Here is a 144,179-nt window from a genome sequence, read left to right on the forward strand (position 1 = left end):
GCTCCAGATGTAGAATCTGGAGGGTTGTGTCACTTTTTGGGTTATGGTAAGTGTTGGGGGAACATATTTCTCTGTCTATAAGAAGGCTCTGTAGGTTGTTGGTCGCAATTTGGCCAGTTAGTGTTCATGTAGGGTGCAGACATGTGAATTTGATGATTGACTTATGGAAGACTCTGCACCGGCTTGTTGAAAGCTGGCGGAGTGTGTGTGATGTGTGTTTAAGGGGACTGTGGTTTGTTGACCATGCACATAGGTTCTGTTGGTGATTGGCCTCGTCTAGAGCTGGCTGTCCGGACCGAGGAGCTGTCGGGAAACGAGGTATTTGGAAGTGAAATAATAGTTATTCCACTGTCAAGGGTGGAGGTAGTTGTGTTGATCTTGAGATATTGAATCTAGTAAAACAGTACAGCACAAAAAGAAATGAGACAAAGATGATTTGATTGAATGTTAACATAAGAAGCTGTGAAATACATAGATAATGAATTGGAGAAAAATGTATTGTCAAAATGCAGAACAGTAAAGATGTATCTGTGAAAATAAATGTTTCCAATCTATTGTGTGTTTTGTAAATAATAATCCAAAATGCAAAAAGGACAGAGGGAAAATCGATTCCTTCTGTGGAAAATCGGAGCAGTACCAGAGACCTGCATACAACGAAGAAAGAGGCGGTGATTAGCACAAAATACAACAAGAAGAAAACAGTCAAAACGAGGTAGCAGTAAAGACCTCAGAAGGTTTAAACAGGGATAACTGACAGGGATGAAAGCGAAGAATAATTGAGGCCTCAGTGGTATTTTCAAGGAGAAGAGATGATTTATGTTTGCTTGTTTGAATCTCCCTCGATGTTTAGAGTGTTAATCTTTTGGGTAGGATGTATTAATCTTTTCTTGCAGAGTCAATTACACAAAACAGACACATTGAAGATAAGTAAACATGGATAAAATAGTCTAAACAAAAAAGCTGTTATTGAAAGAGTGTTTCCTTGTAAAAACAGGAACAGCTTTCTTAGTCTAGAGTCATAGTAATAACTGATATTGTGTGTGACTGGGGAAGAAGCCAACGGAAAGAGTGAATGATGATTTTGTAACTGTACAGACGGAAATGGGTTTGGTAGTTCGATTTGTGTAAATTTTGGATTTTTTGAATTTTTTGAAAATATTAGCAAAAATGATAATTATGGTTTAACATGTTTAATTTAGAACATATTGGTGCTATATAGTGGGTTATGAAACCCACTAAGGGTGGATTGTCGTATATTTATCTAAATAAAACCTGTAAATTAAACAATAGAAATTATGCACATATATGAAATAGCAAAGAACTAGGTTATTTTCTCTTAGAAAATAGAGACTCACAGCCATGCCAAATCACCTGTTAGGTTAACCATACATTTGAGTCAACAAGAAGGCTGTTAACTGGCCTCAGTCGAAATGGATCAAAATGACCCATATAAGCATTACGGGAAGGATTAAAATCATCTAGCGGTTGATGGAAAAAGCCACAGGAGAACTCAGTCAAAAGCTAATAGTGCAACCCTTCACCCTTCACCTAGCAGCTATAGGAAAAAGCCCAGAGTGCCATAAAAATAAGAACAGATCAAATGGCAAACAGATGACACATCTTCCTCCACAACGAACAGGGATGGTGCGCCAAATAACTAAACTTTTAAGTCAAGAAGTGACGGCCTGAAGGCCAACATCCGAGTTCTGTTTACTTTAGCTAAGCAGACCAAACAGGCCATTCTGTGATACCCACTGTTAGGTTGAATGGGTACTATATTTCCATCTGTATGAGGGTCGCATTCAGGGACACTTGGGTAAATCATTCTAAAAGGAAACTAGTTCATATCCCCTCTGTAAGGTCACCTTGTAACGCTGTTTCGCAAGACCCAAATCACTGAGAGGGGAGACCTTCTAGCCAATAGGAAAGCAGGCTCTCTGGGGTGACGGCACTGGATGGCGCAAGGGCTGGGGGGGGTTCTCTCTTCTCTATAAAACCTACAGGTTGAATGATGGAGGTGAGACAGAGACACGGAGACACCGAGACGCAGAGAGACACGCAGAGAGAACGGAGAAGCAGAGACGGAGAATCCACCCCACCAGTTCGAGAATAAGAGACGCCACTAAGAAGCCCTCCGGGAAAAGCTGATTAGAGATAGAAAATAATTGATGCTGTGAACCAGATAATTTAAGCTGTTGGATATTCCAATAAAACAACGGTCAGAACCGTTTTCACCCGCAGCGCTGTCTCCGCCTCCACGTGATTTCCAAAGGACCACATTTGAATGAACTGTTACTTTAACGGGAAACACAACGAGCAGAGTAAGCTATTCCACTATACATTAGAGAAAGATCATATAGCTATAACATAGAATCATTGAGAAGATACATTAGGAGTCTTGTTTAAGCCCCATTCGGCACAGTCTTATAGGAGTCAAGTATGTCCTGTGAATATAGTTAAGATTGATTTGTTGATGATCCGGGTTCCTTGATGTAAGTCGGACATTTGCCCAGGCTCCTTGCCAATCAAAGTCATTTTCCAGGTCTGGTATATCCCTCCTCCAGACAGAGTCTAGTTGGAGGGTTTCATACGAGGACGTTAGTAATTGATGATAAAATTCTGAAACAAAACCTCTCGATGTCTCTCTTTCGTAGAAGAATTTGTGGTATCTGTGGTGTTCAATTGGTCTGTCTAATGGAACACCGTGAGACTTCAAACATAGCTGTAACTGTTTGTAAAAAAGCCATGTGGACTTGGTGAGATAAATTTTTTTGCGTATTTCTTTATCACTACAAAAACCCTGTTTGTTAAAAACATCCCCTAATGAGTGTATGCCTTGCTCTTCCCATATAGGGAATCTTATAGGTCGTTTTCCAATTAAGAGTGCATTGTTATTGAATAAGGGAGTAGGATTGTGCCATTTTTGTGGGTTAGGATTTTTTTTTTGTGATTCACGCCATATCCGGATCGCATGAGTAATTATGGGGCAAAATTTTCGTTCACAGTGCTTGATTGGTAGTTTAGTGTATGCTATGTCCTTCAGTCTATGTGGGGATACTATGTTTTCTTCTAAACTTCTCCAGGATACTAATGCTTGGGGGTCAAACCATGTTGTCAATGGACTTAATGTGTACGCCTTAAAATATAGGAAAAAATCTGGAAATGCCATGCCACCATCTGCTTTATTTCTCTGTGCGGTGGATCTTTTTATACGTGGTGGTTTGTTATTCCAAATAAATTTGTATGTGGAGGAGTGTAATCTTTTCCAGTAACCCTCTGGAGGGGGTAACGGTAGAATTGAACTGAGGAAGTTGATTCTAGGTAGTACATCCATCTTAACTATTGATATCCGTGCTTGTACTGTGTTTTTAAGTTTTGCCCATCTATCAAGGTCGTCTTTGATTTTGTTTTGGATTTTTGTGTAGTTGTGCTTCACCGTTTGTCTTATGGTGGGGAATATTTCCACTCCCAAGCATCTGAAATGTTTTACCATCGGTATCTCTCCTGGGAGGGTTGTATCTTTTTTTGCAGGGGTGTTAAGTGGAAGGAAAGCCGACTTCGGCCAATTTATCTTAAATCCCGATAAATCACCAAAGTCCTCAATCAACTTGAGCAGATGAGGCAATGTGGTGTTGGGGTTTTGCATGAACAATATTACGTTGTCCGCATATAAACTAATTTTTTGTTGTGTGCCCTTGATTACGATTGGTTCTATGGATTGGGATTGTCTTATATATTGTGCTAAAGGCTCTAATGATAGATTGAACAGTCCGGGACTAAGAGGACAACCCTGTCTGGCAGAGCGTGATACCGGAAAGATTTTGGAGATGATTGTGCCTGGTGTTGTAATCATGGCCGATGGGTCTTTGTATAATACTTTAATCATATCGATGAATCCTTTTCCTAACCCCATCCTTTCTAGTACTGCCCATAGATACGACCATTCCAGCCTGTCAAAGGCTTTCATAGCATCCAGGGACAGCATCGCCTTAGGTATGGTGTCCTCCTTGTCGGCATCAAGTACGTGCAGTATTCGTCTTATGTTTTCAGTGATCAGGCGGCCTCCTATGAAGCCAGTTTGGTCCGGGTGAACTAAAGACGTCATATGCTTTTGTAATCTGATGGCTAATACCTTAGAGTACAGTTTGATATCGGTTCCGAGGAGGCTTAAAGGTCTATAACTACCGCACTCGTTGGGGTCTTTGTCTTTTTTAAGGAGGACTGTTATGAGTGCAATATTGTCATTCTTATGGAAGTTCCCCTCCTTGACTGAGTATAAGATCATATTTAGTAATAAGGGGCCAATTATGTCCCAACAAGAAAGGTACATTTCTGATGGGAAACCGTCTCTTCCAGGAGCCTTACCACTTTGCATTGCGGTTATGGCCTTCTTGAGTTCATCTAGTGTGATCGGTGTTTCTAACTGTTTAGCGTCATCCTCTGAAAGTTTAGGGAGAATAATTTGATTAAGAAATGTGTCCATTTTGTTTTGATCGAAGGTCGTTTCTGATTTATATAAGTCGGAGTAGAATTCTTTGAATGTATCGTTTATTTTTACAGGATCTGTTACAAGTACTTGTTGTGCTCTAATGGTAGTTATATCTGCAAATTTTGCATTAATTCTTAATCGCATGGCTAATAGGTGGCTGGGTTTGGAACCATGGGAGTACTGCTGTTGTCTTGTGCTGCGTATTTGTATTTCCGATTGTTGTCTGTATATGGCATTGATCTCTATTTTTAGTACGTTAACTTGATTCTCTAGTCGAGTTGAGTTGTTGTATTTTAGAGAATTAAATAACGTTGAGTAAAGCGTTTCCAGCTCAGCCAGTTTTGTGCATTGATTCTTGCGCATTTTGGAGGAAAAGTTATCCGTGAAATCTTTGATCATTCCCTTTACCGACATCCATATTATTCTGGGGTCTTGCACCGAGTTTGCATTCTCCCGTTGGAATACTATAAGAGCTTCTTTGAGTTGTGTAATGAATTCCTTGTTATTAAGCAGCAACGAGTTAAATCGCCATCTTGGGGCTCGGGAGGATAGTATACCAAATGTACCTTTAAGGAGTAAATAACAGTGATCTGATAGTGCGTTGGGTATCATTTCCACTTCATAATTATCAAATAGTCTCTGTGATGCAAAGACATAATCTATTCTGGATAGTGTATTATGTCTCGCAGATCGACAAGAGTACTTTCGGGTCGTGGGATTAAGTAACCGCCATAAGTCATTTACACCTGTAATCTTCGACCAATCCTTTAATGCCTTCGATGAATTCTTTTGTTCGCTGGAAAAGGCGAGGTAAGATTTGTCCATCCTTGGGTTCCAGATGGCATTAAAATCCGCACCTATTATAAATGAGTAATCGGGAATGTCTAACATTGCATTGGTTAGTGTGGTGAAGAAATCTTCTTCGTACAAATTTGGGGCGTATACCGCTACCAACGCTATTTTCCTGTTCTTATGTTCAATCTTAGCTATAGTTATCCGACCTTCTACATCAGACCATACTCCCTTTAGTACAATATTCAACTTACGTTTAACGACTATGGCTACACCCCGAGTTCTCGTACCAATAGAAGAGTGACTAATATTATGGTATGTGTTGTCCGCTAATTTATCTATGTCTTTCTCTAGAATGTGCGTTTCGCTTAGCAGAGCAATGTCCACATGTTCTTTTTTCATCAGTGTGAGCACGCTTTTGCGTTTGAGTTGGTTATTTATTCCCCCGGTGTTCCATATCATTATATTCAAACTAGCCATAATCTATGCATGTTGTATTGTAATTTTTGGTAATGCTTCTAGTGTGCGAGGCAATAATAGATATACATCCCACTAGTGAGGTCCCATTGAGAGCCGAGCTTAAAAACATACATATATACAAATAAAAATCCCCTACCCTTCCCTCCCACCGAGAGTCGTACAGGATTGTGTTCCATGAACACAACCTTTGCGTATGACTCCCTCCCTTGCACCACCGGATTTCCCAGAATGATCCAATTATCCTTAACATTCCTATGTATACCATAGGATCTAACACTCTAAATTCTATCATAAGTAGAATGTCGACTGTGGCTTCTAACTACACACTCGAGTCAAGACCCCTATGCTCTACATCTTCTAACTACACTCTCAAGACTCCTTCATCTTCTAACTACACACCCTCAAGACCTCTACGCTCTGCATCTTCTAACTACACACTCAAGACCCCTACGCTCTGCATCTTCTAACTACACACTCAAGACCTCTACATCTTCTAACTACACACTCAAGACCCCTATGCTCTACATCTTCTAACTACACTCTCAAGACCCCTACATCTTCTAACTACACACCCTCAAGACCTCTACGCTCTGCATCTTCTAACTACACACCCTCTCAAGACCCCTACGCTCTGCATCTTCTAACTACACACTCAAGACCTCTACACTCTGCATCTTCTAACTACACACCCTCAAGACCCCTACGCTCTGAATCTTCTAACTACACATCCTCAAGACCCCTACGCTCTAAATCGGCTCATTTTAGATAGATAAAGCATTAACGTTGGCATGGTGTACCTTTCTGTGCGTATTTATTCACAATCTATAGCTCAACATGAAAATATTCGCAATTAATCGTAAAGGTAGCAAAATAACAACGTTTATGTTTTCGTTCGCTGGGAAACTACACTGCTATTTGGCGCCGCTGACTGACGTCACCACAGCATAGCCTCCTGCCTACTAGTCACAGACCTAGGATCAGATTTCCCTTACATTCCATAAGCTTAACAATTCGTACAATGGGAAAATAACTGACCCTGAATCTGTGGCTAGTATCTGTTTCACCCAACACTAGTGCTCCGTGATCATAGCCATTTATCTCTAAAGCTAACCACTATTTGTAAAAGCCACAACCACGTTACCATATTTGTATTTATAATTTCAATCGTACAACGTTATTTCGCTGCATATTAAATCACTGTAAATACTAATGTAATCGGCTATTGTAACAATTCTGCCGCATGAACATTGGCAAGCTTGCCATTTTTGCACAAAATGAGTTCCTGTCTACTCTAAGCCATCCTAGGTTGTCAAAGTGGGCAGGGACACACCTCCAGAATACCCTGAAGTCTCTGGCAGGAGCACTCATTCAAGGGTACTACGACTATGCTTGCACCTCATGGTACCAAAGCACCTCAAAGGCACTAAAAACTAAATTACAAACATCTCAAAACAAACTGGTCAGACTACTGCTTGACCTTACTCCTAGAACCCACCTCACCCCTGCCCACTTTGACAACCTAGGATGGCTTAGAGTAGACGACAGAGTACAGCAACTTGCAATGGGCCTGGTCTACAAGATACACTACACGACCAAGGTACCCATGTACATGTCAAAATACTTACCAAAGGTCAGTGAATACCACGATCACAACACCAGAGGGAGATCCACAAATCATGTTAAACCCAGATTCGGCTCAAACAAGGGACTAAACACGTTTCGCAATTATGCCACGTCAATGTGGAACGCCCTACCCAAAGCTGTAAAGGAATGTGAATCACTACCCACTTTCAAAACCACTCTCAAAGAACACCTACGGGGGACTGCAATTAGAAACTGGCCCCTGTAAATGTCCTAACCCAACCCCCTCCAATGTACAGTAAATGACCAAGTATGGTTTTGTCAATATTCCAATGTACAGTTTTGCTTGTACAGTTGTACAGTGTTCCCCACCCACCCCTCCTACCCCCCCCCCCCCCCACCCCTCCTACCCAACCCCACCCACCTCCAATGTACAGCCCCCCACCCACCCAACCCCACCCCACCTACCCAACCTCCCCCAATGTACAGTTTTTACGTCAAATGTATATACTCTCTTTTCTGGACTCTTTTTGTATCACAAACAGTACTGTATTTGCAAATCTGGTATATCATAAATGTATAGATGTAGCAGTACTGTCTATCTCAGGGGTGGGCAATTATTTTTCCCAGGGGGCCGAATGAGCAACTGAAAATATGTTGGGGGGCCGGGCCAAAATTCCAAACTCAATTATGCATAATATACATTTTATTTCTATATAAAAAGCAGTAAATGGCATTGTTTTGACCCCTGGTAAGAGTGTATGTTATTATTTGGCAATTAAAAGGTGAGGTTAGCTTTCAAAATTATCATTTATTCAAATAGAATTTATTTCCAAAATGATGAACAAAATGTGAAACATTAATAACAAAGGGCATTTTGAGGATTTTCTTAGCTTTCTAAAGACATCACATCATCTTATAGCAAAAATAAACAAGACATGTCACTGAACTGTGAACATGTGTCCCACAACTGTGAAAGTGTCCCAGTTTTGTAGCCTTTTTTACTTTACATGCCTATATTAAACATTTAATGTTTTCAGAACTGTGCAAAAAAAAGAAAAAAAAAATATATTTCCACATTTTAGTGTTCTTCAGTTCTTTTTTTTTCATTCAGTGTGAGAAATCCAGTCTCTATTGAGCTTTAACAAGTCCACCAAAGTCAGGTTGCATGTCTGAGGTGGAGATGCGAAGCACAGCTGCCAGATGTTCATCAGTGAGAGAGGATCTGTACCTGGACTTGGTAAACGTCATGACTGAGAATGTCTGTTCACATATGTAGGTGGATCCAAAGAGAACCAACATCTTCTGAGCATGTCTCCTAAGCGTATATTGTGCGTGTGAACGTTGACATGAAAATAAAAAAGTAAAAAAAATTTAATAAAAAATATTAAAAAATATTTTTTTTTAATTTTTTTTTAATTTTTTTTTATTATCATGTAATCTTTCGCGGGCCGGTCAGAATCATCCCGCGGGCCGTACAATGCCCAGGTCTGGTCTATCTGTATGTCGTGTATGTCATATGTACTGATGAATTGAAAATGGGGGACCCTGATGTAAACAAGACGAAAGTCTTTCTCTGGTCTGCATCCCCTTAACAATTGTGTGTATTGAGCTGTACTGTATACAGTATTGTACCCATTCTGCAATCTGTTAATAAAGTTTTCAATCAATCAACAATCGCGCCAGCAGGCTGTTACCCTAACCCTACCCTTAACCAACTAACCCTAACCCTAACCTTAACCCTAACCAACTTCGAAAGAGAGCGACTTCGAAAGAGTCGCCAAGCTTAACCAGTTTGTTAGGAGTAACGCGATTGGCGCTGAGAGAAACGTCAGTGGCCAATCAGATCGCGCAAACCGAACGCGGAAGTGAAACTCTGTTGGGGAAAATATACAGGCCACCCGACCGTGTTATTTTTTTTTCGTAGCCGCATTTCTGGCAGACGCTCTCTAATTGGCCACTGACTGACGCTCTCTGATTGGCCACTGACGCGTTTGCCCAATCGCGTGACGAGCTGTGTCTTTGCCCATTTCAGCGTCAAACAGCCTGCAAACTACCTGGCATTCTATCGCCATGCTCTAAGACAAACTCTAACCTTAACCAACTTCAAAAGAGTGCCTAAGCTTAACCGTCGAAAGAACTTGCTGTCACGCTCTAAGACAAACTCTAACCTTAACCAACTTCGAAAGAGTGCCTAAGCTTAACCAGTGTAGAAACAGGCGTCGGCCAATCAGAGAGCGTCTTTCCAGAAATGCGGCTACGAAAAAAAAGAACGCCACCCGACCGCTTGAAGCCTTTTTACAACGCATCGCCGTTTCTGGGTTCCCGTTTTGCGCTTTGATTGGCCAGGTCATGTGACATGAGCGCCAATCGTGGGACGGCAAGTTTCTACACTGGTTAAGCTTAGGCACTCTTCGAAGTAGCCCCTTTCGTGACTGTGATGCACCGAGTGAATCCACAGTCACTCTCAGGTGTGCCGCGACCAGTTTAAAAAGAAACTACCAAGCGTGATCGGGGGGCTGCGGGTGGGTCAAAAATATATCAGATATGAATTTCAAAGATACCCAGCGTACAATATGGGTTTAACACAGCTTTACAGTGGGGTCTGGAAGCTTGGAGATGCTAATAAACAGTTTAAATCATTGTTACAAAACGAGTGGTACTCACAGAGCGAGCCGTGTATTTCCGCCATTGGTGTCACCACCAGTGGTGCAGTTGTAATATGGTCCAAGGCCAAACGCCACGTGCATGCACGCAGGGCCGCCTCAGGGGGTGTGCGAGCAGTGCGGTCGCACAGGGCCTCGCGGGAAGGGGGGCCTCGCAAAAAAAAAATTAAAAAAAATTAAAAAAAAATATTTTTGAATTGAGTACCGTTGTCGGAGTCTACTTCCACCTCACACCAGACACAACGCAGATTGGATCACACTACACATGGATCAGAAGAAATTACACCGTGGGCCAAGAAAGTCTCCTTCCAACTTTACCATTGGCGCCGCATTGATACTGCGTTATGGTGAGTCAACCTATCATTATATTCCCGCCGTGGACCTGTCTCTCTTTCTCTCTCTCTGGAGCCAAACTGGTCGACTAGCTAATAGACTTAGTACTACTAGTAGCTAACGGTGTGTGCCTGGTGTCAGCACCTGGCTGTGTGTAGCCGCATAGCTTGCTTCTGCGTTAGCTAATGGTTAGCACAAGCATCAAACGAACGTTCCCAGCTGAAGCTAAACAGCTAACTGGCTAACAGTTAGCTCAATCAGCTGTTAGCTAATTAGCTGTTAGCTTGTGCTAACCATTAGCTAACGCAGAAGCAAGCTATGCGGCTACATACAGCCAGGTGCCTGATTGAGCTAACTGTTAGCCAGTTAGCTGTTTAGCTTCAGCTGGGAACGTTCGTTTGATGCTATCAGTTAGCCTTGAGAATAGCAGGGGGTTCTGGCACTCTGACTACGACATCATCTTTGACAGAAGATGTAGTCGGGCCTGCACCATGACAAGGCTCTGGCCATAGCTTATTTGTCCCGACAGCGAGAGGCCTTTCGTCAACGTGGAGACCTGTGTTGCGGCCTTTCAAGTTCAAGTTCAAGTTCAAGTTCTTTAATAGTTGTCATACAGAAGTACAGAATACTTTCATACAAAATGCTTCTTACTGTTACGCTCCAGAGACTGTGCTAGACAAGATAGTATCAAATAACATAATAACATAATATAGCATGAATTTAGAAGAAGAAAATGAGGTCACAGTGTTCGGTATAGACATATGTACAATGTTCTGAGTTACCATATAATATACAATACACAATACTATGCAGTGTACTAATGTACAGTACTATCTAGTGCAAAGCAGAAATGGGATGAGGTACAATTTTAGGTACAATTTACAGTAAGGTGTACGAGTTGTAGTGCAATCCTTCATCCATAAATATAAAGTGTGGGGAGTGGGTGCTACAGTGTGTTTGTTTAAAGTGGGTGTGTGCTATAAAGTGTGTGGAGTGGGTGCTACAGTGTGTTTGTTTAAAGTGAGTGTGTGCGTGTGGATGTGTGTGCTATGTGCGTTTGGTGGTTGTTGTTGTGTAGTGTTCATTCATTGTTCGTTTAGCAGCCTGATGGCCTGGGGATAGAAGCTTCTTCTGAGTCTTTCTGTGCTCGCCTTGAGACTCCGGTATCGCTTGCCTGACCGCAGCAGTTCAAAGAGGCAGTTGTTCGGGTGACTGGAGTCTTTAATGATTCTCTTAGCCTTGCCCTTGCAACACTTGTAGTAAATGTTCTGGAGGGTGGGGAGCCCCCCTCCAATTGTGCGTTCGGCTGAACGTGTCACTCTTTGTAGTCTGCTTCGGTCTTGTGCAGTGCTATTCCCAAACCAGGAGGTGATGTTGCCGGTCAAGATGCTCTCTATTGTACATGAGTAGAAGTTCTTAAGGATCTTCTGGCTGACTTGGAACTTCCTTAGGCGCCTGAGGAAGTAGAGGCGTTGTCGTGCCTTCTTCACAACACTGTCAATGTGTGTGGTCCATGTCAAGTCCTCGGATATGTAGGCTCCGAGGTACTTAAAGCTGTTGACTCTCTCAACCGGTGCCCCGTCGATGCTGAGGGGGCTGTAGTCCTTGACCCCCGACCTCCTGAAGTCCACAATCATCTCCTTTGTTTTGCTGACGTTCAGGGAGAGGCTGTTTTCCTGGCACCATCCCGCCAGGACCTTGACCTCTTCCAGGTAGGCCCTCTCGTCGTTGGCAGAGATCAGGCCCACCACCACTGTGTCGTCAGCAAATTTGACGATTGTATTGCTACTCCGCTGAGCCACACAGTCGTGTGTGTACAGGGAGTAGAGGAGGGGACTCAGAACACAGCCCTGGGGGGCCCCTATGTTGAGGGTGATGGATGAGGAGGTGCAGTTGCCTGCTCTCACCACCTGGGGTCTGCCAGTCAGGAAGTCCAAGACCCACTGGCAGAGGTCATAGCCCAAGCCCAGGTCCCTGAGCTTGGCTATGAGTATGGAGGGGACTATGGTATTGAATGCCGAGCTGTAGTCGATGAATAGCATTCTCACATAGTTCCCCTGCCTCTTGTCCAGGTGTGATGCTGCTGTGTGCAGCACATGGGATATGGCGTCCTCCGTGGACCTGTTGGGGCGGTATGCAAATTGCAGGGGGTCCATGTTGATGGGGAGGGAGGAGCAGATGTAGCCCTTTACTAGCTTCTCAAAGCACTTCATGGCTATGGAGGTGAGAGCTACAGGGCGGTAGTCGTTGAGGCAAGCAGGCTTGGATTTTTTGGGTACAGGGATAATAGTGGACTTCTTCAGGCAGGTGGGGATGACAGCCTGTTCTAAGGACAGGTTAAATATGTCAGTGAATACTGGGGCCAGTTGGTCGGCACAGACTTTTAGGACGCGGCCGGGGATGCCGTCCGGACCTGCTGCCTTCCTGATATTCACTTTTTTAAAGGTCCGCCTCACCTCATGCTCTGTTACCCTGAACACTGCGCCTCCATCAGCAGCCGACCCCCCCCCCCCCCCCCATTGCCGAGGCTTGTGAGCTGGTGTTGTTATTACCAGCATCAAACCTCGCATAGAAGGTATTGAGGTCATTTGCTAAGGAGATGTCACTGTTCAGTTTGAGGGAGGCGCCTTTGTAGTCTGTCATCGTTTTGAGCCCCTGCCACATAGCTCTAGAGTCAGCTTGTTCAAACTGGAGTTCAATTTTATCCCTGTAGCGCCGTTTGGCCTCTGACACTGTCCTCCTTACGTTGTATCGCGCCACCTTGTGGTCATTCATGTTGCCTGCCACTAGGCCGTCGTTGTATGCTTTGGTGCGCTCTCTCAGAGCTTCACGGACGGATTTGTCTACCCAGGGTTTTTGATTTGGGTAAACGTTCATTTTGGTAGTGGGGATTGTTTCTTTCACCCTAGTACAAACATAGTCCAGCACTGTCTCTGTGTAGACATTAATGTTATCTGTGTCGCGGAACACATTCCAGTCTGTGTAGTGAAACACTGACCGGATCGTCTCCTCTGACGTCAAATCCCATTTCTGCACCTCTCGCGAGACTACGTGAGTACTTTTAATTCTCTGTTTGTACTTTGGTGAAAGAAAAATGGACGCGTGATCTGATTTACCAAAGCCACTATCAGAATGAGCCTTGTAGCCACCTTTAAATTGCGTGTAACAGTGATCTAGGATGTTACCGCCTCTGGTGTTGCAAGTCACATGCTGATAGAAGTCAGGCAATACCTTTCTCAGATTGGCGCTATTGAAATCTCCCAGCACTAAAATGGCGGCGTTAACGTTCGCCACTTGTATTCTATTTACCTCGTCGTGTAGTCTGGAGAGCGCAACCTTGTTGCTGGCTTGCGGTGGAATATACACTCCGATCAGGACGATCGCCGTTAACTCCCTCGGGAGGAAGAAAGGACGACACTTGATGGTTATATATTCCAGTTCTGGGGAGCAGTGGTTGGATAATTCCTTCACGTTAGTTGGATCGCTCCAATTTTTGTTAAACATGAAGGCAATACCTCCTCCACGTTGTTTACCGGACTCTGATGACCGATCCTTGCGATGGATAAAGAAGTGATCCGCTGGTGATTTCGCCCTGCGTTCCTTTTGTGCAGGTAAGATTAATGAAAATGTCATGACATTACCCCACTCTTCCTTCCTTCCCCTCCCGAATGTTTTGTTAATAACGATGTTTTTTTCCAGGCAAAACATATGCTACTTCACAACATTTGGAGATACGACATGTGCTGTGTGTGAATGTCTTGGTCGTTTGTGTAGCTTGGGTAGCGTTGGGCCGTTGGCCAAAGCTGTGTGTGGCCTGGTGTCACAGTACCTGGCTAGCCTATTTAGCTGATGTCGGCCATTGGCTCCTTGCTGCTTTGGTTTCTCTGGTATAGACCCTCTTCTTGTTGGATTTAAGTGTTGATCTTTGTCCTTTTGGATCTCTCATACATGCTCTAGTCTCTCTCTAACACACACACACATGACAAACACACATGTTCTCTCTCTCTCTCTCTCTCTTTCTAACACACACAGTCTGCCTATGGCGGCCTTTCTCGATGGCTAGGCTGTGCTCAAGGATCTTTAGTCACAGTGCTCAGGTATTCTGCCACTGTGTACTCTCTGTTTAGGGCCAAATAGCATTTCAATTTCTTTCCAATGTGTCTCTCTCTCTCTCTCTCTCTCTCTCTCTCTCTCTCTCTCTCTCTCTCTCTCTCTCTCTCTCTCTCTCTCTCTCTCTCTCTCTCTCTCTCCCTTGGATTTAAGTGTTGATCTTTGTCCTTTTGGATCTCTCATACATGCTCTAGTCTCTCTCTAACACACACACACACATGACAAACACACATGTTCTCTCTCTCTCTCTCTCTCTCTTTCTAACACACACAGTCTGCCTATGGCGGCCTTTCTCGATGGCTAGGCTGTGCTCAAGGATCTTCAGTCACAGTGCTCATGTATTCTGCCACTGTGTACTCTCTGTTTAGGGCCAAATAGCATTTCAATTTCTTTCCAATGTGTCTCTCTCTCTCTCTCTCTCTCTCTCTCTCTCTCTCTCTCTCTCTCTCTCTCTTGGATTTAAGTGTTGATCTTTGTCCTTTTGGATCTCTCATACATGCTCTAGTCTCTCTCTAACACACACACACATGACAAACACACATGTTCTCTCTCTCTCTCTCTCTCTCTCTCTCTCTCTTTCTAACACACACAGTCTGCCTATGGCGGCCTTTCTCGATGGCTAGGCTGTGCTCAAGGATCTTCAGTCACAGTGCTCAGGTATTCTGCCACTGTGTACTCTCTGTTTAGGGCCAAATAGCATTTCAATTTCTTTCCAATGTGTCTCTCTCTCTCTCACTCTCTGTACACTGTATATTGACTGTAGAACGGGAGCTCTCTCTCGCTCTCTCTTTTGCTATATGTTGACTGTATCATGCCCCGCCTCGGGCAGCGCTATTATTTAAGAATATGTTGACTGTATAAAAAAAAAATATATATATATATATATATATATATATATATATATTTTTTTTTTGAACCTTTTGGGGGGGGGGGGGGGCCTCGCGTTAAATCTCGCACAGGGCCTCGCATTTCTCCCAGGCGGCCCTGCATGCGCGCTCCCGCGCACGTGTGCACGCGCATACATGTCTCTCTCCTCTTTCATGAGGCGGAGCTGGGGACGAGACGGGCAGTCTTTTGTCACATAACACACGCCCAACACTCCACACACACGCACACACACGCCAGGCCACGTGAGCGGATCGGCGCGGGCGAGAAATCCGCTCTTCGCTCTTTAAAGCTTGGTCCGCTCCGCTAATCGCTCATGTTGACCCCACCCCCAAGTCGCTCTCCGCTCGCTCACCGCTCACCTTGAATCGAGCGCTCCCCGCGCCACATCGCTCGGCAGATTTCTTTTTGTTTTTTTGGAGCATGGTGTAAATTAGCTCAAACTACAACAGTCTACACCCCCTGGGCCCCTTAACAATTGTTTGGATTGAGCCGCATTGTAATTGTACCCATTCTGCAATGTTAAATAACGTTGTTTATCCATTCACTAGCTCTATTAAGCGATGATAGCTAGCCTAGCCACAATGCTATGGTCGCTGCCATTAACGTTAGCATGTAAGCTAACGACAACAACAATGGCGTCAAAACTTTTTCTAACAGGATGTGAGTGACAAAGCCTGAACAGGATATCACAGGTTCACCCTTCTCATTGGTTGAAAATGGCCTTCATGTTTGTACATCGCCATCTGTTGCTTTGGCATTGTACTACATGTATATTACATCAGTGTTAAACCACTGTGTGAGTGGCCCGGAGCGGATTGGAGCGGAGGAGAACTCTCGCTCCGGACGTCGCGCCGACCCATTTTAAAACCCACTCCTCGCTTACGTCAAAACCGCCCGCTCCGCTCCTCGCGCCGCTCACGCTCCGATCCGCTCACATGCACTGACACACGCACACACACACACACACACACACACACAGTCTAGGTGATAAGTGCCGGCCGGGGTATACGGCGCGACGAGTAATTTTTGTGTCGTCGCGCCGTATACCCCGGCCGGCACTTATCACCTAGACTTTGCATAATAATAGGATGCGCGCACTTCTGCCTCAGTGACGTAGCCTAAACGGCGTTTAACCGCGTTTGACCACCACTGCATGCCTGGTCACCACGCATGCGCAAATTGCGCACCAGGCATTTGGCTGCTATCTTCGAAGTTGGTTAAGGTTTGTCTTAGAGCGTGACGGCAAGTTCTTTCGCCGGTTAAGCTTAGGCACTCATTTCGAGGTTGGTTAAGGTTAGAGTTTGTCATGGCGATAGAACGCCAGGTAGTTTGCAGGCTGTTCGACGCGGAAATGGGCAAACACGCTATTGGGCACACATGTCACATGACCTGGCCAATCCAATAGTATCCAGCTGCAGACCTTCAGACCAGCGCTTACAAGCCCCGCACATACAAGCCCCGCACATAGCAACCCCTCGCTTCCATTGGCTGATTTTGGTGACGTGATTTTGGGTCACGTTGCACGTTGCACTGCGGGATTGATTGATTGATTGATTGAAAACTTTATGGTGACGTGATTTTGGGTCACGTTGCACTGCGGGATTGATTGATTGATTGATTGAAAACTTTATTAACAGATTGCCGTATGATTTGGGTCACGTTGCACTGCGGGATTGATTGATTGATTGATTCATTGATTCATTGATTGATTGATTGATTGATTGAAAACTTTATTAACAGATTGATTGATTGATTGAAAACTTTATTAACAGATTGCCGAATGGGTACACGTGACCACAGGCCCTGATTGATTGATTGAAAACTTTATTAACAGATTGTAGAATGGGTACACGTGACCTGACCGATTGATTGATTGATTGATTGATTGATTGATTGATTGAAAACTTTATTAACAGATTGCAGAATGGGTACAGTGACCGATTGATTGATTGATTGATTGATTGATTGATTTATTGATTTATTGATTGATTGATTGAAAACTTTATTAACAGATTGCAGAATGCAGTACAGCTCAATACACACAATTGTTAAGGGGATGCAGACCATGCAGTACTGTTACATGTGTGACATACAGTAAATATATACAAGGGGGAGGGAACTGTACATTTATGATGAATTGAAAATGGGGGACCCTGATGTAAACAAGACGGAAGTCTTTCTCTGGTCTGCATCCCCTTAACAATTGTGTGTATTGAGCTGTACTGCAGATATATTTCAATTGCCTTACTTATTTACATAAGTATTATAGGCCTACAGCAGTATTGTACAGACAGTCTGTGTGAAGTCTGTGTGGTTATCCAGCTGCACAAAGGCAGAGCAAGAGGCTCTACAGAGGGTGGTGATGATAAAGCCATGATAAAGACCTTCAATCAGCTGAAGGGGAATCCCTCCAAGCTGCTGTCAGCGCTACACACCTTCGGCCGCTCTGGTATCAGCCATGCATCAAAACGTGCACACGCACTCAGGCGAGTCGCTAACCGTGCTGGGCCAAGTATAGCGGCTCAACCCACCTCTGTTGCCCGTCGTAAAATGAAGCTCGGGGGTCGACGACGGCTCGCTGCGGGGAGGCCGAAGAAAAGTGTGGTGAGCACAGACCATCGCTATAGTTTCCCAACAGGAGTAAAGTCTGGAACGCACCACAGCCTGTCACAAGCAGTAGAGATGTGTCGTAGCAATCCGAAGTGACATTGACCACCAATATAGCATGTACATAAAGACCCAGTGCCTCATCCGTAGCTAATATTGCACTACCACAGGACCTAGCATGTCCTACCATGCTCTGTAAATAACTTATGTACATATACCGATATGCCCTACTCTGTTTACTTGTTTTATTGCACAATGTCGTTCTATTGGATTCTATTATATGTTATTACTATTGTATTATGCACATCTTTGCGGGCACGACCACCCGCATTTCATTTTCTTTTTTTTTTTGATATTTTTTGCACAAATCTCTCCAATATTCAAAACATCTCTTTCCACATCACCATATGCAACTTCCAAGATTTGCCTTTTTCTTTTTTGTAAGAACATACAAAACATGTAAAGGACTCATACAAATACATTAACAACTGACATGGAAAATAAAAAAGACTTACGAAAAAAAGAAAAATACTATACATTGTGCGTATACATCCCTGATATATATACTTTGCATGTAGACCGATCTACCTGCGAGCAGGTATGTGCTGCATCCTCTATCGGGATGCCACCCTTCTCCATATTGCATGTGAGAGAAAGCGTCCCAGACACATGTAGGTGTGCATGATAGCATGCATGCATGTGTGTCTCCAACATATGTATGTGGGTACGTGTATCACGTAAGCATGTGTACATGCCTCACATGTGTGTGTGTGTGCATCTTCCAGGTATGCGACTGTACTCCTATCTCTTGTGTGTGTCTCGTATCCATGTGTGCCTCCGCCCCCTATGTGAGTGTATATCTCAGGTGTGCATATATATGTGCGTCTCAGCTACGTATGTGTGTGTCTCCTATGTACATGTATATCCCCCATATGTGTCAGTGAGAGCCTATACCTCAACTATGTGTATATGTAGGTGTGTGTATGCCTATTTCCTATAAGTGAGTATGTGCATGTATGTGTGCCCCTGACATGTATAACTTAGCCTTGTGCATATGAGTGTGTGTAAACCTATTATGTACACATACGAATATGTGTATCCTAGATACTTGTATGCGGCTAAACATGCGCATATGAGAGTGTGATAGAGACAGTGACCATTCCATAGATATACCATCCGGACATAAAATCCATGTACATACATATATAACACATTATAAAGTACAAGTACCATCAGATCAGATCCCCTTTTTCATATTCATCCTTGATATCATTGTAACCCCACCTTAATCATTTGTCCCCAGACCGTTCAGTCAGGTGTAGAAAACTGTCCCATAAACGTGTATGCAAATAAACAACTTGTGACAAATAAAACTCTTGACTTGACCACCAGCCTCTCTATCTAAATGTTATATTGTTAACTGTCTAGTTAGGCATTAACTGTGTTAATCTAAATGTTATATTGTTAACTGTCTAGTTAAGGCATTAACTGGGTTAATTAATCTAAATGTTATATTGTTAACTGTCTAGTTAAGGCATTAACTGGGTTAAGTGGGGAGTGCGTCAAATGTACAGTGTAAAATGTGTGTGTCCCCTTCCCAACCCCCCCCCCCCCCCCCCCCACCTCCAATGTACAGCCCTCACCCAACCCACCCAACCCCACCCCACCCAACCAACCTCCTCCAATGTACAGTTTCTATGCCAAATGTATATACACTCCTTTTCTGGACACTTTTGTATCACAAACAGTACTGTATTTGCAAATCTGATATGTCATAAATGTATAGATGTAGCAGTACTGTCTATCTGTATGTCATGTATGTCATATATGTTATGATGAATTGAAAATGGGGGACCCTGATGTAAACAAGTCGAAAGTCTTTCTCTGGTCTGCATCCCCTTAACAATTGTATGTATTGAGCTGTACTGTACTGTACCCATTCTACAATCTGTTAATAAACTTTTCAATCAATCAATCAATCAATCGTCATGGTACAGTTTCAGTAAGTGGGGAGTGTAAACAAGTTGAACGCGTCACGTGAAATAACGTTACGTGAATAAACATATAACGTTACAATGTACAGTTTCTGACAGCTGGCTGTGTTGTGAAATGTGCATAACGTTATGAATAAACCGCGAAGTCACGCGAAATAACGTTATAAACGCGAATCTGGTAGTATATTTATTTGTATCTTCTTGAGATGATAACATTACATCCGCATTTTACCGCATGGCGAGCTAAACCAATCAGAGAGGGGCTTCGCTCAACCAATCAAAGAGGGGGCTGCAGAAATGGAGCCCAACCAATCAGAGAGGCGTCTGCAGAACCTCAGCCATTGGGTGGGACCCAAATCACGTCACCAAAATCAGCCAATGGAAGCGAGGGGTTGCTATGTGCGGTGCTTGTATGTGCGGGGCTTGTAAGCGCTGGTCTGAAGGTCTGCAGCTGGAAGCATCTCGGCCAATCAGAGCGCCGGACACGCGGATGCGTTGTAAAAAGGCTACACGCCACCTGACCACACAATCCTTCACAATTGGATTAGCCAATGTGTATGTAAAAAAAAAAATAAGCGAGTATAGCCTAATAGGCCAGTAGCCTACTTTGGCACGTCCAGTCAGGCAGCCTAGAGATAAGCCATTAAAAAAGTGTAGGTGAATTTCCCACAGCAACAATAACAACTGCCGTTGACTTCAAGCAGTGCTCATGTGCGCAATATGACTCGGAGAGGGGCTGTATCTCCAGCGAAAGTTGCGATTTCAGGTACTGTAGGTTTTAAGTTGACCAGTGAACGTGTGACACAATACAACAACAGGGGACAACAGTATCGCATTTTCTTAGATCGTATCGGTGTTTATTTGTTCCCGGTAGCCTATACATTTGGAATGGCATCGGTATCTGGAGGACCGCCGTCGCTCCTGACCCAGTCCGTGCAGAACTGCTGGGTGGTCGGCACCCAGAGGGTCACCAGCCCGCGCGGAGAGGCGCAGTTCGTTGAAGTCAGGGCCGAATTGTCGGACCACACTGTTTTTTATTTGCACAGAACAGACGGCGACCTGGGGAAGCTGATCAAGAGGCTGGTGGATTCTTTCCCCGAGGAGAAGGAAGCTCTGTCAAAGTCACTGCTTGACGGTAGGTGTATAGAATAGATTGTAAATACTTTATTCATCCCGAGGGACATTTGGCACTACAAAACAGTAAACATTTAGGTAGACAAAAACAAATCATGGCATTTCCAAAAGGGTATCATGGTGTTTCCATCAATTTTGGTCACTGATTGCTCTTACCAAAAATTATGGTAATACCATAATATTATTACCATCATTAGTATCATGGTTTATATGGTAGCCTGCAAAAAGTGCAAAAGTGGCAATAGGCCTACATAACTTTTACCATGGCAGCAGTATCATGGTCAATTATTTGGCTGACCATAAAACTCAAAATACCACCAAACTATGAAACTGCCATGATCATTTTTGTATAATTTTGAGGTGGATGAAAACAGTATCTGTCAACCTATCTACACATTTCAGCTTAACACAAGGCAAAATTATTTCTATGTTTATATATATATATATTTTTGTTATTTATTATAATTATTAGCCTATTTGGTGTCAGCTGTAAGGAACGCTCTGAGACATTACTATGATGTCTCTTTCACAAGGCCTTTTGCGGATCAAAGTAGCAGAGGAGGCCAATGACGCTGAAGGCCGTTTGATAGAGATGGAGAAACTGCTTCGGAATGTCATCAACATGCCTTGGAAGGTAACTTACGACCAGTCATTTAAAAAAGTATACATGTTGTGTAGGCTATTATCCTACTCTCTTGATTTGTTGGTAAACATTTTTTAAGTTATTATTATTATTTCCTTTTTTTATTTGACATAATATGTACAACATTTTGTGTGCGATCTCTAATAGTATACGGTTCTACTATAGACTACCCGTTCACCCTTCAGTGTGCACCGCTGAGCACATGAGATGGGTACTGTGGAATGTGTCTTTAATGAAGACATCTGTGGAGGCTCCAACACTTACCACACAAACTGAATAAATGAGGGGGTTTCACATTTCTCACAAGCATGCATCTTATTTTATATAACTTACTTGGAAAAAGAATGAGGTTATCAGAGGAACCTATATTTAAGTAATAACATAGTGCTGCGTGGTTCTTGGCAACAGCAGGCTGTGGTCATAGGAACTAGGTCATTTGAGTTATGGAGAGTAAGAAGAGGCTTCACTACACAAGTAATAGTCTATTGCATATGGACAAAATGTATACTGTCAAATTAAATACAGATTGGGCCTTTAAACAAAGATGTTTTTTTAATTGGGAACTTTTACTTTGATCCTCTGCCAACAAATAAGCTATTATTTCCCCATTATAGGCCGTTAGTTCCCCACTGCTAAGCAGTAAACATCCTTGGTTGTGCAGTGACACTGTTCAAGTTGTAAGATACTGTGCAAGTTCCTGTATTGGGATTATAAGCAACAAAGAAACACCTATAGTCAATCATAATGCGTGGTCAGAAGTAAATGTTGTGTAAGAAGACAATGTAGTTATCCGAGTATATTTCCCACCTCTGGATAGTTCCCTACCTATACAGTGCCTAGGAGCCATGCAATTAGAATACCATGTATTATTATTATTATTATTATTATTATTATTATTATTATTATTATTATTATTATTATTATTATTATTATTATTATTATTATTATTATTATTATTATTGTTGTTATTATACAGCAATTAAGCAGTACTTCTGTTGTTTCTGAAGATCAATTTGAAGATCATCTGCAGGCAGAGGGCTCAGAGACAGTAGAACCTCTATAGACAGAGGGCTCAGACAGTAGAACCTCTATAGACAGAGAGAGACAGTAGAACCTCTATAGACAGAGGGTTCAGAGACAGTAGAACCTCTATAGACAGAGAGAGGCAGTAGAACCTCTATAGCAGGGGTGCCTAACCTTTTTTGAACCAAGATCTACTTTTTAATTTACCACCTAGCCGAGAGCTACCAGCCAAAATTGTATAATTGTAAGCCGTCATTTGAGGCTTTATAAAAGCAGCATAATGAACACAAATCTGTCAGTGCCGAGTCCGACCTCATCTTAAATAACAAACAGCATTGCTTGTTGTAGTTAACAAGGAGAGGCAGAGTTGATTTAGCAAAAAAAAAAAAAAAAAAAAAAAAAAATTTAATAATCAAATTTTATTAATCAAGATCTACTTGAAATCAGCCCGCGATCTACCTGTCGATCGCGATCGACTGGTTGGGCACCACTGCTCTATAGACAGAGGACTCAGGCAGTAGAACCTCTATAGACAGAGGCAGTAGAACCTCTATAGACAGAGGGCTCAGAGACAGTAGAACCTCTATAGACAGAGAGAGGCAGTAGAACCTCTATAGAGAGAGAGAGACAGTAGAACCTCTATAGACAGAGGACTCAGAGACAGTAGAACCTCTATAGACAGAGAGAGGCAGTAGAACCTCTAGAGAGAGAGAGGCAGTAGAACCTCTATAGACAGAGGACTCAGAGACAGTAGAACCTCTATATAGAGAGAGAGGCAGTAGAACCTCTATAGACAGAGAGAGGCAGTAGAACCTATATAGAGAGAGAGAGGCAGTAGAACCTCTATAGAGAGAGAGAGACAGTAGAACCTCTATAGACAGAGGACTCAGAGACAGTAGAACCTCTATAGACAGAGGGCTCAGAGGCAGTAGAACCTCTATAGAGAGAGAGGACAGTAGAACCTCTATAGAGAGAGAGAGACAGTAGAACCTCTATAGACAGAGGACTCAGAGACAGTAGAACCTCTATAGACAGAGGGCTCAGAGGCAGTAGAACCTCTATAGAGAGAGAGAGACAGTAGAACCTCTATAGACAGAGGACTCAGAGACAGTAGAACCTCTATACAGACAGAGAGAGACAGTACAACATCTATAGAGAGAGAGAGGCAGTAGAACCTCTATAGAGAGAGAGAGGCAGTAGAACCTCTATAGAGAGAGAGAGACATAGAACCTCTATAGACAGAGAGAGGCAGTAGAACCTCTATAGAGAGAGAGAGGCAGTAGAACCTCTATAGAGAGAGAGAGACAGTAGAACCTCTATAGACAGAGGACTCAGAGACAGTAGAACCTCTATAGACAGAGGGCTCAGAGGCAGTAGAACCTCTATAGACAGAGAGAGAGACAGTAGAACCTCTATAGACAGAGGGCTCAGAGGCAGTAGAACCTCTATAGAGAGAGAGACAGTAGAACCTCTATAGACAGAGGACTCAGAGACAGTAGAACCTATATACAGACAGAGAGAGAGACAGTACAACCTCTATAGACAGAGAGAGACAGTAGAACCTCTATAGACAGAGGGCTCAGAGACCGTAGAACCTCTATAGACAGAGAGAGACAGTAGAACATCTATAGACAGAGAGAGAGGACAGTAGAACCTCTATAGAGAGAGAGGACAGTAGAACCTCTATAGACAGAGAGAGACAGTAGAACCTCTATAGACAGAGGGCTCAGAGACAGTAGAACCTCTATAGAGAGAGAGAGACAGTAGAACCTCTATAGACAGAGGACTCAGAGACAGTAGAACCTATATACAGACAGAGAGAGAGACAGTACAACCTCTATAGACAGAGAGAGACAGTAGAACCTCTATAGACAGAGGGCTCAGAGACCGTAGAACCTCTATAGACAGAGAGAGACAGTAGAACATCTATAGACAGAGAGAGAGGACAGTAGAACCTCTATAGAGAGAGAGGACAGTAGAACCTCTATAGACAGAGAGAGACAGTAGAACCTCTATAGACAGAGGGCTCAGAGACAGTAGAACCTCTATAGAGAGAGAGAGAGAGAGAGAGGACAGTAGAACCTCTATAGACAGAGAGAGACAGTAGAACCTCTATAGACAGAGGGCTCAGAGACAGTAGAACCTCTATAGACAGAGGGCTCAGAGACAGTAGAACCTCTATAGACAGAGGGCTCAGAGGTACAGAGACCTCATCATCCAGACTGGGAAATTAAGTAGAGCACCAACCGCAGGTCCCAGAGCAGGGTCATTATGGTAAACCACCACTCATGTTGGCCAGAAGGTGGCACTGTAACACAATGTACAACTTAATAACAGTTTGCTCATACATACATTCATGCAGCAGGTTTTACCCTAGAGGTCTGCACAGGCCTGAAATGTTGGCCCCAGCCCAGCCCAAGCCTGTAGCATTCAGGCCCGGCCCTACCCTAGCCCGAAAAGTTAAGCAATTATTCTGCCCTAGCCCGACTTAAGCCAGAGGCCAATATTACGATGTGATGACAGACATCACACACACACGCACACACACACACACACACACACACACACACACACACACACACACACACACACACACACACACACACACACACACACACACACACACACACGCTACCTACGTTACACACACAAATGCTACATTACGACTAAAAATGCACAATGCAATAACGACATAGCTCTGCGGCTAACAACAGCAACAATTACATGCCCACAGACTAAAACATTAATGTCATGACACTAAAGCATACCGAAAACACTCATAAACCAGCAGCCAGTTCATTTTAGTAAATCAGGATGGACTCACCACTTCACTGTTAGATGAACGTCAGCAACAAAAACTTTTTGCATTGAATAACTTTAACAAAACTCACAAATCTTCGCCAACCGGCTAAATCCAAGAACAATCATGCAAAACTTTTGACAGTTTATTCCACTCTGCTGTTCATTCGCGGGCACTGTGAAGGAAAAGAATGGCATCCACCATTGATGGCTTCAGCGCTGTTCTCCTCCAGCGTTCTCCCTGCGGTACTGAAATATCGCTCGCTCGAGCTGCTGCTTGTGGGTAGGGCTGGGCGATATGACCTAAATATGATATCACGATATTTTCTGACCTTTCGGCGATACACGATACGCATCACAATGTTTTTCTTTTTTTCCCCAAACAATTCATTATGAGGCTTACCAAGACAGTATTTGAGTTTGCAAGCTAACATTAAAGACAAAATAAAATACCCATGCATTTAGCATTTTTATATTATATATTAGATTTAGATTATTGGATTATTAGATTATATATTGCATATATTTAGCAATGAGATATTATATGATTTAGATATGAAATATGATGAATTGAAAATGGGGGACCCTGATGTAAACAAGACGAAAGTCTTTCTCTGGTCTGCATCCTCCAGTCCACTGTTGTTGTATTGAGCTGTACTGTATTGTACCCATGCTGCAATCTGTTAATAACGTTTTCATTCATTCAGACGGCAAACAGAATCATTTTGATTGACAGTCGAGTCTGCCAATTACGTCACACCGCTTGCACCCACCCTGCTGTTCTTAGCACCAATCGGCAAGCGCGTATTAATTTTTTACTTCCGCCATTGGAGAGCTCAATGACAACAACAATGGTAGCGGTAGCTCCGCGCGGCCGACGTTTAGCTTTTAGCTCCGCAGGATGACTAAACGACTGGAGGCATAATGATTTTACTGCAACGGATGTTATAATAAAAGCCTTTCCATACATCTGTCTGATTGAAAACTTTATTAACAGACCGCAAAATGGGCACAACTGAGTCAGCACGGGCTGAGATATGAACGACTAATGCTTGCTATATCTAGGTCGACCTCGGACGTTGCTATGTAAATACGCTGATGTTATTGAACGTGTAACTATATAACGTTAATGCCACAAAACGAATGCCTTTGTTAGCATAAGTAGTAACTTTGATGCAGTAGTGTGTGTGTGGGGCGGCGCTGTTCAAAAGTTTCAACGTGTGGACCAGATTGACGCGACACAATCCTCTTGGGCAAAACATCACGATATCCACGATACGTTTAAAAAGTGTATCGTTAATGAACTGTACCCGATATTTATTATATTTACAAAGGCAGCTTCTCCATCTCCGACACGCACGCTCTCAACCATAGATATATATTGTGCGGCTCCGTCACTGACTCCGAGACTAGATGACTCCACGAGACTAGATGATTCACCCACGCTGCTGGCCAACGGAGACCGACGTTGCCACATGGCGGCCATCTTGCTACAGGGTAGCACGCCCACTCATAACATGAATGTCTATAGTGCATGTACTATTGAAATAACCATAGCTTGCAAAATGTTCAAGCCTTTGGTTTGTTAAAAACATCAGAGAGAGGGTGGCGCAGCGCCGCAGCGGGCAAGTCGCTCGTCACCAACGCGGGAGACACAGGTATCGAGCCCAGCTCTCGGCGTTGCTTCCGGCTTGGCCGGCCGTCATACTAACACAATGGACCTGTCTCAAAACCCTGCCCTCTTTTCTTGATCCTCCAATCACAGCTGTCGCTTACCTCTGACTTCCTCGTACAACAGTTTTGTACGAGGAAGTCTGAGGTAAGCGACAGCTGTGATTGGAGGATCAAGAAAAGGGGCAGGGTTTGAGACAGGTCTATTGGCAGTGTTAGAGGGTGGGAAAGCCGGTGGGTGGGTCCTGGTCGTTGTAAACAGCGACTCCTACAGTTCGGTCGGGGCGCCTGCACAGCGAGGGAAGGATCTGAGAGAGGTAGTGTGATCCTTCCACATGTTACACTCTCTCAGTGAGAGTCCGCGCTGCCAGGTGAAAAGAAGCGGTTGATTGGCTACACATGTGTCGGAGGAAGCATGTGATAGCCTCCACTCTCCCAGACCGACGGTGGGGGATAGGTGCGCAACGACTGGGAAGGGGATTGTGAATTGGCATAACGACTAACATTGGGATGGGAGAAAAAGAAAACGGAAAAAAGGAGGGGGAAAACGTTTTTTTTTAAAACATCAAACATCTACTCTGATGTAGTTATCATACTACATACTTATAATGGACTTTCAGATGAAAGATTACATTTTTTTTTATAAAAATTCTTCCAATAAAGAATCATAGCCACGTTAATAACGTTTGTAATAAACCAAACCGTTTGTAAATCCGTCAAGATTTCAGCGAGTTAAGAGTATTTTTGTTTGTGCAGACCACTCACCTTAAAGCACCAGCACCGTAGCAAGATGGCCGCCGGCAGGCATGCAGTCGTGCACACACGCGGTTACACGGCATGTTATTAGTAGTCACTCAGGGCAGAAGTGCACGCAATGATAAGTACCCGGCCGTTGTAGAAAGCTACCCGGCCGGCGGCCGGCACTTCTCACCTAGACTTTGCATAATAATAGGATACCTACGAGAAGGTGGGGGGCTGCTTGATCTCCATTGTATAATAATCATCTGTTCTGTGCGCAACTGAGGGAACATGTATGCATGTATGCTCTCAACAGTCTAGCTTGTTGCTCTGATGTGACGGCGCGCTTGTGTGTGCGCGCACGACTCGCGTGTGTAAAATGAACCCGAACCTCATCTGTGGATAAAAGAATCATCCCGAGCCCAGCCCTGTCCATGGTGTCGGCTTCCGTCTGGCCGGTCGGGCTTGCAGACCTCAGAGGTCTGTTTGGAAGCTTTTCTAAAATTACATTTGACATTCATTCTCTATGTTTGCATGTCAGAGACATCAGAAAGGTAAACACAGTTATTGGAGGTGGTTGGCACCAAAAGGGGTCATGTGATTAATTCGTGTTATTTTTGTATAAAAGAAATAAAAAAGAATAATAATGTAAAAAAAATATCGAATTAATTGCCAGTGTTAACATATTGACAGCTCTAAAATGTGCCATGGAAATGTGCCAAGGAACCGTGTAGCTGAGCTTGTCCAACTAAGCCTGTTCATCTGAAACTGTCGAGCTAAGTTCTGTCTTCAATGCTGCTGCTTCTTTAATAACTTGGACCCCTTCAATTGCTGCAGGGTCCAATTGCCCTTGGCAAGTCTGGTCTTGTTAGAGGGGGTCAGCCCTATGTTCCCACAGCCCAATGGTCCCACAGCCCTATGTTCCCAAATTTTTTTTTATCCACTTTTTCTCCCATTTTTCTATTTTTCTCCCATCCCAATTTTCATATCGTCCAATTCAACCCTCCTCTGTCTTCGAACGTTGTTTCTTACCTCCCACAAGCCGGCTGCAATGTGGACTAAGTCATACATAGCACGAGTCCCCTCCGATACTCGAGGTAACAGCCGCCGCATCTTTTCACCTGCGCGGCTCGATCTTTCAGCGTCGGGGGTCTGGGCTTTGGAGGGGCCCCGCCCCCGTCGCTTCTTGATTCTACTGCGCAGGCGCACCAACCGACCTGTAGGAGTCGCTGTCCACAACGCCCGATCCCCACCCTTCAGTTTCCCTCCCCGTAATACGGCCAATGTGTATTACTGTGGATGACCAGCTAAACTGAAAGCAATGTGGAGAGCGGGGCTCGAACAGGAGGCATCCTGTTCGAGCCTAGTCTCCAGCATTTGTTGCGAGCACCTTGCCCACTGCGCCACGTACTGTAGCCGCTCTCCCACATTTCTAAGATTCTTCTCAAAATTAGGCCCTTATGTTCCTACAGCCCAATGTTCCCACAGCCCAATGGTCCCACAGGAAATGTGGGAACATAGGGCTGTGGGAACATAGGGCTGTGAGAACATAGGGCTGTGGGAACATAGGGCTGTGGGAACTTAGGGCTGTGGGAACATAGGGCTGTGAGAACATAGGGCTGTGGGAACATAGGGCTGTGAGAACATAGGGCTGTGGGAACTTAGGGCTGTGGGAACAAAGGACTGTGGGAACATTGGGCTGTGGGAACAATAAACATAGGGCTGTGAGAACATAGGGCTGTGGGAACTTAGGGCTGTGGGAACATAGGGCTGTGGGAACATTGGGCTGTGGGTACATAGGGCTGTGAGAACATAGGGCTGTGGGAACTTAGGGCTGTGGGAACATAGGGCTGTGAGAACATAGGGCTGTGGGAACTTAGGGCTGTGGGAACATAGGGCTGTGAGAACATAGGGCTGTCGGAACATTGGGCTGTGGGAACATAGGGCTGTGAGAACATAGGGCTGTGGGAACATAGGGCTGTGGGTGTTGTGAGGACTGTATCTGAGCAGGGACCGCAGCCTGTTGGCTCCCCCCTGAGGACGCGTGGCGCGGTTACTCAACCTCGAGGTGCACGTCTCTCTAGAGACGTTCCCGTCTCACGGCTGGTTCTGATGATCAATCAGAGAAAGCCGTCTCTTCCCGGACTATAAACGCCTGACCAGCCCAGTGGACTACGCAAGTTCGTTCTGTTGGGACATGAGGTTTGTTGCGTCTTAAAGTAATTCTCTAGACTGTTGTTGAGTCTCTCCTAGTTCTCGTTGTTGGTGCGCTTGTTATCTGCTTGTTGTTTAATCTTAACCTTGTCTTCTCTCCCCTCTAGCGTGGGTAGATGTTGGCTGGTTACTAATATCTAGGGATGCCCCGATCACTTTTTTTGCCACCGATACCGATCACAGATCGTTGTGAGCCATATCGGCCGATACCGATCCGATACCGATCGTTTTTGATTAAAAAAGAATTAAAACTTATTTTATTTTTGTATTTTATTTTTTTATTATTTTTTAAACAAACATATAAACAAACATGACAACACACGATAAGATATACAAGCATTAATTGTCAGGGCACATCCAATGAGATCACATTTTAGTTAGTTGTCTTATATAAGATATACCCCTAATACCTGTTATCTAAAAAACCTACACACATATGCTCCAGCTCGAACCCCCCCCTCCCGGACCCCACCTTGAGAAGTACCTCCACTATCCCTCGCACCTAACCAGACACTACCATTATAAGCTAGCTTTTATTCTCTCCACCACTTCTAACCACATTGACATTTTGGATTCATTGAGACCCAGAATTCTTGCTGTAGATATTTCATGGTAAATTACACCGAGATATGTAAGAAACCAAACTTTACGGCACATTTTTTCCGGTTGAAACCAGCGTGATGCGATCAGCTTTTTGGCTACTGTGATACCCGATAAAACCAATCTCTTTAGCTGTGGATTCACTGCAAACTCAAAAACATCATTCAATAGTAATACCGAGGGGTGTACAGGTATATTCCAAGATACGAGTTTTGATATTTGTTGGGTCACATCTTTCCAGAATGCCTTAACTGGTGAGCAGTCCCAATACATGTGCATAAATGTCCCTTCGTCCCCATTTGTACATTGGGTGCATTTGGAATCTTGTTTAAGCCCCATTCGGCACAGTCTTATAGGAGTCAAGTATGTCCTGTGAATATAGTTAAGATTGATTTGTTGATGATCCGGGTTCCTTGATGTAAGTCGGACATTTGCCCAGGCTCCTTGCCAATCAAAGTCATTTTCCAGGTCTGGTATATCCCTCCTCCAGACAGAGTCTAGTTGGAGGGTTTCATACGAGGACGTTAGTAATTGATGATAAAATTCTGAAACAAAACCTCTCGATGTCTCTCTTTCGTAGAAGAATTTGTGGTATCTGTGGTGTTCAATTGGTCTGTCTAATGGAACACTGTGAGACTTCAAACATAGCTCTAACTGTTTGTAAAAAAGCCATGTGGACTTGGTGAGATAAATTTTTTTGCGTATTTCTTTATCACTACAAAAACCCTGTTTGTTAAAAACATCCCCTAATGAGTGTATGCCTTGCTCTTCCCATATAGGGAATCTTATAGGTCGTTTTCCAATTAAGAGTGCATTGTTATTGAATAAGGGAGTATGATTGTGCCATTTTTGTGGGTTAGGATTTTTTTTTTGTGATTCACGCCATATCCGGATCGCATGAGTAATTATGGGGCCAAATTTTCGTTCACAGTGCTTGATTGGTAGTTTAGTGTATGCTATGTCCTTCAGTCTATGTGGGGCTACTATGTTTTCTTCTAATTTTCTCCAGGATACTAATGCTTGGGAGTCAAACCATGTTGTCAATGGACTTAATGTGTACACCTTAAAATATAGGAAAAAATCTGGAAATGCCATGCCACCATCTGCTTTATTTCTCTGTGCGGTGGATCTTTTTATACGTGGTGGTTTGTTATTCCAAATAAATGTGTATGTGGAGGAGTGTAATCTTTTCCAGTAACCCTCTGGAGGGGGTAACGGTAGCATTGAACTGAAGAAGTTGATTTTAGGTAGTACATCCATCTTAACTATTGATATCCGTGCTTGTACTGTGTTTTTAAGTTTTGCCCATCTATCAAGGTCGTCTTTGATTTTGTTTTGGATTTTTGTGTAGTTGTGATTAAAACTTATTTTATATAAATCTTTTTTTATAAAATATATATATTATATAATTAGACTTGTACTTGTATTATCTGCGAGACATCGCCACCACGCAACAAGTTCCACTGTCTGTGTGTACTCTAGTAGCCTTCAGCTACGGCCAGGATTCTCCGGAGCTGCAGCTGGACCTATGACTCGAGTAGCCTCGAGCTACGGCCAGGATTCTCCTGCGCTGCAGCTGGACCCTATTGGTATACCGTTACTGTGCTCAGCAAGCCCTCAGCTCGAATACGCGTCGAATCAGTGTTATAAGACATTGATATCAGGAGCTATCTGTAGCTACTGCTAGCCGGATATATAACGTTGATACAGCGCCTCAGTGAATTATTTAGTTCAATGGGACATTTCGTTTTGAACAGTGAACTAACTTGCGCTAACGTGAGCTAACAGAGTATCATACACGTCTCTACTAGACTATTGCTGGAGCATTTGTTGATATCAGGAGCTATCGGTAGCTGGCCGGCTATATACCGTTCGGTTAGACAATGCCTCATCATGTATTAAACTAAAAGTGAATAGTTGACTGGGTCATTTTGTAACGGTAGCAGCTAACGTTAGCTCAGGGAGACGCCGTCCTCCCATCCCACTAGACTAGACCCGTGTTTACATGCGTGCGGGAGGGGCTGGAAGGAGAAGCAGACGCCGCAGCGAGTGAGATCGGTTTTGACGATCGGCGAGTCATACATAGCACGAGTCCCCTCCGATACTCGAGGTAACAGCCGCCGCATCTTTTCACCTGCGCGGCTCGATCTTTCAGCGTCGGGGGTCTGGGCTTTGGAGGGGCCCCGCCCCCGTCGCTTCTTGATTCTACTGCGCAGGCGCACCAACCGACCTGTAGGAGTCGCTGTCCACAACGCCCGATCCCCACCCTTCAGTTTCCCTCCCCGTAATACGGCCAATGTGTATTACTGTGGATGACCAGCTAAACTGAAAGCAATGTGGAGAGCGGGGCTCGAACAGGAGGCATCCTGTTCGAGCCTAGTCTCCAGCATTTGTTGCGAGCACCTTGCCCACTGCGCCACGTACTGTAGCCGCTCTCCCACATTTCTAAGATTCTTCTCAAAATTAGGCCCTTATGTTCCTACAGCCCAATGTTCCCACAGCCCAATGGTCCCACAGGAAATGTGGGAACATAGGGCTGTGGGAACATAGGGCTGTGAGAACATAGGGCTGTGGGAACATAGGGCTGTGGGAACTTAGGGCTGTGGGAACATAGGGCTGTGAGAACATAGGGCTGTGGGAACATAGGGCTGTGAGAACATAGGGCTGTGGGAACTTAGGGCTGTGGGAACAAAGGACTGTGGGAACATTGGGCTGTGGGAACAATAAACATAGGGCTGTGAGAACATAGGGCTGTGGGAACTTAGGGCTGTGGGAACATAGGGCTGTGGGAACATTGGGCTGTGGGTACATAGGGCTGTGAGAACATAGGGCTGTGGGAACTTAGGGCTGTGGGAACATAGGGCTGTGAGAACATAGGGCTGTGGGAACTTAGGGCTGTGGGAACATAGGGCTGTGAGAACATAGGGCTGTCGGAACATTGGGCTGTGGGAACATAGGGCTGTGAGAACATAGGGCTGTGGGAACATAGGGCTGTGGGTGTTGTGAGGACTGTATCTGAGCAGGGACCGCAGCCTGTTGGCTCCCCCCTGAGGACGCGTGGCGCGGTTACTCAACCTCGAGGTGCACGTCTCTCTAGAGACGTTCCCGTCTCACGGCTGGTTCTGATGATCAATCAGAGAAAGCCGTCTCTTCCCGGACTATAAACGCCTGACCAGCCCAGTGGACTACGCAAGTTCGTTCTGTTGGGACATGAGGTTTGTTGCGTCTTAAAGTAATTCTCTAGACTGTTGTTGAGTCTCTCCTAGTTCTCGTTGTTGGTGCGCTTGTTATCTGCTTGTTGTTTAATCTTAACCTTGTCTTCTCTCCCCTCTAGCGTGGGTAGATGTTGGCTGGTTACTAATATCTAGGGATGCCCCGATCACTTTTTTTGCCACCGATACCGATCACAGATCGTTGTGAGCCATATCGGCCGATACCGATCCGATACCGATCGTTTTTGATTAAAAAAGAATTAAAACTTATTTTATTTTTGTATTTTATTTTTTTATTATTTTTTAAACAAACATATAAACAAACATGACAACACACGATAAGATATACAAGCATTAATTGTCAGGGCACATCCAATGAGATCACATTTTAGTTAGTTGTCTTATATAAGATATACCCCTAATACCTGTTATCTAAAAAACCTACACACATATGCTCCAGCTCGAACCCCCCCCTCCCGGACCCCACCTTGAGAAGTACCTCCACTATCCCTCGCACCTAACCAGACACTACCATTATAAGCTAGCTTTTATTCTCTCCACCACTTCTAACCACATTGACATTTTGGATTCATTGAGACCCAGAATTCTTGCTGTAGATATTTCATGGTAAATTACACCGAGATATGTAAGAAACCAAACTTTACGGCACATTTTTTCCGGTTGAAACCAGCGTGATGCGATCAGCTTTTTGGCTACTGTGATACCCGATAAAACCAATCTCTTTAGCTGTGGATTCACTGCAAACTCAAAAACATCATTCAATAGTAATACCGAGGGGTGTACAGGTATATTCCAAGATACGAGTTTTGATATTTGTTGGGTCACATCTTTCCAGAATGCCTTAACTGGTGAGCAGTCCCAATACATGTGCATAAATGTCCCTTCGTCCCCATTTGTACATTGGGTGCATTTGGAATCTTGTTTAAGCCCCATTCGGCACAGTCTTATAGGAGTCAAGTATGTCCTGTGAATATAGTTAAGATTGATTTGTTGATGATCCGGGTTCCTTGATGTAAGTCGGACATTTGCCCAGGCTCCTTGCCAATCAAAGTCATTTTCCAGGTCTGGTATATCCCTCCTCCAGACAGAGTCTAGTTGGAGGGTTTCATACGAGGACGTTAGTAATTGATGATAAAATTCTGAAACAAAACCTCTCGATGTCTCTCTTTCGTAGAAGAATTTGTGGTATCTGTGGTGTTCAATTGGTCTGTCTAATGGAACACTGTGAGACTTCAAACATAGCTCTAACTGTTTGTAAAAAAGCCATGTGGACTTGGTGAGATAAATTTTTTTGCGTATTTCTTTATCACTACAAAAACCCTGTTTGTTAAAAACATCCCCTAATGAGTGTATGCCTTGCTCTTCCCATATAGGGAATCTTATAGGTCGTTTTCCAATTAAGAGTGCATTGTTATTGAATAAGGGAGTATGATTGTGCCATTTTTGTGGGTTAGGATTTTTTTTTTGTGATTCACGCCATATCCGGATCGCATGAGTAATTATGGGGCCAAATTTTCGTTCACAGTGCTTGATTGGTAGTTTAGTGTATGCTATGTCCTTCAGTCTATGTGGGGCTACTATGTTTTCTTCTAATTTTCTCCAGGATACTAATGCTTGGGAGTCAAACCATGTTGTCAATGGACTTAATGTGTACACCTTAAAATATAGGAAAAAATCTGGAAATGCCATGCCACCATCTGCTTTATTTCTCTGTGCGGTGGATCTTTTTATACGTGGTGGTTTGTTATTCCAAATAAATTTGTATGTGGAGGAGTGTAATCTTTTCCAGTAACCCTCTGGAGGGGGTAACGGTAGCATTGAACTGAAGAAGTTGATTTTAGGTAGTACATCCATCTTAACTATTGATATCCGTGCTTGTACTGTGTTTTTAAGTTTTGCCCATCTATCAAGGTCGTCTTTGATTTTGTTTTGGATTTTTGTGTAGTTGTGATTAAAACTTATTTTATATAAATCTTTTTTTATAAAATATATATATTATATAATTAGACTTGTACTTGTATTATCTGCGAGACATCGCCACCACGCAACAAGTTCCACTGTCTGTGTGTACTCTAGTAGCCTTCAGCTACGGCCAGGATTCTCCGGAGCTGCAGCTGGACCTATGACTCGAGTAGCCTCGAGCTACGGCCAGGATTCTCCTGCGCTGCAGCTGGACCCTATTGGTATACCGTTACTGTGCTCAGCAAGCCCTCAGCTCGAATACGCGTCGAATCAGTGTTATAAGACATTGATATCAGGAGCTATCTGTAGCTACTGCTAGCCGGATATATAACGTTGATACAGCGCCTCAGTGAATTATTTAGTTCAATGGGACATTTCGTTTTGAACAGTGAACTAACTTGCGCTAACGTGAGCTAACAGAGTATCATACACGTCTCTACTAGACTATTGCTGGAGCATTTGTTGATATCAGGAGCTATCGGTAGCTGGCCGGCTATATACCGTTCGGTTAGACAATGCCTCATCATGTATTAAACTAAAAGTGAATAGTTGACTGGGTCATTTTGTAACGGTAGCAGCTAACGTTAGCTCAGGGAGACGCCGTCCTCCCATCCCACTAGACTAGACCCGTGTTTACATGCGTGCGGGAGGGGCTGGAAGGAGAAGCAGACGCCGCAGCGAGTGAGATCGGTTTTGACGATCGGCGAAAATAAAGCATTTTCACCGATCACCGATCGCATATTTATACTGATTATCGGCCGATAACGATCGGTGGCCGATCGATCGGGGCATCCCTACTAATATCGTGTTCTTTTTCTCTTGTGCCTAGTTCGTTTTGGGAAGACGTCGCTCCTCGTAGCCGCAGCGCACACGTCGCGTTCAAGTTCACTCGTTTCTCTCCCGTGGTTCTGTTCTCCCCCCCTACCTCGCCAAGTCCCTTGCGTGTTATTTTCCTCTGGGAATATTCCCGATATTATTTCCTGGCGTTGCTGAGGCAACTTTGTTCCACTACATATTCAACACGGTAAGAACTCATTATATATAGATTAAATACACACACATGGTAAATTGCTACACAACACATTTTGGGAGTAACTACACATCTCATTAATTCAGGCCTCCCGCCCTGCTCGCACGACACCCGCTTTGTTTGTTGAATGATTTTGTTGTCTATGGACTATTCTATTGTGTAAATTAAATATACGCTTGTTTTGCGTTTAATCTGTTGAACTGTTTCATTCTCTTATTCGAGTCCCGTTCCTCTGTTCCCATAACAGTGGGAACATAGGGCTGTAGGAACATAGGGCTGTGGGAACATAGGGCTGTGAGAACATAGGGCTGTGGGAACATAGGGCTGTGAGAACATAGGGCTGTGGGAACATAGGGCTGTGGGAACATAGGGCTGTGAGAACATAGGGCTGTGAGAACATAGGGCTGTGGGAACATAGGGCTGTGGGAACATAGGGCTGTGAGAACATAGGGCTGAGGGAACATAGGGCTGTAGGAACATAGGGCTGTGAGAACATAGGGCTGTGGTCGAACATAGGGCTGTAGGAACATAGGGCTGTGGGAACATAGGGCTGTGAGAACATAGGGCTGTGGGAACATAGGGCTGTAGGAACATAGGGCTGTGAGAACATAGGGCTGTGGTCGAACATAGGGCTGTGGGAACATAGGGCTGTGGGAACATAGGCACGCTCCCTGTTAGTCTGATTAGTTCCAGACTAGAAATGCAGTGCCATAACATTTAGCATATTAATTGAATCCGTTTTGCTTTGCAGTATTCCCGTTCTGAGGCGGTGCTCACGTTCTTTGAACAGTCTCCGCTGGACCAGACCCTCAGGGGAACTGAACTCAGTGACACAGAGCTACACTACCGGAGTCCAGTGACAATATCAGGTCAGAATCTATCTATTCGCTGCCTTCGCATGAAGAATCATGCCCTGTGTTAGTCTTTATGTTCACAGGTTATCACACAGAAAGTGATGTAATGAAATGTCATTGTCTAAAGACTCGTAAAAGAACACACGGACATGGCCCGTTAGCCTAGGGGACGGAGCCTCCTGTCAGGGGTGGAGCCTCCTGTCAGTGTCAGGGGTGGAGCCTCCTCTCAGGGTCAGGGGTGGAGCTTCCTGTCAGGGTCAGGGGCGGAGCCTCCTCTCAGGGTCAGGGGTGGAGCCTCCTGTCAGTGTCAGGGGCGGAGCCTCCTCTCAGGGTCAGGGGTAGAGCCTCCTGTCAGTGTCAGGGGCGGAGCCTCCTCTCAGGGTCAGGGGTGGAGCCTCCTGTCAGTGTCAGGGGCGGAGCCTCCTCTCAGAGTCAGGGGCGGAGCCTCCTCTCAGGGTCAGGGGTGGAGCCTCCTCTCAGGATCAGGGGCGGAGCCTCCTCTCAGGGTCAGGGGTGGAGCCTCCTCTCAGGGGCGGATCCTCCTCTCAGGGTCAGGGGTGGAGCCTCCTGTCAGGGTCAGGGGTGGAGCCTCCTCTCAGGGTCAGGGGCGGAGCCTCCTCTCAGGGTCAGGGGCGGAGCCTCCTCTCAGGGTCAGGGGCGGAGCCTCCTATCATCATCAGGGGCGGAGCCTCCTGTCAGTGTCAGGGGCGGAGCCTCCTGTCGTCTGTGGATCCTCTAATGTTACACCCTAGACGGTTTAGTGCAAACTTTCCCAAGATCCAATATCACAGTGACTACATCTTAACCAATATCACAGTGACTACATCTTACCCAATATCACAGTGACTACATCTTAACCAATATCACAGTGACTACATCTTAACCAATATCACAGTAACTACATCTTATTCTTAACCAATATCACAGTGACTACATCTTAACCAATATCACAGTGACTACATCTTAACCAATATCACAGTGACTACATCTTAACCAATATCACAGTGAATACATCTTAACCAATATTACAGTGACTACATCTTAACCAATATCACAGTGACTACATCTTAACCAATATCACAGTAACTACATCTTAACCAATATCACAGTGACTACATCTTAACCAATATCACAGTAACTACATCTTAACCAATATCACAGTGACTACATCTTAACCACTATCACAGTAACTACATCTTAACCAATATCACAGTAACTACATCTTAACCAATATCACAGTGAATACATCTTAACCAATATTACAGTGACTACATCTTAACCAATATCACAGTGACTACATCTTAACCAATATCACAGTAACTACATCTTAACCAATATCACAGTAACTACATCTTATTCTTAACACATTCAGCGCCAGCCACGCGGGGCGCTAAAGGGCTCCGTAATGCCAGCGTCCACTTCAATGATAGAGCTCTCATATTTCTCATATATATGTCTTAAATTATGTGAGGTTCGCCTGTTCCCTGGACCTTTAATTCCCTGTCTCCTCACCTCACCAGCCCCCACCCTCGCGATGTTTTACTCTCCTCTGCTCTTCACCAGCCCCCACCCTTGGACTACCTTTCACAGCTGTGATAAGTTATGATTAGCGCCCCAGAGGGCTTTAAATACCTGGACCTCCCCTCCAGTCCTCGTCGGGTCGTTCTGTATGCTGGTTCTTTGTTCTGGACTCTTTATCCTTTTCTGTGTTCAGTGTTCATGGAGTCCTGGACGTTACCATCACCTGCCGCGTCTCCGGCGTGAGACGAGGTGCCAGCCATCACCACCTGTCGCCGTTTGCCTGGAGTGGGACACCGTCTACGCTCTCTAATCCTCTACGGGAGGTTTTCCAGTGTCCCACTCCAGACGTCAAGCCGGCGCGCTCCTACTCCAGACGCTCAAGCCGGCGCGCATTGCTTCCTATCCCACGGGAGGATGCGTCTCTTCAAGCCGGCGCGCTCCTACTCCAGACGCTCAAGCTGGCGCGCATCGCTTCCTATCCCACGGGAGGATGCGTCTCTTCACTTCCGAGGAGGATCTCCTTGCCAGGCCTCCGCCGTCTGAACCCTGCCATCCCTGTAAGCAGCTCTGGCCCTCGCCCTGTCCTAGGTCTTAACCCTGTTTCTCTGTCCCTGTCTCCAGCCCGCCTCCCCGGGCCTCTGTCCCTGTTCCCCCTCTCCATTGCCCCTGTTCCTGCCCTGACCTTTGCCCTGGCCCTGTCCCTTAGCCTTCCCCTTAGCCTGCTCGCCGCTTAAAGGCACAGTGCCACATTTTGCCCTATTTCTTTGTTTCCAGTATTTTTGTGTTCTCCCTTAAAGGGACAGTGCCGCTTTTTGTTTGTATTGAATAAATGCCCTGTTTTGGCTTACTCTCATACCTGTCTTGTGTTGTGCGATTGGGGTCGGTTACAAACCATAACAAATTATGGCTATGTGTCTAATCTGGCCGTCGCTTATCAATGACTTGTTTGCAGTCAACATTGTCGAAACGGATTGTTTTTTAATCGGTTCATTTCCGTTTTATACCATTTTGAAAAACGCTAGTTTTTTTTAAGTTTCAGGAAAATATAAAGATTCGGTAATAAACGCCCTTTACTGGAATATTCTGGAATACACAAAAAACGTTGTAATTTTTCCGCCTATTTATGAATCGTTTTCTTTTTTTTAAAACTTTATTTTTTAGCGTTTATCGCTTTTCTGGTCAAGCATGACCGACAGTTGTAGAGTGAAACGGGAGAGAGAACAGGGGAAGACATTCGGCAAATGACGGCGGGTCCGGGAATCGAACTCGGAGTCAACCAGAACCGTGACGCAGCACGGCTCCTCCCGACGCAGCAATAGCGCCGAGATACGTGGTGAGCTACTAGAGCCCCCCTTATGAATCGTTTTCAAATAAACGCTACATTATCGATAGTATATGTACTTCAGTGGCGGCTGCTGACCGAATTTTTTGGTGAAGCACAAATTATTATATTATATATTAAATAATATTTTTAAAACATCCCCAAGGCTGCAACACCCCCATTCCTCCCAGGTGTCAGGCTCCTCATTCGCTTCCATTCATTTTGGGGACCATGTTTAAATATCATACTTCTGAAGTATAAACAAACTACTGCTGTGACGATTTCAATTGGAGGTGGTTGGGTGGGTATAGGCGGGGTGGGGGAAACTGTACAACTGTACAAGCAAAACTGTACATTGGAATATCGAGGGAAATGTCAATAAGAGCAGCACGGTGAAAACAAGCTGCTGAACTTCAGCCTCTCAGTCAAACATCAGCCACAACACCTGATTACTTCAGGAACCGATTTTATCTGAAGGAGCTTCCCATAACCTTCTGACAAACTTCCTGAGAAACATCCACCTGGCCCCAGACTTCAGGAACAGCTGGTGATGACCAGACAGACACTGATAGAACCCCTTCCTCAGTCTCCTCTAACATGTATTTACCACCTTCCTCTACACAAGGCCACACATGGGTTTTATGTAACACTTAAAAGGACAATTACGTTGGTAATTCGAAAGTAAACACACGCATTTCAGCCACACACACGTCACTGACACACTGGACGCAGCGGTCCAATATATATATATATATTTTAAATCCACTCACCATTTGATGTACTTCTTTATGAAGAAATAGTGTCCCAGTCCCTTCAGATCACTTGTAAATAAAATCCATCCTTCGATATTTCATTCAATGTTGTAAATCCAAAAATGCAAACAGTCTTTTGTGAAATGTTCTATTTTCGGGACTGTAGAAACTGTGGTCACCCAAGCGATTCAAGTCAACACAAAAGCATTGCCAACTCGACCGATCTCATCTTCCGTTGAATATTCCGACTCGAGACACTAATCCCATTCCCATGGAAAGTGTAAACAATAGCCATGACTTAGAGTCCAAGACGGCACGTTCACGTGAACTACACTAGTCTTCAACTGAGATAAAAAAAGATATATATATCTCATCAAACGATGCAGTGCACAATAAGTTGATGAAGTTCAACAATTGAATAAAGATCTTAAAATATGAATTATTATATTAGGCAAATTAATGTTCTTCTTCACTCCAGTCTCTTTCCAGGCAAATTGCACACGTGAGATGATAACAGAAACATATTGACGCCAGTCATGCCCCACAGTCCAAGTGCAGGTCCGCAGGCATTCTCTGATTGGATTTCAAGGCTGTCAACACAATGTGGTACGACGTGAACGCCAATCAATCAAGTGTGCTCCGTCTCACTACCCGGCTTTTTTAAACTCAAATAGCCTATTTTGATTGGATAATTATATTCTTAAGCCCGTGCAACTATTTTTGCAGTAAGTGATTGACAGCTGGCCATTACTGCAGTCAGGTCAGAGAGCTCAGAGCTGTCACTTGGACATTTTTGAAGAAAAAAAAAATTCACTGGCATTGTTTTTGTTCAAATTCACTGGCATTGTTCACAGAGGAAAACATTTCTAATAAAAAAATTATAATAATAAGAAAAAAAAAAAATAATAAGAAAAAAATAGATATATATGTGTATCTGTATATTAATAATAATATATATATATATTTTCTGTCTGTAAAAATACTAGTGAAGTACTGCCTCACTAGTTGTCATGCAATAACCTCCACTGGTGTACTTATGCACGCTACTGTATATAAGCGGGCTGAAAAATCGAATCTCTTATTTCCACATACACACACACACATATGGCACACGCTAATATCCTTGTGAAAAAAGTTCTGATTATCCTAAGACTGGTAAAATAGATTCCTTACCTCAGATCAGATGTTCTCCAAAGAGATTATTCCAATTCCTGATCGCCATTCCAAATATCGATCGCGTTTATTGATCCAATGCTGAAATATGTATTCCACGCTGTTTTGGGGCTCGGAAATTAATCTGATCCTCTCGGGTGGCTTGTCTGAGAAGTAAAATGAGGAAGCTGGATCCCCCCCCCCCCCCCCCCCCCATGTGTTTAGTTTCAATCCATTCCAAAGGGGTGCAGTACCACAGGGAGACGATAGGGGGCGGTATTTTCCCAATGGAGCTCAGAGAGAGTTTGCAGCACTAACGTGAGACTAGATTGATGAAATATGAATTCAAATCGCTAATAAAAAAAAAGCAAGATTTATCGTCGCTGGCACTCAACGGTCGGTCGGCATGAACTAACGATAAATCTCGTCGCTGGCACTCAATGTGTTAACCAATATCACAGTAACTACATCTTAACCAATATCACAGTGTTACGACCCCTGTGAGTCTAAAGGGGTCCCCACACGGCGAGCGATTTTAGCCAGGTGAGGCGACCGACAGAATTGTATTGCCTCCATTGTTATGAATGGGAGAACCCACACGGCAGGAGATTTTGAAGCGACGGTCTCGCAGCTATTTCTGTCGCCTGGCTAAAAATCGCCTTGATCCTATTTTTTGAGGCGACACTGAAAGGACAATGAGGAAATAACATGACTTCTACTGGTGTATCATTTGTACACCATTAATGTATCAATACATTCATTGATCAATAACCTACATATTATTACCATGCTACTTATGTTAATTATTATTAACAGGAACAATAAAAATAAATAACGTTAGTTGGAGAACTTAAGGTTTAGTGGCCGCTTGTCATTAACTAACTGACAATGCGCCACGATGCACCTACTAGATGTTTTTGTACTCGGGTAACAAAATAAGTTGTGGATGTTGACAGAGTTTAATGTCCAGGCTGCAGCTGATGTGGTTTATACGGTTTATTGTCCAAAGAAATGATGGTTGAGAACAGAACAGCGTCTTCAGTGAAAAAACATTCTCTCTCAGCTGCATAATAATACTTGTCCAATCGGTGCCTAGTGAACGTATTGTAGCGATCAGTCATGCAGTAATGTCAGGAAGAATGAGAGGTTGTATTCGTATATGGTGGTTTAATTCCAGCTCAATATGGGTTTTACAGGTTAATATTCCCTCGTAACGCGCAACACAGCTACCTGCTAGTGCTAGTGAAGAGCTGCTAATATGCTCACTTCACAACAACATGATGTCCGGTCCCGGCGGTCCGTCCTCCTATATCTCCCGGGGGGAAACAAGTAACCACACCCCCAGCTAGACAGAGCGATGGTCGCCTCTGGTGTGGGGGGACAAGCGATTGTCGTTGAGCAACAGGCGATCGCATCGCCAGGCGACGTCTGTCGCCCGCCGTGTGCAGACCACTTAAGGGTAAAGGGCTGTAACATAACAGTTGGTTGACAGAAAAGATGGACCAGGTTTGTAAACAACAATGATATTTATTGTGATGCAAAGGAAGCACATGTAGCTCAAGGGTGAGCCCAGGCCAAAACAACAAACAAACACCACTATACTCCAAATAAACCAATCTAATCTATGGTAAAAGAAATTACATTACCTAAACTACCCTTACCTAACCAAAACAGGAGAAAACAATATCCAAAGGAAATGGCAGCTCACCCCATCTGTGCTTCCTGAGAAAAGAGAGAAAAACACATTAATGATACATACAACAAAGGCAGAATATATACAAAAACAAACTGTAAAGGCAATCATACGAACCACAGTTGCCTTGAGGCTCCAGGTAATGCGTTGTTAGTCCGACACGCTCCGAATTGCAATCCAAAAAGAAAAGATGACGCTGGTCCAATGTACTTTATTTTTTGTTTCTTTTAAACTTAAATTTTAATTGAACATTTATAGACAAACAACACAACATATACAATAACATCAACAACACTATTAAACAGACATAAATAATAAAGAAAAAATGTAATACCCAAAAGACGAAAAATTAAAAATACTGACTTAAGCAAATATTCACATACATAAATAATGAAGTGGAAAAAACATAAAACAATTGTCATATCTTAAACAAAAATAAAATTAGAAAACATTAAGTGTGTGACATGGGTTCAGAGACCCTCTTTGAACCTCTTTCCTCCTTTACCCTTCGCCCTCTTGTGATGTATTTGGTTCCTCCTCTGTGGTGTCGTTTTCGTTCCCCTTGTAATCCTCCCACTTTCCCCATCTTTCTCCAAATTTCTCTTCCTGTAACCTCAGCATGTGTGTTATCCTCTCCATATCCTGTATCTCTTCCACTATTCCTACCCATTGTGCTATTGTCGGTGGGTCTTCTTTGTACCACAGTCTTGTTATTGCTTTTCTGGCCGCTATCAACATTATCTTTATTAAATATTTGTCCCCCCCTTGTATTCCCTTGTGTGTCAGGTCTCCTAAGTAAAGCACCAGTCCTGTTTGTGGTAACCCGTATCCTAATATTCTGATCATTGCCTCCCCTATCTCCTCCCAATACCCCTTCAGCTTCTGACATCCCCAGAATATGTGCGTGTGATTTGCCCCCTCCTTCCCACACATCCTCCAGCATGCTCTTTGTGTTGGTGCATATTTTCCCTTCAGCTCTGGGGTTATAAAGAATCTGATTATGTTTTTCCATCCAAACTCTTTCCATATCCTCGATCCTGTTGTTGAATGTTGCACCTCGCATATGTTCCCCCATTCCTTCCCTGTTATTCCTATCTCTAGTTCTCTCTCCCATTTCTCCCTTATATAATCGGTTGTGTGTCCCTTGCTGGTCATTATAGCCCGGTACAGTGCTGATATTACCCTTCCTTTCCCTCCTTCGTATGCCCTTACTATCATCCTAATTATTCCATTCTGTTCTTCTTCCTTGTCCCCTCTTATTTCTTTATTATAGTAATCTCTAATCTGTAGATATCTGAAGTGGTCCTTGTTTTCTAGTCCAAATTTCTCCTTTAATTTTTGTAGTGTTTGCATTTCCCCCTTCTCTATCATTTTGCATATCGCTGTTGCCCCCCCCCCCCCCCCCTCTCCCACCTTCTGAATCCATGGTCCAGCCTCCCTGGTTTGAATCTCTTGTCATGTGCTATCCATCTCAGAACCCCTGACTGCTTCTCTAATTTGTGTGTTTTTACTACTCTGTTCCATATGGTCAAGGTGCATTTGGTGATAGGATCTAACAGTCCCTCTTTTTATTTGAACAGTTCCCTATCTCCCACCAGAGCTTGTACCTTGTATCCCTCCCCTTCTTTTTCAATGTCTTTCCATCTTGCCTCATATCTGTCGTTACACCAGCACGTCACTGCTCTCAGTTGTGCTGCATAGTAATAATCTTGTAGGCTGGGTACTGCCATCCCTCCCTCTTCCTTTGGTAGTTGTAGTGTTTTATATCTGACCCGTGGTCTTCTCCCCGCCCATATGAACCTTGATATCAGTCTGTCCCACTCCCTGAATTGATTCTGTGGTATTTGTATCGGTAGTGACTGGAATAGGTACAGTAACCTTGATAGTATGTTCATTTTAATGATCTCTATTCTTGAATTGAAGTCCAAGGGCATTACTGTCCATCTCTCTAAGTCTCTCTTGATGTTCTGATTTATCTGTGTATAGTTCGCCTCAAACAGTTTCCCCACCCCTCTCGTGATGTTCACCCCTAAGTATTTAATCTTGTCCATGTCCCATCTTATCCCGTACTGTTCCCTAATTTCCGTCGTTGGGGTATAGTTCCATGCTAAGGTCTGTGTCTTTGTCACGTTTAGTTTGTATCCTGAGTAGTGGCCATATTCCTTCAGTAGATCCATCAGTGCCGGGAAGCTCTTGTCTGGTTGCCTCATGTATACTATCACGTCGTCCGCAAATAGGCCTAGTTTATATTCCGTTCCCTTTATCCTTACTCCCTTAATGTCCTCGGTCTGTCTGATCAGTTGTGCCAGTGGTTCTATGAAAACGGCGAAGAGCGTTGGTGAGAGACAACATCCCTGTCTGGTAGCCCTCTCTAATCTGATTCTATCCGTCAGGCTGCCATTCACCTTAACCCTCGCTGTCGGTTCTTGATATAGCGCCTTGATCATCTTCATCGCCCTCCCGTTCAGTCCGAACCTCATCAATGTTTTATATAAAAATTTCCAGCTCACACTGTCGAATGCTTTTTCTGCATCTAGGCTAATCAGTACCGCGCTACCACCTTGTTTTTGTATCTCCTCTACTATGTGTAATGTCTTTCTCACGTTGTCCTGTGTCTGTCTCCCTTTAATAAATCCAGTTTGATCTTCATCTATAATGTCTGGCATAAACGTCTCAAATCTCTTTGATATTATCGATGTATACATCTTGTAATCCACGTTGAGTATGGACACAGGTCTGAAACTACTACATAATTCTCTATCCTTCCCTTCCTTCGGTATCGTGGTGATTATGGCTTCCTTCCACGAGGGGGGCATTTTGCCCTCTTCCATCGTGTGTCTGAACGCCGCCCCTAACATGGGTGCTAATTCCGTTCTAAATGTCTTGTAGAATTCCGATGGGAATCCGTCGCTCCCCGGATATTTGTTGTTCTTAGCTCTACTAATTGCCTCTTCCAGTTCTCGTTCCGTAATTATTTAATTTAATTCTTCATTCTGTTCTTTCCCTATCGATGGTTACTCTAGCTTCTCCAGATATGCTTCTATTTCCTCTTCTCCCGCTGCTTTTGGCTGTGTGTATAGTTTCTCATAGTATTCTCTAAATGTCCTCTCTATTTCAGCTGGGTCTCTCAATATTTCATTAGTCTTTGTATCCCTTATTGTGTGTATCGTGTTCAACTTCTGTTGCGTCCTAATTCTCCTAGCCAACAGTCTGGTCGCTTTTGGTCCCCCTTCATAGTACGTTTGTTTCATGAACCTCGCTTTCTTTTCTATTTCCGTCAATAATTCCCTATTTATCCTGGCCTTTACTTCTTTGATTTCTCTGAGCGTTTCCTGTTCTTTTGATATCTGGTGTCTCCCCTCTAGCTTCTTCAGCTTCCCTATCAGATTGTGATATGTCTCCGTTCTGGCCTTCTTCAGCATTGCTGTCTTCTCCATCAATTTCCCCCTTATCACCACCTTCAGTGTGTCCCATAGAATGTTCGGATCTACCGCCCCGTTGTCATTTTCTTCCTTATACCTGGCTATCTCCTCCTTGATCTGACTCACCACCCCCTTGTTATTTAATATTCCTACATTTAGTCTCCAAATCGTGTTCCTCCGTCTCCCTTCTAGATCTACTGTCAGATATATGGCACTGTGATCCGATATGTCCGCTACTCCTATTCTGCTCTCCCGTACCCTGTAACTGTCCCCCGTCGTCATCAAAAAGTAGTCTATTCTCGCATATGTCACGTGCGGGTGTGAGTAATGTGTGTATTCCCTGTCCATGGCGTGCATTCCCCTCCAAACATCTGTAATTCCCATTTCCGTCATCTGAATATTCATATATCTACTGATTGGTGCCCGTCCTTTTCTAGTACTTGTGGTGTCTAGGTCGTGATTCAGTACTACATTAAAATCTCCCGCGCATATCAATATCCATTCTAGTTCCATCACTATCATATCAAAAATGGTCTCATATAAATCCCTCTCACTCTCTGGGGGTGCATAAACATTCACTAACGTAATCATTTGACCCTCCATTTTTCCCTTCACCAGAACAAACCTTCCCTCCTTGTCTCTTACTTCCTTGATCAATTCAAATTTGACTGTGTTTTTTATTAACGTGATTACTCCTCTCCTCAGGTTCCGTTTAAAGGAACTATAGTATGCATTTTCATATCCAAATCTCTTTAGTTTCTCATGATCCTGTGCTACCAAATGTGTCTCCTGCAGAAAAATCACTTCCATCTCACTTTTTTTACACTTCAACATCACTTTGCCCCTCTTTATCGTATTATTCATTCCATTAACGTTTAACGACATCATTTTTATACCTTTAACCATTGTCATCTTTCTTCTTCTTTCGTCTGTCAGTCCCCCCCATGTCACATTCATTCCCCCCTCCGGTTGTAGCCTCCGCTCTCTTCACCGAATACATATAATGATTAACATAAATAAAAAACATAAACTTTACATAAAGTGCTCCCAAGGCGTTCGGGGGGTCCCTGTGTCCCCCCCTGTCCCCTGCTGGTGGGTGAGGAGTAATTGCTCTCCTAGTGAGAGGCCTCCTCCTGACGGCTTGGGGGTTTGAAACATTTACCCCCAACCGCTCGTCATATTTGTTTCAATATGTTCTGTGTTCCGTCTATCATACCTAATTATATTTCCATTTATTTCCTCCATCAGCATGTGTATTATGTGTCCATGTATACGCTATGATCGGTTTTATCGTACTACATGATAATGATCGTTCCTATATCCTGCCTCTACCTGGGAATGTGTGTTTATGTATATGTTATTTCAGTTTCTATATTTTGTCTCTATTTGGATAGTTTTTTCAATCTCTTGTGCGTGTACTCATCCGTTCGTCTCCTCCCGCCTCCTCTCCCCTCCTTCTCCGTCTCTGGCCTCCTCGTCCGTCTCCGCCTTCGGTCTGTCACGTCTCACCTCGGCCTTCTCCTCTCTCCTCCCTCCTCTCCCGGGTTTCGATCTCCTACTCTGGTCCATCTGCGTGCTTTCTCCAATCTCTGCTGCAGGCTCAGCGTCTGGCCCTCCTGTCCCCTTCCTTCTCCGTCCTCCGCCATCTGCATCCCCCGTCGCCTCATCTCCTCCGCCACCTCCCGCGCCGTCGCGTACGTCACCGTCCCTTCCTTCCAGTGAATCCTTAGCGAGGTCATGGGTGATTGGAATTTCATTCCGTTTTCTTTCAGAATTCTCTTCAGTCCCGCGTAGGACCTGCGTGTTATTGCTACCGCTGTCGAGTAATCGTGATCAAACGACAGTCTTTTCCCCTCGATTTCTATCTTCTTGGTCCACGCGGTTCTGAGTATCAATTCCTTAATCTCAAATCTCAGAAAGTTAATAATCACCGCCCTCTGAGGTCTGTCCGGTTTCGGTCTCGGAGCCAACGCCCTGTGGGCCCTCTGTATCTCCATTTTTTCCAGTCCCGTCTCCTTCAGTTGTTCCTTGATAAGCTTTTCCACGTATTGGATCACCGATTCCCCTTCGACTCCTTCTTTCAATCCCCATATTCTGATGTTATTTCTCCGTGACCTCCCCTCCATGTCCGATATCTTTGTCTCCATCTGTTCTTGTTTTTGAATCGCACACGTTAATACCTCGTGTATCTCTGTGTTCCATTCCTCCGCTTGCGCCGTTCTAGTCTGTAACTCGGTCACGTTTCTGTCCTGTTCCGCCATCTTCTCATCCACCCTTTTGAGTTCTGTATTCATTTCACCTCTGAAGTCCTCCTGTTCCTTCCTCAATTCCTCCCGTAACTTCCCAATATCGTTCCTTATCGTGTCCGTGTTCAGTTTTATCGTCGCTGTTATGGTCTCCAATATCCCGGCCTGCATGACCACGGCCCATCCTGGCATTCCCGTGTCTGCCTCAGCGAGACCTCCCCCTTCTTCCGCCTGTCCCTTCTCGGCTTCGCTTCGGGGGCTCTGTTTCTTCAAATTCTCCTCTTCTCGTGTGTTCTCCATTTCTCTTTCCTTCACAATCGTTATCTCTTCCTTACTTCTCGTGTGCATCTTTTATTTTTAATCACTTTTCGGGTCTCTATTTATCCGTTTTTTCGCTCATTTGACCAGTCTGCTCTCATACCGGAAGTCCGTCCAATGTACTTTCAAAACAAACAGGATTTATTGGGAAGCGAGTCACAACAGCCCCAATAGCTGCCTACCACTATAAAACAAACAAAAATGGTTATGTACATGAACTTAAACTGTCAATCAAATGCAAATTGAGTGCGAATTGAGTGCGGTCAAAAACGATATGGTACCGCTCCACCTGGGCCTGCATGAACTCTAAATTACCTGCCATGTTATAGGAGTGGTTAGGGGGAACGTGGGAAAAAAGGGGAGTTGACCAGGTAAGTCTCCATCTTGGAATTCATTGACAAATATTAATAAACACAAAGCACGAATACCATAATAAAATATATTTCTAAGGGGGCAATAAAGTTACAATTTATCATCATAGGATTTGGCTCCTACACACCGGCCTCTAATTGTTCTTGTAGGCAAACGAAACAATTACAACTTTCAAAATATAAAAAAGGAGCCAAAATGTATAGTCCATTCAAAAATCAAAATCCAAGCAAAAAAGTCTTCCATCTTCCAAGTTATCAGTAAGAGTGTATTAGTGAACAGGGGGGGGGGGGGTGTGTGTGTGTGTGTGTGTATGTGTGTGTTCTATGTAGGATCCTCGAGCAGCAGACACAACTTTGTGATAGGTCTGCGAAGAGTGGTAGTCTGTGGCTCTAAGCTTTGCACTACCATCTTGTACTCGTCAAGCTTTCCATCCATGGCTTGTGTTTTTTGGGATGGTAAACTTCATGGTGTGGGATATATCCAGTCCTTTTGCTGCTGTCCAGTGAGCCTTTTCCCACCTTTATGGCATAGCCTTTATCCAAGCTGTCGGCCACAAACTTGATGTCATCCTTATGGAACTGAGGAGACTTGCTAAGCTTCCTTTTCAGGGCAAGGGCCCGCTGTTGTGCCGTGCAGCGATTATTGGGAAATTCAGTGTTCTTCCTAAGTGGTAGGCCTGACTGTTTGGCTGGCTGGGGGACACACTTTATGAAGACGTGGTCCTCCCTGGACATTTCAAGCTGCTCCTCCCGCTGTCGTTCAGGGAAGTCATGCCTGATTTGTTGCTGCAGAAGCTCATCCAGCTGCACAACCGAACTTCTATGTGCCATTACAGTCGACTCTCCACAGGGGGAGACAGAACCTTTTTTTAGAAGTCCATTAACGGTCCAACCCAAAGTTGTTTTAATGGCGTATGGACCGCCTCTCTGGCTGTTGATAACCATCCGTGGTTCCATGGCCTTTGGTACATTGGTTCCGATTAACAGGCCAATGTCAGCATCAATGTGACAGAGATGTACCTGCTGCAAATATGGCCACTGATCCACGTATTCCTGAGTGGGAATATGGTCTTTGGTCACAGGTATTTTCTTCTGTGTGTAGACAGCGGGGAGTTCCACTAGTGTGTTGTCGTCCATGCCACATACCTCCATTCCAGAGACCACGGAGGTACTGACGACTTCCTCTTTATTCATGGTTTTGAGAAGGATGTCTGTACTTCTTCCTGAAACCTTGAGGTCTCTGAGCAAAGCTTCTGTGCAGAAGGTGCCAGTGCTTCCTGAGTCCAGAAAGGCATAAGTCTGTATCATGCGATTACCTTTCTTCATTTTCACCCTCACCGGCACTATAGATAGCATGCAGTCAGGCTCCCCGGCCCCTGTGTGGGTCTCACCATCTCCAGTTATGAATGCACTGGTAACAGTCTCTTCCCTATGTTCTTTGCCACCGTCGACCTGTTTATGCATGTGGAGTATGGTAGGGTGCCTAAGTGAACACACTCGACAAGTAATTTTCTGTGTGCATCCCTTGCTCATGTGTCCATATGACAGACAGCCAAAGCTCACTCCTTTGCTTTTCAAGAAATCCAACTTTTCTTTTTGTGGCTTCTTGTCCAGTTCTTTGCAAAGGTCCAAATTGTGCTCTCCCTGACAGAACAGACATGGCTTGAGTGCGGCTGGTGAGGGCCTTCCGTTAACTCTTAACGGGTGAGACGCTGGTAGTAAAACCACTCTTCCTCTCCCTTGGTGTACTCGGTCGATATAGAAGTGGTCCTGATGTTCTTCCTGAAGAGGTGGGTATTTCCTTTAGGTTCCCAAACAAAGGATGTGACATGATTCTAGCTTGGTGATCAATGAAATGAACTAGATCATTAAATCTAGCTCTCCGTCCACTTTTCTCTTGTAGGTCACATGCCAAGCCTCTCCCCCTCTCTTTCATTTTGTATGGCAATTTAGAGAGAATGGCTCTCATTGTGGTTGGATTATCCATCTCCTCCATGTACTCAATGCTGTCCATCGTTTTACAGCATCCAGTTAGAAAAACTGAATATGCTTGTAGGGCTTCAGCATCTTCAGCTTTGACTGCTGGCCAGTTGAGGGCTTTATCAATGTGAGCTGTTGCAATCTGGTACTCATTGCCATAATACTTCTTTAGGAGCCTTTTGGCCTCCGTGTATCCTATTGAAGCGTCCATATGTTGGCAGCTCCGTACCACTTCTCGGGGTTGCCCCATGGTAAACTGCTCCAGGAAATACAGTCTGTCCTTGCAGTTTTCAGTTCTATCCTCAATACCATGTTCGAATGCACGTATAAAGAACCTGTATTCTAATGGATCCCCTTTAAACGTGGGTATGCTGAGAGGTGGTAAGGATGATAGTCTTTGCTGCTTCACCAGTACTTCGGTTATACTATTCTGATGTTGCATGATGTCGACGATCCTGCCCATGTCGGGTGTTTCCCTGTATCCTTCTAGAGTGACAGCACCATCATGTCTGACGGCTCCATTTTCATGCTGTTTCGCAGATCCTCCATGGCTGACCCTTAAAGCAGACATTCCAATTTGGGGCTGTTGTGACGTTTCCTTTCGTCTTACAACAGGCTCCCCTCCTATGTTGCTTGGTCTTGGGTAAACAGGGTGATATACAGTTTGAACACTTTCTGGTAGCAGGCTGCTGTGTCTGTTCAACTGTGCAAGCTGAGCAGATGGAGTAAGAGGCTGGAATTCAACATCATACACATCTGAATTTGTGATGGGTAATGTTGTGATGACATCAGTGGAGGTGGGCATCATTGCCTCCCGAACAACCTTTTGTGAGGCTTCCTTAGACCTTTCCATTTAATCAAAATATTCGTTCATTCCATCGCCTGGTCTATTGTCCATCTCATGAATGTTCTCATATTCTGTGAAAACATTCAGTTTAGCACTGGTGGCTTGTATTTCAGTTTGCAGTTCCAACTGCTCCCTTTTGGCCTTTAGTTCTGCCTCCTCCTTACGGCTCCTCCCCTTTAGTTCAGCATCCTCCTTGTCGCTCCTCTCCTTTAGTTCAGCCTCCTCCTTGTCCAGTGCTTGTTTCTTTATTAATGCTTCTGCTTTGATCAGTAAAACTGCCTTCTCAGCTTGTAGTTTGAGTCGGGTTGAGGATGTAGAGGAGTAATCAGAGTGCCTACTACCTTTTTGCAATGCCCTAGGCATGATTACCTGCTCCTACTGACCCTCCCTTGGGCTTTCTCGCGTTCGATACAGCACCCCCCCCCCCGTTCTACCACCCTTTCCCACTGCCGCAACAGCTCTAATGCCCTAGGGGACTCTGCCCATCTTTCCTCCCGACTTGGCCTCTCCCCTCGCCGCCAATACTTAAGGAAAGACGCCACCACTGGATCGGCCTGCTGTAACAGAGACAAAGACGCTGAACTGTAAGACGGAAAGGTAGTAGTAGAGACATTGGCCGGAGGGGCCACCCCCACCTGCTCCTCCATCCGCACAACCTGCCCACCCCCCGGCACAGAGTTGTCATCCTCTGGACATGAGCCGGGTGTTGCCGGTGCTGGTTTTGAGTCCAAGATAGAGTACTGCCTGGATAAAGCATCTGCAGCTGCATTCTGCCGACCCGGCCGATAAACAATATCATAATCAAACCGGGCTAACTCGGACACCCACCGCTGTTCTACAGCCCCCAATCTCGCGGTTTGCAAATGGCTCAACGGGTTGTTGTCCGTCAGTACGGTGAACTTGTTACCGATTAAATATTCCCGAAATGTATCGGTCACCGCCCATTTAAGGCCCAGCAACTCTAACTTCATAGAACTATAGTTCTCCATATTCCGCTCTGAGGACCTCAACCCCCTGCTGGCATACGCTACCGGCCTTCTCTGCCCCTCAACCTCTTGAGACAGCACAGCTCCCAGACCCTGGTGGCTGGCATCGATCTCCACTGTGAAGGGCTTGGTAAAGTCTGCGTATGCCAACACCGGAGCCGAAACCAACCTCTGCTTCAGGCCCTGAAACGCCTCCTCACATGCCGGACCCCAATGCTGATGAAACAGGTGCGACGAAAGAGGACGCCTCTCCTTCTTGGAGCCACCAAGTGCCGCGAGAGCATGAAGAGGTGCTGCCAGACTGGCAAAGTTCTTCACGAACCTTCGATAGAAGGAGGCGAAACCTAGAAAGGATAACAACTCCGCCCCATTCCGGGGATTTCTCCACTGAGCAAGACCGCACGTATCTTCGCTGGGTCAGTCGCCACCCCTTGCGATGAGATAACGTGCCCCAGATATGACACCTCCGATCTGAAGAATGAACACTTACTGAACTTCACTTTCAGGTTACACTGCTCAAACCGTAACAAAACCCCCTCCAGCCGACGTAGATGTTCTGCAAAGGTGGAAGAGACAACCACGACATCGTCAAGATAGAGCAACAATGCTTTGAACCGCTGATCACCCAGGATGCGCTCCATGAGCCTCTGAAATGTCCCTGGTGCGTTGCACAAACCAAACGGCATCCGGTTGAACTCATACAGCCCAAATGGCGTGCAAAAGGCCGTTTTCGGACGATCCCTCTCAAGCATCTCCACCTGATTATACCCGCGCGCTAAGTCCAGTGTCGAGAACCATGTTGCACCACTCAGAGAATCCAATGATTCCTCAATGCGAGGCAGTGGGAACGCATCTTTGCGGGTTTTGGCATTCAACCGCCTATAGTCCACACACAGCCTAATCGAACCGTCTTTCTTTCTCACGATCACCAAGGGGGAAGAGTACGGGCTACTGCTCTCCCTAATCACTCCCTGTTCCAACAACTTCTGGATGTGGCTTCTCACTTCCTCATACTGACTGGGCGGGATCCTTCGGTACCTCTGACTCACCGGGGCCTCATCAACGACGGGGATTTCATGATAAATTAGATTCGTACATCCTAACTCACTATCTGAGGAGGCAAATACATGAGAAAACTTGTACAACAGTTGCCTGGCTTGTCTCGCCTGCTCTTCCGACAAACCCCGGGAAGCCCAGTGCAGCGATCTCGGGGGACAGCTCCCCGTCTCCTTGCGACCCCTGCTGCTCCCTAATCATAACCTGCTCTTCCCGTGGACCCACCCGCTTAAAATGGACAGAAACGCCCTCCCCAGCCACTACCTCAGCCAGATGTAACGATGCGAGCCGTGTCTGTGGCTTCAAACTAACATCTGAGGAACCCACATTCATGACCGGAATAGTCAAATGTCCATGGTTAACTTCTACATAGGCACTAGAGACCACTAACCCCGCAGGCAAATTCCCCTCTTCCAACCCCAACGGCTCTATAAGTACAGATGCCCTAGACAGGCATAGACTGTCAGGTCCGGCCGCTGGAACAAAACACATCGATCCTGCAGGGATTGTGAACGGGGAGACAGCAGCAGCAAACATGTTCCTTTCCAATGTGACAGTTTGTTCATTTAAACAGGCTGCAAAAGCAGACTGCCAGCCTGGGGCTTTCAGGAGGAGCGGCGGTGGGCTAGGACCATGCGCAGGGCATAACAGCTGATAACACTCCTTAATAACATTCATCCCGAGCAAGCCCGGCACTGCTTGTTTGCGCTCTTTTGCGGCTTGCCCAACCGGGTCTTTCACCACTAATATACCCCTCTGCGGTATGGTCCTATCCAACGCCACCGCCTCCACATCAACAGTGAAGTAGCCCAAATAAGGGATATTCAATCCATGGGCCCCACTCAATGTTAGCCATCCACAGTCAGCCAAATCCCCCCCCCCCCATTTTGGCAGTAGATGTTTAAAGAAAAAACTTTCGGTAACAGTCGACACATTTGACCCGGAATCGATTAAACATTGAAACGTCACCCCCCCCATAGAAACTTCCACAGTGTCACACTCCCCCACCAAACACTCATATACATGCGGATCAATATGGGGTATTGTTACTGAGCCTGTCTGTACTCCACCTGTGGGTTGGCTCTTCCCCACAGAGGGAGACAGTTTCCCTGCTGCTCCGATATCTGGGCTGCCCCATCCCTCCCTGCGGCCAAAGCAGGAGACCAACGGTCTTGACTACGGCTAGGCCCTGGGGCCACACAGAATCGTGCGATATGGCCAGCTTTCTGACATTTAAAACAAATGGGCTGCCCTGAGGCATCGTACCGTGGCTGCCATTTACGGGCGTCTGTTCGCCTAGACCCTGATGCCTGCAAAGTGGTTGAAAGTTGTTGTGACAAATCATCAATCAAAACCTGTTGTTTGTGTAATATGTCTAACACTTTGGCAAGCGTAGGATCAGGTTTCCCCTCCATCGCAGCAGTAACTACACTCGCCTCTACTGGCGTGGCCTCCACCTCCTCACAGGAACCCACCACCCGCCTTCTACGTTCCCCCCCGCACTCTGCTTCCTCTCCCCACTGAAAAGCTTCTCTACGGAGCGCAAAAAACGACATGGTGGGCTGCTGGCGTTGCACACTACAAGACAAACATTTAATAAGTTAATAACACACCGGTACTGCAAACGAACGAGAGAGAGAGAGAGCTAGACTCACAGTTTAACCGAATGAGTGAGACACCCGGCGCCGCACACACACAGCCGGACCACAACGGTACATCTATTTCCCCAGCCTGAGGGAAATCAGGACAGGTCGTCTATATTAGTATTTATCCCACACAGCCTGTGTGTGTAATATGCATGTGTGCAACTCATAAAAGTGAGCGATACCTTTGTATCGCCAGGCGTAAGCACAACGCCTCGCCTCTTCACTGTTCACTGTCTGTCGTTCCCTAAGGGAGACCATACACAGTATAAATACCTAAACAGTGCACACCAACCTAGCGACATGATAATGCACTCCGCTCTATAATATAGTTAAGTTACTCACCAGGACTCTCTCTCGCCCCGTAACAGGTGCGGGGAAATGTTTGCTGCTGTCACCGTCCACACACAACTAGGAAGTGTTTGTTCCAGCCGCCATCTGGTCAGGCTGAAATACACGCTGACGTCAGAGCCACACCCACAATACCCCCAGCTGGCCACACTCACCCCCCTAGAAAACTAATCAGGGTCCCACTGATCTCCAGGGAAGGACCCCACCTCCGTACGACCACGCCTAGGTGGCGACGCCCCAACCCCTCGCACCGCACTCTTCCCCCCTAGATGACAGACGGCCGATCGCGGCAGATTAAAGGGGTTAGAATGGACACCCGCCTTGCTGCGGTGTGACCGACGCACCGGCACCGGGAGCATGGTTCTCTCCTCCGGTTCCCCCCGTTCTATGTGGGGCCACGGTTTCACCGGTTCAGATCGTGCTCCCTGGTCTCGACAATGTGATTGTTCCTCAGAGTCATCTGAACTATTATGCTGGCTCCATTCCGAACCCCCTTCCTTGGGATCCGCCCCCAAGCCTTCTTCTGACCCACTACCAATACCAATCCAAATCATACTACCATCTTCACTCTCTTCGTCTTGCACCCCCCTGACATCCTCCCTTTCCCCCAGTACCCCGGCACCACAACGCCGGACCTCAGAACGGTGAACATTCCTGGGTGGTCCCGCAGCACCCACCGGCACCACGGTATACACCGGCTTTTCGGGGCTCAACCGCTTGACGACCCGATGGGGAATGGAAAGCCATAGATCCTGGATTTTATTCCTACCAATTACCTTCCGATTCCGCACATAAACCAGTTCCCCTGGCTGCAAGTCTGCGTCCTTGGACGTCGGCCCCCAGTGACGACGCCGAGACTCTACTGCTTTCTGCATCTGACCACTAGCCTGCTCATATGCCACCTGTAGCCGCTCTTGATGCCTCTGCACCCACTCTCCCACACCTCCAACTTCCTCATTGCCCCCACCAAGCATGAGGTCTAGAGGTGTTCAAGGGGCTCGGCCAAACAGGAGAAAATATGGGGAATAGCCCGTGCTCTGATGTTCTGTCGTATTATAAGCGTATACCACCTCCGGCAAATACTCCGCCCACCTCCTCTTCTTCGCCGGGGGAAGAGCACGAAGCAAGTCATGGAGGGTTCGATTAAACCGTTCGCACTGCCCGTTACCTTGTGGATGGTACGGACTCGTCCTACTCTTCTTCATCCCATACAGTTTACAGAGCGACCGCACCACTTCGCCCTCAAAGCACCTGCCCTGGTCGGAATGCAACCGGGCTGGCACGCCATAAGGCTGAATCCAGTGCTTAACCAAGCACCTGGCAACCGTGGTAGCCTGTTGGTTCCGAGTCGGGACTGCAACGGTAAATTTCGTAAACACATCAGTAAAAACTAAAACATTCTCTCTCCCATCCGAGGAAGATTCCAATACGGTAAAATCCATGGCCACCACCTCCAGTGGCCTGGATGCCAACACGCTCCCCATGGCAGTCACTACCCTTGGCTGTGGGGCCTTCGACACAATGCACCGCTCACAGGATTTACAAAAATCCTCCACATCCCGATACATTCCGGACCAATAACACCGACCACTCACCAGCTTAAAGGTCCGCTCAATACCTTGGTGACCATGCCCTCCATGCATCTGATCCAACACTTCTTTTTGCAATGCCTTGAAGAGGTGTTTGAAACGCTGTCCTTTGGGTGGATCTCTTCTTCACCTTTATCATATTCAATATGATAGCCAAGCTCAGGGACCTGGGCTTGAACTATGACCTCTGCCAGTGGGTCTTGGACTTCCTGACGGGCAGACCCCAGGTGGTAAGAGCAGGCAACTGCACCTCCTCATCCATCACGCTCAACATAGGGGCCCCCCAGGGCTGTGTTCTGAGCCCCCTCCTCTACTCCCTGTACACACATGACTGCGTGGCACAGCGGAACAACAACACAATCATCAAATTTGCTGATGACACAGTAGTGGTGGGCCTGATCTCTGCCAACGACGAGAGGGCCTACCTGGAAGAGGTAGAAAATCTGTCACAGTGGTGTCAGGAGAACTGCCTCTCCCTGAACGTCAGCAAAACAAAAGAGATGATTGTGGACTTCAGGAGGTCGGGGGTCAAGGACTACAGCCCCCTCAGCATCGACGGGGCACCGGTTGAGAGAGTGAACAGTTTCAAGTACCTCGGAGCCCACATATCCGAGGACTTGACATGGACCACACACATTGACAGTGTTGTGAAGAAGGCACGACAACGCCTCTACTTCCTCAGGCGCCTAAGGAAGTTCCAAGTCAGTCAGAAGATCCTTAGGAACTTCTACTCATGTACAATAGAGAGCATCCTGACTGGCAACATCACCTCCTGGTTTGGGAATAGCACTGCACAAGACCGTAGCACTGCAGACTACAAAGAGTGACACGTTCAGCCGGACGCACAATTGGAGGGGGGCTTCCCACCCTCCAGAACATTTACAACAAGCGGTGCAGGGGGAAGGCTAAGAGAATTATTAAGGACTCGAGCCACCCGAACAACTGCCTCTTTGAACTGCTGCGGTCAGGCAAGCGATACCGGAGTCTTAAGGCGAGCACAGAAAGACTCAGAAGAAGCTTCTATCCCCAGGCCATCAGGCTGCTAAACGAACAATAAACACTATGCAACAACCATCAAATGCACACAGCACACACACCCACACGCACGCACTCACTTAAACAAACAACACACTGCAGCACCCACTCTCCACACTTTAGATCACACAAACACACTTTATATTTATTGATAAAGGATTTGCACTACAACTCGTACACCTACTGTAAATTGTACCTAAATTGCACCTCATCCCATTTCTGCCTTGCACTATATAGTATTGTATATTAGTACACTGCATAGTATTGTATATTATATGGTAACTCAGTTACATCTATTCTGCATCAAACATTGTACATATGTCTATACTGAACACTGTGACCTCATTTTTTTACTTCTAATTTACATACTATACTATGTTATTTTATTTCATACTTATCTTGTCTTGCACAGTCTCTGGAGCGTAACAGTAAGAAGCATTTTGTATAAAAGTATTCTGTACTTCTGTATGACAACTATTAAAGAAACTTGAAACTTGAACTTGGTTGTGCCGCTTCAGTCCACGTTTGAAAATCGGCAGCAAATGCATGCAGTGATGCTGCTTTAGGCTCGTACCATTCTGCTTGGTCCTCTTCTGTTTCCTCTATGGATATTTTGGTTAGCAAACCCTTTACAGCTGTATTGAGTTCATGTAACTCGCCACACAACTTGGAGAAATCTGTCATTTTTGTGTGAACCAATTCCACATTTCCATGATTTCCCATAAGTTCAGTGATTTCATTCCTTTTTTTAGTAAGTGCACCCAGTTTTGCACTTCTTGATCCTTATAATTTTTGTAAAGGATCCTCAAAAATACCACTCTCCATTTCCGCCATAATGTGGGCAGCTAACGAAAACCTCTTAATTCAGATGAGCAGCGGCGTTGTATGCATTTAAAACAGAACAGTGTTTTATGAATGAAGCCGCTAGGGCGTGGGAAACAGCGCACTTGGCAAATGCTGTGCGTGACGTCATCCACTCTCAAACGCACACACCGACCCGCTGTCAGCCACACAGAGACAGAGTCCGTATCGCTGTCAACCACAGAGACAGAGTCCGTATTATATTTTCCTCTTCACCAGCACAAGACACCTTCAAACAATAAAGACGGCCGCGCCGTTTATGTTCATCACTTCCACTCCACTCAGACGCAACGTCTTCGATCCAAAACGAACATCCACTCTTTACTTTACCTCCTTCCTTGTTGCGCTTAGAAGTTGTCCGTCGGCTTTGTCAGCGGTCGTTTTTGACAATGTAAAGGCAATCATACGAACCACAGTTGCCTTGAGGCTCCAGGTAATGCGTTGTTAGTCCGACACGCTCCGAATTGCAATCCAAAAAGAAAAGATGACGCTGGTCCAATGTACTTTCAAAACAAACAGGATTTATTGGGAAGCGAGTCACAACAGCCCCAATAGCTGCCTACCACTATAAAACAAACAAAAAGGGTTATGTACATGAACTTAAACTGTCAATCAAATGCGAATTGAGTGCGGTCAAAAACTATATGGTACCGCTCCACCTGGGCCTGCATGAACTCTAAATGACCTGCCATGTTATAGGAGTGGTTAGGTGGAACGTGGAAAAAAAGGGGAGTTGACCAGGTAAGTCTCCATCTTGGAATTCATTGACAAATATTAATAAACACAAAGCATGAATACCATAATAAAATATATTTCTAAGGGGGCAATAAAGTTACAATTTATCATCATAGGATTTGGCTCCTACACAAACTATAGCTAACAATGCTCTCTCTGTGGCCATACACACACAAGGCAATTTCCACTAAGCACAAAGGCCAATAAACGTAATGCAAATGTCAAAGTCAATGTCACAAAGTAACAATAGGCCTAGCCTCATGCCAGAGAGAGAGAGAGACTGAAGTGAGAAGCCATGTTTTAACAGGTGTGTGGTGATCCATGATTGGGTGGTGTTGATTGAGTGTTGGAGTCTGGAAAACCATCCACCAATCGGTGCTGTGCTGCTATAATGGAAGGGCAGGCCTGGCAGGGACCAATGGTGGAGGGAACAAAAATGGAGAACACACACACATGGAGACACACACTGGGGAATATATACATTGGGATGTAACCAGTGTTGTGCTAGTTACTGAAAAATAGTAACTCAGTTACTTTACTAGTTACTTCATTTCAAAGTAACTTCGTTACTGTACTAGTTACTTACACCCAAAAGTAATGAGTTACTGTGAAAAGTAACTATTTAGTTATTAAAAAAAAAAAAAAAAAAAAAATTGCTCAAGTCCCATGCCCCATATACTCAAAATCGGTTGATCAACTTGACAGTTTCCATTCACATCACCGAACTCTGCTAAGCAATGTGGTCTAGAGCGTTTCATTATATATTCCCTCCCCGCTGTATGTATATTTCTCTCCCACCCACCCACCCCCTCCTAATGTACAGTCCCCTCCCCATCATATGTATATACTCTGTCAGGATCTAGGGGTAACAGTACTGTATATTTGAATACCGCTTATGTCACAAATGTATCAGTACTAAATACCTATATGTCCCTATGCCATAAATGTCATGTATGTTGTGTATGTCATAAATGTCTATATGAATTGAAAATGGGGGACCCTGATGGAAACAAGACAAACGTCTTTCTCAGGTCTGCATCCCCTTAACAATTGTATGTATTGAGCCGTACTGTATTGTACCCATTCTGCAATCTGTTAAATAAAGTTTTCATTCATTCATTCATTCATCCATTCATTAATTCATTCATAACCATCTTGCAGCGTTGTTTAAGATATCAATCAAAGCATTGCAACGTTAGAATAGTTAGGATATCAATTGTGCATGAAAGGACTATATTTATATTGTTTGATTAGTATTATGAGATTCCCTGGCAGATCCGTTGATCTTGAGTTTCAGTGAACACATTGCACTCACCGTCACCAGTCTGCGGTGGTCGAGATGTAACGTTAGTCCAGTTGACTCCAGCAGCCCTTCAAACATGTTCTTTATCTAGTTTCCATGTTGTATATTAATTATCTCTCCAAGTAGTTGCTAAATGGTTTGTTAGTTCGTTATTATTACTGCGTTCTTATTATGTAGATTCATAGCGAGCGTCCTCTTGTTGTTTACTGTAGAGAGCGTCTATTTCTTTCAGAACGTCAGTGGCCAATCAGAAGTGCGAAAACCAGAATGAGGCTACGGAAAGAAATAATAATAATAATAATACTTCGTTTTATATAGCGCCTTTCAGTCTACAGTAAACAAAACAAACGCAGGCGAAATAAGGACGCTCGCTATGAATCTACATAAAAAGAACGCAGTAACGAACTAACAAACCATTCAGTAACGTAAGTAGCGTTACTGAATTTCAAAAGTAATGCGTTAGAGTACTAGTTGCGGCAAAAAGTAACTTCGTTTCTGTAACGCGTTACAAAGTAGTCCCAACACTGGATGTAACACACAGTAACTACATCTTAACCAATATCACAGTAACTACATCTTAACCACTATCCTGAAACCAGAAGCTGAACCCAGCAGCTGCACAGCAGACACTGTCACATCCAGGCGTCTTGCCTCTCTAGGCGAGATTTGCATGTTCTCCCCGTGCTCGCAAGGCCCCCCCCAAAAGAGATAAACCCAATGGAAAAACATTCAGAACAGATTGCTAACACTGTCGCGTCCCTGATGAAGACGGACAGGAGCACTTGGATTGGTCCCCGGACGAAGTCTATGTCTGCTCCCGGCTGACCTTGGGGGGAAGGACGACGGGAAGGGTCAAGCAGAGACAAATAAAGACTTCTTCCTCAGTTGTAACAGCTGGGTTCAAATCTCCAGGGAGATTACCCTAAACAATGATTGATTGATTGATTAATTAATTCATAATCATGTATTGATTAATTTATTGATTGGTTGATTGATTGATTAAAAACAATATGCACCTGAAGCAAGCTTCTCACACAAATTTTTTAAACATTATCAACAATAGACACAATAAGTTGTAGTAACTTGTAGTTAAAGGAACATGAAAACATTATGGGAAATGTGTTGGCACAAATGAAGGGAAGCGGATATGGACCAGCTAGCCTAGCTGTTGGCCAAAAACACCTCTTCCAAAGATACAAGATACAAGAGTTTTATTTGTCACGGCATACAGGTATACAGTGAAATGCGGGGGGTCTCGCCCGCAACGATGTGCATAATACAAGTAATAATATAAGAGTCCAACCAATAGAGCGACATAGTGCAATAAACAAGTAAACAAAGTAGGCATATCGGTATCTGTACATGAGCTATTTACAGAGCTATTTACGATCTCAAGCTATACTATTCTTTAAGTGATCTTTCCTTCTGTAAAGTGTCCATAGTGTGAGCATGTGCAGCATGAGTGTGTGTGTGCTCATGTTAAAGTGGCTGCTAGTGTGTGAGCGTGTACAGTGTGTGTGTTGTGTGTGTGCTCATGTGTGCTTGTGTGTGGAGAGTTCAGTGTTCAAGGCTCTGATGGCCTGGGGGAAGAAGCTGAGCCGAAGTCTCTCTGTCCTAGTAGCTGGTGCTCGCAGGCGTTTGCCTGACCGCAGCAGCATGAACAGGCTGTTGTTGGGGTGATGAGGGTCTTTCATTATCCTGCAGGCTCTGGATTTGCACCTCTTGTTGTATAGGACCTGCAGGGTTGGTAGTGCAATACCCGTGGTAGGCTCGGCTGAGCGCACCACTCTCTGTAGGGCCTTCTTGTCCTGTGCCGTGCTGTTGCCATACCAGGCAGTGATGTTTCCAGTCAATATGCTCTCTACAGCTCCGGAGTAGAAGGACTGGAGTATCTTCCCAGATACTCTGAACTTCCTTAACTCTCTCAGGTGGTAGAGGCGCTGCTTCGCCTTTTTTACGACTGAGTCTATGTTTGTTGTCCATGTCAGGTCCTCTGAGATGTGGACCCCCAGGTACTTGAAGCTGCTCACCCTGTCCACGGTAGCCCCGTTTATCCTCAGTGGTGTGTGTGTCTCCTGCTGTCTTCTCCTAAAATCCACGATCAGCTCCTTGGTTTTACCAATGTTCAGGAGCAGGCTGTTGTCCTGGCACCAGCGTTCCAGTACCTCAACCTCCTCCCGGTAGGCCTTCTCGTCGTTGTCCGAGATCAGCCCCACCACCACAAACTTCACTATGGAGTTGGAGCTGAACTTGGCCACACAGTCGTGTGTGTAAAGTGAGTACAGCAGGGGGCTCAGAACACAGCCCTGGGGGGACCCGATTCTCAGGGTGATGGTGTTGGAGGTCTGACCCCCCACCCTGACCGCCTGGGGTCTTTCACTCAGAAAGTCCAGTATCCAGGCGCTCAGAGGGGAGCTCAGACCCAGCTCGATCAGCTTGTCCACCAATCTGGTGGGGACTATGGTGTTGAACACTGAGCTGTAGTCAATGAACAACAGTCTCACATAGCCCCCCTTCTGGCGGTCCAGGTGAGAGAGGGTGCTGTGCAGTACTTGGGAGACCGCATCGTCAGTGGACCTGTTTGGCCTGTATGCAAATTGCATAGGGTCCATATCACTGGGGAGGGAGGCACAAATGTGATCCTTGACCAGCCTCTCGAAACATTTCATGGCCACAGAGGTGAGTGCCACCGGTCTGTAGTCATTGAGACATGTTGGGGAGGGTTTCTTCGGTACAGGGATGATGGTAGACATCTTGAAGATAGGCTAGTGGTCTGTATTTGCTTCCATTCATTTGTGCTAAGCTAGGATAGCTTGCAGATACTGTAGCTTTCTACTGAACGCACAGAGAGGAAATTGGTGTCTATCTTCTTGTCTGACGCTGGAGAAGACAGTAAACACATTTCCTATGATGTTGGCGTGTTCTTTTAATGAAATTATAAACAATATATTGTCAGGCAGTGCAGAGAGCAGGCAGTTCTCTGGAGTTATTGAATTTGGCCTCAAGTGTTCACGCGTCCTGGAACCACCCTCCCGCTAACCAGGTCCTTCTCATTGCGTTCGTCACCAACGCCGGAGATGCTGGATTCGCGTGTTCGAATCCAGCTCCCGGCGTTGTCACCAGCTTGGCTGGCCGTTCACACTAATACAATTGGCAGTATTAGAGGGTGGGAAAGCTGGCGGGTGGGTCCTGGGCGTTGTGGACAGCGACCCCTACAGTTTGGTCGGGGCGCCTGCTCAGCAAGGGTAGGATCTGGAGAGAGGTAGTGCGGCCTCCCACACGTTACACTCTCCCAGTGAGAATCTGCGCGGCCAGGCTGGCTGCCGGTAGGCTGCACATGCGTCGGAGGAAAGCATGTGACAGTCTCCGGCCTCTCGGACCAACAGTAGGGGAAAGTGCGCAACAACCAGGAAGGGTGGGATGGGAGAAAAATCGGAAAAAGGAGGGGGAAAAAGATAAATAAAATAAAAAATAAAAAAAAACAGGTCCTTCTCACTTCCTGTAAGTTATGTGAGCTACACAAGGTGCGGCAGGCTTATTGTTATTGTTGTTTAAATAATAATAATAAGTAAATATATATATATTTTTTTTTAAATACTAATACAAATATCTATATTTATCGATAATTTTGTCCCGATTTATCGATTCTGCCGAATGGAATATCATCTCAGCCTTAACACTTTTGCGGCCACTGGGGCCCGTCTAATATAATGGTTGAGGGCCAGCTTTTGTAAACAAACGTGTGGCTTTTTGTACAGCTAAATCTATACTTTATAGTATTGCTATCTGTCCATTCTCATTGTCAATTGAGTGCATAAACCGTCCCTTCAAAATGGCTTAAAGAAGAAAAAAAATTCATCAATAGGTTGTCATTTTATAGCGCCGTGAATATAAGCTTTATAGCGGATTTGGGCTAGTATATTTTCTGGAAGGCTAGTTATAGAACTAATAGCTGCTAACGTTATATCCAATGGCATTTCCGTTTTACAGATGCTACAGAAATAACTCAAACTGCATATGATCCGGACGATCCCAAAGCATGTATGCATGAAAGGGGGACGGGGACGACGACGACGACGTCGTTTATTATTATTGATTACCAATAACCGTGTTCGTCTAAGTAGCCACATACGCTGGTCGGCTGGTTGAGTATCATAGCAAGCTCTGATCGGGCTGTAATTTACGTGAAAAAGATCTTACCATGAGCCGGTGGGATCCCCCCGAGCATTTCCCCGTTATCGATCGCCATCTGGTAGATCGATATGTCCATTGGCTGATGATAAATCCCCTTATTGCATGGTGAAATCTGCTATTCGAAACGTAATCCAAGCTACAGGCTGCAGATCCAGAATTGTGCTACTCAAATCTCCATTGAAAGAAAACAAAGAGACTGATCCGTTCGCCCACAGGGCACATTGCAGTAGCGAGATAACGCCCCTAAGAGGATCTGGCCGGTATTGCACATTGTCAAATTCATAGAGTAGGGAAGATCTGCAGTGCCACTCGGTGACCTTGAACAGGTTATTAAAATGGAATAAAAGCAATAACAACTTCCCACGGATATCTCCGTGATTCTGTCCACAACGCATGGATTCGAAAGCCGGATATATCCGTGCTTCGTCCCCAATGTGTTAATGTCTACTGAAAACCTGAAAACCTATTATACCCTTCAGCTCTCCTGTCTTTTCATTTGCAGATATCATGAGGTCCAATGGGTTTTGTCTGGCAAACACTGAGACCATTGTTTATGACTTGAACCCACCAGAAGATGGAGACAGATGCCTGCTGTCTGCTGACTCTCAGAGATCGGAGTGAGTCGGTGATCATGATTCATTAACTACTTTGAAAGTGATACTTCCACATTTAGAATTTTAGATTTACATCTTTATCACCAGGTTAATCACAATCTGGGATTCTACACGTGTCTCTATACTTCCCTTAACCCTTTCACTACCACACTACCAAATGGTTAACCCTTTCACTGCGACAATAACCCTTTCACTACCTGTCACGCTACAGAAGGTTAACCTTTCACTACCACACCGTCTGTAGTGTGGTAGTGAAAGGTTAACCTTCTGTAGTGTGGTAGTGAAAGGGTTAAAATTGTTTGCTGGCATTGTTCTTAATTGAAACCTATGGGTACTGCAAGCTGTAAAATCTAACTAAATGTTGCTGTTGACAAATTCTGTATTAAGTCCCGCCTCGAGTTGATTCAGTGTAATTATTAATAAATGTCTTTCTTTTTTTTGTCCCCCCTTTTCTCTATTACCATTCAAGAGGCTCTTTTGTCCTCTCGCCAGGCCGTCATTGTAAATAGTCATTTGTTCTTAATTGACCTGCCTGGTTAAATACTTTTTTTTAAATAAAAGAACCTGCTATTTGTTAAAGGGACAGACTGGTAATTGCTTAGAAGAAGGAGAAGGTCATGAGCGTCAGCAATGGAATCTTTTTTTAGCAGTTAAAATAAAAACAAAACAAAAGTTCAAGATGATGTTAACCTTTTCACTACCACACTACCAAAGGGTTAACCCTTTTTTCACTGCGACAATACAGAAGGTTAACCCGTTCACTGCCACACGACAAAGGGTTAACCCTTTCACAGCCACACTACCAAAGTGTTAACCCTTTCACACTACCAAAGTTAACTGTCTGTAGTGTGGTAGTGAAAGGGTTAACCTTATGTTGTGTGGTAGTGAAAGGGTTCAAACAGAAAACACACGTTTGTTTTGTTTTGTTTTCATCCTGTACAGATCACCTCTCCAGCCGTCCACCTGCCTGCAGCTGTCTTAACCGTCGCAGTATTCTCATGTTTTCAATGGTTTTTCAGGGAATCTAACCAAGTTGATCTCGAAACGGAGGTGGATTTCAAGACCTCGGTGGCGGAATGCAGCGACCACCACCCAGACTTCTCCAACTTGATGTACTACCAGCTGGTCTCCTATGAGACAGACATTCTTGAATGAAGGATACAGTAGCCATCAGGGGTGTAAAAAGTACCCAGAAATTATACTTAAGTGAAAGTATGGGTATCGTTTCAAAATCGTACTCAAGTAAAAGTCAGAGTATCTGGCTAGAAACACACTTGAGTAAAAGTCAAAAAGTTTCTACTTTTAAATGTACTAAAATGTAAAAGGAAAAACTATTTTTTATTCCGGGGCAATGAAATGTTCCGTTTCGTCCTCTTCATCACTCGTACTATCGTTTGTGACCATATTCTGTAGCACTAGCTTGTCACTCTGACTGTCTATTCTTCTGATAGCAGGTGTTTAATCAAAGATCCCAGCTTTCTAGTCTTGCACAAGGACCAATCAGCATTGGTATGGGCGGGTTCATTTTCCATTGATGGGGATTTGATTGGCTGTTTTTAAATAACGTGTGGCCGCAGGATTAATAATGTTAACGTTAGTTCGGCCAGAGAAACAAATATACTAATTCAAATAGTTGGACCTGCAAGATTTGTACTTTGTACTTTGTAGGTCTGCATTTTAAATGTAAGGAGTAAAAACTAGTAGTAAGTTTTTTTTTTTCTCTGAAATGTAATTGTAAAAGTACAAGTATACAAACCTAATAATACTCGAGTAAAGTACAAATCCCCAAAAATAGTACTTAAGTATTGTAACTAAGTACAATTACTCTAGTACTTTACACCGCTGACAGTAGCCATGTGATGTTGCACTTAAAGAACTCAGATCAGCTATATGTTTTCACTTCCTTGTTAGTGCCAGATGAGCAGGGTTTATCACATCAGAAAAATCAGGGTAAATTGTCAGTCACAGAAAAGTATTACTAATTGCCAAATGGTGTGTCCTATGTGGCAAACCCCACCCATCAGATTAAATCAAACACCACTGATTATTTGCAAATACTATTTCACTCAGATCTGACAGTATATTTATTTTGCATTAAGTGATGCCTACAATATACTACACTGTGGTAGTAATTAACCAATTTAAACAGGAAAACATGGAAATACAAACAGAAAAGCAAGAGGAAAATAAATTCCAACATGTTTTGTTTGTGTTTTGGGACTTCTTTATTTGCATTTCAATAGATTTTTATATCACGTTTTAATTACATATCATTAATATAACTTTTTAACATGTTTTTAACTCCATCTTAAGTTATTATTATCATTATGGTGCCACATTGTAACAATGTAAAATAGAAAATGCCCGTTTTGTATAGAAATTAAATGATTCTTACTTTTGTTAAACTTGTTAATGAAGTAATAAAATGTATTAAATGCAGATTGTTTGCTTTGCCAGTTACTTCGTGTTTACCAAGTAAGTAATGTTGAATTCAGAGGTTCTGTGTAGGATTGTTAGTAACTGTCTAACTGCATATATATATATATATATATATATATATATATATATATATATATATATATATATATATATATATATATATATATATATATATATATATATATATATATATATATATATATATAACTGTTTCCACTAGAGGGCGCTCTAGGTGGAGCCACTCAGGAACACCACCAGGTGGCAAGTATAAATAGAGATGTCTCCTCCCATGCTTTCTCTTTCCCCCAGCCTCTCAGTGAGAGGAGAACTATAGAACTGCTGCTCTGCCATGTGAATAAATAAACCACACCAAAGATAGAAACCATGCCTCTTGACCACATTATTGTCGCCCTATAGCCGGATTCTGTCAACAAGAAATGTTGTGGAATATTTTAAATCAGCCATGACAGTGAACTGTTAGAAATTCAAATGAGTCAAATTGTATAAAAATAGAACATAGTTTATTATCTGTTTCTATGGCCACAGAAAGAGTATGATCAGTTTATAATCAGAGACACACAAGCGTCTGACCAGAAAGTGACAAAGAGCTCTGGTCAGACTTACCATTAAGTACAAAGTTGACATGACGTCAAAAGATGACAAATTAATAACAGATCTGACAAGAAAGGTAAACAAAAATGCCCTAGTGAGAAAATTAAAACAAAAGATGGGTTTTGTTGTGTCTCACACAAGACTGGAGACGAGGCCAAATGACATTATCTCCTGGCCCTTGGCTGTTTTAAGAACACTGTTAAGACTGTCACCCTAATGTCTGAGCTGTAGCTAGTTAATTAAACCAGTCAAAGCTGTACAGAGATTTAACACAGCTATGGACATGATAATATTTTCCAAGACAGTAATTTAGATCTGGGTAGCATGTTAACTAAATTAAACTACAGCTCAGGTCACCTCTCAACGACAATGACGAGAAGGCCTACCGGGAGGAGGTTGAGGTACTGGAACGCTGGTGCCAGGACAACAGCCTGCTCCTGAACATTGGTAAAACCAAGGAGCTGATCGTGGATTTTAGGAGGAGACACCAGGAGACACACACACCACTGAAGATAAACGGGGCTACCGTGGACAGGGTGAGCAGCTTCAAGTACCTGGGGGTCCACATCTCAGAGGACCTGACATGGACAACACACATAGACTCAGTCGTAAAAAAGGCGAAGCAGCGCCTCTACCACCTGAGACAGTTAACACTTTGAGTGCCACGAGGTGGCGCCAGAGGTAGCGCTTCAATGCCACCATCGGCGCCAATGTTACGCTTAATATCGCCTAATCTATGTTTTAAATTATGGCTATGTGTCTAATCTGCCCGTCGCTTATCAAAGAATCCTTTTCCAGTCAGTGCTGTCAAGGCAGATTGGTTTTTTATCGCTTAATTTCCGTTTGAGAGCATTTTGAAAAGCACCCGTTTTGAGGTAAAAAACTGTTCATTCTAGACCATTCTATGATAATCGTCTTTTACTGGAATATTCCAGAACGTTGATATTTGTCGGCCTATTTATGAATCGTTTTCAAATAAACGCTAGATGATCAATATTATACGTGCACGCAAGCACATTCGAGCCGCGCACGGATAATCGGCGTGTTCATTTCCTCTTGGACTTTTACAGTGAAACCGAAAGAGCCCATTTCACAAAACAGCCTATATCTTCATCAAAATTAGTCTGATTATCCTAACACTGATAACATAGATTCCTTACCTGACATCAGATGGTATCCAACTGGTATATTCCAATTCCTGATCACCATTCGAAAAAATCGATAAGTGTATGGATCCAACGTGTGTACAGTGCAGTACATGATTCCGCGGGTCTGAGAGGCTCCAGAATGAACTGTGATAACCCCGGCTGCATCAGTGGACTGGAAAATGTGGAGTACAGGATTTCTTTCCCCATCCATTTTCATTGAGTCCATTCCAAAATCCCTTATGTCATCTGGGAGACGATAGGGGGCGCTTTTTTCCACATCTGATCGCCAGCGGCGCTCGGGTATACTAGGGTAGGCTCGCGTGATGCAATATGATTTCAGATCGGCAAAAAAAATAAAAATCGGAGAAATCTCGTGAGTGGCTTTCAACATAACTATCGGAAACCCGAGATATCTCGTGAGTGGCAGTGAAAGTGTTAAGGAAGTTCAGAGTATCTGGGAAGATACTCCAGTCCTTCTACTCCGGAGCTGTAGAGAGCATCTTTTTTTTTTTTACCAAATCTTTTTTTTATTTTCAATTTTCAAACACGAAACAACACAACTCACAACACAATAATAACAATAATACATAAAAGACATCCAAGAACATAAACTAACACAACAATGATTAGACAATAAAGTTGTCACAAAGTAAAAGTATAATAAAATAAAATATATACTATAAAAAGTGCTTACCGAGCCACAATCCCGGAGGACCCACAGCCCGGCCCCCCCGCGAGCCAAAGCACCACGCCTCTTTAGTGCCTCGACCTGCAGAGACCCCGAACCGCGGCCCCCCCCAACCAGAGCCCACGATCACCAAACCCAGATCAGAAGGGGGTCAGAAAATATACATAGGATCAGCATTGAATGAAAAATAATAAATAAAACAAAAATACAAAAAACACTGTTACCACCAACATACATGAATATTCGCTCGTTCTCCCCCCCACCCCCACCCCCTCTCGCCCCAGGACCCCAACGTGAGACATCCACATAATACCCCATTCAGTACTCAATTTCCAGAGTCAAATGCGTTCTTTTAGTTTTTCCACCACAGCCAACCAGACCGCTATATTGGCTTCATTAACACCTATGACACGTGCAGTGGAAATCTCCAGATAAATAACATCAAGATAGGTGAGAATCCATACCTTCGGACATAGCTTATCTGGTTGTATCCAGCGTGAGGCAATCACCTTTTTGGCAGCCGTCAGACCAGCCAAAATGAGTCTCTTTACATGTACAGGTCGACAATTGAGAAACATCATTTAACAATAAAAACAGAAGTTACTGAGTGGTAACACTTTCCCAGAAGATCTCAACAGGAGGGCACTCCCAGTACATATGCATATATGTTCCAATGGCACCGTCTGGACACAAGGTACATCGAGAGTCAGGCCTGAGACCCATTAGGTTCAATCGCCTGGGGGTCAAATAAGTCCTATGAACAAAATTTTGATGAATCTGTTGGTGATCTGGGTTGCGTGATGATAGTCTAATATTTTCCCAGACTGCATCCCAATGGTTAATAGTTGGGAATATTTCAATCCCAAGGCATTTAAAGTGCTCTACCATGAGTATGTTTGCTGGAAGGATGGTTGCCTTCGCAGTCTCGTTGAGTGGAAGGAAAGCTGATTTTGGCCAGTTGATCTTAAATCCAGATAGACTGCCAAAGTCATCTATTACTTGGAGAAGATAGGGCAGAGAGACGGCTGGGTTCTGCATAAATAGGAGTACATCAACCGCGTATAAGCTGGTATTGTGATGTGTGCCCTTAATTGACACAGGGGATATAACCCGGGATTGTCTTATGTACTGAGCTAGAGGTTCGAGTGAAAGAGCAAAGAGTCCTGGGCTAAGAGGACAACCCTGTCTAGAAGAGAGCGAAACAGCTAATAGTGATGAGCAAAGCTTCCCTGTCAAGATCATGGCAGAGGGATCTGTGTAGAGGACTTTGATCATGTGAATGAAACCCTCGCCCAATCCCATCCTTCCCAGTACTGCCCATAAATACGACCACTCCAATCTGTCAAAGGCCTTCATCGCGTCTAAGGACATGACAGCCGTCCTTACTGGCATCAATCACGTGTAGTAACCGTCTGATATTATCCGTGACCAGTCGGCCTCTTATAAAGTCGGTCTGATCGGGGTTAACCAGAAATGTTATATGCTTTTGAAGTCGGATGGCCAGCACCTTAGCATATAGCTTGAGATCGGCTCCGAGGAGACTTAAGGGTCTATAGCTGCCACATTCGGTGGGGTCCTTATCTTTCTTGAGTAGAACAGATATAAGTGCCATATTGACATCCCTGGAAGAATTGCCCTCCTCAACTGAGTGTAAAATCATTGAAAGTAATAAGGGACCAAGTATATCACAAAACGCAGTTTAGAGTTCCGGTGGAATGCCGTCCCAACCAGGAGCCTTGCCCCGCTGCATATCAGCAATTGCTTCCCTGAGCTCATCTAGTGTGATAGGTTCAGCTAACCGTTTAGCGTCCTCCTCTGAGATTTGTGGTAGGTTCATTTGACTAAGATAGTCCTCCAGCTTGGCGTGATCAAAGACCACTTCCGACTCGTACAGGTTGGAATAAAACGAGCGAAATGTATCGTTGATTTTGTTGGGGTTGGTGGTTATCTCGCCCTGTTGGTTCTTAATGGCAGGGATATCTGCAAATTGATCGCTGGCCCATATTTTCATAGCCAGCAGGTGACTGGGTCTAGAGCCATGAAAGTATTAGTGTTGTCTTGTTCTGTGCATTTGAAATTCAGATTCTTGTCTTAAAATGGAGTTGATCTCCTTTTTCACAATTTTAATTTGGAGTTCCAGTCGGCTAGAGTATCTTTGCTGCATAGAGGACATCATTGTTTTATGCAGCTCTTCCAATTCTACTAACTTGGAGAGATGTCCCTTGCGGAGATTGGAAGCGAATAGAGTGGTATTACTCCTAATAAACCCCTTAACCGCATTCCACAAAGTTCTGGGGTCCTGTACCGATCCAGCATTAAACTGCAAGAATTCAATGAGCTTCTCCTTAAATTGTAAGTTAAATTCCTCGTTCTTCAGCAGCGTTGAGTTAAAGCGCCATCTAGGGGCGCGAGATGTCATTTTGCTGAGTGAACCCTTAAGGAGGATGTATTTGTGGTCTGACAGTGCAATGGGCTTCAAGTCAACATCAAAGCTATCGAATAGCCTAGGGGAGGAGAAAACATAATCAATTCTGGAGAAAGTTTTATGTCTTGCGAAGAAAAAATAGTAGTCTCGCGAGGTTGGGTTTAGTAAATGCCACATATCAATAACCCCGTGTCTTTAGACCAGCCACGTAGGGCCGCGGCAGCTTGCTTTTGATCGTGGGTTACAGCATCTCCGGATTTATAAATCAATGGATCCCACATGGCATTGAAATCAGCACCCACTATGAATGAGTACTCAGGTAGTTTCAGCATCTCCGTACGGCGTAGTGAGTGCAGTATAAAATTGCGCGTCATACACATTAGAGGCATATGCAGCTATAAGAGCAATTTTCCTGTTAGTGTATTCCATCTTCGCTATAGTGATTCGTCCTTCCGCATCAGACCACACATCTAATAGTTTAATATTCAACTTCCGCTTAGCCACTATGGCTACTCCCCGGGATTTAGTGCTAAAAGAGGAGGAGCTTATATTATGATTAGCACTGTCAGCCTTCAAAAGATGCGTTTCACTCAGCAAAGCCACATCAACCTCCTGTCTTTTCAACCATGTTAGCACACTTGTGCATTTATGTTGAATATTAAGCCCCCCTGAATTCCAGATCAAGATGTTTAAATTAGCCATAGTCCAACCAGGTTGCAGTATGACTGAACGTGATTCCCCCGAAGCAGAGCACCACAACATATACACATCCCCACGCTAAGGTCCTATTGGGCGAGAGCAGACATACAGTAGAACGAGCCAAAAGAAATAAAAAACAAAAATCCCTGTGTGTGTGTGTGTGTGTGTGTGTGTCCCCCCCCCCCCCCCCCTCAAATATCTTGTCCGATGTTGTAGTACTTTTCTGGCTTATTGTTCTGATATAAATCAGAACCTAATATCTAATCTGTTCTGCGTTGTGATTCAAAACCTTTAAAGCCCTGAAGTACTATAAAAACAAGCGGCGGCGTCAACAGAGAGGCGACGTTTGAAGAAAAAGGAGTTCCGAGCAGATTTGATCAGCAAGAATCCGGGTTTTTATTAGGATTCAATAGCAAGTTACAAATCAATGATTTGAAAATGTAGTGCCATGGATTCTGCTAGTTGAAATCACTAGGCCGAAGTTTAGCAGAATCCAGTCTAAAAAGTCCAATATCTAAACAGCTATAAGCATCTCTCGTTCTCGGCTCTTCTTCTTCGATGATAGGAATTGTCGTCTCAATGCGTCGACGCGGTCCTCCCGGCCAGTAGGGGGAGAAGAATGTGGAATGGATGTTGTTTGCTCCTTGTCGTTCGTGGGGTTCTGTCGCTCTTCCTCAGAGCAAACCATCTTAAAGACTAGGTCTCCGCCCCCAACATTACGTCATGGGGGCGGGTCGTTCTGAGCGTTACCGAGCTCCCTATTGGAAGACCAGTATCCTGTCTGTTCATAGGCTACCTTCACCCTCGAATAGCTACAGGCCGGAATTCCTTATTAGGATTGTTTCTAGCAGTTTCTAAAATTTGGGGTGTTCAACAGCTGCCAATACGGTTTCTAAAAGGGTGGCTTCTAATCAGCGCTAGTTCCGTCCTGCTTTGTTGTTAGGGGCCCGGTGTAAAACACCTCCGTGTCTCCACCCTCCCCTAAACACAAGGCTTTCCTCTGATCTATTTTTAGTTTGAGACCAAATGTCTGGCTCCTCTTTACAATCAGCATTATCTCTAAATATTGGTTCCAAGAAGTCTATTTGCTCTTGGGGGTTCTAAACAGCAGTCTATTGTAGGAATGTCAGTATGTGGTAATTCACTCAACTGCTATTCTCATTTGCCCCCTCTCCAGGAGTTCAAATAAGGACAGTTACTTTGAGTCAGCTATGAATGTAATGTTGCAGTTTACCTCCGTCAACTTGTCATTCTGAGTCTGTTTGTACAGTACATTTTTAAACAGTTATTTGGAAAACTACTACAATGTCGATCAAACATCACTTGGCACTGTCTGTGACCGGGTCACAGCAACCAGAACCACATTACGTAACTTTACCATTCTAACCAGAATTGTATATTGTAACGAATTAGGAATAGGGGGAACCCCCCATCTCTCAACAGAGAGTATCAATCTATATCTATACAGAGCTTAGTGCATAGAACATTATGCATACGATAAAGGCACATGAAATAAAGTTCGTCCGAACTGAACTTGATTAAAGTGAGGTACTCTTAACACATCGAAATAATACCATTGTCATCATTACCGTGCTGCCAACATTGAGGTAGTGCAGCGTCGGTGACGGTCTTTTATTCTGCTGTGATAAGAAAGAGAGTTAAATGCACAACATTGTCCGCAGCGGTAGGATAGCCTCGACCTGCCACCCGCATACAGTTCGTTGCAAAGTGGATCAACCCCCTCGGTCGGACGGATCATAAGCACATTCAGTCTGTTTGAGTGAAAATTGTGATCTTCATCCCGCTCGGTTAGAGCCGAATAAAGACAATAAACATACGTAACAAACCTTGCGCCGTTCAATGGATAGTTCGAGTGTTAGATGATAAAAAAGGCAAGAGATAAAGAATAAAGAAAAAACTGATAAGAGTACAGGGCGTCTGAATTACATTCAAATAGTCAGTAATCATGTTCGTGATTGAGACAGTACCGTATAGAGAAGTCAAGTATTACCGTCCTGAGGATTGAGAAAGCCACGGTCGAACGTGTTTACTATAGTGCTGGCCCGGATAGCTAGCCGGTGTGCTAATAGCTCACGTGCAGTGGAGTCGCTAGCTTGGTTAGCTTGTATGCTAGCCACCCACGTGTGGAATCAGCTCCACTCCTACAGGGCCGCTAGCTTGGATAGCCAGCATGTTAGCAGGTGTAGTAGCTTTTAATAGAACATAGATCCTAAACCTCATTGGATCTTTTATTCCCAACAGAAAGGTCATAAGATTAAGCTTTGGTCAAAGAAAACAGCTGCCTTAGTAAGTCAACGCAAGGACCCTCCCAACAGGTTGTGTCTCGGGCCACTCAAAATAGCCGGCTGTAAAAGCTAAAAGAAACTGTTTGAACAAGCCAACCTTCTTCCCCTTCGGGAGTGATAGAACAATAGAGCCACCTGGTTCCTAGGGTGGGACAGGAAGGATTTCAGATAAGTCCTAGCTAACAATGAGGTGATGAGGTCCCATGAAGTGTTATCAGCTGTTTTACGGCCTGGGGACAGAAGGACATTCAACTGTTCTGAGTAGTGAATGTTTACCATCAATGTGAGACTGTTAGGCTGGAGCTTGGAAAATCATGGAGGAACATATTATTAATGAATGCTAAAAGTATAAACTGTATAAAAGAGATTGATGTTAAAGTTAAATGAATGATTAGGCCTGTTAGCTATTTCACTGAAAGTCAACAGACTGTTACAGACTTAAATCCCCTGCAAAATAAGACTAGTTTCACTTAAGGTGAAATTAGGCTTAAGGATAACAGAATGTGTTCAAGTATGATATCTCTGTGTTTATGTAATCAATTGCAATTCAAATATATATATTATGAGATCAATAACCCAAGTATTAAGTTGTTAGATGGTGTTTGTTCTTTGACTGGAGAACAAAGGAAAGTTCAGTTGGCAGTGTAGCCAACCCCCAATTTCACATCCAAACTTAGTAGGCCTGGGATTGGAGGAAAAGATTTGATGATGTCACTTTGGTGACGTCACTCAGAGACTCTAGGCTTTTGATAAGAGGGGGTGTGGGACGGTGGAGGAGACTCTGAAACCAAACCCACCAAGAAACCACACCCATCTCTTCACACAGGAGGCGACGCGGAAGCAGGAGCAAAACACCAAGAACATTTTGGAGGGAGAACAGAACTTTGCTTTGTTCACCAGCAAGAGAACAAAGGCCTTCAACAACGGATCAACTCTACTGTAATATTAGTCTGATATAAGGGATCTGTGGCTTAGTACTTGAATACCCTTATATCATTGCAGAATCCATTTTTCATTGTAATTACACTTTTAACTTTTAATTAAACCAGATGCTGTTTACCAACTTCTCCTCTCCATTTCTCCTGCTGATCCGCTGGTCGTCAAACAAAGACCTCCCAGTCTTTGTTAAAAGTACTTTCCAGGGCTTTTAAGGTTTTAAACACAACGCAGAGCAGATTAGATATTAGGTTCTGATTATATCAGAACAAATAGCTCAGGAAAGTACTACACAGGCCACGCGTGAAGCCAGCCTCAAGTACCCGCTCCAGCCCCTCATTGCCCGTCGCTCTGTGTATGCTCCATCATGGCCGGTCTGTTCCTCTCAGTCGGAGTGACTGTGTTGCTTTTTCGAATGAAGTCCTCCGCCTCGGATGGTGACTTGAATAGTCGGTTGCACGATACCTCTCTCCGTCCCGTCTTCACCTTCAGCGTTGCTGGGAATAGCAGATACACCTCTACCGCCCTCTCTCGTGCTAGATCCATGGCGCCCGCGAATGCTCTACGACGTTTAGCTGTGTAGTCGCTAAAGTCTGCGGCAAATCTCAAGGTGCGGCCGTTCACCACCGGAGGTTTCAGTCAGGCCTCTCTCAATATATGCTGTCTCGTCTGGAATCTCAGGCAGCAGAATATGAATGTGCGAGGGTTTGCATGTTCGCCCTTCAACTGGGTAGCGGGTCTGAAGATCCTATGCGCTCTTTCGATCTCGGGGCGAGCCAGTTTCGGGAACCATTTTGGTATCATCTCCTCGAGGTATTTTATCGATTCGTCCTCCTCTGTTTCATCCAGCAACCCGTATATTCTAACATTACATCTTCTACCACGGTCCTCCAGGTCCGCCGACTTCATCTCACAATCACGTAGTTTGTCCTCCAAGTATAATATTCCCGCGACGTTGGTCTCAGCTACCTCCACGACCGCGGACATACCTCCCTCCGCCATGGATAATTGTGCATCTAAGTCACCGTCTCCTGTAGTGCATCTACCCTGCCAGCTAGCTTAGCCAAGATAGCGTCTGTTTCCTCATGGAATATCGACCTGATGAGTTCCTTATCCACGTCGTTCAGGGTTCCAAACTTGCTCTGCGTCTGTTTAGACATAATTCTAACTTCAAGAAAATCAAATGGTATAAAAAATAAAACGTAATCAGGGTTAATGTGGTTTGGTTGCCGAGCTCCGTAAAATCAGCCAGCCATGCGCTGTGGAACGGAACCGGAAGTCTGTAGAGAGCATCTTGACTGGAAACATCACTGCCTGGTATGGCAACAGCACGACACAGGACAAGAAGGCCCTACAGAGAGTGGTGCGCTCAGCCGAGCGTACCACAGGTATTGCACTACCAACCCTGCAGGTCCTATAGAACAAGAGGTGCAAATCCAGAGCCTGCAGGATAATGAAAGACCCTCATCACCCCAAGAACAGCCTGTTCATGCTGCTGCGGTCAGGCAAACGCCTGCGAACACCAGTAACGAGGACAGAGAGACTTCGGCTCAGCTTCTTCCCCCAGGCCATCAGAGCCTTGAACACTGAACTCTCCACGCACAAGCACACATGACTCATGAGCACACACTTATGGACACTTTGCAGAAGGAAATGTCACTTTAAGAATAGTATAGTAGAGCTTGAGATTGTATAATATAGCATTGTATAGCAGTGTACATAAAGACCCAGTGCCTCATCCGTAGCTAACAGTGTACTGCACTACCACAGGACCTAGCATGTCCTACCATGCTCTGTAAATAACTCATGTACAGATACCGATATGCCCTACTTGTTTACTTGTTTATTGCACAATGTCGCTCTTGGTTGGATTCTTATTATATATTATTACTATTGTATTATGCACATCGTTGCGGGCAAGACCCCCCACATTTCACTGTATACCTGTATGCCGTGACAAATAAAACTCTTGTATCTTGTATCTCTCTCTCTCTCTCTCTCTCTCTCTCTCTCTCTCTCTCTCTCTCTCTCTCTCTCTCTCTCTCTCTCTCTCTCTCTCTCTCTCTCTCTCATACAACATCCACACATTCAAGACCATTGATGTCTTGCTTCACCCAATACCATCGACCTGATAGCGTTAGCCATCACTTGTACTTGTAGTGGACAGAAAATTCGAGTAGTTGATGACGTACTTGTAGTGGACAGGGGGTCCTGGCAGTAGGCAGGGTGTACTAAGTAGTGGACAGGACATAGAATACTGGTGGTACAGTATTGGTTTTATGTGCCAGCTAAATTAAAGGGCCACGTTGCCAATTTTCAACCTTAATCCCACCGTTCTCTTGTGAGGAGGTCATGTGATGTGATGTCCTGGTCTCTTCCTGATGTCCTGCCCTCCTCAGCCACGGAACACCACCTGCAGGAATCATCTGGTTTTCCATCTGATGGCGAAGCTCTTCTGCTTCCTCTGTAACTGATCCATCTCACCTGGTGACACCTGAACATTACATGTAACTGATCCATCTCACCTGGTGACACCTGAACATTACATGTAACTGTACCAAAGCACCTCTAAAAACAAAATTACAAACATCTCAAAACAAACTGGTCAGACTACTGCTTGACCTTACTCCTAGAACCCACCTCACCCCTGCCCACTTTGACAACCTAGGATGGCGTAGAGTAGACGACAGAGTACAGCAACTTGCAATGGGCCTGGTCTACAAGATACACTACATGACCAAGGTACCCATGTACATGTCAAAATACTTCCCAAAGGTCAGTGAATACCACGATCACAACACCAGAGGGAGCTCCACAAATCATGTTAAACCCAGATTCAGCTCAAACAAGGGACTAAACACGTTTCGCAATTATGCCACATCAATGTGGAACACCCTACCCAAAGCTGTAAAGGAATGTGAATCACTACCCACTTTCAAAAACACTCTCAAAAAACACCTACAGGGGACTGCAATTCGAAACTGGCCCTTGTAAATGTCCTAACACAACCGCCTCCAATGTACAGTAAATTACCAAGTATGGTCTTGTCAATATTCCAATGTACAGTTTTGCTTGTACAGTGGTACAGTGCCCCCCACCCACCCCTCCTACCCAACCTCCCCCCCACTCCTACCCAACCTCCCCCCACTCCTATTCAACCCCCCCCCCCACACAACCACCTCCAACGTACAGTCCCCCCCACCCCCCCCCCACCTACCCAACCTCCTCCAATGTACAGTTTCTACGTCAAATGTATATACTTTTTTTTTGTATCACAAACAGTACTGTATTTGCAAATCTGGTATGTCATAAATGTATAGATGTAGCAGTACTGTCTATCTGTATGTCATGTATGTCATATATGTTACGATGAATTGAAAATGGGGGACCCTGATGTAAACAAGACGAAAGTCTTTCTCTGGTCTGCATCCCCTTAACAATTGTATGTATTGAGCTGTACTGTACTGTACCCATTCTGCAATCTGTTAATAAAGTTTTCATTCATTCATTCATCCATCTCACCTGGTGACAGCTGGACATTACATGTAACTGATCACCTGGTGACAGCTGGACATTACATGTAACTGATCACCTGGTGACAGCTGGACATTACATGTAACTGATCACCTGGTGACAGCTGGAAATGACATGTAACTGAGCACCTGGTGACAGCTGGACATTACATGTAACTGATCACCTGGTGACAGCTGGACATTACATGCATTACACGCACTGCTGAAAATGTCTTTCAAGATCTGAACAAAATATGTACTTGTTATTTTTATTTATTTATTTTATTTATCCTTATTCAAAGTAACAGATTGATCAACAGTTGTACAATGTGTACCATCAAATTTAAAACAGGCAACCATTTAGATCATGAAAAATGTCTTGTCCTGCTGTAAGAGACTGGCCTCTAGAGACCACTTTTCAATAAAGGGACATTAAGTTATCTATGTTTGGACATTTGATTTCTTTATTAGTGTTTCAGGGCTCTAATATGCATACTTCCCAATATCATGAAACATGGTGGTGGTGGTGGTGATGATGATGATTGTTGTTGTTATATATAAATATATTATATATAATAATAATAATAATAATAATAATAATAATAATAATAATAATAATAATAATAATAATAATAATAATAATAATAATAATAATAATAATAATAATAATAATAATAATAATAATAATAATAATAATAATAATAATAATAATAATAATAATAATAATAATAATAATAATAATAATAATAATAATAATAATAATAATAATAATAATAATAATAATAATAATAATAATAATAATAATAATAATAATAATAATAATAATAATAATAATAATAATAATAATAATAATAATAGTAATAATAATAATAGTAATAATAAAGATAATAATATTAGGCTATTATTATTGTGATTGTTGTTGCTGCTGTTATTTTAAATCCCATGTCCCTAACTATTTGACATATAAGCTTTACATTCCAACACAGCAAAATCGGCCCTACACAGGTATTATATTATTATGCGGCTTATTGAAACCACTCGGAATAGCCACCTGGCTGGCTGTAGCCTTCATGGTCTGTGAGGAGCAGACAGTAGCTCAGCTTAGCTTAGGCTGCAGCATCTGCTAACTGATCTGAGAGCGCGCCGGTCAGACTGCACACGTGCACTTGCAGAGCAGTCAATCCGGGGAATAATGTCGAATATGAAGAACGGCCTCATATTCATCACAGGTATGAAATAAAATCATGTCTCATGTAGAAAGAATCTCAGTTGTGATAAGTCAAAGTTACTTGTTAAGTTATAGTTATATTTATTTCATAAAGGATTCGGGTGGATTATTTTGGTTTAGTTAGATAAGTCTAATTAGATGCATGCAGACCTGTCTATGACAAATGAAGAAGCCAATTTGTCTTTTATATTCACAGTTTTGCTGAGTTTAACTGTGGTGTCAGCGTTTGTAGAGGAACTTGATGACACGTAAGTAGGCTATGCACATACTATACGTCTCTTTTTTCTAATTGATATATGTTTTTGCCTGCTGTATGGTTAGACCTACATGAAAAATAATAGGTTATATCATCCTATCAAAATTGACGAACGATTTTCCTGGCGCGTGTTGCCGTTTCTCACTTGTTAACAACACAGATTGCCAAAGGCTTATGGCATAGACTCTGCCATAGTACCATATAGCATCCACTGACATAAATTCGTCTGGAAGCTGTCACGCGAGGAAATGTATCATCTTTCATCGTTTGTTTGTCTCCAAAGTGTTATTATTGATTCATACATTGCAATAGTCACCCCCCCCCACACACACACACACACACACCCACTATACCAACCCCCTCCAATGTACAGTCCCCCACCCCATACAGTACTGTATATTTGTAGATCTGGTATGTCATAAATGTCTGGATGTAACAGTACTGTCTATCTGTATGTCATGTATGTCATAAATGTCACTATGAATTGAAAATGGGGGTCCCTGATGTAAACAAGACGAAAGTCTTTCTCTGGTCTGCATCCCCTTAACAATTGTGTGTATTGAGCCGTACTGTAGTGTACCCATTCTGCAATCTGTTAATACAATTTTCAATCAATCAATCAATCAATCAATCAATGGAAGTTGCTTTTAGGTATTTGCTGTCTTCACTGCATTAGATCTCTGCAGGATGCTTTTGTCACATGTTTTTTTCTTCAGGTTTATGGAAACCAACGGGGGAGAAATATGGCTGCTAAAAGTATGTCAACTTCGATTTGCCTGAATCCAGTATAGCCTTCTTTTATTTGTCTGGTTTGCGTGCAAATAAAAATATTCTGTACCAGATATTAATAATGGGATAAAAAATTGGGATTTTTTTTGCAATGATTTTGGAAGTCAAAGGGGATTTCTTCTGAAAGATCACATATAGCACATTCCAAAGCTCACAGTTTAACAACATAGTCTACTGTAGATCACTAGAAAAGGATTTAGCCTAAAATCCCACAGAAAATTGTGAAAAACCCAATCACAAACGGCAATCTTGGTGTGAGGGCCTGCTTGGATGGACTAGCATTTCTCCCAGCTTGTGAAAATGAAACTTAAAATGGGTGGAGTAGCCCTTTAATCACGAGTCATGAGAAGAGAAGTGTGTCCAGCTTGGTATAAGGGGAGATACAGTACCTGCCCCATGTCCCGATGCCAGAGAGGTCCGCATGAAATACTCGACTATAGGGCAGGTATAGATTCAGAAGTCATACAGGGGCCATAATATCAAGTTTCACTCCCTGACCTGCTAGTTAGAATGCTACCTTCATTTAAAATCAAGAGGTTTCCCTGGCAACAATACAGAACATATACATCCATTATAAGACAAGACAAGATAAGATAAGATATTCCTTTATTGATCCCCTTGGGGAAATTCAGGCATCATAGCAGCATGGGGGAGGGGGAGGGGAGGGGAGGTACAGGTAGTAGAAGACAAAGGTACAAGTCACAGAATTATAGTACAGTGGAGAAGTAAAAAAAAAAAAAAAGAATAAAAAGGCAGTGTAAACAATATAACAATCTAATTAACTCTGCACATGCGCATATGGGCAACAAGGTGCGAAATGAGGTTATGTATGCCCTCTCAGTTATATTTGCCCTACAATAAATATAGTTACAATATATAATCTAATAATCTAAATCTAATCTAATATATAATCTAAAAAAAACTAAATGCTAAAATGCTAAATATATGCAATATATAATCTAATAATCCAATAGTCTAAATCTAATCTAATAATCCAGATATCTGTCTGAACCAGGCAGCATGCTGGTGCTGTGAACCCAGGTCTCATGAGTTGGTTACCTCTGCAAATTGTGACACAACCTCGTAAAATATAGAAATCTTGACTGAGACTGAGATTTTAACAATTTCCTGTACAGTAAAGAATAACCATTCATTTTGGGGGGCATTGTCAATGTGTCCGTTCCTCAGTAGACTAACCTATGTGCTTGTAGTTCTACGCTCCCTGGTGTGAGTTCTGCAAGAAACTGGACCCCATATGGCACGACATCGGCTCCGAGTTGAAAAGTTTGGGGTCTCCGGTCAACGTGGGCAAGGCCGACGGCATAGCATACAAAAGTAAGTAAAGCGTTATTATCAATCCCTTGGCTAAAATGAATTGTTTGCCTAGAAATCAGTTGTGTTTAACCTTTTCACTACCACACTACAGAAGGTTAACCTTTCACCACCACGGTTAACCGTCTGTAGTGTGATAGTGAAAGGGTTAACCTTCTGTAGTGTGGTAGTGAAAGGGTTAACCTTCTGTAGTGTCGCAGTGAGAGGGTTAACCATTGGTACTGTAGTGTGGTAGTGAAAAGGGTTAACCTTCTGTATTGTCGCAGTGAAAGGGTTAACCATTGGTAGTGTGGTAGTGAAAAGGGTTAACCTTCTTTATTGTTGCAGTGAAAGGGTTAACCATTGGTAGTGTGGTAGTGAAAGGGTTAACAGGTGTGTGTGTGTGTGTGTGTGTGTGTGTGTGTGTGTGTGTGTGTGTGTGTGTGTGTGTGTGTGTGTGTGTGTGTGTGTGTGTGTGTGTGTGTGTGTGTGTGTGTGTGTGTGTGTGTGTGTGTGTGTGTGTGTGTGTGTGTGTGTGTGTGTGTAGGCCACATGCAAGTTAATATTCCAATATTCTTCAGAGTGATGGCGTTTTCTGTCTGAATTGGTCCCTGTGTAAACACCATATCCCAGTTACAATAGCCAGAATATACGCTAGCTGCTAGCATCGCAACTATCAGACACCTGAATGTGATCTGTGGGTCATGCCGATATGTTTTGGGATACATGCAGTGTGCGAACCATAGCATGGTCTTTGGGTGAGCCAAATAATATTTTTTTGCGGGGGATACTGTGATCGCAGACGTTACTGTAGCCTGTAGCCTGTAGGCCTTGTGTATGTATGTATGTGACAAATAAACCTCTTGAATCCTGTCATATATTCAATCAGTTTCAGTAACTACAGAACACATAATACTAGACAACTCACTTGTTGAGGTCCGGCCGTCTGGACGGTCTGGGCTTCCACAGCACATTCCATGATAAAAAAAAAGTATCCATTTAGTTAGATAGATGATAGATCATCATCCAACACTGTCTACAGTATCCTATCTTGTGTTCTGATACGACCGCAGGCGCCGGCACGGTCACCGGGCGTTGTCAATAATAGTCCCCACCGGAGCAGCACCAGCAGCTGGTGTAATTGTAACGGCGTTGCCTGTAGATGATCCCGCCTCCTGCTGCTCTGTCAGCTTCACTGTCTTCGTGAAACCAAAATTGGTTGGCTTACTTGTTTTCGTTTAGACATTATGCATTCCTGAGTGACCTTATTTACTGGCTGTCAAAACGATCACTGTGTCAACAAGTCACAGCCACAGGTTACAAAGTGGGTCAAGTTTGATTTGTGCCGTGCGTGCGTGCAGGCTGCAGCGCCGCCGCGCTCTGAATGGTAATTGCAAGAATAGCATGCATGTTGCCATATTACGTGTGAATTAGGGCGCAAATCATTAATCATACATCCAAAATAGCATACGTTTATTATTATACACGATGATGATACAGAAAATTACAGAAAAATGAGAAATGCATGGCAAAAGTAGCATTTATTTTCAGTAATTTAGAGACCCCCCAAAAAATCACAAATCATGTTTTCAGGGGAGCTGATGTCTGATCTAGGGGAGCTATAGCGGACCCAGCTCCCCCCGTGGATCGCACCCTGGATACATGTAAATGGATTGATCTGTTGTGGCCTGTGTTCCACTTCCATGGTAATATGCTCAGTGTTCTGTTATGTATACAGGGTTCATATTTAGGAAGTGAAGACGCATAAAACACCTGATCCCCAGTATAAGACCATAACCAGAATATTAGTTGGTATCCGGAATACTGTGAGCATAACAATCACTCAGTTATTTTGGATATGAGTCATCAATATTTTGGATATGAGTTTGGATATCAATGAAAGCTCTGTGTACAAGACATGTCTGTTGAGCATCTATGTATTTATTTATATTATATACTCATTGATTGTTCTGGGCTCTTGATGATTCATTAATGATATTATTGTTCCCTGAAAAGATAAAGATGTTCCTGTAACAGATTTATAATTAAGAGTGAAAAGTTGTACATTATGCACGTGACCACACACGTTTACAGGATTGCATTTGCAACAGATTGGGCCACAAGGCAAATCAAATCAAATCAAATGTATTTGTAAGGCCTGACGACACACATTAATATCCCCATGGGCCGGACACGTCTTCTTTAAACAAGTCAAGAAGAAACATCACAATAAATCAAGAACAAAACAAAAAACACCATGAAATCCAAAATAAAATGTAAAATAAATAAATGCAACACTCCCAGACATACCCACGCGAAGATAAGGAAAAACTCACAGAAAACCTAGCAATAGGAAAAAAGCACCACAGGCAATGTGGAGGGGAGAAACCATAGAAGGGCCATTCAAGGGGGGATCCCCCTTCTTGGATGTCGGTGATAGTAGTGTTGCTATAAAACAGGCAAAACAGTTGGTAAGTATGTATATATACGTGTAATAAACACAAATATGTACATGCAATAGCAACTGGGGTACATAAGAACAAATAGATTGTGTTCCCAGGTCTAAATCAGACAGACACGACCGAGCTGTTGGTATCCCTGCAGGTCTAAAGCCTGGATGCCTAGACCTGCTCAGTCTGTTCACACTAATAGGATTACTGACGGTTTATAAGCCCTGAAGTTGGCACTGTTGTGATCGATGCCTTGTGTGTGTGTTTGCGTGTAGACGTGTGTGTGTTTAATTTAATTTAATTTAATTGAGAGAGAGAGAATACCAGCATATGAATGCAGTCGTTTATTGTATTTGTGCACTGTTCAAAGTAATCCCTGACTGCATGCGTGCGTGCGTGCGTGCGTGCGTGCGTGCGTGCGTGTGCGTGTGTGTGTGTGTGTGTGTGTGTGTGTGTGTGTGTGTGTGTGTGTGTGTGTGTGTGTGTGTGTGTGCTTGCTGTAACATATGTTAAGCCACAGCAGACAGATGGCTGAGAGAGCCACGTTGGCGTTTTCTGCAGTGTCAGAGCTTCTCAGCTTTCTGTCCGTCAATGAGCTGGGAAAGTAACTGATTACATCTAACAGAATTACAGTAATCTGATTATCAGGTTACAAATATCTGATTACTCATTTTGATCACATGTTTGGAGGTTAAAGGGCATCGAGTCATGAGATTATGATAACATAATTTTGTTTAACTTGAAATAATGGTTTATGATGGTTGTATAGAAACTACAGTCAGTTGAGAATAAAATGTAATTGGAATACATTATCTGTTTAGATTCATGTTCTATGGATTTTTGGAAGCAAAGTAATTCAAAAGTAAATATTCAATATGTATTCAGATTATATTCTGTCTAATCCAGTTGATTATGTTGCTGATTACAGTTTGCTGCAGGTAATCTGTCATCATAATGGATTACACGTTGACAGTATCCTTCCCAACCCTGTGGTTAGAAAGCCCTTCAAGCCATTGTCTCCTATGGAAGCCCTAAGCTACGGAAGCCCTAAGAGGCCGTACATTCATACATTTTATTTACTCCGTTTTCCCGTGATAACGAGTTAATTTTATTAGTTTTCTCGTGATAACGGGATAATTTTCTCGTTATCACGAGAAAACAAAGTCCGTTTTCTCGTGATAACGACTTATTATTTCGTTTGTATACACAGTACTGTTACATTTGTGACATACAAGATATGCAAATATACAGTACTGTTAAACAGAGATCCTAACAGAAAATATACATACGAGGGGGAGGAAACTGTACATTTGGAGGGGGTGGGAGGGCCGGGGGCCAGTTTGGAGTGGCAGCCTCCCGTAGCCAGGTGCTCTTTGAGAGCTCACTTTGATTGCGCCGCCGGTAAAGCTGAAGCCTTTGCTAACCGTCTTCTTAGATGACGCACACTAATGTGTATATATTATCTGTAACAGCAAGGCATAAAGCTATTTCAGCCTGTCAGGCCTTGATTGAAGAGATTATGTGACGTGGTGATCAATATCCTCCTGCTCCTTTAGCCCCTTTCGTGACTGTGATGCCCCGCAGGGGCTACCTGCTCCTCTAACATTGCGACACTGAATGATGTTTCCTGCAGTGATCTAATAATATACTAGACTATCGTTTCGTTTTCTCGAGATCTCGAGAAAATTATCCCGTTATCACGAGAAAACTAATTAAATTAACTCGTTATCACAGGAAAACGGAGTAAATAAAATGTATGAATGTACGGCCTCTTAGGGCTTCCGTAGTCTCCATCTCTCTCCCTCCACTCTAATCCTTTTCTTAAATCTGGTTTAGAAGAAAAGAGCAGGTGTCTCAATTTAAGAATTCATAGACTATAATGTTGTTTTTATGGCAATGAATGGCTCACTTAACATCTTTGAACATATATATACTATAACTCTCACCCCAATGCTAGAAAACATATAACAGAGACTAAAATCTGTGATGACTGACTGGGACCGGAGCTTCTTCATTGACAATGACGTTATTATTCCAGATACTAGGTTAATACCCTGGTTAGGGTCTTCTATGGGATAGAGTGTTTAAATCCCTCTTCATAGCACCATCAGCAATATCCCTGTATACATGATGCGTAAACAGAATATTCATCATATTGTGTTCCATCTCTCTGTCTAATATAGTCAGTTTAAAATATGTAAACATGTAGTTGAAGATATGAAATCTCTTGCTTAATTTTATTTAAGGTAAATTAGTCCAATGGAATAGAGGTTGAACATTAAAGGGATATGTGGTTTATATTAGTTAGTTGTTTTTCTTTAACAGACAGATAAATACAAATATTTTCATCCTTCAGTTCCCCATGATTGGTATGTTAGCGTTGTTAGCTTTCCATGTTGAAACCATGGCCCTCAACTAGCTCTGAGCTGCAGCTTAGCCCACCGTAGTTTCAACAGCTGTACACCTTATGTTACAAAGGGTCAGATTAAACCGAATATATATATCTATTACTTGAGATCCCTTGTATAATATTTGTATATCGTTTGATATCCCTTGTATATTCTTTGTATATATACACGGAGTATCCCTTTACCTAGGTACAGACCAGACCATAATATTCATTCTCCTATTGGACAGCGACCCCTAGGCGCCAACGGCCATACCCCCAATGGCAAGTTCAAAGACACCGCCAAGGCATGTCTCAACATGTCCAGGTTTGCGCAGTAATACGAGACAGAACTGAGGTTGGCACTAGATTATTCACCTTACGTATAAATACGTCGCAGGTGGATACAGCAGTAGTCTTATCCCAAAGTTGAAGCCTTCACCACGAGTCAACGACCAAGTGAAGTGAGCAACCTTTGCGTCTAAATAGAGCACTTATAATATGTGCGAATAAGATAGTAAAAGTGTCAGAGTTTAGTGAAATAACGTCAAGTTCAACATAGTTTAATGTGAAGTATAGTGCACAGGAGAATCTACACCGGCGAATGCAGAGCCTTTTCCGGCTGGATTATATTGCTTTGGTACTGTGGCTGCTGGAGCAGAGAACCGTCTACCCCACTGCTGTGTGGGATCTACCCTGTGAGGAGCACCCTCGAGCCCGCCTCTAGGACCACAGAGGCTGGCTAGCTTTCATCCATGCTGTCGTGCATACTTGGATTATAGCTGCTGCTTTGTCTGCCGATCAAGGGGAGTACATGTACCGCCTCCCGTAGCTGGAGCTTCTTTATTCCTCGTTGACTCAGACTTTGCATCCGAACATTCCTCTACCCTGCCGGCTTACAACCGAAGGGAACCCCCTAGTGTCTCCAGCTGACTACGAGTGTGCCTTATGTAATTACTATGCTACAGGTGGCGTCAGTTATACCCATCTTACTATTCTCATGGACTTACGCTCTTGACCTACTTTAAGTGTTCTTCGCCTTACAAGCGCAAGTATAATTCTCAATCTGTAACCTACCGTTGCTGCTCTAATAATAAATCCCTCTAACTAGAACTTTAGGTGTCATTGTCGTATTCTTGTGTGGGTGTTCACCAGATATATCATGTACTGTATGGCCAGTAATTAAAGTACATAACTAAGTAGTGGTTTAATAATACCATACTCTCAATACAGTCAGGGAATTTTACCCCTCAGTTACAATTGGTCCTTCGAGCCAAAGGGTATCAGTGTAATATCTAATATAATATTGATATTAACCATGGCCAGCGGTGAACACTCCCCAAGCGGCTCTCCCGAGCTAGAACGCCCGCAGCGCAGACGTCAGCCACCTCCCTATCTAGAGGCATACGCTGTCAGTCTAATACCTAGCTTTATACAGACGTTAAATGCGGATAAAGCGGATAGTCAAAGCATGTCAAAACCTACCGACCAGGCGACCCTGCCAGTAGAGACCCCAGTGGATTCAGACCAAACTGACTCAGCTCACGGGGGGGACCAGGTGGGACATGACCAGACTATACCTCCAGACAACGTCACCGGGAGAGTCCCCGGAGAGCTCCAGGATAAAGAAAGCGCTCCGGGGACAGAACCCGACACACAACCAAGAGAAGAGAAGCGCGCCCAGGAGATGCATCTCGAGGCGCGCCCAGAGAACAGATCTCCAACGAGCACTGTCAGAAGCCGATCACCTCCGTCAGTGTCATCCCCCAGCGAGGCGGACCAGATGCTGGCGCAGGCATTCATCGCCACCCTGGCAGCCTCCACCGAACGCGATCGACTTCAGGGTGAACGCGATCGACTTCAAGCACAGACGCTTAGTGAGCGCGAACACTCTACCATGGAAAGAGAGCGCCTCCAGGCTCAACAGACGAGCGAGCGCGAACACGCTGCAACCGAGCGAGAGCGCTTCCAGGCGCAACAAAGGAGTGAAGACGACCGCATAAGACTGGAGACCAGACGCCTTCAGACGGAAGAGAACATTGAAAGAGGCCGCGCCGATGCACAGCGCGACGCCGCCAATGCACAGTGCGACACCGCCAATACCCAGCGCGAAGCACAGCGCAACGCCGCCCATGCCCAGCGCGAAGCAGAGCGCGACCGGCTGCAGGCGCAGATGATAGAACAATTGATTGCCATGGCGACACCCCCTCGCTCCGCACGGAGCTCCCGGAGATCATCACGACAAGGGTCTAGGGCACCTTCCCCTACCCGACGAAGCGACCCGGGACCCGGCCAACAAGAGGATCCTGTCTACGTCTCCGACCCCCCTCCCCTCCATACGAGACCCAGCCACCGGGAAGAACCGGCCTACGTCGCCGAGAGACTGACTAGAAGACTCCAGGCCCTAGAAGAGGAAGAGGAAGAGGAGGAATGTCAAGCCCACCGGCAGCAACGTACTCTGGACCAGGAGGCCCAGTACAGCCCCGACCAGCAGCAACGTACTCTGGACCAGGAGGCCCAGTACAGCCCCGACGTCAGCCCCGAGTCACTGCACTACAAACCCCCGACCCAACTCACGGGTGAGTTTGACGTACAGTCAGCACCGAGGAACAGCACCTGGGTACCCGGCCCCTGGTACCCACCAAGTACCAACCCACGACAACACGTACGGGGAGACTCGCCCAGGAGGTCTCTTCCCCTACGCTCACCAATGTGCCAGCCATCCATGGCATCGTACCTTGGCACACCGACGTTCCCGGACTTTACGCACGAGGACAGAGCACAGTACACGGAATTACGGATGTGCTTAGAGACTATGATGTCCGACGTCCCTGATGAGTCGTACAAATATGCTATCCTTCTCAAGCATCTCAAGGTGCCCAGAGCGCATAATATAGCGCTGGCATATTCCAACTCAAGCACCCCATACTCCGCGGCTCTAGTGGCCCTCGACCAGCGTTATGGACGCATATGGGACTACGTGATACAAGAAATAAGAGATATCGACCGCCTCCCCCCAGCCAAAGACAATAGAGCATTGGATGACCTCTCTATCAAGGTACAGTCCCTGGTAGGGATGCTGGGGTCCCAAAAGGAGAAAGGGATATATGAACTATATGCTAACTCTAATGTGGAACGAATACTAGAGAAGCTCCCTCCAGCCCGCCAAGAGCGCTTTCGGCGGCAGAGAGACCACCGCGACCCCAACGGCCCAGAAGCATCCCTCCTAGACCTAGCTGATTTCCTCGCCAGGGAGGTCAGCAGCCTACGACTGGACACGTTCGTGTGGAGTGGACCAAGCCCAAGGGATGGACCTCGGAGATCTGATGATAACCGCCGGTCAGTAACTGTTATGCACCAGGCCGAGTCAGTGCCGCAGCACGAGAATCACAGCAACCCCCCGACCAAGGGGGAGTGGAAGATTGAATGCCAGTACTGTGAAAAGGACCATCGGCTGTATCAATGTGACACTTTCAAGAAGCTGACCACGGACGAGGTGAGTCAGTGGATCAAAGACCACCGCCGCTGCTTCCGCTGCGCGCGCAGCCATATGGCAGCTGAGTGCCGTTTAAAGAAGAAATGCAGCAAGTGCGACGGCGCCCACCTGGAGGTCCTGCACGACCTCAACAAGCGTCCGCCAGGGGGCCGGAGTGTGCCCGTCACGGTAATGTACCAGGCCAAGGCGGTGTCACCACAGACCAGGCATGAAAGCACCCCCTGGTGTCCCGACGGTCGCAGCAGACACGGGGACCGACAGTGCCACCCGTACTACCCTGAGTCGGCGCCACCAACGCCGAGTCACCGCTCCCCCGCCAAAGAGGAAGGGGAGATCGTCTGTACCTACTGCGACGGCGGACACTGGCTGGCACAGTGCGCCGAATATAAGACACTGAACCCCGTCCAAGTTGATCAGTGGCGTGAGGCGGCCCAGGCGGGCGCCGCTTACCGCGCAGCACTGTGCGGGGCCCACCAGTGAAGATTAACCAAACAAGGCAACCGACCAACAGGAGTGCTCCACATAGACCAGCATAGCGGGACCCCCCGAGTGCTCATCAAAGTGGTCAGAGTGCTCCTGAGCTACGAGGACAAGGTCCTGGACACTTACGCCGTCCTAGACGATGGGTCTGAAAAGACTCTCCTCCTCGCTTCCGCCGCAGCCCAGTTGGGCCTGCGGGGTGCCAAAGGAACAATGACAATCTGTACCATTAGAAGAGACCAGAAGACCATAAAGGGTGAAAATGTCTCCTTCAAGATAGTAGCGGTGGACCAGCCCGAGAAGCAGTATAGCATCACCAACGTCTTCACCAGCCACGACATAGGCCTGTCACAGTACACCTACCCCATCCCACAACTGATGGCGAAGTACGAGCACCTACGCAGACTACCTATACCGGTTATCGACGGCGCCACACCGACCCTGCTTATAGGCTCCGACCACGCGGACCTCATTCTCCCAATTGAGGCGGCCCACATCGGACCCAAAGGATGCCCAGTCGCGGTTCAGACCCGACTGGGGTGGACGCTCCAGGGCCCCCTCTACGGACTTGACAGTCAACCCACGTCTACACGCTGCCTGCACACAAAGGTGAGCGACACCGGCCACTCTCCCGTACAGCCCGTTGAGAGGCTATTGACATTAGACGAGAGGCCTGTGAGAGAACCGTGGGCACAAGAAGAGGGAGTTCCGAACTCCACCCCCCTCAGCTGCGCTCCAAGCGACGTAGCTGACCTCGAACCCAGCACCCCAACCGACTTCTTGATGGGGCGGCCGGAACCGGCCCCTCCTCAGACGGGGTACAGACCAAACAAGAGGAACAGACGGAGGATGTGGAGACACAGCCAAGCACAGATCAACCAGTCTCAGGCCCGCTTCCTCCAAAGCTCCCTACCATCCCTTCCAGCCCGTCAGAAGTGGGTCAAGGACAGGGACAACTTAAAGGTGGACACAATCGTTATGATCATAGACCAGTCACTACCCCGAGCTATGTGGCCGGCCGGCCGCGTAAGCAAAGTGATCACTGGTGCCGACGGAAAGGTCAGAGCGGCAGAAGTTCTTGTCCAGGGACGGACATACACCCGACCCGTGGCGAGGCTGATAGAGTTGCCAAGGCTCCCTGACTCCCTTGATGACGACCATGACCCACTGACTTTGTGAATGGCCCTACTCCCCACAACGGACATTGAGTAGTTGACAAGACGGTTAATCTGCCTCTGCTTTATCTAATTAGGTGCGGACTAATTAGGAGGCGGCTGTTACAAAGGGTCAGATTAAACCGAATATATATATCTATTACTTGAGATCCCTTGTATAATATTTGTATATCGTTTGATATCCCTTGTATATTCTTTGTATATTTACACAGAGTATCCCTTTACCTAGGTACAGACCAGACCATAATATTCGTTCTCCTATTGGACAGCGACCCCTAGGCGCCAACGGCCATACCCCCAATGGCAAGTTCAAAGACACCGCCAAGGCATGTCTCAACATGTCCAGGTTTGCGCAGTAATACGAGACAGAACTGAGGTTGGCACTAGATTATTCACCTTACGTATAAATACGTCGCAGGTGGATACAGCAGTAGTCTTATCCCAAAGTTGAAGCCTTCACCACGAGTCAACGACCAAGTGAAGTGAGCAACCTTTGCGTCTAAATAGAGCACTTATAATATGTGCGAATAAGATAGTAAAAGTGTCAGAGTTTAGTGAAATAACGTCAAGTTCAACATAGTTTAATGTGAAGTATAGTGCACAGGAGAATCTACACCGGCGAATGCAGAGCCTTTTCCGGCTGGATTATATTGCTTTGGTACTGTGGCTGCTGGAGCAGAGAACCGTCTACCCCACTGCTGTGTGGGATCTACCCTGTGAGGAGCACCCTCGAGCCCGCCTCTAGGACCACAGAGGCTGGCTAGCTTTCATCCATGCTGTCGTGCATACTTGGATTATAGCTGCTGCTTTGTCTGCCGATCAAGGGGAGTACATGTACCGCCTCCCGTAGCTGGAGCTTCTTTATTCCTCGTTGACTCAGACTTTGCATCCGAACATTCCTCTACCCTGCCGGCTTACAACCGGAGGGAACCCCCTAGTGTCTCCAGCTGACTACGAGTGTGCCTTATGTAATTACTATGCTACAGGTGGCGTCAGTTATACCCATCTTACTATTCTCATGGACTTACGCTCTTGACCTACTTTAAGTGTTCTTCGCCTTACAAGCGCAAGTATAATTCTCAATCTGTAACCTACCGTTGCTGCTCTAATAATAAATCCCTCTAACTAGAACTTTAGGTGTCATTGTCGTATTCTTGTGTGGGTGTTCACCAGATATATCATGTACTGTATGGCCAGTAATTAAAGTACATAACTAAGTAGTGGTTTAATAATACCATACTCTCAATACAGTCAGGGAATTGTACCCCTCAGTTACACCTTAGCTCACTTTAGTTTCAACAGATGTACACCTTAGCTCACTTTAGTTTCAACAGCTGTACACCTTAGCTCACTTTAGTTTCAATAGCTGTACACCTTAGCTCACTTTAGTTTCAATAGCTGTACACCAGGGCTATTCAACTCAATTGTTCAGGGGGCCACATTGTCAGAAACCCAAGGGGCCAGGGGCCGGACTGCCACGGCGCCTCCCCGTGCTATGAATATATGTACACTTGACACAACACGCAACCACATTTTCACAACTTTTATTTAACTACATTGCAAAAGTAGTATACTTTTCAAAAAAAGTGCTTCATTTATGTGCCACATCTGCAACATCTCCTGCAGAAAGTGCTTCATTTATGACTGTGCAACAACTGCAACATCTCCTCTTCAACATTTCAATATAAAAATAAAATAAAAAACAAACAAGTGCATGATGTGCATCTGAACATTCTAACATCAACACTTGAACAAAAAAACACATTTATAGTGCAGCTGAGCTTATGAAAAAGTGCTTCATGTCTGTGCAACAACAGCTAATCACAGCATCTTATTAGCACTTATTGTCCACTCTTAACTCTCAAACATCAGGGGGGTGGGGGGCAGACAGGCCTAGCCTACATACACACATCTAATGAGAGCGATTGCACTTCTTTGACTGGGCAATGGCAGAGAAAGAGGGTTCATAGGAAGTGAGGGCTACCCGCAAACAGTGATGCAAATGCTCATTTGTCAAGGAGGCACGTTGCTTGTTTTAATGGCATTCATGTGAGAGAAACTGGATTCACAGGTGTATGTTGAGCCAAACATTGTTAGCACAGATATTGCCAGCGTTTTTATTTTGGGGAATGTTTGAAAGTTTGAAATTTATTTGAAGGATAAACCCCTTGAGATATGCTATCTCGTTTTCGAGGGGGTCCTTGAAATGTCTTGACATGAATACACTTTATCCAAAATGTTGTGGTGGATTCATTCTCAAGTGCCTGCTTCAGAGCAGATGATGCTTGCATGTCAATTATTTCAAGTTGCAGGAGACCTTCATCAATGTGAAGTGATGCAAGGAACTCTTGTCCTTTTGTGGAAATAGCAGCTACATTGGCAAATGGGTTGCTCACAAAATGCATCAATTCTCTGGACATGTCAAATTCATCAAATCGACTTGCAAAGTTTTCCCTCAATTTATCAATGAAATCTGTCATTAATTGAGTGACTTTAGGCTCAATTGTGCGTGTTAACGTTGACATTATTTTTAATTTTTTTAATTTTTTTTTATATTATCATGTAATCTTTGGCGGGCCGGTCAGAATCATCCGGCCCGCGGGCCGCCAGTTGAATAGCCCTGCTGTACACCTTAGCTCACTTTAGTTTCAACAGCTGTACACCGTAGCTCACCTTAGTTTCAACAGCTGTACACCTTAGCTCATTTTAGTTTCAATAGCTGTACACCTTAGCTCACTTTAGTTTCAACAGCTGTACACCTTAGCTCACTTTAGTTTCAACAGCTGTACACCTGAGTTTCAATATGGAATGCTAATGAGCTAACAAGCTGAACGACAAATAAATAAATGTAATAAAAAAGTCTTAACCCTTTCACTGCCGCACTACCAAAACGGTTAACCCTTTCACTGCGACAACACACAGAAGGTTAACCCTTTCACTGCCGCACGACAGCCGACCGTCGGTTGTGTGATAGTAAAGGGTTAACCTTCTGTCGTGTGGCAGTGAAAGGGTTAATATTTAATAATGAACTAAAATTAGAAATATCAAAGTATCCATTTAAGAGCCAGTGTTGCACAACATTATTTGATTGTTGTTGATATTTCATACAATTCTACACAGTCAATAGTCAAAGGCTTTACCATACATTCAGGAACATGTAGTGTTACAGAACATCACTTAATTCATTAATTATATTTCTTTGTATCATTGTCAAAGCCAATATATGCTATATACCAAAAAGCTGACTTAGATTTGTCCTATGTTCTACATGTCATTATCCTTCTCTTCCGTATTAAAAATCAATTGGTTTACTTTACAGGTCTTTCCCAAGAGTTTCATGTCAGAGGCTATCCTACTATAGTAATGTGAGTCACTCTTCCCTTTGTCTAATATTGATTATTGTGTCTGCAGGACGGTAGCATCATGTCATATCAGCGATGCCCATATTATCACAGATAGATTGTGTTGAGAAAATGAATTCATTATGTTGAGATTATAATCAAACAATTTGATTAATACTTCTATGTCAAACAGCTTTATTCTTTGATTTCAACATTAGGCAGCCCAAAGGCGGCTGGGTGGCGTAGCGGAGATTGCGCTCGTCACCAGTGCAAGAGACTTCGGTCTCGACTCCCAGAGTCAGCATTGCCTGCGGCTTGGGCCAGTCATCATACTATCTCAATTGGCAGAGGTAGCGAGTGGAAAGTCGATGGGTGGTAATCTGGACGTTGTGGACAGTGACTCCTACAGGTCAGTTAGGCGACGCCTGTTCAGCAGAGACAGGGAGTATCTGGGGCAGTGTGAGCCTCCCACGCGTTACTCCTCGCCACTGAGAGTCCACGCTGTCTGGTGAAAAGATGCGACAGGCTGCCTCCTCGTGTACCGGAGGGGACACGTGACGCAAGGCTTCTATCCTCGCTACAGCCGACCAGTGGGAGGCATAGTTTAGCAACAGATTGTGAATATATTTGAGAGCTAAACGCCCATTTTTATTGGCAAATACACATTCAAAACAGCCCTTTGGTAATATATTGACATACATTCATACTATCCATTATCAGCCTATTGTTGGAAGAATAAAACTTGTGATTTTGCTGCAGTACCTGCATTTATTATACATTATGTACAGTATATGAATCTTACACACATATAGTTTTGACTAATTTAGCATAATAAATGTACTTTAGTCTGGAATTCAACTGAATGACTTTGACTGTATGTATGTATGTATGTATGTATGTATGTATGTATGTATGTATGTATGTATGTATGTATGTATGTATGTATGTATGTATGTATGTATGTATGTATGTATGTATGTATGTATGTATGTATGTATGTATGTATGTATGTATGTATGTATGTATGTATGTATGTATGTATGTATGTATGTATGTATGTATTGTATGTATGTATGTATGTATGTATGTATGTATGTATGTATGTATGTATGTATGTATGTATGTATGTATATGTATATGTATATACGTATACTATTAGGCCCATTCATCAATGCATTTTAAATATTTGTTATTGTTTATGGCATAACTGTTACACTGATTACTTTCTGTGGACAGGTTGAAGGATGATGTGAAATATACGTACCAAGGTCCCAGGATCAAAGATGACATTATGGATTTTGCAAACCGGATTGCCGGGTAAGTCTTTGGCCAGTTTCTTTAAGCCAGACTCAGTGGACTGCAAGAAGAACTACTGATTTTAGCTTAAGCTATTATCAGGTAAAATGATCGTACTCCACTGGCACATGATTTAGCGTTTACTTAGCCTGTAAACTGTCTCCACATGTGTCCTCTAGGCCTGTGGTACGATCCCTGACCAGCCCACAGCTGTTTCAACACGTCATGAGTCGACATGACGTTCTCTTTGTCTACGTTGGAGCCTCATCCGCCTTGAAGGTATAGATACTAGCACATGTGCAGCACGCACACATTCGGGATCCACAAAGAATGGATTGCACGGTGCTAATTGCAACCTTACTTACAATTCATTATGAATTGAAAATGGGGGACCCTGATGTAAACAAGACGAAAGTCTTTCTCTGGTCTGCATCCCCTTAACAATTGTGTGTATTGAGCCGTACTGTATTGTACCCATTCTGCAATCTAATCAATCAATCACCGAGCAGGTGAATACCCTGCAGGAAACACTGAAACTAGACACTCTAGTGTCTATGGGTCGGTTTAGAACCTTAACGACCAATCAGGTCACCACAATATGTAATTGTTTTTAAATTATTACCTCTGTTTTCATTTTTAGCTATTTTATTCTTTTAAAGGTCCCATGCATTATAAATGGCCTTTTCCAGTGTTTAGCATTATTTCCTAGCAATTGTGGATTATATAAATGTGGTCTGTGTCGTTAATTATCATATTGACTCATCAGTCTAGTCTCGAGTTCACGAGATCTTCCCTCACTCAACTAAGCTGTTCTGATTTGACTCGCAATGCGACGTAGCAAGTAGCTGATCTGCATTAACGACCCCTCTATGGTTGTAGCGCATAGTGTAACCCAGTGCTTCTCAAACTTTTTCTGTCAGGCCCCCCTTTGGCGGACCAAAATATTTTGGCCCCCCCCCCCCTCGCCCCAACAAAATAGTCATGAAATGGGCCATGTTTAAATTTATTGAAATAACACCAATATCGTGACCTTTCAAATTGGCCCTATATTTTGTTTTCAGAGCTGTCATGGATGAAAAGCCAGCTTCACACAGATACTGTATGTGGTGCTGAATGGTATCAACACCTTAACTGCTGCATCATGAGATATTTTGTGGGCCATGAGATGAGATACTTGGTACTCAGCACCACACTCTGAAACTAGCTCTCTAGGTGGTATCAGATGAGATTTCAAAGAGTTCTTCCAAGAGTTTGGATGGAGATGTGTCAGGAAGCTTTGTCTCAATGTTGTCTGTAAAGTTTTTTTTTATCCAGAGTAACTTGGTGATCCTTTTCTGTGTTTTATTAAATAATGATTTTCAGATTTTGAGAAATGGTATTTTCATGGAGAACAGTGCAGCTGCAACAGATAGCACTTTAGTGATAATTTTCTGTAATCAAAAAAAAAAAAGAAAAAAAAAATTATACATTTTAAGGCCCCCCCTGTCATGCCTCTGCGCCCCCCCTGGGGGGCGCGCCCCCCACTTTGAGAAACACTGGTGTAACCCGACACTTCCTCAAACGGGTTTTGACAGAGAGGCAGAGAACGAGCGAGCGAGAGAGAGGGAGAGATAGAGAGGGAGAGAGAGAGAGGGACCGGCGGGGCCGTGCAGAAGTGTGTGTAAAAATGTGTGTGAGCCATCTCTCTCCCTCGTCGGAGCATTTACACACAAACTTGACTGCGTGTGTAACACATCTCTCCTCTCTCTCGCTCTCTCTCTCTCTCTCTCTCTCTCTCTCTTGCTTGCTCGTTCTCTCTCTCGCTCTCTCGTATGTATCACGCTGTGTGGGTGACTGTCACTGAAAGCGCTTATGGGCGGAGCCCATCCAATAACAGCCTGAAATCCTAAGGCTGAAAAATTATGCGTTTGAGTACTTGAGTAATATAAAACAATGCATTTTTTTTACCTTACAGATGTCTTCCATAGACTCACAGGAATTGTGTAAAGTTGCCCAAATAGTGCAAGGAATAGCAATGCATGTCCCCTTTAAAACAATTCTTTTTTTTTAATGTATTTAAAATGTGCTCTTAATTATTCTGATTGTCTGATGTCTTTATATTTATGAACGCACTGTGACACTTGTGTATGTAACATCTCAACGGCACTGTAAATGAGTTTAATTACTCAGTGTATTATCGAGTATAAATAAAGATTGAAAAAAAAAGTGTCTGTGCTGCGCCGGTCAGTGTAAGTTGGATTGTGTCTGTGAGCTTTTCAAAACATCTTGATACCCGCCCAAAATGATTTCTCTGCAGGGCTACTACATGGATGCTGCCAAGGAGCTGATAGTTCACACATCCTTCTTCTGCACCACGAGAGACGTCCTGCCCAAGGTGAGTCTCTTCTTCTCTTCTTCTGCACCACGAGAGACATCCTGCCCAAGGTGAGTCTCTTCTTCTCTTCTTCTCCTCCACGAGAGACGTCCTGCCCAAGGTGAGTCTCTTCTTCTCTTCTTCTGCACCACGAGAGACGTCCTGCCCAAGGTGAGTCTCTTCTTCTCTTCTTCTCCTCCACGAGAGACGTCCTGCCCAAGGTGAGTCTCTTCTTCTCTTCTTCTGCACCACGAGAGACGTCCTGCCCAAGGTGAGTCTCTTCTTCTCTTCTTCTCCTCCACGAGAGACGTCCTGCCCAAGGTGAGTCTCTTCTTCTCTTCTTCTCCTCCACGAGAGACATCCTGCCCAAGGTGAGTCTCTTCTTCTCTTCTTCTCCTCCACGAGAGACGTCCTGCCCAAGGTGAGTCTCTTCTTCTCTTCTTCTGCACCACGAGAGACATCCTGCCCAAGGTGAGTCTCTTCTTCTCCTCCACGAGAGACGTCCTGCCCAAGGTGAGTCTCTTCTTCTCTTCTTCTGCACCACGAGGGACATCCTGCCCATGGTGAGCCTTGTGGGAACAGTTCTCACAATAACCCGTCTGTAGTGTGATAGCAAAGGGTTAACCTTCTGTAGTGTGGTAGTGCAGGACTTGGGCTGTCATGAGATATTATTATATTACATCATTTTAATATGTAATTGTTAACAGAAATGGCTATGGGGCGACAATAATATGTACATGAGGCATGGTTTCCGTCTGTGGCCTTGCTCTGCTGGCAGCGTTTTATTCACATTGACTCATACCACAACAGCTCATGTGTGCTCCTCTCCGGGAGAGGCATTTGTGGGAAGAAGAAAAAGTAGGAGGGAGCCAAGTCTTATATACTCCCAACCTGGCGTAGACTGTAGAAGCTCCGCCTATAGTGCCCTCCAGTGGACACACGCTGCTGGCGGGACAAAACCTCATAACTCCAAAAACCCAACTTTTCAGCAGATGAAAAAAACGAACACAGATTTGAGGGTGAATAGAGTTAGGAGGTTTAGACAGATGATCAGTTTAATGCTTTCCCATTGTTTAAACTATGTAAAACCCACACACACATTATGGAGGATGATCTACGGAGTTGATTTATATAAAAAAAATTAAAATAAATGGAGTTATGAGGTTTTGTCCCGCCAGCAGCGCACAGATATATATGCAGTCATGGGAGCAGTAGAGGACAGTTACAGTTAGTTACAACCATACATACACCCTCTAGATTCAACACTCCCACTTATGGTTACTTAGTACACTGTATGAACTCTTCAAAACAATTTACAAAGAAAATAATACAGTCTTAGAACATCAAAAAGAGTATGGCAGTCAATATTTACACACCAAACTTGACCTCTGCAAATCTCCTCAGTTTCAATTTTGAAGCAGGCTTCGTCATAGCGTCTGCTACCATGTCATCTGTTGGACAATAAACCAGTGTCATCCTTTCTTCTCTGATGACAGATCTGATGAAATGGTACTTTATATCCATATGCTTACACCTCTGTCGACATACAGGGTTTCTCGCAATGGCAATAGTACCCTGGTTGTCCTCATAAACAACAGTTTTCTTATATACATAGTTATCCATCCCTCCGAGCAGTTGTTCTAGATAAATACACTCCTGTATCGTCATGGCCAGGGCCATGTATTCGGCTTCACAAGTTGACAGTGCCACTGTGGGCTGCTTCTTTGTTTTCCATGAAACCAGTGAGCTGTTTGTGTTTAAACTAACACAGTATCCAGTCGTACTCCTATCTGTGATGTCAGCAGCCCAGTCTGCATCACTGTAGGCTTTAAGCCCTAAGCCTCTGCTGCTCTTTCTGAAACAAAGTAGTTTATCTACTGTACCTTTGAGATAACGAAAAACATGTTTTACCGTGATCCAGTGTTCCTCTGTGGGATCAGCAAAGTGCTGTGACAACTTACTCACTACAAAACATAGGTCAGGGCGGGTACATGTTGTTAAGTAGATGAGGCTACCCACGGCTTCCCTGTACATTTTTACATCTGTCAGTTTCTGAGCATCCTCCTGATAATCAAGTTTCTGTTCACATGGTGTTTCCCTTGTTCTACATTCCTGCATGTCAAAACGTTTCAGGATCTTTTCCACATATCTCTTCTGGGATACTGTTACACAATTTTCTGACTGCTCAAAGTCCATGCCTAGGAAATGCTTTAACCTGCCAAGGTCTTTCATTTTGAATCTGGTGGAGAGCATACCTTTCACCTGATCTAGGTTCCTAGAGTTGTCTGCTGCGATGATCAAATCATCCACCCAAATGACTATTATCACTTTTCCTGACTCTTTTGACTCCCTTGAGTAAACACGGGTCTACTGGATTCTGTAGGAAGTGATCCTCGATGAGGCATGTGTGAAGCATCTCGTTCCAATTTCGCCCAGACTGTTTCAGAACGTAAATGGATTTTTCTAGCTTGCACACTAGCTTTCCCCCTTTCTTTTCGTAACCTTCAGGTTGTTCCATATATCTCCCTATCTATGGGTGCGTGCAGATAGGCTGTCTTCACATCCATCTGATGTAAAATCAGATTGTCCTCAGCTGCTTTCTGAACCACTACCCTTACACTGGTCAGGTTGGCTGTGGGGGAGAATGTTTCACCATAGTCTATCCCCTCCCTCTGACTGAAACCCTTAGCTACAAATCTCGCTTTGTACTTTTCGTGGCCTTTGATCCCTTCCTTGATTGAGTACACCCACTTCCCTCCCACTGTCTGTCTGCCCTCAGGCAATTTTGTGAGGGTAAAGGTGTGGTTGTCCTCTAAGGACCTCATCTCCTCGTCCATCGCTCTCTCCCACTTACTCGACTCTGGGGACACTATGGCTTCCTTAAAGGACTGAGGCACGCCACACACCGCTCGGTAGCAGTAATCAATACTGGCGAGTGTACTGTCATCCTCTTTCAGATATCTTGGGGGTTTGTGTTCCCTTGAGGGATATCTCCCACTGCATGGGGCACTTGACGTCACCCTCGGGTGCTCCTCGTCATCGCCCTCTGGGGGTGTCTGGAGGTCTGCCTGCACGCCTGTGCTCAGTACACTAGGCTGTGGTGTCTCTGTCCCTCCATACCTTACCCCGGAGTCCAGCCATGGCTTCTCTGTCTGTGTCTCAATTTTGCACGTTGTCTTGGTGACAAATTTCACTAGTCTGTGCTTTTGCACCTTCCCTTTACCGGGATAGTAGACTAGGAGTGCGGGGCTCCCTCTGTCGTGTCCTACAAAGAGTCCTTTTTCACATCTGGACTCAAGCTTGCCTCTGTCCTGCTGGTAAGCATAGCACACTGATCCGAATTTGTGAATTCTGGCTAGATTACATCTTTTCCCTGTGTGGGATATTGTGAATATCCTGAAGAATGTTTTCAGTCAACCGAGGTTCAGTTAATAACAAGGTTTATTAACTGGACAGATAGAAATATACATAGTACATAGAGAGAATGGCTGAGGCTCAGGTAGTTACCATGAATGCTGTCGGGAGGAGCCTTTTATAGTGAAAAAGGGGGAGGAGGGCGGACCCATTTGATAGGTGGGGGGGGGGACACAGGGTAGGAGACAAAGGGGAGGGGAATGTCTTTACATGAGAGAGTTGGGGAATCATTATATTATTCCACAGTTACTCACTTTTCTCTTCATAATGTGGGTGAGATTAATATATATAATATACCAGGATTATTTGGAACAGGTAAAATATTGAAAAGTGAATATACATGGTAAAAGAATGGGATCGATGTAATCCATCGGTTATCAGATAATGAATGAAATAGAAAACAATTAAAATAATGAAAATTTTGGCCAATGTGATCTGTTGGTTTACCGGATTATTGAATGAAAATCATTTTAAAACCTTGATCTGGTGGTTGGCATAACAGTTTAAAATAGAATTATTTACATACATGATTCATGACATGATTGACTGGACTAAAGTCTGTGTTATTTTGATCTCAGAGATGTGGGAATATCACCCTTTTCTTTTATTAATAATGGTCTGGTTTACCCGTTTAAATACCTATATCAATGATTGGTCCTCAACTCTGATATCAAACAACAAATACAATAATCATTAGAAGCTCTGGTTGTGTCTATATCTTGGCTTGGCACTTACCTCCAGTCATTCACTTTGTGAATCAGACATTTAAGTGTTAACTATGTGTCTTCATGATAATATCTATGGGAGCTAAGATCATGGTTGTACACATACAAACATAGTAATATTTACAATAGACATTACCTTAGTGGCTAATGTGTATAAAGAGAACATATTAAAAAAAAACTGATATAACAGATGATTATGCTAACTGTTGAGTTATAATCATGAGATCTTAGGTTTGTTATAATGAAGAGACGAAATGACACAGGCGATAGCTTTCGAGTCGTGCATCCTTTATTTAACTCCCCCCCGTCACACATCAAGGTTCCTATACCGCACAAAGGTTCCTATACAAATATAACCTAATACTACATCTCCCTTCCTAGGATAAATAACTTTCCCTGAACTTAGGATAAATAACTTTCCCTGAACTTATAACATGACAGTCTCAACAATCAACCATAGTAACTAAATATAACTAACTAATAATATTTTCCGCTTCTTCTGTATAAAGTTATTTGCAATTATACAACACATTAGAATGGTAACTTAACTTCTTTCTTAGAGAAGGGTGGGGTAGACTGCCCAGCCCTTCTGCAGAGTGTGAGGATTATTCTGCCCCATATCTCACTCTGTTTTTTTTTATTTTATTTTTTTTATTATTATTAGGGACTTAACTACGTGTGCACACAAAGTCCTTTAGGTGCCCTGGAGGGCCCCTCACTCTAGGTGGGTATCGTCTCTCAGTCATTAAGCTCTGTGGCTGCCGCTGCTGTTGGTTTTGAGTCACTTTAGCGACATGCGTCTCCACTACATCTGTTTCACGGTTCACCCATGGTGTCGTCTCAGGTAAGTCGGTTTCAGAATCTGGAGCCACCATGGTTGGGGAGAGGTGAGACCTGTTTCTCCGTAGGGTACCTCCTCCGGGTGTCTCCACAAGGTAAGACCTGGGTGTGCCTGCCATAGACACCACTGTGCCTCGCTCCTTAGTGTCTCTGATCCACACATGTTCACCCGGTTGGATGAGGGGCAACTGATGTGTTCTGTGTCTTCGATCGTAGTTCAGTCGCTGTTTTTGTCTGTAAACTTGTTCTGTCCTTCTTAGTTTCTCTGTGTCGGCACATCTTGGTTTTAGTTGGGACGGGATGACAGGAACAAGAGTTCTGATTTTTCTCCCCATGAGAAGCTCCGTGGGACTGAATCCGTTTGCGAGTGGGGCGTTGCGGTAGGCCATTAGAGCAAAGTAGGGATCACTTGACTTTTTTATCAGACTTTTTATAGTTCTCACTGCGCGCTCTGCCTCCCCATTGCTCTGTGGAAAGCGAGGACTGGATGTCACATGGCTGAAACACCAGTCCTGTGAGAACTTGCGGAAACACTCTGATGCATACTGTGGGCCATTGTCCGTGCGGACCTCCTCTGGGATCCCGTGACGAGCAAATATTGACTTGAAATGCTGGATCATTGCCTCTGATGTTGTGGATGTCAGTTTGGCGACTTCCACATATCTGGAATAATAGTTAACATCACATTCTTAGTTCATAATTTTCCAGATATATATATGAGATTTGTGAAACAGTTCTTGTTTGTGAAGGCATGAATCTGACAGATGTCGTTTCGCTGTTGACAATCTGTTCTCTGCCAGGGGTGCGTCCTTCTGTCGATGTTTCTGTGAGTCTGTCGTGTGGCAGAGCCAGACAGTAAGACAGTAATCTAAAACAAAATGGTGGTCAGGGCGTTCTTGAACACGTTGTGTTGGTCGGCCTTCCACTCCTTGTCATCGTGGTACCACTTGGTGGAGGGCGAGGGTTTGCCGGTGTGGTGGCCAGTCAGTAGGACGCTCTCTCTCACACGGATGGTGGAGATACACAGCGTTGGCCTTGGTCTGTCGTAGGCTGCCGGGGTGGCGCAGGATGTCGTCCTTTCTGTCTCTGCTCCCCTTCCTTTGGGGACGTCTGTGTCGTGTGGGCTGGGTTTGATGGCGGCGTCCCTCGTGGTCCTCTGCTGCCGTGGGTCGCCCTGGTCTCTGGGTTGTGTTCCTCCTTGCCTGGTCCCGCCGTCGTTCGTGGTTCAGGTCAATCACGAGTCTCCTTCTCACCCGTCGTGTCCTCTCACCAATATGATCTGAGGATGATCAAATTTGCCTTAGAACACTCTTCACATAAATGATTCACCGCCTTTCTGCAAAAGGAAAATCATTTAGGGTCACTTCAATTCATTTTAAATAAAATCACTTAATTGAAATAGGGAATGCAGCCAATTGCATGAGCAGTGAGTCCTTATGCCAAGAAGGTTAGATCTTGTATCTAACTAGATCTTACAGCATTAGGCTTTAAATAAAATTGTAAATGAATGGCCAAAGTCTTGAATCAGTCAAAATAGCTCTTTATCTTTATAGTCTGTGATGTTAAATTGAAGTTGACCTTACCTCAGGGTGGTGAGCGAGTTTTCATACTTACCTATCCTCCTTGAGTCTCTTATTTGCATTATCATCAGTGGGAAGATGTTTTGGGTTTCCTCACATGTCTCTCTGTGTCACGATATTAGCATAGAGAAGAAAAAAAAAATCTAGGCAGCCAGTTCTGTATCGTAACGGCTCTCGCTCGGCGTCACTCACGCACTGTACCTCGCTTGTGCACGCGCACTGAATACAATTCCACAATGTACCTTTATCCCAATATTCGTCTGACCACACCCCTCATCAGCTTACCTTCATAAGCAGGTGTGTGGCCACCTACTCGCCTCCTTCTTCGCTTTCACCACAAGGAAGTGCCTTCGGAGATCCCCACTTGACGTGTTGCTAGTTGAAGAAAGTTGAGACGTGTTTACATTGTGCTTATTTTTTTCTTCTCTCATAACTATTCAAAAAGGAAAATCTAAGTCATAATGTCTACCTCGGAGAGTAGACCCACTCTTCACCAGCGGTTCTCGTGGTTGCCAGCCCAGCCCAGGAGACAGCCGATGGGTAGTTTGCCTCTCCGAGGAGCCGGTGCATCGGTGCCGCCGCCCCGGCGGTGGCCTGATCCCGACTCTGGTTCCTCTGGTTCCGGGGAATCGTCCGTTCGTGAGCGGCCGGTTCCTTTGGTTCCGGAGGATTTGCGACGCAAACTTTTTGCGTCTGCCCGTTCATGTCGCAAGATGGTGTCCTGCAGGCGCGAACGGCCTGGGTTTGGGGAATTGCTGGAGACCAGCGAGGATGCGTCGGTCTCTGCATGCTTGATGGAAACTGAGGATTACATGGAAGAGTTGGACGGATTCTTGTTTGAAGGCCTTGTGGAGACGAGTATCCCTCCTGTCCAGGTAACACTGGAGGGGGGAGAAATGTCTCCTTGGGGCGCCATGTTCGAGGATGTCGGGGAATCACCTCGGCCTCATCGGCAGGATGCCCTGCTATCAGCCACATCAGACTGTGGCTCCTCAACCGGTCAAAGCCTGCTGCATGTGAGGGATGCGGGTTCGGTGGAGGAAGGTCAGCAGGGGGAACTGCGGGCTTTGTTCCCCGAGCTCATGGCGGTAGCTGCCGCAGCCATTGCCTGCTCCTGCCCCCGATGATCTCATAGGTCATCTCTGGCAGCATCGCCCGGTGAGAGGGGTGGACGTTGTCTACCCATTTTTCCCCTCAATGGGGGCCTATGTTCGTCGGGGCCAGGTGGTGTCTCACATCATGGGACTTACCCCCGCCTACGTACCAGTTACGCGGGTGGCGGGGTTGGTCAAAGGTATGAGAGAGGGCGTGCCACGGCTTGATAGGCCGATGGCCGCTCTCCTCTGTCCGGATGTGGTGTGGGAGCCGTTATGCAAGCCGGTTCTCCAAGGAAAATCGGCTAGGCGATTGGCATATTGGGGTGACCAGTCATTTATCGCTGGTACACAGTCGCTGGCTGCTGCTTCTAACATCGCGCAGCTGGTTAGATTTGTATCGGGGATAATGATGGGCGGCACGGATCTGACCAAGGTGCAACGCGATCAGATCACCCAGGCGGCAGGAGCTGTACTGCATCTTACCCAGGTGCAGGCCATAGCCTCTGGGAAAGTGCGCGCCCTGGCTACCCTGAACCAGCGCCACCTTTGGCTGGAGCAGGCTCGAGTGCCAGAGAAGAAGAGAGCCCCTCTTCTGACGGCCAACCTCTCCGATGCTGGACTATTCGGGAAGGCCCTGCAGCTGATGACCTCAACGTGCAGAGAGATGGCAGAGGAGAGATCCGTTCTCCAACCCCATTTTCCGCCTCCCGTCCTTGCCGGTGGAGTCAGAAAGCTTCCACGACGTCGAGCTCCCTCCGCCGTGCCTACCACTGCCTCCGCCGCCACTGCTGGCCCGTCCAAGAAGGCCAGGAGGAGAGACGGTGTTTCTGCTGCCGCCGGCCCATCCAGGACCGGAGGAGATGGTAGGGAACGACGAGACCAGCAGCCGATTAACTACCGTCCCTCCGGGGCTTCTCGGGGTGGCAAAACCCGAGCGGCTCGAGGCAGCAGACGCCACTGAGTGACTTTTTCCCCCTGTGGTCCCCTCTATACCCTCCCCGGCCCTCATGATAATTTTGTGCCTAAATAAATAAAAAGTCCCCTTAAAGGGGGACTATATTATTTGGCCAAACAAACTGTGTGTTTCTTCAACAATACATATGATGAGGTTGCGAAATGTGAATCTGCATTGTTACATTGAGGGATGAGGCACGTTCGTGTTATGAGATTAAGCAAGGTCTGCAAGCATACACTCAGTCATAGAAAGGTTCTATCTTAGCCTGACGCTCCACATGTAGGTAGAAGCTGGTTGTATGATCTGTTGCTTAAGCAAAGTAATGTTGATCCACAACACTGTTGTGTTAGTTGCAGTAATACTCATATACACACGTTCCACGGCCTAGCCGTTATACTCTCTGTCAGTGTTTTTTCTATGTACAACATAGAAAGCGGGTGTAGGATTCACACACACAAGACTTGGTTTTGTTATAAATCCTGTTCACAGTCTGTGGGTAGCGGGCGTTGTATTAGCTTACGCTATACATTAGCGTTCTACCAAAGGTCTCAAAATGCTACAGTTGTTATTGTGTGTAGGGAAAAAGGTTTTTTTGTGAGGGGGTGCCGAATAAACCCCTCCTTCCCACTTGATTGGTCAAGGGGATTTTTTCTCATTTCCTGTTGAGCCAGTCAGGGCCGAGCCGTTCAACGACTTGGCGGGGGAGGGGGGGGGGAAGGGTTGTCCTGACACGGCTCCTATTACAAACAGGAGTCGTGTGCAGGGTTTCACCCCGTCATAGCATATACGTTGCTATGACGACGGCTTCCGTGAGTTAGATCTTTACGTAAGGTCTGTGGTGTTAAAGTGTCGGGTTAGAGCGTAGGGCTTACGGGTCTGCTACGCTCGATTTTATGTGTAAACTTGAGTCAGTTGGTCACGTGACTCATGTCTTTTTCATACTACGACTCATGTGGGAAGGCTTTCTGGGTAATTTCGGTCTAAAACCCTCTAAGTAAGGGGTGACTGGATGTAAAAATGTAAACAGTTTTTACTCCCGGCTGTGCAGCTTGGGTTTTATGTTGTTGATGCTTCTTTCTTTGTTATTAAAAAGAGTTGGGGTTAGGAAGCATCACACCCCTCTTGTCGTCCCCTGGGCGCCTTGGGGATTCAATGAAAGGTCTAAATAGCCTGTTTATTGATGTGGATATGCCCGACACACACATAGTGCTAGCTCGGGGTGTTCTGTTGAACATCAAGCAACTGACTGGCGCGCCTTGGTTGCTTGGGGTTAAAACAGCGTTTTTATAAAGCAACTGGGATGGGGGTTTTTCCTCTTCCGACGACCTATGTTGGTTGTCGACGGATTCTCGTTCATATCGGGGGATGATGACGGAATGGATCTGAACATACGTAGAAGGGTCTCACGTCTGGGTGGTGCCTTCTTTTCATGTTTAAGAACACGCATATCTGCCCCTTCTCCTGGAGTTGGCATGTCGGCGTGGTTAGGGCACGGGACTGGTTCTGGTCACGCTGGTCCGGATCAGTTAAACCTGTTGTCCGCCGGGGATGCAGATCTGCTGTTCTGGTACCCTGAGGGACTTGGACTTTTTCCAGGGGGAGAAATGCCAGGTCGGTCCGGGTGTCACAGGGTTAGGCGCTATGGAGACCCTTGTGGGTACATAGTACTCTGCACTGTCGTAATGGCTTACGGCCGTGCCAACCTGTACACGCCCGATCTCGTCAGATCTCGGCCGCTACGCAGGTTGGTCTTGGTTAGTACTTGGTTGGGAGACCTCCTGGGAATACCAAGTACGGGGTGCTTGGGGCTGGTTCTCCATTCTTTTCGCTCTTCTCTTACGCATGGCGAAGAAGGGCCTGTTGGGGTGGTCTTTGACCTCCTCGGGGGACCCTGTGCTCCCCGTATCGCCGGGCCCGGTCCGAAGTAATGTTTCGTCGACCCGTAGGCCTGGGATAACCCTGTTGGAAACTAAAACACTTGTACTGCGGTAGTGCCCGCAGGTACGTTTTGGAGTTTTTTCTTGAGGGGTTATGGGACCAACCACCGCATAGGGTAACGTCTGGGTGGTTGGTTCTCTGGTGTGTTGGTGCAGTGTCAACTCCCGGGTTGCCCGGTTGAGTGTGCCCCTGCACGTTCATGACGTCTGCCGATCGTGTCAGCCTTCGCTGCCTCATTGAGGGAGGCTTTGTCATGGTGGTCAACAACGCCAGCATACGCCCCTTCTGCCGGGGCGGCTGTTTCAGCTGACCCCTCTGGCGCCTGTCTCGTCCGCAGTACTCCAGGCTCGGGTTACAGCCTGTTGCCTGGTTTTCCCCGGTGCGCTGCCTGCTTCCGTGGTAAGCCTTTGGTTCTTACGGCCATGCTGGCTGCCTGTCCTGCAGGGTCAGTGTGCCAGGCGGTGTGCTATTGGGGGGACAGGGCCCCGCTCTTGTTAGGGGCCTTTGTCCGAATACGCTGGTGATGTGGGGGGGCGGGGTCACTAGGTGACCACCTGGTGGGGTCTTGATGCTGGCATCATGGACTTCTCGGGGCCCCTGTTTTCCAGGGGGTCCAGTCCCTTTGGTGGGTCTGGGTCTTCCTTCGCGCTCCGCTGCTACGGCCTTGCCACGGGGTTGGGTTTGCTCTTGACCCCGTGATTTCTGGGGGCAGTAACGAGGTCGTTCCTTCCGTTCGTTCCCGGGTGGCATGCGAGTTGTGCGTGTGGGTAGTCGTGGGGTCAGGCCACGGTCTGCTCACCCTGTGCGTTGAGTTGCTTGAGTGCCTCTTCGCACGGTCGGGTCCGTCGCCCTCCCGTGATCCCCCAATAGGGGGGGTGCCCTCCATTAGGGGGGGTCGGGGGGGCTCGGTCCTCCCTGATCTGATGGTTGTGGGGGGCCTCAGCGGGGTGTATTTGTCGGCCGATGGCTCTCGCTCGGCCTCCCTTGTGCGTGAGTGACGCCGAGCGAGAGCCGTTACGATACAGAGCGTTAGGTTATAACTATAACCAAGTTCTGTTAGTAATGGTGACGCTCGGCGTCCGACGCCGCTGCAGCCCTTGATCTCACCTTGTGGTGAAAGCTTGGGAAGGAGGCGAGTAGGTGGCCACACACCTGCTTATGAAGGTAAGCTGATGAGGGGTGTGGTCAGACGAATATTGGGATAAAGGTACATTGTGGAATTTCTTGTGGAATCAAGTTTCAAGTTCAAGTTTCAAGTTTCTTTAATAGTTGTCATACAGAAGTACAGAATACTTTCATACAAAATGCTTCTTACTGTTACGCTCCAGAGACTGTGCTAGACAAGATAGTATCAAATAACATAGTATAGCATGTAAATTAGAAGTAGAAAATGAGGTCACAGTGTTCAGTATAGACATATGTACAATGTTCGATGCAGAATAGACGTAACTGAGTTACCATATAATATACAATACTATGCAGTGTACTAATGTACAATATTATATAGTGCAAAGCAGAAATGCAGAAATGGGATGAGGTACAATTTAGGTACAATTTACAGTAAGGTGTACGAGTTGTAGTGCAATCCTTCATCAATAAATATAAAGTGTGGGGAGTGGGTGCTACAGTGTGTTTGTTTACAGTGAGTGTGTGCTATAAAGTGTGGGGAGTGGGTGCTACAGTGTGTTTGTTTAAAGTGAGTGTGTGCGTGTGGATGTGTGTGCTATGTGCGTTTGATGGTTGTTGTTGTGTAGTGTTCATTGTTCGTTAAGCAGCCTGATGGCCTGGGGATAGAAGCTTCTTCTGAGTCTTTCTGTGCTCGCCTTGAGACTCCGGTATCGCTTGCCTGACCGCAGCAGTTCAAAGAGGCAGTTGTTCGGGTGGCTCGAGTCCTTAATAATTCTCTTAGCCTTCCCCCTGCACCGCTTGTTGTAAATGTTCTGGAGGGTGGGGAGCCCCCCTCCGATTGTGCGTTCGGCTGAACGTGTCACTCTTTGTAGTCTGCTTCGGTCTTGTGCAGTGCTATTCCCAAACCAGGAGGTGATGTTGCCAGTCAGGATGCTCTCTATTGTACATGAGTAGAAGTTCTTAAGGATCTTCTGACTGACTTGGAACTTCCTTAGGCGCCTGAGGAAGTAGAGGCGTTGTCGTGCCTTCTTCACAACACTGTCAATGTGTGTGGTCCATGTCAAGTCCTCGGATATGTAGGCTCCGAGGTACTTAAAGCTGTTGACTCTCTCAACCGGTGCCCCGTCGATGCTGAGGGGGCTGTAGTCCTTGACCCCCGACCTCCTGAAGTCCACAATCATCTCCTTTGTTTTGCTGACGTTCAGGGAGAGGCTGTTTTCCTGGCACCATCCCGCCAGGACCTTGACCTCTTCCAGGTAGGCCCTCTCGTCGTTGGCAGAGATCAGGCCCACCACCACTGTGTCGTCGGCAAATTTGATGATTGTGTTGCTACTCCGCTGAGCCACACAGTCGTGTGTGTACAGGGAGTAGAGGAGGGGACTCAGAACACAGCCCTGGGGGGCCCCTATGTTGAGGGTGATGGATGAGGAGGTGCAGTTGCCTGCTCTCACCACCTGGGGTCTGCCCGTCAGGAAGTCCAAGACCCACTGGCAGAGGTCATAGTTCAAGCCCAGGTCCCTGAGCTTGGCTATGAGTTTGGAGGGGACTATGGTATTGAATGCCGAGCTGTAGTCGATGAATAGCATTCTCACATAGTTCCCCTTCCTCTTGTCCAGGTGTGATGCTGCTGTGTGCAGCACATGGGCTATGGCGTCCTCCGTGGACCTGTTGGGGCGGTATGCAAATTGCAGGGGGTCCATGTTGATGGGGAGGGAGGAGCAGATGTAGCCCTTTACTAGCTTCTCAAAGCACTTCATGGCTATGGAGGTGAGAGCTACAGGGCGGTAGTCGTTGAGGCAAGCAGGCTTGGATTTTTTGGGTACAGGGATAATAGTGGACTTCTTCAGGCAGGTGGGGATGACAGCCTGTTCTAAGGACAGGTTAAATATGTCAGTGAATACCGGGGCCAGTTGGTCGGCACAGACTTTTAGGACGCGGCCGGGGATGCCGTCCGGTCCTGCTGCCTTCCTGATATTGCCGTGGCTTGTGGGCTGGTGTTGTTATTACCAGCATCAAACCTCGCATAGAAGGTATTGAGGTCATTTGCTAAGGAGATGTCACTGTTCAGTTTGAGGGAGGTGCCTTTGTAGTCTGTCATCGTTTTGAGCCCCTGCCACATAGCTCTGGAGTCAGCCTGTTCAAACTGGAGTTCAATTTTATCTCTGTAGCGCCGTTTGGCCTCTGTCACTCTCCTCCTTACGTTGTATCGCGCCACCTTGTGGTCATTCATGTTGACTGCCACCAGGCCGTCGTTGTATGCTTTGGTGCGTGCTTTCAGAGCTTCACGGACGGATTTGTCTACCCAGGGTTTTTGATTTGGGTAAACTCTAATTGTGGTAGTGGGGATTGTTTCTTCCACCAAAGTACGAACATAGTCCAGCACTGTCTCCGTGTAGACATTAATGTTATCTGTGTCGCGGAACACGCTCCAGTCTGTGCACTCAAACGCAGCCTGGAGCGTCCCCTCCGACTCCACATCCCATTTCTGCACCTCTCGCGAGACTACAGGTGTGCTCTTGATTCTTTGTTTGTACTTTGGAGAAAGAAATATGGTCGCATGATCAGACTTCCCAAAGCCACTAGCAGAATGAGCCTTGTAGCCACCCTTGAATTGCGAGTAACAGTGATCTAAAATGTTACCGCCTCTGGTGTTACAAGTCACATGCTGATAGAAGTCAGGCAAAACCTTTCTCAGATTGGCGCTATTGAAATCACCCACTACTACAATGGCCGCGTTAACGTTCGCGGCTTGGCGTTTGTTTACCTCATCGTGATGTCTGGAGAGCGCGACACTATCGCTGGCTTGCGGTGGAATGTACACTCCTACAAGGATGATCGCCGTTAACTCTCTCGGAAGGAAGAAAGGACGACACTTGATTGTTATATATTCCAGGTTGGTGCAGCAGTGGTTCGATAATTCCTTCACGTTGGCTGGATCGCTCCAATTGTTGTTCACCATGAAGGCGATCCCACCTCCGCGCTGTTTGCCTGATTCAGCTGTTCTATCCTTGCGGTGGATGAAGAAGTGATCGGCCGGTTGGATGGCGTGGTCCGGGGTTTCTGGCGACAGCCACGTTTCAGTGAAGCAGAGAACATTACAATCTCTAACGTCTCTCTGGAATTTAATCCTTGCTCGGATGTTGTCTAATTTATTGTCAATCGATTGTACATTGGCTAGCAATATACTGGGTAGTGGCGTTCGGTGTCGTCTGGTTCTCAGTCTGTTACGGATCCCAGCTCTCTTCCCACGCCGTCTGATGGTTCCTTTGTCCCTGGGGTCAAGACCTGGTCCTGGTGTCCTCAAGATCTCAACAGGCCATTGCTGCGGTTCAGAAAGCTGATCCAGGGAGTAATCTAGTCGGTAAGTTTCCCGTAATCCGATGTCTATAAGTGACTGACGGTCATACACATTAAATGCACCTACTGTTGGTACAGACAAAACTCTTAAAACTATAAATATTAGCAAAAGTAAGCACAGTCTCGACGGAGCGCACAGACAGGCGGCCGGGCATAGCGGCGCCATCTTGTCCTATAATGTATCTTGTGCATTTTGATAGAAATAAATCTAACCCTATAACCTTAATGTCATGCACTTGTCCTAATAATCTAACCTACACTGTAGCACTCAACACTTTGATGAACATTGTTACTCAGCTGATAGAGTTGTGCCCTTCCTGATGTCTTGTTGCACAGAACCTGTAAGTTGCTTTGGATAAAAGCATCAGCTAAATGATCAATGTAAATGTACACCTTGTACATTTTGATAATCATTGTGTAAATGATTATATTGATGTTTCACTGGTGTTCTTGATATTTGCAGTCATAGAAATGTATTAGTTTGTTAAAAAGAAGAGGCATGCATGTTATTAGTTAGTGGTGGAAAATAGAGTGTGAGTAATTTCCTGACTGCATTCATCAAGTACCAGTGTTTACTATGGCAAGCTGATCTCCAGACATTGCATTCACCGTGCCCTTTTGTGTGGTCAGAGTGCAGGCCTTTGTATTGTTTTGTCAGTCTCCTGCCTTGCGGTTTTCAAGTGCACACTCTGAATAGCGTCTGCTATCGTCTTTGTTCTTGTAAAACACACTTTACATGACTGCAGTTGGTATCTCTCGGTTGATGTCTTGTCTGTGTTCACATGTAAATCATTGGAGTTTCATGTAGAATGTCTTTTGTGATACAATTTGTGTTTACACTGCTCTGCACCCCGCCCCAGAGCCAAATCTGTCTACCTCTTCGGTTCCTGCAAACACAAAACATGTTAATTTCCCACTTTTCTTTTGTTTTCCTCTGGGTGAGCTTGCTTCCTGTAAACACAAAAAAACCTGTTAATTTTCCACTCCTCTAAGACCATTTTTTAGTGTGTTCTCCTTGATTTTGAGTTAATCTAGTCTTCATCTATTTCATCATCTCACAAAAAGTTTATAAGGCCTAATCGCCTGTTGTTATTCTTTCTTTAGCTTTTAGATCTTGTTGATCCAAACCTCATATTTTTAAACATAATTGTAAAAGCTTATAAGGTCTAATCGCCTATAATGGGAGTAAGTGTGTGTTACTCATAAATTGTTTCTGCTTGGGGGCTGTTAACGTGTCTCTCTTTCTATGTAGTATCACTACTCAATCGTTCTGTGCCTAGTATAGTGGAGCTGTCTCTGCTCTGCGCTGAAGAACACATTTTTCATTCATTTGATTGGTCCGTTTTGAAATGACTGAGAGACCACACGATTGGCGCATCGGGTTCAAACAGAACGCACTCTGTGTTTTAATGAAAACCACAGCTTAATCATCAGTCTTCACAGCAGAATTTACTTCTATTCTAAATCATCGTCTTCAGGTGGGCTGCTGGTTCGCGTCTCGTTCTCGAATCCTCTCGTGAAGTTTTCTCTCAGGATCCAGTCTCCTCAGCGTCTGCCTTCCTTCTCCTCCTACCACAGTGCCTTAAAACCTGCTGGACCCGCCTCCCACAAACGTCATCCCTACGACGCTCACAACTGGCTCATCCAATCACGGTTCTGTGGCTAGTTTGATAACTGGGGAAGTTTGTTTCAGACACTCCTCTTCCCCGTATTAGAGTAGATTAATTTTATCCTGGTTAAAACAGTACACGTATCAATTCCACCATAGACACATATATATTGTTTGGTAATTTTCAAAGACAAACACATCGCTTCTTTTATTATTGTTTGTACCTTCTATTATACCTGAAAAAAACTTTATCAGATTAATTACAATCATATGGTTATTGTAATTTCTAATTCAAAACATAATCTACCTAGGCTAAACAATTCTTGTATCGTTTGATCATCCTCATTACCTGTTCTTATAATCAGAGAGAATGTTATGTTTATTTATATGTACTTTACATTTTAGACTATAAATATTTAGCCTTGCCATAGATATTGACTTGTTTGCCTATATGCATAGATAATTTAAGACACTTTTCAGTAATTTAAGGAGTGGTCTCCTGTATGTTTTTCATCCTGCTCCGTCACAGTATATCTGTTTGAAAAGAGATAAGATCACCCTTCCTTTGAACTGTGGTGCTGTGTAGTCATAAAATACCTTCTAACACTTACACAAACACGTTTGTCTGCTGGCCTCAGCTTATTTGAAGGCTAGACACATTTGTCCTTCCCTGACTTAATAACTAATTAACTTCCACAAATAACGTGCAACTTTGTTACAGCTTTTACCAAGGCTGACTCTTACAGTTTTGGCCTTCGTGCTTTTGTGTTCCTTGTTTTTCTCCGCACATTTCAAGGTAACTTTGGCCATCTGTCACCATTTTGACTGAGGTCAGTTGACAGCATCTTTGTTGACTCAAATGTATGGTTAACCTAACATGTGATTTGGCATGTCTGTGAGTCTCTGTCTTTAAGAGAAATGAACCTAGTCCTTTTGGCCATCCTATTTCTTTGCTATTACAAATATGTACATATTTTCTATTGTTTAATTTAGATTATTTACGACACTGTTTTACTCTATAGTTTGTGTCAAAGTAATCTAAGGTTATAACGTTTAATCTACTGTTGCAGAATACGTTATATTTGATGCACGCTTCTCTATGGTACCCCGTATCAAAACAATAGAGACGTGGGAGTTAAAACATATACTGTTTTAAAATAGAATGATTTGTTGAATGACCTTAGCACATTTGCCTTTTCACTAGCCTCGCGCAGATTCTAAGATGTAGACACCTATTTATGATGATCGAGTCTACCGGTGTGTTCACAGATGCAACATTCTGAGACAGACACTGAGATTAGCTTTATGTGACTTATAACATGTATATTAAAGCAACATAAATCTCAAGTGATCTGAGATAGTTGTAATTCACTGTAACTGATATTAGTTGTGTCATGCATCATCAAGGTTTGTTTCATACTCACCGGACAAGCTGTTGTGCTGACATCATAGTTGTGTTCAGTTATTGAATACCCTTATAACTTACCCCCTTTTGTGTTTATGTGTATCTTCAATCGAATAGTGGTCCTTGAGGCTGTAACACGCTACGTGTCATCAATGCAATGCTCGGCTCGTTTCTCCGGTGGTCTGGGACAATGCAACTTTGGAAAAACTCTTTTGCATCTCGCTAAAGTAACATGACATGTTCTAATAGCAGCGTGTACATACACATAAAAATAAAACAGATACTACACATGGATTTCATATACCCTCGGCCTCTGGCATATTAAAGTTCACGTTAGCCCACGGATAGTTTCATATCAAACTCATAACTTCATGGCGAACACCATGTGATGTCATCGCTCCAAGCGACGTTCACGCGTTCTCATTCACCTCGGAAATAACGCTTTGCAATCCATGCAGTACTTTTCCGCGTGCTCTCAATAGCCTGGAATTCACCCAATACCAGCGCTTTGTAACCGAATGAACGAGCCTGTGCTTCATATGTGGTTACATGTGAAACGTAAACAGACAAACAAACAAAACAATAATACATAAAAGATAATGTGTGTGTATACCTGTTCTGTATCGGATCGCTGTTCGTTTAATCGACCAGCACTCATGCTGCGATAAGGCTTGGTTACCCTCGGTTTAAATATACATTGTTTATTAAAGCATAACGACCGAACCTGAACTTCGAAATTTAATAGCGCTATATTAGATTCAATATACCATAACCAACACTCACGGTCTCGAAACACGCGACTAATGTCCCGTTTAATGTAGGACTAACGTCCTACCGGAACGTCCCGTTGTTATTCTACCCGCCTATCTGTAATGACAAATGGTTCACCTAATCCGAATACATCGTTTTCAAGAATGGAAGAGATCGTAGGCTTAGTTTGAGGTTGAAACTATGAATATTACAACGATACTCTGGTAAATCTAATCATGATTCTACCAGCTCTCGGTCGTTCTTCCCGCCTATTGCAGAAGAATCATAGAACAGTTTCTAACAGAGTAGCGTTTTCCAAGGATATCACGTCTACTAAGCCTACGTATCTTACCTTGTTGCCTATATTTTAGTCTGCACCAGCTAGACTAGGGATAGCAATCCAACAACCTATGGTGTGCCTTAACTTTTGGTCGGCACCAGCTCGACCGGGAATAGCACTACAACCCAGCAAATCCTCTCAGAACCGCCTGATAAGGACCGGAGTACACGCGCTTCCCCCGTAACGATTCTCAATACAGATCAGATATATTAATGCACATTACTCTCGCTCAGCCATGATCTCAATATTTGACAACATACCGTAACATTCACCTGGCACAGAGAAAAGCGGGAAGATTTTAATTCCTTGCCATACATTTTGGTCGACCATCTATATACTCACTTTTCACTGTATAGATGAAACAACAGGGCACGCTGGGAGGACGCAAAGAGTCCGTCACAAGTTCGTAGACGCCAATTGTGGTATATTGTGGATATCCTGAAGAAGAAGGTTCTCAGTCAACCGAGGTTCAGTTAATAACAAGGTTTATTAACTGGACAGATAGAAATATACATAGTACATAGAGAGAATGGCTGAGGCTCGCGCCCCAGGTGATCAGCTGAATGACCCAGGTAGCGACCCCGAATGCTGTCGGGAGGAGCCTTTTATAGTGAAAAATGGGGAGGAGGGGGGACCCATTTGATAGGTCAAATGGGTGGGGGGGGGACACAGGGTAGGAGACAAAGGGGAGGGGAATGTCTTTATATGAGAGAGTTGGGGAATCATTATATTATTCCACAGTTACTCACTTTTCTCTTCATAATGTGGGTGAGATTAATATATATAATATACCAGGATTATTTATTAGATTCAATGGTTCCCGTATGTTTGTTAAAACACCTGTTTCTGGTGTAGGCGGCTTCTTGTACCGCATAATGCCACAGGCTCTTCGGTATGTTACTATCGTCTAGCTTACACCTGGCCATTTCAAAAAGAGTGCGCCATTCCCTGTCGGCTACCCCGTTCTGATGTGGGGAGTAGGGACATGATGTCTCGTGTCTGATCCAGTTTTTTCTCAACAGTGAACTCTCTGTTTGTAAACTCGGTCCCGTTGTCTGACCTCAAACATTTTACGTTCCCATAGGGATCGGCAAGGAACTTCTCTGTGGCTTGGAGTGCATCACTCTTTGCTTTAAGGAAATAGACGAACACTACGCCTGTACCCACATCTGTAAAGGACTGTACATAGTTAAAGCCACCTATGGACTCGTTCCTTACTGGACCGGCTAGGTTGGTGTTAACTAGCTCCAGTGGTCTCTTTACCTTCTCTGTGGGGTCCCTGTTCCTTGTTTGAGTAAACTTCCCCCTTATGCAAACTTCACATTCTTTGTCAGGTCTATGCTTTTCACCCTTAATGTCTGTTACTGCTTGTAGCTTTAGTAAATCCTCGTGATTACAATGACCCATAATTTCATGCCACGTCTGGATGTCATGACTAACAGTCACATTGCATTTATCATTATTATTACACTCCGTTTGTAGGTAATACATTCTTCCATATACGTCAATGTTAAACCGTGTACCATCTTTTTCTACAAGAACATCTTTACCTTCACTGAAGAACACTTCGGCACCGTTAGCAGTAGCGGATTTTACAGAGAATAGTTCTTCTGGGAACGAGGGTATGTAGAGAGCGTTCTTTAACGTCACTGTACACCGGCGCCCCCCACTGTCTATGAGGCATACCTGTGCGTCTCCTCTCCCCTGCGCCAACCCGTAGGTGCGTTTCCCATCCGCCAGCTCCATGCTGTGTCCCTCTGGCTCGAAGGACATATCAAAGTTCTTGAAACTATTCCTGTCGTTGATGATGTGGGACGACGCACCTGTGTCCACGATCAGTCCCCTCCTCGGGAACAGCTGGTGCTGCGTTGGCCGGGCGACGCCCATAGTCCGCGCCCCGAAAACAAAGTCCTCTCGTCCTGCCGCTCTCCGGGCGCCATCTCGACTCGCCTCACGGTCACCGTTGCCGCCATCTTGTCTGTAGTCGTCATCTCGTCCACAGCCGCCATCTTGACCATAGCCGCGATCTCGTCCATCGCCGCCATCTTGTTTGTGGCCGCGACCTCGTCCGTCGCCGCCATCTTGTCCATAGGCGCCGCCTCGTCTCTGGCCGACATCTTGCCCATGTGCGTATCGGGCGCTCTGGTCTCGCCCCAATGCCATGTCCGTTGAACCGTGGGTAACCAGTAGCGTGAACGACCTGTACAACTCCGGTAGTCCTCTCATCACCATTGCCATCATTAACCCCTCGCCGGGTGCCTCTCCCGCACTCTTGAGCGCCGTCATGATATGCTCAGCTTGGATGATGTATTCTGTCATCATCTCTGTGTGCCCCTTCTTCAGGGCCGTCAACGTTACGTAGAGGGACACTACTCGGGACCTTCCCCGTCCGATGTAATGCTCCCTCAACACTCCCAGGCTTTCTCTGCCTTTGTCCTTCGTGTCGCGGAATATCAGCCCCAAGCTTGTATCGTCGAGCAGCGGCGCCAACTCACAGTATGCGTCCGCATTAAGCTTGTCGTCTTGGGCTTGTTCCTCCGCCGTCATTGGTCCCGCGGGGGCCGCCAAGATCACCGCCTTGAGTCCCGCGCCGTACATGCAACATAGCATGCACTCTTCCCAGAGCTCATATCCCTCCGCTTTCCCATTAAATGAGGGCCATTTGCTTCTTCCCTTGGTCACCATCCTCTTTCTTGGTGGTTGGTGATTGGTGTAGCTTAAGCTTCGTTGGCCTAGTACGCTAGCCACGCGGTACTCCCGGTGCTACTCTGGCCTACACGTCAGCTAAGCTAGCTACCCTTATTATTTCGCCCGTGCGAGATCTGGGCCCATAACCTGTTAACAGAAATGGCTATGGGGCGACAATAATATGTACATGTGGCATGGTTTCCGTCTGTGGCCTTGCTCTGCTGGCAGCCTTTTATTCACATTGACTCATACCACAACAGCTCATGTGTGCTCCTCTCCGGGAGAGGCATTTGTGGGAAGAAGAGAAGTAGGATGGGGCCAAGTCTTATATACTCCCAACCTGGCGTAGACTGTAGAAGCTCCGCCTATAGTGCCCTCCAGTGGACACAGATATATATGCAGTCATGGGAGCAGTAGAGGACAGTTACAGTTAGTTACAACAATATATCCCTCTAGATTCAACAGTAATATACAGTGTGTACCTATTTGTAATACGTACACGTTGTACAGAAGACATGGGCTGTCGTGAGATATACAATTTTCTGCGGCAGCTGAAACCGTAAATTGTTTACATTGTTTGAATATGTAATATACTGTATGTACCTATTTGTAATATTTACACGTTGTACATAAGACTGACGCTATCACTGTGAAGCCACATACAGCGTGATGACGTGCAGCATGAGCTATCCAAAAAAGGAAACGATCATATTGGGCAGCCAGTCAAGTTGGGTAGCTACACACCACACACATGGAACATGGAAGAGTACAAGACAACAGTCTATACTCAAGGCTGTTAAACTTGCGAAAAAGACGTATGCTGACAAGATGGAGGCACAAATGGCACAGAATGACACAAGAGGCTTATGGCAGGGACTGAGGACGATAACTGACTACAAAGTCAGCGCCCCCTCAATGGGGAGCGACGACGCCTCCCTCGCGGACCAGCTCAACACCTTCTACGCGCGGTTTGGTGCAAACAGCGGCGCCGCTAGCTCAACGGCTAGTGACGTCACTGGTACGCCGGCTGTTGTGGAGGGGGGGGGGGGCATCCGCGGGGGGGCGGGGATGCTCTCTCATTGACGGTACACAGTGTGAGAAGAGCATTTATGCAGGTGAACACCAGAAAGGCTGCTGGCCCAGATGGAATAACAGGACGCATACTTAAGTCCTGTGCTAACCAGCTAGCCCCTGTGTTCACCACCATATTTAATCGATCCCTGGAGGAGTCAGTGGTCCCTGCCTGCTTCAAGATGTCTACCATTATCCCGGTACCAAAGAAACCCTCCCCAGCAGGTCTCAATGACTACAGACCGGTGGCACTCACCTCTGTGGCCATGAAATGTTTCGAGAGGCTGGTCAAGGATCACATTTGTGCCTCCCTCCCCAGTGATATGGACCCTATGCAATTTGCATACAGGCCAAACAGGTCCACTGACGATGCGGTCTCCCAAGTACTGCACAGCACCCTCTCTCACCTGGACCATCAGAAGGGGGGCTATGTGAGACTGTTGTTCATTGACTACAGCTCAGCGTTCAACACCATAGTCCCCACCAGAATGTTGGACAAGCTGATCGAGCTGGGTCTGAGCTCCGCTCTGAGCGCCTGGATACTGGACTTTCTGAGTGAAAGGCCCCAGGCGATCAGGGTGGGGGCTCAGACCTCCAACACCATCACCCTGAGCATCGGGTCCCCCCAGGGCTATGTTCTGAGTCCCCTGCTGTACTCACTATACACACATGACTGTGTGGCCAAGTTCAGCTCCAACTCCATAGTGAAGTTTGCGGACGACACAGTGGTGGTGGGGCTGATCTCGGACAACGACGAGAAGGCCTACCGGGAGGAGGTTGAGGTACTGGAACGCTGGTGCCAGGACAACAGCCTGCTCCTGAACATTGGTAAAACCAAGAAGCTGATCGTGGATTATAGGAGAGGACAGCAGGAGACACACACACCACTGACGATAAACGGGGCTACCGTGGACAGGGTGAGCAGCTTTAAGTACCTGGGGGTCCACATTGCAGAGGATCTGACATGGACAACACACATAGACTCAGTCGTAAAAAATGCGAAGCAACGCCTCTACCACCTGAGACAGTTAAGGAAATTCAGAGTATCTGGGAAGATACTCCAGTCCTTCTACTCCGGAGCTGTAGAGAGCATCTTGACTGGAAACATCACTGCCTGGTATGGAAACAGCACGGCACAGGACAAGAAGGCCCTACAGAGAGTGGTGCGCTCAGCCGAGCGTACCACGGGTATTGCACTACCACCCCTGCAGGTTTTATACAACAAGAGGTGCAAATCCAGAGCCTGCAGAATAATGAAAGACCCTCACCACCCCAACAACAGCCTGTTCATGCTGCTGAGGTCAGGCAGACGCCTGCGAACACCAGCTACTAGGACAGAGAGACTTCGGCTCAGCTTCTTCCCCCAGGCCATCAGAGCCTTGAACACTGAACTCTCCACACACAAGCACACATGAGCACACACACGACACACACACTGTACACGCTCACACACTAGCAGCCACTTTAACATGAGCAAGCACACACTCATGCTGCACACGCCCACACTTATGGCCACTAAGGAAAGGTCACTTTAAAAATAGTATAGTATAACCTGAGATTGTATAAATTAGCATGTACAGAAAGACCCAGTGCCTCATCCATAGCTAACAGTGTATTGCATTACCAAAGGACCTAGCATGTCCTCCATGCTCTGTAAATAACTCATGTACATATACCGATATGCCCTACTATGTTACTTGTTTATTGCACAATGTTGTTCTATTGGATTCTATTATGTTATTACTACTGTATTGCACATCGTTGCGGGCAAGACCACCCGCATTTCATTGTATACTTGTATGCCGTGACAAATCAAACTCTTGACTTGACTTGACTTGACTTGACTTGACTTGACACAGGAGAACACGCCTCAAACATTGCATCTCTTGCGATAATACAGACCTGATATTGCTGGCACAATTTGGAAGAATTTGGAAGAGTTTGTAAAAAAAAATCCAGAGTTGTAAAGATTTGTAGAAGTTCTTTGTTTGATTTGAGCTTATTGCTAGAGTAAAAATGGAACATGTTGGAAGTAACATTTTTTTTTTACTATATAGAAACCAGTAATGGGAGTGCAAAACCTCAAGTTTTAAATAAATAAATAACACATCACAGCACAAAGGAGTCCATAATAATTGAATAATTGTTTATTTTTCCTCAGGCAGTAATCATTCCTAATCTCCCTGCTGTGGCTGTGTTTAAGGATGGGACTTACTATACATATAATGGTAAGACAATAGACTCTGATCTCTAGATGTATTTACCATTCAAATTCAATTCAATATCAACTCTTTTATAAAGAGAGTTAAAAGACAGTAGGAAGGCTGAGAGGGAGACAGAGTAGGGGAGACACAGGAGAGAAGATTCTTTATTGAGACAGTAGGAAGGCTGAGAGGGAGACAGAGTAGGGGAGACACAGGAGAGAAGGTTCTTTATTGAGACAGTAGGAAGGCTGAGAGGGAGACGGAGTAGGGGAGACACAGGAGAGAAGGTTCTTTATTGAGACAGTAGAAAGGCTGAGAGGGAGACGGAGTAGGGGAGACACAGGAGAGAAGGTTCTTTATGGAGACAGTAGGAAGGCTGAGAGGGAGACGGAGTAGGAGAGATACAGTAGATATGGTTCTTTATTGAGACAGTATGAAGGCAGAGAACGAGACAGAGTAGGGGAGACACAGGAGAGAAGGTTCTTTATTGAGACAGTAGGAAGGCTGAGAGGGAGACGGAGTAGGGGAGACACAGGAGAGAAGGTTCTTTATTTATACAGTAGGAAGGCTGAGAGGGAGACAGAGTAGGGGAGACACAGGAGAGAAGGTTCTTTATTGAGACAGTAGGAAGGCTGAGAGGGAGACGGAGTAGGGGAGACACAGGAGAGAAGGTTCTTTATTTATACAGTAGGAAGGCTGAGAGGGAGACAGAGTAGGGGAGACACAGGAGAGAAGGTTCTTTATTGAGACAGTATGAAGGCTGAGAGGGAGACGGAGTAAGGGAGACACAGGAGAGAAGGTTTTTTATTGAGCTAGTATGAAGGCTGAGAGGGATACGGAGTAGGAGAGATACAGGAGAGAAGGTTATTTATTGAGACAGTAGGAAGGCTGAGAGGGAGACGGAGTAGGGGAGACACAGGAGAGAAGGTTCTTTATTGAGACAGTAGGAAGGCTGAGAGGGAGACGGAGTAGGGGAGACACAGGAGAGAAGGTTCTTTATGGAGACAGTAGGAAGGCTGAGAGGGAGACGGAGTAGGAGAGATACAGTAGATATGGTTCTTTATTGAGACAGTATGAAGGCAGAGAACGAGACAGAGTAGGGGAGACACAGGAGAGAAGGTTCTTTATTGAGACAGTATGAAGGCAGAGAACGAGACAGAGTAGGGGAGACACAGGAGAGAAGGTTCTTTATTGAGACAGTAGGAAGGCTGAGAGGGAGACGGAGTAGGGGAGACACAGGAGAGAAGGTTCTTTATTTATACAGTAGGAAGGCTGAGAGGGAGACGGAGTAGGGGAGACACAGGAGAGAAGGTTCTTTATTGAGACAGTAGGAAGGCTGAGAGGGAGACGGAGTAGGGGAGACACAGGAGAGAAGGTTCTTTATGGAGACAGTAGGAAGGCTGAGAGGGAGACGGAGTAGGAGAGATACAGTAGATATGGTTCTTTATTGAGACAGTATGAAGGCAGAGAACGAGACAGAGTAGGGGAGACACAGGAGAGAAGGTTCTTTATTGAGACAGTATGAAGGCAGAGAACGAGACAGAGTAGGGGAGACACAGGAGAGAAGGTTCTTTATTGAGACAGTAGGAAGGCTGAGAGGGAGACGGAGTAGGGGAGACACAGGAGAGAAGGTTCTTTATTTATACAGTAGGAAGGCTGAGAGGGAGACGGAGTAGGGGAGACACAGGAGAGAAGGTTCTTTATTGAGACAGTATGAAGGCTGAGAGGGAGACGGAGTAGGGGAGACACAGGAGAGAAGGTTTTTTATTGAGCTAGTATGAAGGCTGAGAGGGAGACGGAGTAGGGGAGACACAGGAGAGATGGTTCTTTATTTATACAGTAGGAAGGCTGAGAGGGAGACAGAGTAGGGGAGACACAGGAGAGAAGGTTCTTTATTGAGACAGTATGAAGGCTGAGAGGGAGACGGAGTAGGAGAGATACAGGAGATATGGTTCTTTATTGAGACAGTATGAAGGCTGAGAGGGAGATGGAGTAGGGGACACAGGAGAGAAGGTTCTTTATGGAGACAGTAGGAAGGCTGAGAGGGAGACGGAGTAGGAGAGATACAGGAGATATGGTTCTTTATTGAGACAGTATGAAGGCAGAGAACGAGACAGAGTAGGGGAGACACAGGAGAGAAGGTTCTTTATTGAGACAGTATGAAGGCTGAGAGGGAGACGGAGTAGGGGAGACACAGGAGAGAAGGTTCTTTATTGAGACAGTAGGAAGGCTGAGAGGGAGACGGAGTAGGGGAGACACAGGAGAGAAGGTTCTTTATTGCGACAGTAGGAAGGCTGAGAGGGAGACGGAGTAGGGGAGACACAGGAGAGAAGGTTCTTTATTTATACAGTAGGAAGGCTGAGAGGGAGACGGAGTAGGGGAGACACAGGAGAGAAGGTTCTTTATTGAGACAGTATGAAGGCTGAGAGGGAGACGGAGTAGGGGAGACACAGGAGAGAAGGTTCTTTATTGAGACAGTAGGAAGGCTGAGAGGGAGACGGAGTAGGGGAGACACAGGAGAGAAGGTTCTTTATTGAGACAGTAGGAAGGCTGAGAGGGATACGGAGTAGGAGAGATACAGGAGAGAAGGTTCTTTATTGAGACAGTAGGAAGGCTGAGAGGGAGACAGAGTAGGGGAGACACAGGAGAGAAGGTTTTTTATTGAGACAGTATGAAGGCTGAGAGGGAGACAGAGTAGGAGAGATACAGGAGATATGGTTCTTTATTGAGACAGTATGAAGGCTGAGAGGGAGATGGAGTAGTGGAGACACAGGAGAGAAGGTTCTTTATTGAGACAGTATGAAGGCTGAGAGGGAGACGGAGTAGTGAAGACACAGGAGAGAAGGTTCTTTATTGAGACAGTATGAAGGCTGAGAGGGAGACGGAGTAGGGGAGACACAGGAGAGAAGGTTCTTTATTGAGACAGTAGGAAGGCTGAGAGGAAGACGGAGTAGGGGAGACACAGGAGAGAAGCTTCTTTATTGAGACAGTAGGAAGGCTGAGAGGGAGACGGAGTAGGGGAGACACAGGAGAGAAGGTTCTTTATTTATACAGTAGGAAGGCTGAGAGGGAGACAGAGTAGGGGAGACACAGGAGAGAAGGTTCTGGTGGGATGTGATCCCTGGCCAGCAGGGAGACATGTGGTTCTAGAGGCAAGGGACTTAACCACAACATGTTATATTTTATACTTGGCACCAGTGACACCTCAAGTTCCGGTTGCAGTTCAATCTAACGAGAAAACCAGCTACACAACAGAATGTTATCAGAACCACAACATATGTCCTTCGACTTTTTTTGACTGTTTGATGCCCCTTGAGAGAACTGCAGCTCCAGTGCCATAAATAAACCATTTGCTCATTCGTGGCCGAATTAATTTCAGTCAGAATCAATTGATATGATGCCAGATAATAGAAAAATAGAGTCTAGGTTGGGAATAACATGAATTATCCTTAAAATTCTTGGATCATGTATCTGTTTACTTCTATGGTTCCTATTTATGTTTCCCCCCTCTGTCCTGCCTGTCCTGACCTGACCTGTCCTGTCTGTCCTGTCCTGTCCTGTCCTGTCTGTCCTGTCCTGTCTGCTACTGCAATCTGTCTACTTTATCTTTTTGTATTTGTATTTTCTATTTGTAGAGGAGCACGATGGTAACCTGACAACATGGATAAACAGAGAGCGCTTCCTTAGTTACTTCAAGATTGACAGCTACACACTATACTCAATGGGAGACACAGGTATTGCAGTCATCATAATCACCTAAGCCAGGTGAATTGACATGGAGGGCCATGGGTTGGTGGGATATAGCGGCCACACTAAACATGCAATATTCATCAATAAAAATCACTATTGCTAAACTGCCACCTGATTGTTGGAAATGCAACACATGTCTGTATGTCTGTCATCAATCATAATTAAAGTGTTGTCCTCATGAGATACTGTAGTCCTCGACTATCCTTGATTACCGGTTGATTAGTAATTACTTTTATCATTATGTCCAGGTAAACTGGTGGCCTTGGCTCTTGTGGATAAGAGAGCCCCTACTGAGGAGGGCATACGGTAAGGTGATTAACTCTATCCCCGCGTAACAGAGGTTACAATGTAATGATGCCTGTCTGTACCCAAGGCAAACCAATCAATGTGCAAATTATGGATTCACTGATACCACTTTTTCACTACTGATTGTTTCTGCATCATGTGTTTTTGTTTTTGTTTTTTTTACTTACATTTTTATTTAACATTTATAGACATACAACACTTAGACAATACTTACAATGACATCCATAACACAACAATATACAAACATGGGTCCCTTGAATATGGCGTTGTTCAGCCGCCCAGACCCCCATAAGAGGGACCCCCCCTCCCGCCATTCACCCCTAGAAACCGGGCTCCCCCCCCCCCCTCCCACCACCCCCCCCCGACATCCCCCCCCCTGAGTTAAGCCTGTAGAACTCCCCCATATCCCAGGCCGATGCGCGTGGAGCCGGGCCCCCAGCGACATGGGTCCCTTGGATTAATTGGGCCAGGCCCAGTAGAGGAGAGGGACCGAGTCTCCCCCCCACAGAGCCAAGCCCGCTACCTCCCATGCCACAGAGAGCCCCACCCCATGCCCACCGACCCCGCAACACACAGGACCCCACTGGGCAAAGCTCAGCCGCTCTGACCCCCATAAGAGAAACCCCTCCCTCCCGCCCTCCTCCCCGAGAAACAGAACACCCCCATATCCTGGTCCACCATGCGAGGAGCCGAGCACCCAGAGCCCCCCCCGCCTCCGCCCGACCGCCAGGCCCCCGAGAACCCCAAGCCCAGGCCCGCAGAAGGCCTAAGCACCACGCCTCAATGGCCCCCCGACCCCCCGCGACCCCAAGCCCGGTGCCCCCTGGGCCCTGTGACCATCCAGCCCAGGCCACGGCGGCCGAGGGCCCCAGGAAACCCCACCCCCCCATACCGATCCCACAACACGCATTCCCCCCCACTGAACTCAGCCTGCCCACCTCTGTACCTCCCATGTCACCGATATCACTATATACATTTATGAACAAATAAAACTGACAACACAATAAGAAAAAATTAAATGAAGATAAAATAAGTGTCGTCTCTTCTAACGGACTTGTCTCGTGAAGTGTAGTATTATCTTAACAGTTCAGTACTCTACTGTTGTTCTGATCTAAGTTACTGGTTACGTTACCCATAGGAGAATAGTGAGGTGATTGAAGAATCATCAAGCAAGATGCGGCTCTCTTGTCAGAAGGGTTGCATTTTATTGCATATAAAATACAAGGTAATTCTATACTAAAAGGTTGAAATCCAACAAAACTCAAGCATGAGTCTTTGTTGAAAAGAGTCTATATTCAAATCAATGATGTTCAGAACAGCATTGAATCTATCTAGCTGACTCAAGTTCTTTGTCTGCTGAAAACCAGGAAGTTCCCGCTTTAATGTCCTTTGTTGTCGTTTTGCTTCGTTGCTATAACGATGAGTTTCTTTGTCTGTTCTCGTTCTGCCGTCCTGCCGCTGGGGTCGGGGGTGTTCTGTGTGTCGTGTGTTCTCAGCACTCCCATTTTATCAATGAGAGAGACACCTCTGTGTGACGTCATCATAGGCCGTCCCCTAGATGTTTTTCCACCAATCACTGACTTTCAGTTGTAAAGTAAAAATGGGTTGTCTTAAACAGACCATCTGACCTCTGTTCTGTTTTCCCATCAGAGAAATATATTACTGTCTAAATATGCTTAATACAGTTGGCATTAAACTCCAGGATGTATTTAGTTGAACTGGGAGGCATTAAACATAACCATATTATTCCTGACTTAAAAGCGATAGGTTTCAGATGAGAGTCACTCTTTTACCATCAAGCCCAGTTTTATAGTGTTCTAATTATTTCTTTTAACTTTATTCAATCTTCTATGCTAACAGTTCGTCTTAGTTATCATTTTAAATATGTCCAACTTGGTTCAAACAAGGCTTGATTTTAAACCTTCAATGACTCTCTTCATAAATACAACATGTTTTCATCTTATTCCGTTCAGCAGCCTTTGTACAATATAACAGTAATATTTGCAATTTAACTTGAAGTTTCATTCAGGATATAAACATTAATTTAGTTACAGCAATAGTGAAACTTAAATTCCCTCCTTCTTACAGCTGTCTATCTCTGTGTGTCACCAGAGACCCCAGCTAGATAACAGCTACGTGATGTGCCCAGCTCTATTGTTCTAACTGTGGCCAACACTTTGTATGTAAATTTACTCAGTGGTCACATTCCAAGCCCCCTCACCCACAAACTCTATTCTGAGAACAAAGTCTTTAATCACATCATGTTCCCAGTATGCTTACTGTCTCAATTATTAATCATTAACTTTTACAGACTAAAAGTGTATTGCATTCATTTTTCCCATGACTGATTATTACTGAGTTCCTTAACCTAGAAACAAACATCTTTTTCTCGTATCTGTATAAACACAGGTTCTATGCAGGATGTAGCTTTGAGGGTTTTACTCTCTAGTGATCTTTTATGACTTGCAGAGGACAGCTGTCTCTGACTCTCTGTACTTAAACCTTTCTTTAGGGACATTTTCCAACCTGTGTAGATGTTTTATGAGCTATAATTAGCATTATTTATGACATAAGTCATATGATTAGCACTCTTTCCCCCGTTGGCGGTTTGGAGGGGAATCAGCTCTCCTATTGAAGAAGCCCCCCCCCCCTAGTGACGGAGATACCCCCCAAAGGAGATTCTCCAAGCCTCTCTTCATGTCCAACATTTTGAATTCTTGTCCTTCACAATTGTCCATGTGCACATTTAAAGCAACTGCTATTCTAACATAACTCAGAATAAAAAAATAAAAAAGGACTAAAGACAATTGGCACTTCCCAGGTTTTTACCCCCGTTGGCGGAGGGATAAGGCTCTCCTGGAGAGGGCCCCTCCTATAACGACGGAGATATCCCCAATGGGAATTCTCCAATGCCCCTATTATTGTCCAACATTTTATTTGAATTTTTATCTTTCATATGATAGTACAGTTCCAGAGCTCCCGGTCAGGTCTCTGAATGTGTTTCCCCATGTTCCCTGTTGTCTTAGTTGTGCGTCATGTGTGTTAGTGTCTACAGTTTAGTCTAGTACGTGTTATTTATATTATATGTCCCGAATCAAGACCCAATTTTCCCAACTAATGTGCTTGCCTTGTCTGTATTCCCAGTGGTCTGTGTGTTATCTGCAGTGTGACTCGAGTCATAACATCCATTCACTATCAAATAATATGCATACGTGGTATTGAATCTTGATCGGTGTGTGTGACCTCAGTGCTCGAGTCTTGTTTGGTGTGTGAGATCTCGTTATTTGAATCCTGGCTGGTCTGGTTGATCTCGTTGCTCGAATCCCGGTTGGTGTGTGTGGCCTCAATGCTTGCATCTTGGCCGGTCTGGGCGATCTCCGTGGTTGCATCTCGGATGGTCCGGTTGACCTCGGTGCCAGAGTCCTGGTTGGTCCGGTTGTATCCAGCGTCTCTTTGTCCTTCTTTTGGGGGTCATTTGTTTTATTTCTTTTGAATTAGCCTCCATGCTCCTCTGAATATTCTGTATTGCATCGAGTCCAGTCTGCGTGTTGGTTTGCATGTTAGCATCGTTAGCGTTCTGTATTGCTTCTAGCCTGATCCGAATGCTAGCTTGCATATTCATCGTGTTAGCTTCCATGTTAGCTTGTAGCTTCGTCTCCAGCCTTGCTGTTGTCTAACGCTTTTATTTCTTTTGAATTAGCCTCCATGCTCCTCTGAATATTCTGTAATGCATCGAGTCCAGTCTGCGTGTTGGTTTGCATGTTAGCATCGTTAGCTTCTGCATTGCTTCTAGCCTGATCCGAATGCTTGCTTGCATATTCATCGTGTTAGCTTCCATGTTAGCTTGTAGCTCCGTCTCCAGCCAGGCCTTGCTGTGGTCTAACGTTATGTTAGCTTGTTTTACATGCTGCGTCATCCCCTTGTGTTGTACCTTTCCCTTTGCTGTATTTTCTTTGTCAGGGGTCATTCTTCTCTCACTTCTCCTCGAGTTTTGTGCACTGGGTCTTGTCATCGATCTTTTATCTTTGAGTTGTTACTTTTTATCGTGTTTTATAACTTTTTATTACCTTTCTTGAATTTTGGACCGGAGCTCTGTTCTGCAGCTGCTCACCTGCTCCTCGCCAAAACCGGAAGTCTGCATCATGTGTTTTACCCATCAGCCAATACAAACTACCGTTAGGATCTATTACTTTCACTGAGCGATATAAACCAAGACCTTACATTTTGGGGTCATACTGAGATACTGGTATTTCAATAAATCTTTCTCCATTAGGGTGACTTAACATGATTCTTTAAAGCAGAACAAGATCAAGTCTCTTTGCATTTGATTTCAGACATTTTACACATGGTTATTGCTATTGAATTTAACTCATTGGGGAAATCCTGTGATAGGACACCCTGTGTTAATCAAAGTCAAAGTCATGTTTATTGTAATTTTTCCATGTGACATGGAAGCACGAGATACAGTACTTACTACTCGGGTCTCGGTTATAGCCATGAAATACTATATAACTAGATTAAATACTAAGATAAATACTGATCCTCACTGTGAGGGCTGTGTGTGTGTGTGTGTGGGTCATGAGCAGATAACAGGGACTCTTAAAGTTATCCGTGAAACGGACAACCACTAGACTGCTTACGCAGATATTTTAGGAGAGGGGAAAAATTAAACAACAGAAAACAACCTTTACAGGTGGAAATCTCAAAGTGAGTAATTAAGAAAATAAATCAAGTCCCCAAAAACAGGACTACTCTCAATAAAGAGGTATAGTATAAAAGTAAATAAGCCACAAGGACACCTCCTAATAAAGGAGTTTATATTGGAAAGAGTTAAACAATAAACCTCCACTAAGGGAGTTTATGTGTAGAATCACGTGAGTAGCCTAAAATAAGAATGACTACCATAAAGCTCAATTCCGAATTAGAGATCAGACTACACTTCAATATAATGAGCATGACCAAAAGGACAGCCAACACTAGGAAATGAAAAAGCAGTTGACACTGCGAACTCCAAACTTAAATAGACTCCACATGACCCATGAGGCAATTAACGATAGGTTATGAATATAACCGTAGTTCTATGAATACTAGTGACGCTCAGCGTCATCTGCACTAACCTCACTTTGTGCATTTGCACTGAATAAAAATTCACAATGTACCTTTACATACCAACATTCGTCTGGCCACACCCCTATCCGCTACCTTCATAAGCAGGTGTGTGGCCCCACACTCGCCTCCTTCCCAATCTTTCACCACAAGGTGAGATCAAAGGCCGCAGTGGCGTCCAGACGCTGAGCGTCACTAGTATTCATAGAACTACGGTTATATTCATAACCTATCGTTCTATATCATACTAGCTTCCGCTCAGCGTCATCTGCACAACGGGAGCTGAGCGGGAGCTTGAAGCTCGACAAATGTACCCCACTGAGGCCCCCCACAACCATCAGAACCGGGGAGGACCGAGCCCCCCGACCCTCCCTAATGGAGGATACCCTCCCTATTGGAGGATGGGAGGGAGACGGATCCGACCATGCGAAGAGAAACTCGAGCAACTCAACGCACAGGGTGAGCAGACCGTGGCTTGACCCCACGACTACGCACACGCACAACCCGCATGCCACCAGGGAACGAACGGAAGGAACAAACCTCGTTACCGCCCCCAAAATCACGGGGTCAAGAGCAAACTCAACCCTGTGGCAAGGCCGTAGCAGCGGAGAGCGAAGGAAGACCCAGACCCACTGAAGGGACTGGATCCCCCGGAAAAAGGGGGCCCGGAGAGGTCAACGGCGCCACAGCATCAAGACCTCACCAGGCGGTCACTAGTGACACCGCCCCCCACATCGCCAGCGTATTCGGACAGGGCCCCTCCAAGAGCGGGCCCTTCCCCCCACTAGCACGCCACCTGGCACACTGACCCTGGCACACTCAGGCAGTCAGCATGGCTGTAACTCAAAGCATTCAAGAGGCTACACTACAGCGGGAGCAGGCAGCGCACCGGGGAGACGACCACCAGAAGGGGTCGATCCCTCAATCCAGGCAGCAGGCATTTGACCCGAGCCTGGAGCACTGCGGACGAGACAGGCGCCAAAGGGGTCAACTGAAAACAGCACCCCCGGCGGAAGGGGCGTATGCTGGCATTGTTGCGCACCATGACAAAGCCTCCACCAAAAAAAACCCGACCCAGAGGGGCCGAGGCAGAGAAGGCTGACACGATTGGCAGGCGTCATGAACGTGCAGGGGCACGCTCAACCGGGTAACCCGGGAGTTGACTCCGCTCCAACACACCAGGGAATCAACCACCCTCTCTGTACCACATGCGGTGGTTGTTCCTATAACCCCTCAAGAAAAAACTCCGAAACACACCTGCGGGTATACACTGGCTATACCGCAGTACAAGTGTTTCAGTTTTCAAAAAGGGGTTATCTCAGGCCTACGGGTCGATGAAACACAAGTTCGGACCGGGCCTGGCGGCCCAGGAAGCACACAGGGATGCCAGAGGAGGTCCATAAGACCACCCCAACAGCCCCCTCTTCGCCATGCGTAAGAGAGGAGCGAAAATAATGGAAAACCAGCCCCTTTATGATATCGCAGGGTACAACATGTACCCAACAAAGGGTCTCTATAACGCCCAACCCTGTGACACCCGGGCCGACCCGGCATTTTTCCCCCTGAAAAAAGCACAAGTCCCTCAGGGTACCAGAACAGAAGATCTGCGTCCCCGGCAGACAACGGGTTAACCGACCTGGACCACCGTGACCAGACTTAGTCCCGTGCCCTAATCACGCCGACATCCCCACTCCAAGAGAGGGGGTAGGTACGTGTGTCGATCTAAAACATAAAAAGAGGGCGCCACCCAGACGGTCCCATTCGTACCGCGCTCAGTGGCCCACCCCAAGGGCGTGAGACCCCTCTACCTATGTTTTGATCTATTCCGTTAACATCCCCCAGATATAAACGAGAATTCGTCGAGACCTAGTAACAGTCGCTCGGAAGAGAAAACCTCCATCCCAGTTGCCCTATAAAAACACCGTTTTAATAACGAGCAACCAAGGCGTACCAGCCCCATGCGTGATTCCTATCAGAAACACCCCGAGCCAGCACTATGTATGCATCGAGACCCAAACACATCAATGGATAGTCTAACAAGACACCAGACATTGTTCCTCCAAGTCGCCTGGGAGAACGACAAGGAGCCGTCGTGCTTCGCGTTCTTTCCTCTTTTTATTAAAAAGAAAGAAACACAGACTGACATGAATCCCACGTGACGCGGCTGAGGGTAAACATTTTTTTCATTCTCACATCCCGCCACCCTCACCACAGGGAGGAGACGGGAATCCTCAGAGAGACTTCCCACGTGAGCCATGAATTGAAAAGTCACGGTAACATTGAGCCATGTGACCAACAGACTCAAGTTACACGTATATCGAGCGTAGCAGAACACTAAGTTCCTACGCTCTGCCCTGACAACTTGACAATGACAGACCCACACACGGGTCTGAAAAAACTCACGGAAGCCGTTGTCCAATAGAAACGTGCCCAGTGACGTATCCTATGACGGGGGGAAACCCATGACTCAACTGCCCGTGATAGGTGCGGAGTCAGGGAAACCCTCCCCCCCCCCCCCCCCGTGCCAAGCTGCCTAACAGCTTGGCCGGACCGAATGAAAAAGAGAGTAAAAAGAAACCAGACCAATCAGAAGAGGGAAGGAGGGGTTTATCCGGTACCCCCTCGCAAGCCCAACCCTCGAATACGACAACAACAATAGCCATATGATACCTTAAGTAGCCAGTATGCTAATGAACAGCGCAAAGCTAATTTAATGCGCGCTAGCCACAGACAAGTCTGTGAACAGGGTTTATAACAAGGCCAAAGTTATATATGTGTGAACCCGACACCCGTGTTTATGTTGCAAGACACAGAAAATCTGATAGAGAGAGAGAGCGGCCTGAACCGCGGTACCTTTACACACACAAGCATTACTGCAGACCAACACAACAGTGTTGCGGCTCAATATCACTGTTTAAGCAACAGAGCACACAACTAACCTCTACCTTTATGTGAAGAACCTAATCTTCAGGTCGAGGCAGAAAAAACCCTTTTCAACCGAGTGTAAGCTGCAGGCCTTGCTTAAGCTCTATAACATGAAATATAGCGACCAACAAGACTATAAGTCTAGCCCTTCTATCAAACCCACACTAGCGAAAGGTTCACACATCGTCTCCCCATCATATGTAGCGAATAAACACACAGTTTGTAACAAAAAATAGTCCCTCTCAGGAGGGACGTTTTATCTAACAAAATCATACGATGGGCTGGGAAGGGAACATGGGGGACCAACAGAGGGAAAAAGTCATTTTAGCGACGCCTGCCACGAGCCGTTCGGGACTTGCCACCCCGGGGAGCCCCGGAGGGACGGTAAAGGACTGGAGGCTGGTCACGACGATCCCTACCGTCACCTCCGAGCGTGGATGGGCCGGCTGCAGTGGCCGAGGCGCCCTCTCTCCTCCTGGCCTTCTTCGCTGAAGGGCCAGCAGTAGCGGTGGTAGCAGCGGCGGCTACGGCGGCGGAACCTCGACGACGAGCCTTCCGTCTGACTCCACCGGTGACATCGGGCGGGGGGAAATGAGGCTGGAGCACGGAACGCTCCTGCATTTCCCTGCAGGTTGAGGTCATCAGCTGCAACGCCGACCCGAAGAGCCCAGCATCGGAGAGGGGTGCCGTCAGAAGTGGAGTCCTCTTCCTTTCCGGCACACGCGCCTGCTCCAGCCAAAGGTGGCGTTGGGCTAGAGTGGCCAGGCCACGTACTTTCCCAGCGGCGACGGCCTGCAGTTGGATCAGATGCAGGATGGCTCCTGCTGACTGGGTGAGCTGATCACGTTGCACTTTGGTCAGCTCCGCACCGCCCGTCATTATCCCGGACATGAATCTCGCCAGCTGCGCGATGTTAGATGTGGCAGCCAGAGATTGAGTCGCGGAGATAAATGACTGGTCACTCCAGTAAGCCAACCGCCTCGCCGATTTCCCTTGGGGAACCGGCTTCCGTAACGGCTCCCACACCACCTCAGGTCAAAGGAGAGCTGCCATCGGCCTATCAAGTGACTTGCACGTAGGCGGGGTGAGGCCCGTGATGTGGGAGACCACCTGTCCCTGACGGACGTAGGCCTCCATCGAGGGGAAAAATTGGCAGACAACGCCCGTCTCTCTCACAGGACGATGTTGCCATAGATGACCTATGAGATCATCAGGGACAGGAACAGGCAGTGGCTGCGGCAGCGGCACGCCGTTTGCGACTGCCGCCGCCGCCATGAGCTCGGGGAACAAAGCATACTTTCCCCCACCGAGCTTGCGTCCCTCACATGCAGCAGACTACTGGTTACAGAGCCACATTCTGATGTGGCTGATAGCAGGGCATCCCGCCGCTGAGTCGGAGGTTCTAACCCAACATCAGCGTACGAGGGACCCCAAGGAGACCTATCACCCCCCGCCAGTGTAACCTGGACGGGAGGCGGACATGTCTCCACCGGGGCGTCAAACAAGAACCCGTCTGCCTCTACCATGTAGTCCTCTGTTTCCATCGGCCATGGAGAAGCAGACGCATCCTCATCCGGCTCCAGCAACTACCCAAAACCAGGCCGTTCGCATCTACAAGCCACCATCTTACGACGGGAGCGAGCAGACGCAAAAAGTTTGCGTCTCAAATCCTCCGCCACCAGAGGAGCCGGCCGCCCAACAGCGGACGACTCTCCGGCGGCAAAGGAACCAGAGCAGGAACCAGGCCATCTCACAGGAGACGGCGCTGGTGCACCAGCTCCTTGGAGAGGCAAACTACCTACCGGACGCCTACCGGGCGCGGATGCCGTCCACGACAGTGTTTAGTCCCTTGTTTGAGCCGAAACTGAGTTTAACATGATTTGTGGAGCTCCCTCTGGTGTTGTGATCGTGGTATTCACTGACCTTTGGGAAGTATTTTGACATGTACATGGGTACCTTGGTCGTGTAGTGTAGCTATCCCTCACAGAGAGGTGAAATAAAGCAAAAATAGACAGCTGTCCCTCACAGAAAGGTGAAATAAGGTAAAAACCATGACACTCACGATAGACATACAAACTGATTCAATAAAAATCCAGTAAAAACGAATCATTCAATAAAAAACTAATCCATTCAATAAAAACCTAGTCTAATTCAATAAAAAACTCATTTGATTCACTGATTAAAAGAGAGATAGGTGCTTAATCTGGTGTCTGACGTATAATAATAATAAAGGTCTCCATGTTGCTTTAGGTACAAGACCCTGCTGGAGAGAGTAGCAACAGACCACAAGCAGCCGTACAACAAGTGAGTATGTCTTCTGAACAAGGCTTCAATGCAATGTTCATAGATAGTTGTTTTGTTAAAGGGGAAAACTTTAAAATGTGTATTTTCTGTTGTTTTATGGGTTTTGAGTTCTGAGCTCTTGAAGTCAGGGCGCAGCATGATGACATCACTGAGCTGCACTGCTTCAGATTGTTGAAATATTGATGTTCCCACACCTCTATTAAACATCTACACATTGTTTTCTTTTTTACTCAATTAATTTGAGATCTTTCATATAGGTAGTGGAACATGAGTATATAACATTTTGCTCAAAACTACTCAAACTCAGGAGCGGCTGGGTGGTGTAGAGGTCTAGGCACAGGGGTGGCTGGATAGTGTAGAGGTCTAATCACAGGTTGGATGGCTAATGTAGAGGTCTAGGCACTGGGGTGGCTGGATAGTGTAGAGATCTAAGCACTGGTGTGGCTGGGTAGTGTAGAGATCTAAGCACTGGGGTGACTGGATAGTGTAGAGGTCTAAGCACTGGTGTGGCTGGGTAGTGTAGATGTCTAAACACTGGAGCAGCTGGGTAGTGTAGAGGTCTAAGCACTGGTGTGGCTGGGTAGTGTAGAGGTCTAAGCACTGTGTGGCTGGGTAGTGTAGAGATCTAAGCACTGGTGTTGCTGGGTAGTGTAGAGGTCTAAGCACTGGGGTGGCTGGGTAGTGTGAATGAATGAATTAATGAATGAATGAATGATGAATGAATGAAAACTTTATTTAACAGATTGCAGAATGGGTACAATATAGTACGGCTCAATACACACAATTGTTAAGGGGATGCAGACCAGAGAAAGATGTTTATCTTGTTTACATCAGGGTCCCCCATTTTCAATTCATAGTGACATTTATGACATACACAACATACATGACATCATGACATTTATGGCATAGAGACATACATGACATACAGCCCAGGTATATAGTACTGTTACATTTGTGACATATACGATATGCAAATATACAGTACTGTTACCCATAGATCCTAACAGAGAATATATACATATGATGGGGAGGAGACTGTACATTAGGAGGGGGTGGGTGGGTGGGAGAGAAATATACATACGGTGGGGAGAGAATATATACATACGGTGGGGAGGAGACTGTACATTAGGAGGGGGTGGGTGGGTGGGAGAGAAATATACATACGGTGGGGAGAGAATATATATACGATGGGCAGTAGCGGCGCCAGAGAATTGGCCTCGGGGGGGGGTTTGGGGGGGCTGAATTGTTTATAGCAGGTGCTAATGAATTTTAATGCAACAAACAAAATAACGGCTAATATAGGCTAGGGATCGGCTATTAGGTTTGGCCACGGGCCAGATTTTCCACAAGCCGTTGCTTGGCGGGCCAGGATCAAAAACAATGGCTAATTTAATATACTGATATTGAAAAAAGACAAACGTTTTTCTCTGGTCTGCATCCCCTTAACAATTGTGTGTATTGCGCCGTACTGTATTGTACCCATTCTGCAATCTGTTAAATAAAGTTTTCATTCATTCATTCATTCATTCA

At 45.2% G+C, this 144,179-nt stretch overlaps 2 protein-coding genes across 2 annotated transcripts in view; both read left to right on the plus strand.

The window, feature by feature from the left end:
• Positions 1–20,701: 20,701 nt before the first annotated feature.
• On the plus strand, positions 20,702–70,297 carry LOC311227211 (PX domain-containing protein 1-like). Its single transcript, XM_084312777.1, has 5 exons — positions 20,702–21,075; positions 21,608–21,708; positions 37,739–37,856; positions 67,720–67,834; positions 68,851–70,297. The coding sequence occupies exons 1-5, from the start codon at positions 20,829–20,831 to the stop codon at positions 68,984–68,986; spliced, it is 717 nt and encodes a 238-aa protein (XP_084168903.1). The 5' UTR covers positions 20,702–20,828; the 3' UTR covers positions 68,987–70,297.
• A 13,500-nt stretch (positions 70,298–83,797) lies between these two features.
• Positions 83,798–144,179, plus strand: part of LOC311226724 (protein disulfide-isomerase tmx3a-like) — a gene marked incomplete at both ends in the record, with an annotated part of 66,448 nt that continues 6,066 nt past the window's right edge. The window contains 14 exons of the mRNA XM_084312135.1: positions 83,798–83,825; positions 84,021–84,072; positions 84,797–84,836; positions 86,081–86,204; positions 99,579–99,582; positions 100,745–100,825; positions 100,984–101,083; positions 103,101–103,178; positions 103,263–103,378; positions 103,463–103,528; positions 103,613–103,670; positions 128,216–128,282; positions 131,894–131,992; positions 132,257–132,314. Of these exons, the coding sequence (XP_084168261.1) occupies positions 83,798–83,825; positions 84,021–84,072; positions 84,797–84,836; positions 86,081–86,204; positions 99,579–99,582; positions 100,745–100,825; positions 100,984–101,083; positions 103,101–103,178; positions 103,263–103,378; positions 103,463–103,528; positions 103,613–103,670; positions 128,216–128,282; positions 131,894–131,992; positions 132,257–132,314 (971 nt within the window). The remainder of the gene's footprint in view (positions 83,826–84,020; positions 84,073–84,796; positions 84,837–86,080; positions 86,205–99,578; positions 99,583–100,744; positions 100,826–100,983; positions 101,084–103,100; positions 103,179–103,262; positions 103,379–103,462; positions 103,529–103,612; positions 103,671–128,215; positions 128,283–131,893; positions 131,993–132,256; positions 132,315–144,179) is intronic.

The sequence above is a fragment of the Notolepis coatsorum genome (assembly GCF_963971535.1).
Source record: "Notolepis coatsorum genome assembly, chromosome: 4".
NCBI lineage: Eukaryota > Metazoa > Chordata > Actinopteri > Aulopiformes > Paralepididae > Notolepis > Notolepis coatsorum.

Bases quoted from the DNA above. Each gene is read 5' to 3' on its own strand.
- LOC311227211 (XM_084312777.1), top strand. From the start codon at position 20,829: ATGGCATCGGTATCTGGAGGACCGCCGTCGCTCCTGACCCAGTCCGTG. The intron at 21,076-21,607 runs GTAGGTGTATAG...CTCTTTCACAAG, and splicing joins GTCAAAGTCACTGCTTGACG to GCCTTTTGCGGATCAAAGTA. The intron at 37,857-67,719 runs GTCAGAATCTAT...TTTCATTTGCAG, and splicing joins GAGTCCAGTGACAATATCAG to ATATCATGAGGTCCAATGGG.